The 116610-nt window shown below is 38.9% G+C and overlaps 3 protein-coding genes across 5 annotated transcripts; all 3 read left to right on the plus strand.

The window, feature by feature from the left end:
* Positions 1 to 8274: 8274 nt before the first annotated feature.
* IREB2 (iron responsive element binding protein 2) lies at positions 8275 to 59602 on the plus strand. Its single transcript, XM_068991571.1, has 22 exons — positions 8275 to 8293; positions 9770 to 9859; positions 26352 to 26517; positions 30146 to 30283; positions 31164 to 31382; positions 33803 to 33872; positions 34376 to 34559; positions 35530 to 35669; positions 37790 to 37961; positions 39915 to 40015; positions 41794 to 41910; positions 42987 to 43146; positions 44246 to 44381; positions 46754 to 46838; positions 47183 to 47339; positions 47645 to 47769; positions 49706 to 49810; positions 49908 to 50050; positions 52442 to 52589; positions 52674 to 52796; positions 55636 to 55821; positions 56566 to 59602. Exons 1-22 carry the CDS (start codon positions 8275 to 8277, stop codon positions 56674 to 56676), a joined length of 2895 nt encoding a protein of 964 aa, XP_068847672.1. The 3' UTR covers positions 56677 to 59602.
* A 4246-nt stretch (positions 59603 to 63848) lies between these two features.
* On the plus strand, positions 63849 to 95618 carry HYKK (hydroxylysine kinase). 3 transcript variants are annotated; one of them, XM_068991166.1, is made up of 7 exons: positions 63849 to 63937; positions 68018 to 68101; positions 69423 to 69773; positions 70642 to 70781; positions 83067 to 83250; positions 91588 to 91667; positions 95539 to 95618. In XM_068991166.1, the coding sequence occupies exons 2-7, from the start codon at positions 68077 to 68079 to the stop codon at positions 95590 to 95592; spliced, it is 834 nt and encodes a 277-aa protein (XP_068847267.1). In that variant the 5' UTR covers positions 63849 to 63937; positions 68018 to 68076; the 3' UTR covers positions 95593 to 95618. The 3 variants fall into 3 exon arrangements, with proteins under 3 accessions (XP_068847267.1, XP_068847265.1, XP_068847266.1); XM_068991165.1 differs by lacking the exon at positions 95539 to 95618 and adding an exon at positions 64547 to 64681 and having other exon boundaries at positions 63882 to 63937; positions 91588 to 94836; XM_068991164.1 differs by lacking the exon at positions 95539 to 95618 and having other exon boundaries at positions 91588 to 94836.
* Positions 95619 to 100091: 4473 nt separating this feature from the next.
* PSMA4 (proteasome 20S subunit alpha 4) lies at positions 100092 to 105736 on the plus strand. The gene is made up of 8 exons (XM_068991013.1): positions 100092 to 100109; positions 100338 to 100380; positions 100622 to 100784; positions 102044 to 102121; positions 102497 to 102585; positions 103050 to 103180; positions 103670 to 103793; positions 104917 to 105736. Exons 1-8 carry the CDS (start codon positions 100107 to 100109, stop codon positions 105069 to 105071), a joined length of 786 nt encoding a protein of 261 aa, XP_068847114.1. The 5' UTR covers positions 100092 to 100106; the 3' UTR covers positions 105072 to 105736.
* The last annotated feature ends 10874 nt before the right edge of the window (positions 105737 to 116610 follow it).

The raw sequence follows: 116610 nt of genomic DNA on the forward strand, positions 1-116610 counted from the left end.
TCAGCAATAAAAAAGGAGCCACCTAGTGATACAAAAACCTGGATGGATCCCCAGGGAATGATGTTGTGTGAAAATAAAAAACCCAATCTCCAAAGGTTATGAAGTGTGACTTCATCTGTATCAGTTCAGTTCAGTTGCTCAGTCATGTCTGACTCTTTGCGACCCCATGGACTGCAGCATGCCAGGCTTCCCTGTCCATCACCAACTCCCGGAAATTGCTCAAACTCATGTCCACCGAGTCGGTGATGCCATCCAACCATTTCATCCTCTGTCGTCTCCTTCTCCTTCTGCCTTCAATTTTTCCCAACATCAGGGTATTTTCCAGTGAGTCAGTTCTTTGCATCAGGTGGCCAAAGTATTGGAGTTTCAGCTTCAGCATCAGTCCTTCCTATGAATATTCAGGACTGATTTTTTTTAGGATTAACTGGTTGGATCTCCTTGCAGTCCAAGGGATTCTGAAGTGTCTTCTCCAATGCCACAGTTCAAAAGCATCAATTCTTTGGTGATCAGCTTTCTTCATGGTCCAGCTCTCACATCCATACATGACTACTGGGAAAACCATAGTTTTGACTAGATGGACCTTTGTTGGCAAAGTAATGTCTCTACTTTTTAATATGCTGTCTAGGTTGATCATAGCTTTTCTTCCAAGGAGCAAGCATCTTTTAATTTCATGGCTACAATCACCATCTGCAGTGATTTTGGAGCCCAAGAAAATAAAGTCTGTCACTGTTTCCATTGTTTCCCCATCTATTTGCCATGAAGTGATGGGACCAGATGCCATGATCTTAGTTTTTGGAATGGTGAGTTTTAAGTCAGCTTTTTCACTCTCCTCTTTCACTTTCATCAAGAGGCTCTTTAGTTCCTCTTCGCTTTCTGCCGTAAATGTGGTGTCATCTGCATATCTGAGGTTATTGATAGTTCTCCCTGCAATCTTGATTCCAGCTTGTGCCTCATCCAGCCTGGCATTTCACATGATGTACTCTACATATAAGTTAAATAAACAGGGTGACAATATACAGCCTTGATGTACTCCTTTCAAGATTTGGAACTAGTCTGTTGTTCCATATCCGGTTCTAACTCTTGCTTCTTGACCTGCATACAGATTTCTCAGGAGGCAAGTAAGGTGGTCTGGTATTCCCATATCTTAAAGAACTTTCCAGTTTGTTGTGATCCACACAGACAAAGGCTTTGGCATAATCAATAAAGAAGTATATGTTTTTCTGGCATTCTCTTGCTTTTTTGATGATCCAACAAATGTTGGCAATTTGATCTCTGGTTCCTCTGTCTTTTCTAAATCCAGCTTGAACATCTGGAAGTTCTCGGTTCACACACTGTTGAAGCCTGGCTTGGAGAATTTTGAGCATTACTTTGCTAGTGTGTGAGATGAGTGCAATTGTGTGGTAGTTTGAGCATTCTTTGGCATTGCCTTTCTTTGGGATTGGAGTGATAACTGACCTTTTCCAATCCTATGGCCACTGCTGAGTTTTCCAAAAGTGCTGGCATATTGAGTGCAGCACTTTCACAGCATCATCTTTCAGAATCTGATATAGCTCAGCTGGAATTCCATCACCTCCACTAGCTTTGTTCATAGTGATGCTTCTTAAGGCCCACTTGACATCGCATTCCAGTATCAGGGTTAGGGGATGATGAAGTGAAGCCTAGAAGGAATGTGGATATGGTTATAAAACGGCAACAGGAGGGATCCTTGGAAATATTCTGTATCTTCACTATGGTGGTGGTCACACAACTCTACACATGTGATATAATCACATGAAATTAAATATATATATATGTTCCCAACAAAAGAGCACTTGTAAAACTTCTGAAATCTGTGTAAGCACTGGGGAAGACTGGGCAAAGAGTTGTATGAAATCTCCATTACTTCTTCTTCTTTTTTTAAAAAACTTTACTTTATTTTAACTTACAATACTGTATTGGTTTTGCCATACGTCAACATGAATCCGCCATGGGTGTACATGAGTTCCCAATCCTGAACCCCCCCCTCCCACCTCCCTCCCCATACCATCTCTCTGGGTCATCCCAGTGCACCAGTCCCAAGCATCCTGTATCCTGCATCAAACCTAGACTGGCGATTTGTTTCTTACATGATATTATACATGTTTCAATGCCATTCTCCCAAATCATCCCACCCTCTCCCTCTCCCACAGATTCCAAAAGTCCGTTCTATACATCTGTGTCTCTTTAGCTGTCTCACATACAGGGTTATCATTACCATCTTTCTAAATTCCATATATATGTGTTAGTATACTGTACTGGTGTTTTTCTTTCTGGCTTACTTCACTCTGTATAATCGGCTCCAGTTTCATTCACCTCATTAGAACTGATTCAAATGTATTCTTTTTAATGGCTGAGTAATGCTCCATTGTGTATATGTACCACAGCTTTCTTATCCATTCATCTGCTGATGGACATCTAGGGTGCTTCCATGTCCTGGCTATTATAAACAGTGCTGCAATGAACATTGGGGTACACGTGTCTCTTTCAATTCTGGTTTCCTCAGTGTGTATGTCCAGCAGTGGGATTGCTGGGTCATAGGGCAGTTCTATTTCCAGCTTTTTAAGGAATCTCCACACTGTTCTCCATAGTGGCTGTACTAGTTTGCATTCCCACCAACAGTGTAAGAGGGTTCCTTTTTCTCCGCACCCTCTCCAGCATTTATTGCTTTTAGACTTTTGGATCGCAGCCATTCTGACTGGTGTGAAGTGGTACCTCGTTGTGGTCTTGATTTGCATTTCTCTGATAATGAGTGATGTTGAGCATCTTTTCATGTGTTTGTTAGCCATCTGTATGTCTTCTTTGGAGAAATGTCTGTTTAGTTCTTTGGCCCGTTTTTTGATTGGGTCGTTTATTTTTCTGGAGTTGAGCTGCAGGAGTTGCTTGTATATTTTTGAGGTTAGTTGTTTGTCAGTTGTTTCATTTGCTATTATTTTCTCCCATTCTGAAGGCTGTCTTTTCACCTTGCTTATAGTTTCCTTTGTTGTGCAGAAGCGTTTAATTTTAATTAGATCCCATTTGTTTATTTTTGCTTTTATTTCCAGTATTCTGGGAGGTGGGTCATAGAGGATCCTGCTGTGATTTATGTCGGAGAGTGTTTTGCCTATGTTCTCCTCTAGGAGTTTTATAGTTTCTGGTCTTATGTTTAGATCTTTAATCCATTTTGAGTTTATTTTTGTGTATGGTGTTAGAAAGTGTTCTAGTTTCATTCTTTTACAAGTGGTTGACCAGTTTTCCCAGCACCACTTGTTAAAGAGATTGTCTTTTCTCCATTGTATATTCTTGCCTCCTTTGTCGAAGATAAGGTGTCCATAGGTGTGTGGATTTATCTCTGGGCTTTCTATTTTGTTCCATTGATCTATATTTCTGTCTTTGTGCCAGTACCATACTGTCCTGATGACTGTGGCTTTGTAGTACAGCCTGAAGTCAGGCAGGTTGATTCCTCCAGTTCCATTCTTCTTTCTCAAGATTTCTTTGGCTATTTGTTGTTGTTCTGTCACTAAGTTGTGTCCGACTCTTTGCCACCCCATGGATTGTAGCACATCAGGCTTCTCTGTCCTCCACTATTTCCCAGAGTTTGCTCAAGTTTATGTCCACTGAGTCAGCAATGCTACCTAACTATTTCATCTTCTATCTCCCCCTTCCCCTTTTGCCTTCAATCTTTCCCAGCATCAAGGGTTTTTCCAATGAGTTGGATTTTCCCAACAGGTGGTCAAAGTATCTGAGCTTCAGCTTCAGCATCAGTCCTTTCAATGAATATTCAGGACTGATTTCCTTTAGGATGGACTGGTTGGATCTCCTTGCAGTCCAAGGGACTTTCAAGAGTCTTCTCCACCAACACAATTTGAAGGCATTAATTCTTCAGGGCTCAGATTTTTTTATGGTTCAACTCTCACATCCATACATGACTACTGTAAAAACTGTAGGTTTGATTATGCAGACCTTTGTCGGCAAAGTGATGACTCTGCTTTTTAATATGCTGTCTAGGATTGTAATAGTTTTCCTTCCAAGAAGCAATCATCTTTCTAATCTTATGGCTGCACTCACCATCGGCAGTGATACTGAAGCCCAAGAAAATCTGTCACTGCTTCTACTTTTTCCCCTTGTATCTACCATGAAGGGATGGGACTGGATGCCATGATCTTTTTTTGAATGTTGAGTTTTAAGTCAACTTTTTCACTCTCCTCTTTCACTTTTATCAAGAGGCTCTTTAGTTCCTTTACTTGTTATAACTGCATGTATACCTACAATTGTCACAAAATAAAAAGGTTTTTCAATGGGTGAATTAAATCTCAGTAAAGCTGTTAAAAAATGCACAACAGAAAATGGGAAGGTGTTTTGATTGTCACCATAGGAGGGAAGCACTTTTAGCAACTAATGGATGAGATTCCGATATTGCATAGAAAATAATTTCACAACGAAGAATCAGACAGCCTCCCCCACTGAACATGCTGCCAGATATTCAGGGAAATAACACACAGTTGTCCGACTGTTTGTGACCCCATGGACTGCAGCCGGTCAGGCTTCCCTGTCCATCACCAACTCCCAGAGCTTGCTCAAATTCATATCCACTGAGTCGGTGATGTCATCCAACCATCTCATCCTCTGTTTTCCCCTTCTCCTCCCACCTTCAATCTTTCCCAGCATCAGTCAGAATGAGTCAGTTCTTTGCATCAGGCGGCCAAAGTATTGGAGTTTCAGCTTCAGCATCAGTCCTTCCAATGAATATTCAGGACTGATTTCCTTTAGAATTGACTGGTTGGATCTCCTTCCAGTCCAAAGGACTCTCAAGAGTCTTCTCCAACACCACAGTTCAAAAGCGTCAATTCTTCAGTGCTCAGCTTTCTTTAAAGAGCTTTATGTTTTTAAAAACATAAAAACAGTAACAACATGTAAATAACACACACAAACATAAAAACAGTAACATGTATGTTTATACTTATCTGAACCTAGACCTTAATCCCATTTACAAATAACTGCAAAAGTAATTTCTGTATGGTTTTAATATACTCTGAATTTTCTAGGAATGCAAATATCCTATTAAAAGAGGAGAGATTATTGTTTTATTTGGAACTTTGCCAAGAATTGTTCATCATTCCAGAAAATCAGCAGTGACAATGCTTCCATTAATATTTGAGTCACCAATACATTCCATTAGCCTCCACTTAATATAGCCATTTGCAATATATATGCATATATAAATGCATTTATTATACATATGCATTCATGATATATATTTTTGCATGATATATTTTGAAATGTCAAAATAAAAGAAAAAACATTGACTACATTTGGTTAAATATTATGTTCTGTGAAACCATTATAAATAGGTGCAAGCATCTAACTACATCTTTTTGTATAGTATAGATATGCCTGTGTGCCTGCCTATTGTAATACATATTATTTTCTAGTAAATTCATTTTATTTTTCCTCTATATTGCCATTAGGGCATACATAGATTATTATGGAGATTATTTTTTGTTTTTGTAGATGATATTATCTATGAATTTCATGCCAGGATAGTAAAGGAGAATTACAAATTATCTGTCTTGAAAAGGGGGTGTTGGGACAGAGAGGAGAACTACTGGTCTAATTTCTGTTCAGTGAGAGGTCTGTGGAGAATCCTTAGGAAAATACTTTCTTTGCTTAAAAAAGAGAGGGACTCTGCACGACTTTCCCTCACTCTTTTGGAAGTTCTAGGACAACATGACGCTTTTGCATGAGGCACTCATCTTGCAACCAGGTGGCAACAAGTCTGAGAAATAAAAATTAAAATGCTGGTAAACAAAACAAATTGCTGAGGAGCATGGGACCAAAACAAGGAAAGAGCCTGTGTTTTTGATGGTGTCACTGATCTGTTGCACTAATCCTCGGACTGCCACCCGTGGACAGTTGTAGGTCTGTATTGTTCAAGCCACTGTTAGTTGGGTATTCTCTTGCATGCAACTTAAAGTATATATCTAACCAAGATATGAGAATACAGTAAATGGACAATTACAACGAAGTGTAATAAAGAGATCTAACTGAACTATGGGAAGATAGGGTAGCATTTCATCACATTCCGAACCCAAACTGGGGGTTGCAGGGCTGTGACTATTTCCTGTAGGAAATATTTGTACCAAGACCTGAAGAATGAGTATGGGGTTAGCAGGATAGGGCATAGTAGGGTGTTTCATAAAGAGGGAACGGCAAGTGAGATACTAGAGAGTCACAGAGCAGTGATTCTGCCTAAAGAAAGTTTTCCAAGAAGGGTATTAACGGTAGGTATGAGATACAAGGTCAAATCCCAACTCAGTCACTTGGTAACTAACCACTAAACATTTCTAAGTTTTTGGTTTCATCATCATGAAAATGATGATTATGGTAGTACTGATGTCCTAGGCTCTTTTTGAGAGGATAACTGTCATAGTCACCTATACAGGAAATGTTCAAATCTAGGCTTGGGTGATGGCAGGAGAAATGGTTAGAAAGGTACATAAATGTGTGCCAAGTCGCTTCAGTCCTGTCCGACTCTTCGCAACTCAATGGACTGTAGCCCACCATGCTCCTCTGTCCATGGAATTCTCCAGGCAAGAATACTGGAGTGGGTTGCCATTCCCTCCTCCAGGGAAGCCCATAATAACATGTTAATCTAAAATGGCTGGGTACAGAAAGCCCAAAGTCAGCTTTTAAGCTGTGCGTTTGTGCTAAGTAGCTTCAATCATTTGCGACCTATGGACTGTAGCCTTCCAGGCTCCTCTGTCCCTGGGGTTCTCCAGGCAAGAATACTGGAGTGGGTTGCCAGGTCCTCTTCCAGGGGCTCTTCCAAACCCAGGAATGGAATCCACATCTCTTATATCTCCTGCATTGGCAGGCAGTTTCTTTACCACTAGTTCCACCTGGGAAGCCCCCACATAAATAGAGGAAGCATAAAGGGGTCTACTCCCACAGTGCTTGTTGCATCAGTGATTAAACGTAGAGGGTACAGTATCAAGAATGATGTGTATCTGGCATAGGTAACCATAGTGGTTGATGTGCCATTCACTGATACAGGCAATACAAAAGGAGCAGTGGAGTTTAAGGAGGAAATGATGAGTTCCATTTTGGAGATTTTGAGTCTGGGTGCCTGTGGCAGGTGGAGGCATTTAGTAGGTACTAAAATATACACCTCTGGGCTCAGGCGCTGTGTTTAAGTAGCAGGTAGATAGGGAAGCAACAGTATACAATCACTGAAGTCAAAGAAGATGGGATATGCTAGGGAAGAGAAGGAGGGGCCTGCAGAGGAGACTGAGCTGGAACACCCTTAAAGGATAGGAAGAAAAAAATAACAGTAAGAATAGGCGTCTGAGATCACAAAAGCTGACGGAAGAATATTTCTCAACAAGGGGAGAGGTTAAGTAAAGATTGAGAAACGTGAGATTAGCAAACGGAGTTGTGGGTAACTTCGACCAGAGGTGTTTCTAGGGGGTGAAAGGCAGATTGGAGAGGGATAAGGAGTGGGAGGAGAACGGCAAGCACAAACAGCTCTTTCTGTAAAGTTGGCTGCCAACGGGAGATAAGACAAGACAAGAACGTAGGGACTTGAGGAGCTGAGGCAGAGGAGGGATGGAGACTTAAGCATGTAAGTGCCGCTAGGAGGAAGTCAGTAGAATGGGAGAGATCGAAGCTACAAGAAAGTAAGGAAAACTCACTCAACAATTAGTTGAGCGCTTCTTACGTGCCTATCAGTCCTACCACCCTCTCCAGAGACCTACAAGCTACACATGTGACAGGTTTAACCTAAAGCTTTATCTTCAGGAGAAAGCGGTTCTCCTTGTTGATTTTCCTAAGAGTTCCAATTCCGACCTTCCTCCTCCTCCACACCCGATACCCTGTAGGAGCCCATACACAGCTGGACCTCACAACAACTGGACACTTGAGGTTACAACTATGTAACAGATCTTTAAGAGGGCAGAGCCAGTGACGCCTAAACCACCGCCTCCCCAGCCTTTTGCCCCAAATCACGCGAACAGAAGCTACTGCGCAAAGAATAGCCTCCCACCTTGCTCCGCCCCCGCTCTTTCTTTGTTTCCACGTCCGAGGATCTCGCGAGAGTTGGGAGGCAAATCCCGCGAGCTGAGAGCTGGGGCCGGCTCTGCGGCTCTCGCGGTGTTTGCGCGAGACTGCTCTTTTCCTTCCTCCCTTGCCGGTCCGCCTGCCTTCCTCCCTCTCTTCCCCGCCCGGCCTCCCCCTCCTTCCCCCGCGGGCCCCCTCCCCGCAGGGATAATATGGTCTCCGGCGATGGACGCCCCAAGTGCAGGTTAGTTTCGGTCCGCCAACTGGATCTGGCAGTGGAGACGCGCGCTACCCGGGCTCCGAGTTCTTTGCTTCTGTCGCCTGGAGTCGCTTGGCCGGCGCGGGGCCCTCCGGGCTTAGGTCCTGCTCCCCAGGGGCCTGCCTGCTGGGCCGCACTCTCTGCGCCTAGGCCGCGAGAGCCCGGCCTCTCAGCCCTCGCCCCTCAGCGTGACCCCGCCGGGGACGTTTGCTCCGCCGCTGGCTTTGACCCTTGGCGGCCTCAGCTTGTTGGCGCCGCTGTTGGCTGCCAGAGCTTCCCGATATTCCTTAGTGGCACTAGGGTCGAGGAAAGGCCCACCATCTTCTTCTCCCCGCCCCCCCCCCCGCCCCCATTTGTAAGAGATGAGGATGGGGGCCAGTGTCTCATCGCTTGGGTCTCACGCAGCTAGTTGTTCATTCCGCTGTCCAGACTCGAGCCCCTCCCTCTCTCTCTGCCTCTAGTAGCGGGGCTGGGGGTGGTCAAGGCCGAGCACTGGTCAGCCGGTTCTCTGACCATTTATTGCAGAGTTGGGTCTCCTCCCCCACCATCCACCTTCCTCGCTTCCCCTTCAGCAGAACAAGAAAAACGTTATGTACTCTCAGAAAGTGGGCTGTGCTTATCGCATCTCATTTCAGACCAAGGTCCTAACAGTGTTGGGGGTCCTGCCCACCCACCGCAGTGAGTCTGCACAAAAGATCTCAAGGTTCTGTAACCTCAAGGATGCCTCTCTGCCACTTCCCCCAAGAACCTTAGAAGCAGGGGCACATTCAAATGAGACCCGTGGGTCCTCGTAGTTAAGCTTCAATTCGTGCATAACCAGAAAGACGGGTCTTTTAGGGAAAATCTGCTATTTTACCCAGATGTTTTGTTGTTCACTTTTACCTATAGGCTTAAGGCCTATTAAAGCCTTATCTGATGATAAGTTGTTTGGTTTGGTTTTGATTTTGTTCATGTTGTTGAATGCTGTGTAAACGTCTATCTTCTGATTATTTTTTAAAAATCAGTTCTAACATATTTGTGGTGTTCTCAAATTGCCCTGTTTGTATTTACGCAATTTTCAGGACATGTCTTCACAAACGTGTCAATACATCATTTAAATCATTCTTATTGTCCCTTTCCAGGTATTCTTTATTATCGCATTTCAGGAGTTAATTATTTTACCAGTTTTTATTTGACAGTCATGGTTTAGAGTTGTACTGTCCAGTAAAGTGGACACTACGCACGTGTGACTATTTAATTAAATAAAATTTGAAAGGATTCCTCCGTCACTGTAACCACATTTTAAGTGGTCAGTGGCTCCATGTATCTAATGACTATCTTATTGAACAGCTCAGATGCAGAACATTTGTGCCATTGGAGAAAATTCTGTTGGACAAATCTGGTTTCTAGGTGTTTTCACTTTAAATAAAGCACTTTGTAGCAGTGCATAATGAAAGGTTTTTTCTTTTTTTTTCTTCCCAGGATATGCCTTTGAGTACCTTATTGAAACATTAAATGACAGTTCACATAAGAAGTTCTTCAATGTTCCTAGACTTGGAGGCACCAAGTATGGTAATGCTGCTTACATTTTCTTGGGTTTATTTAGTTTCTAATAATAAAAATGCATTTGTCAAGCTGAGTTGAAGAAATTTTAAGTTTATTCCCACCATGTCATAGTAGGCACACCTACACGTATCTCTAACATTGGGACAACTTTCATGAGAGGAGGATGCAAGCCCAAACCATAGCTTCTTATTTTCAGATCTTAAGTTAGTTTCGTAATGATGTGTTTTTTTCCCTAAAGAAACTACTAATACATTTTTAAAAACAATAAAAACCTGACTGATGATATTCTAGAGCTATTAAATGTATATTTTAATTTTTCAAGTGAACAGTTCCAACAGTTCTTTATCTACTGTCCTTTTATTAGGAATCATCAATAGGGCCCACTGATTTGAGTTGTTAACCAGGGCATGGTTTGCCCAGGCCTTGTGCACCAGCCCTCTTGGCAGACCTTTGCAGGCTCCTGATCAGGATCAAACCTTTCACTGAAGCCTTGGAAGAGTAAATTTGTCGGAACCCCATAGTATTGGATGAAGCCTTGTCTTTATTAACAACTGAATAACTTTCTCAACCAGGCCACTAAAGGGAAGACCTGTTTGAAAGAGTAATTTAGATTATTCTTTTCTGACTTTTCAGTGAAAAGAGAAATTAAATGCCAAATCTGTTGTAGTTTTGGAAAGTTTTCTTTACCTTGGGATTTTTTGCGTTTGTTTTTTCCCTTCTTGTGTTGGTTAAGAAGATCGCTTTTGATTTTTCTGTAGGTTTTAGTGGGGTAAGTGCTCTAGACTGGCAGTATTTTCTTGTGTATTGTGAGAAGATTTAGACATTTTAAAGTGTATTTTGGAGAAGATGCCTGTCTGAGAACTAGGTTGCCATTTAAAAATAAACATTTCACCAAAATCTTTTACTTTGCATGTTTAGTTGCTGTGATTTGAGAGGTTGATCTTTTCTTAGTGCCATGTGTTGTTCATTCACATTTATTTTATCTTATTTTATCTCTTCACTGATGAGTTTGTATTAATTTTGAAAAGAGAACAGCTAAGTTGATTGTATACAAGAAAGATCTTTGTTTTTTTCCACTGTACTTACCTCAAATATCTGGTCTTCCCTTGTGGTTCAGCTGGTAAAGAATTCACCTGCAATGTGGGAGACCTGGGTTTGATCCCTGGGTTGGGAAGATCCCCTGGAGAAGGGAAACGCTACCCACTCCAGTATTCTGGCCTGGAGAATTCCATGGACTAAAAGAGTCGGACATGACTGAGTGACTTTCACTTACCTCAAATATCTAGTGATTCTGGCCTGGAAATCTCTTAACCCACATTTTATAGCTTAGTAAAGTAAAAGAACATATGTGGGGATGTTTTTTAGTTTTGAGTCTAAGTTCTTTCTATGGATAATTTGTGGAAATGTGCCTACTTGAAGATAGCCTGTATTTCCCAAATGCAGGAAATCAAAACAACTATAAAATGCGTTGAGAGAGTGATCAATAGTGTAAGAGCTATATTATCTCTGGAAAGTAAGCTGTTGTGAGCATCTGTACATAATTGAATTCCAGGGTTTTTATAACCATGATAAATATAATAATAGAATGCCTGTATATATAAATGCCTTTAAAACAGAAATTTGGGTTTTATTTCTCTGGGGTTAAGATATTATTATTTTTTTTAATAGAATGGTTACTATGAGAGGTTTATTGTATAGTTACTGAAATAATTTCTTAATGAGTGTTTAATAGGGAATAAAATTTGGAAGAATTGATTTTGAAAGAAAGGAGAAACTTGAGTAGAAAAACAGAAAAATCCTTGTTGGATTTTTGTGGAGGGACCAAATTGAATGGCCTCCCAGACCTGTGCCTAAGAGACATTGCTTTGGTGATCACCCAGAAAAGGCAATGGCAATGCACTCCGGTACTCTTGCCTGGAAAATCCCATGGATGGAGGAGCCTGGTAGGCTGCAGTCCATGGGGTCGCGAAGAGTTGGACGTGACTGAGTGAGTCCACTTTCACTTTGGTGATCACCATGGTTCCCGACCACTGTCTTCTCTGCTTCCCACGTTCGGATACCTACCAGGCTGAGAATCATGGTTGTAATGAGTAACTTAATGAAGGGAAAACGTTCTGGCTCTCTTATGTGTTGGGGAGAAAAGATAGTCTAGAACACTCTTCTAAGCTCCCTGCTAACTGTATCAGGAATGCCTGCAGCTGCAAGAACCAAAATCCTCCTGTACAGTTACTCTAACAAATAGGGTTTATTTTTCTCACCTAACAAGAAGTCTGGGTGTGGACATCCTGGGACAGTATAGCACCAACATCAGCAGGGACTTAGGCTTTTCCCTTTTTTTCTGTTTGCTTTCATTTTTGGGGTTGCAAATAGTTGTTGTACCTTCAGGCATTATGTACATATTATAAGCAGCTGGAAGGGCAAAACAGGAAGAAAAACCCTCCCCAGGAGCTTGTCTCCTTGGCTAAAATTTTCTCATCTCTCTCAACTTTAAAGCCTGAAAGATTTCGTTTTCTGAAGGGAAAAGTGGTTGGGATCGAGTGGTGAGTGAACTAGCCTAGGCTATCTGACTCACTAACAATGCTTTCCTTTATTAAGTCTGTTCTTAGATGGAATACAACACAAATTATTTGATTTTTGCTTTTTATTGCCATTTTACCTTTTTTGCTTCTCTAGTTTATACTCAATGGATCCTTATGGAAGGGCTTCCCTGGGTGGCTCAGTAGTAAAGAATCTGCCTGCCAGTGCAGGAGATTCAGGTTGGATCCCTGGGTCAGGAGGATCCCCATTAGAAGGAAATGGCAACCCATTGCAGTATGCTTGAGTGGAAAATCCCATTGTCAGAGAAGCCTGGCAGGCTAGTCCTGCCAGGACTAGCAAACGGGGTTGCAAACGAGTTGGACACAACTTGGCGACTAAACAACAATCCTTACATTAGTGGACACGTCATGCATATTGATCACATTTTAAACTTAATCTCACTAGTGGCAAAATGCTGTTTTAACCATCTGGAGCTGTTTACCTGGCACTCAAGTGCACTGACTACAACCTTAGAAATTTTGAGTGATTTTCTTAAGTAGATGTCTGAATTTGAAAATATACCTGTTCCCAGGAAGAGAGAAATCACTGTTGCTTGGAATGGCAGAGGGATTACAGAGGCCAGTTAACACTTGGGGGATTTAGAATGACTGGCAAGTATAATGGAAGACATAAATGAAACTGAGTAAGGAGGAGGGCAGTGAAGACACTGGCCTGGCTCTAGTGAAACATATTTTAGCAAGTGGCTGTTACTGGGCAAGAGGGCTTTCAGGCTGGTATAAAGCCTCAGGCTGCCTTCTTTATCTCATATCTCATTCATCTTTCTTTTTTCCTTCCTAATTGCTTCCTTTTTAACCGTAGTACTGCTCAATCCTGTAGTGGAACTAGGACTTGGTTTTCCAAATCCTACCTTACAATCTCCAAAAGAAAATCTGTATTTAATTTTTTAGGAGTTTTTATTGATTGTAAGAAGTTAGGTTGGGATTGCAAATCACAGACTGAAACATAAGCAGTGTAGAGACAGTTTCATTTTTATGTGCATATACAAATGTGCTACTTTAACAAAAATACAGTGTATATTGTTTTGTAACCTTTTTAAATTTAATATATCATGAACATCTTTCTCTGTCATTGAATACAAGTATCCCTTGCTCTGAATCTGTGTGGTTTATGAACCAGGGAGTGTGAGTTGTGAGTAGAAAGGGTTATATACACTTTTCTACAGCTTCTCAGGGCTGCACAGTATTGCCTATATGAAAGCCTCATGGTTTAGTTACCAGATCTTTGAATATTGAAGTTGTTGCCATCTTTTCTCTATTTATAAACAAAGCTATGTGTGAGGTAGTTAAGTTTTGATGCCAGCTCATTATATAGCGTTATTGGATTGACATTATTGTTTCCTCCATCCCCATCAAGTACTTTCTTTTTCACTTTTACTGTAAATGTACTGTCTCTTCCAGTCTTTGCCTTTCAGTCAGTATAAGGAACAAAAACTCACTTAACTCAGAATAAATCTTTCTTCACTTGAGCTAGTGGATGTCTGTTCTCTGCTACCAAAAGCACCCAATATAGAACAGAAACTATCTACAAAAGCACAGTTAAAACCAACAGACCACTGGACAAGATGTGAAAGCATTCAAGAAAGAGGATGCTGTAAGCAGTTTCCAGACATCCAGTGGCAAAGGGAGGAAGCTCAGTCAGGCCTCCCGGGAACTAGAATTTCTCAGCTCGAGGCTGCTCCTTCTGTCCGGTGGAGACTGCCTGTTCTCTCTACGCTTGTTGCTTTGTGAGTGTCTGCTCCCCAGTCTTCTCTCTCTGTAGCCCACTTTGCTTACTGGTATTGTGTAATAGCCAGTATTGCCGCTGCCAGCCCTCTCTGTGTTATGCTGGGCTTACCAGCCCGCTACGACTATATCTCTAGATGACTCTTTCACCTATTGTTTTAACCTAACAGTTAACCTATAGCGTGACTGGGCAAATCAGACATCTGTTGCTGGTCAGTTATCTTACTGACAGAAGCACAAGTCCTTGTTTTCTAATCTTGTCTCTTCCATGGACTCTGGAAAGGGCAATAAGTTGGGTAAGCAATGAAATAGTTTGCTTATAATGTTTATACACAAGGCGTAACTTTCTAAGGATTACCTTTACCTAATGTGATTCTGTTCCATCTCTAACCATGCATTCACCAACCTTCCACATTTTGTCCAGGGGTCTGTTGGTTTTAACTGTGCTTTTGTAGATAGTTTCTGTTCTAGATTGGGTCCTTTTGGTAGCAGAGAACAGACACCCACTAGCTCAAGTGAAGAAAGATTTATTCTGATATTACAGAGCTCCCAGGCAATGAAAGGTGGCTGTATCTCAAGAAAATGGGCAGTGGGCCTGGAATTAAGAGAGCTCTTTAATTTTCCTCTTGGTGCTTCAGGTTCCTGACCCCTCTCCACTCCTCTGCTCGCTCTACTTCACTGCAGACAAGCTGCCTCTGCTTGCTACATTTATACACGGCCACAGATGGCACCTCTGTCTAGCTTAGTGCTTAACAACTTTCTGGTTCAGTCTGTCCTGACTGCAAATTCCTGAGAGAGGAATCTAATTGTCCTAGTGTGTTTTTTCCACTAGGCCATTGGTCACTGACCTGCCAAGGGGTTGGCTCTTGCTTCAGTGCTATAGCCAGGGAGGTAATGGGACACTGAGCACTCTCCATTCCATGGCTGGCAGTTTGGACAGGCACCATGAAGTCCGCCTTCGCTGTTAGCAGATGGTGCAAGATCACGTGCTTGCCAGGAGCAGATGAGAAGAGTGAGTTCGCTTGTACCTTTGTCAATAATAGCTACTGTTTGTCTGGTTTTCTCTACCTTTGTCAGTGAGTGCCAAGAAAAAATCTTCAAGAAGCAGGAATCTGTTTTCTCTTTCCGCCTTCTTAGGTGCTCCATAGCAAAATTAAAACAACCGCAAAGGTCAGAGTTGTTTATTGGAAATCAATCCCATCCAGCCTGGTACTGGTTAGAGAGAGAGAAACAATACCTTGACTATTGAGACATGGGGGTGAGTTAATCTTGTTGCAAAATCACTGTTGTTGAATCACCTCTTAGACTTGGGGTTACAGGGGCTTCTAAAACAGTTTCTTAATCGTTTCTCCAGACTCCTGACCTTGAACAGGGATTTTAGGTTTACCCTAAAGCTACTCAAGCAGGTTCTTAACCAGTCCCCTTGCTCTCTTAGTCTGGACTCCAAAGATACCCTCCATGAGGCTTTAGGCAGGCCTAGAGTGTTTGAGTTGGAGAAGGCAATGGCACCCAACTCCAGTACTCTTGCCTGGAAAATCCCATGAACTGAGGAGCCTGGTAGGCTGCAGTCCATGGGGTTACGAAGAGTTGGACACAACTGAGCAACTTCACTTTGACTTTTCACTTTCATGCATTGGAGAAGGAAATGGCAACCCACTCCAGTGTTCTTGCCTGGAGAATCCCAGGGACGGGGGAGCCTGGTGGGCTGCCGTCTATGGGGTCGCACAGAGTTGGACACGAAGCGACTTAGCAGCAGCAGCAGGAGCAGCAGAGTGTTTGAGTAATTTCCCCTTGCTTCAGTCTTCAGTATATTACTCTTTAATATTTAGTTTACCTAAAGCCTATTGTTAATACTGGTATCTTCTATGGGTAATTTCTCCATCTCCTGTTTAAACCTGGAATGATCACTTTTGAGAAATAACAAAACCCTTTTACATTATCTGTCTTCACCACATTGCTTTGTGGTTGGCAGGGAAGATAGTTTTATGCAGATAAAGAAAATTAGACTAAAAATCTGAATAAATTACCTAAGATCACATATATTCTAAGTGAGAAGATTTAGTCTTAGACTTGTATCTTCTGATTTCAGACCAGTGTCCACCCGCCTTAATACCATTCTGTTTCCCAATTTAATGGCATTAATAAAGTGCTAGTTAGTGTTTATTATTTACTATATTCACTCTGAGATAAGTTCTGTTATTATCCATTTGGCCAAGGTATCACTGCTAAGTATTACGTAATAAGTGGTGGAGAAAAAATTTGAACAGAGACCTGTGAATCCAAAGCCTGTTTGTGTAAAACTGCTGTCCTGGGGGTTGTATGCTCACATGCTTGTGCTTATAGGACTGTAGAGGCACCATATAGAAGCCAAGTGGCTCTGGCTGTAATTGTGTTAAACTGGAGAGCAGATGCCCTATATAAAGGAGTAACTGCTACTCAGTTCCAGCAAAAATGTGAGATTGGAGTTATAAAATTTTCTCTTTATCTTAAGGAGCCTGAAGTTATGGTTTTCCTGTAAAAAAAAATCTCTAATATTTCAGTGTTGGCAGTTAAACTTTAAAATGTTAAAACTCTGTAAAACAAAACGTATCTGTAAGCCAGTTTCTGAGCCCGGCACTGAGAAATGCATTACATTGCCTAATCTTGGTAGCAGCCACTTAACCTTGAGTGGTAAGATCTGCAGTCCTGGAGACGCTTTTCGTCAGCTGCCTTCCATGTAAAACAGCAGGCCTCAGCATCTTTTTTTAAAGGCTGAACCACCTCTTAGATCTTCTACTGAGTAATTGATCAAAAGGATATCTATTGTTATCAGTTCATTTCAGAAGTATGATAACCCACATTATTGTACTTTTTCAGTTTAAGTCACAAGCTTGTTCTGGTTCCCCAGTGTCTTTTTGATTACCTGTCCTTAAAGGATTAGCTTTCCAGATTGATAGGATTCTAGAAATTCCTGGTTAGAAGAGGTGGCATTAATCAAGCCCAGTTTTCTGCTTGGTGCATGTATCTCTCAACAACCCTGTTTAATTCATTCCATTAACATGGAGTACTAACATGTTCCTGGAGAGTGAAAGATGGATAAGATGGTATCTTTGTGCTTAAGAAAGCACACAGTTTAGTAATGGAAAGGGAAATTTAATATAAATAATTATTAACTGTGATACAAGAGTAACTGTAAGATGTAAGGAAATGCTGTATTATATGTTACTGTAAGGCTGACAGAATACCCAAGGAACAACGGATTGGAAGGGAGTCAGATCACTGGAGAAGTTGTGGTTTAACTCATTAGATAGCAGAGATGTTTGCTGGTTTGGTCAGGCTGGAGCTGGTCTGGAGTTGCTGTACAAGCAGTAGGCCATCCTCGAGTTCAGGCAGGGGACTGGGCAAACCGCATCTGGTGGTGTGGTTGTGTACGGAGACAACAGGTACTGGAGAGGGCAAGAGTCCTTCAGGGTCATGGGACATATGGGGGCTTGCAGAAGCAGCAGCTGCTCATTGTGTGACCCTCCAGGGAGCTTTCAGGGAAAGTGCAGGCAGTGGCAGGGCAAAGGCTGTTCTGTGTGGAGTTTCTTAATCCAGGTACTGGCACAGGCAGGAGTCTTTCAGAGTGCATAGCTGCCTGGGGGCTCTCAGTGCCCATGTTAAAGGGGGGCTGTGGTGATACTAATAAAGGTGCATGTCTGCATTTTTTATAAACTGTATAATAAAATGTGTCTGCATTTGAAAGATCTATATAACTCAGTGAAACTTTATTTCTCAAAGATCTTCATTGCACACAGTGAGTAGACATTGATGGGACTAGATCAGAAACAGATAGGCTTACTTTATTCATTTTTGAAAAAATGTCGGCCAGATATCCATGTTTGAATAACCAGAGTTTGTCAGTTGTTGTTTCAAGTAAAAATAGTATTCTTTGGGAAAACTGGCTAATTTAGCTTGTAATTCAGTCACACAAGTGTTTTTCCCTCAAGCAACTATTGTACTTCGGTTTTGAGCAGAAATGCTTTTATATACTTCATTGTTGTCACACAGAACATTGAGACTTGACCTCAGTGATTGAGATTTAATACAATTAATACTTTTTCTGCTTCATCAAAGACATTCTTAAGCAAACCTGGTATTTTGTATGAAAGTGAACAGTACAGTGAGTACAAGTACAGTTGGGTGCCATTGCTCTGAGTCCTGCTAAGGCACCAGTAGTTTTATCCACCATTGTTTTTGAACCTTCAGTACATTTGTCAAAATTGTGGAAAAAGCAGATAATTTAGGGATGATGCCTAGATGCTTTGGCATAAGCATGTGGGTGGATGGTGGTGCTGTTTACTGAGCTGTGGAACACAGGAGATGATAGTGATATGGGACAGGGCAGAGGGAAGATCACTGAGTTCAGTTTAGGTACTAGTGAGCTTGGGCACATAGCAGTATTCAAGTAAAGATGTTTGTGAGGCAGCTAGCTGCATGGTTCTGGAGCTCAGGAGACAGACCTGGACTGCAGGAGAATATTTTATTATTACTGTGGAGATAGTATGTTGAAGCCACAGGATCAATTGAAGCTCCTAAGAGAAGACAGTATGGAGTGAGAAAAAAAGTAAGCCTAGATATGAACTCTGAAGAACTACATTTGAAGATCAGGTAAAGGAAAGATTGAAGGCAAAAGGAGAAGGGGGCGTCAGAGGATGAGCCGGTTAGGTAGCATCACTGACTCAGTGGACATGAATTTGAGCATATTCCGAGAGATAGTAGACAGAGGAGCCTTGGCATGGGGTCCATGGGGTCGCAAAGAGCTGGACATGACTTAGTGACTTAACAACAACAAAGGAGTAGAGGTCGGCCAGGAAACCAAAACAGGGCTGCCAGAAAATGTTAAGAACTGTAAGGGAGCGAACAGTTTGCTCTCCTTGCAAGTTAAACTGACAGTCTCATAAATGCTGGCAGAAGACAAAACTGTTGGATCAGAGACAACGGGATAGTTTATCACCCATAGCAAAGCAGTGTGCTTGGTACCAGCATTTGTTGAAGAGGGTCAGGTAAAACCTGCACACGAGGTTGTGTTAAAGAAGAAGAAATCTGACTTAGGGAACCCAGATCTTTTACAGTGGACGGTAGCATGCCTGCCGTTTGCTCCAGTAAGTGACACTATCTTTATCTCCCAAGGCTAGTCATTATATTAACATCTTTTTAAAAACAGTCTGGAACAAAGCCAATCATTGCTTCTGCTTGCAAGTGGTGCAGAAATGTGAGCTAGGAGACATGGAGAATGGTATTGTGAAAGTCAGTAGAAAAAGAATGTTTCAAGGAGGAGGAAATTGTTAGCTTCGTTGAATATTATAGAGAGGATATTGGAATTCTAGTTAGAACTCTTTCATTGATATTTTGAGAAATCAGATTGGTCTGGGCTGAAGTATAGAAGTATAAGATGAAATGTGTAGGAAAGTGGACATTGGGAATATGAGGGACTCAAAAAACTTGGTTAAGAGTGAAGAAAGAAGTACTTGGAAACTGTGTATGTGTACTTGTGTACACAAGTTTGTATGAAACTGGAGCTAGGAACTTTAAATGCTGATGGGAAAAATCCAGTTGAAGGATAGAAAAGGAGAAGAAAGGTGAGAAAATTGTTAGACTCATCTCAAATGAGTCCTAACGTGTAACTGGGAATTGCATACAGAGCTCCTGTAGAAAGTTGGCATTTAGTAGGAGGAGGTCCATAGCTGCCTTCTTAATTGGGAAAGGGATAAATCCAGAGGTATCTAGGCTTATGTGTAAAGTAGGAAAAAGCCGAGGTAGCTACTCTCTGCTGTTAGGGCTCTGGAGTACCCACCTATAGATATACTTTAAGGATTAAATGAGGTAATGTATATAAAACATCTTGATACATACTCCATAGTAGATTTTAAATGAATAACTATAGATGTTACTGTCTAAAAAGTTGAAGAAGAAAAAATTGTATTGGTTTTCTGTTACTGCATAATACATTGTAAACCAAAAGGCTTTGTGGTTAAAACATTAAGTAAACATCCCACAGTTTCTGTGGGTCAGGAATTCAAAAATGGCTTAGTTGAATAGTCCTGGCTCAGCATCTCTCATGAGGTTACAGCTAGGTGTTAGTTGGGGCAGTAGTTATCTAAAGGCCTGATGGGCTAGAGGATCTGCTTTTAATGCGGCCCATTCACATGACTGGCAAGTCAGGCTTGCTCTTGGCACAGAGGCCTGTTTTATTCCACATGAACCTCTCCTCAGTGCTGCTTGATTGTCCTTTTAACAGACTGTCAGTTTCTCACAGAGTGAGCCCTCTGAGAGAAGAAGGCTGATGCTGAAATACTTGTAACCTAGCATTAGAGGTCATGCGCTGTCATGAACCTAGCGGTTATCATATATACTAAGGGAGGTGAGTCAGACAGAGAAAGACAAATACAGTATGTTATGGCTTATATATGAAATCTAAAAGAATGATACAAATGAACTTATTTACAAAACAAAAATAGACTCACGGACATAGAAAACAAACTTATGGTTACCAGTGGGGAGGGGGACGGGGGAGGGATAAATTAGGAGGTTAGTATTAGCAGATATATACTGCTATTTGTAAATTAGATAAACAACAGGGACCTACTGTATAGCATAGGTAACTAGATTCAGTATTTTACAATAAACCATAATGATGTGTGTATGTATCTGAGTCATTTTGCTGTGTACCAGAAACTAACTCAACATTGTAAATCAACTGTTCTTCAATTCAACAAAAAAAGAAAAACCCACTGTCATCTCTGCCGTACTCTTGGTAACACAAACAGCTGATTTTCAGTGTAGGTTCTATGAGAGCATGAATGCTGAGAGGTGAAAATTACTGGTGTCATCTTGGAGTCTGGTGACCGCAGAGAGAGATAAGAAATAAATTGTTTTGTTTGTAGGAGAAGGTGTTTGTTTGCGTCTTTCCTTGCTGTGGGCAGATCATGACAGATCTGCAAGTTAGTACTCCTTAATGACAAAATGTCCACTCTTAGCACACTCTTTATTTGATAATTGCTTTTTAATTTAATACTAGTTTTCAAATGGTAGCATTAAACAATAAGACCACTGAAACTATAACCAAAAGAGTAGCTCTGCCCCAAATTTTTATTCTGTAGAGAATACTATTTAATTCTTTTGGTCATTTCTTTTAATAATTTCCTCCATATTATTAAATATCCTTGCTTATACAGCTGTTTCTTGATCTTTCAGTTTTAGACTTTGCTGACTTTTTACTGTGGAAAATGAGAATTTGGCTCTTTTCTTCTGCATATATACCATGTACTTCTTCCTATTATAGATATAATTTTGGTTAAAACAATATTCAGTCAGTTCAGTTCAATCGCTCAGTCGTGTCCGACTGTTTGCGACCCCATGAATCGCAGCATGCCAGGTCTCCCTGTCCATCACCAACTCCTGGAGTTCACTCAGACTCACGTCCATTGAGTCAGTGATGCCATCTAGCCATCTCATCCTCTGTCGTCCCCTTCTCCTCCTGACCCCAGTCCCTCCCAGCATCAGAGTCTTTTCCAATGAGTCAACTCTTTGCAAGAGATGGCCAAAGTATTGGAGTTTCAGCTTCAGCATCAGTCCTTCCAATGAACACCCAGGGCTGATCTCCTTTAGGATGGACTGGTTGGATCCCCTGCAGTCCAAGGGACTCTCAAGAGTCTTCTCCAACACCACAGTTCAAAAGCATCAATTCTTCAGCGCTCAGCCTTCTTCACAGTCCAGCTCTCACATCCATACATGACCACGGGAAAAACCATAGCCTTGACTAGACAGACCTTTGTTGGCAAAGTAATGTCTCTGCTTTTGAATATGCTATCTAGGTTGATCATAACTTTCCTTCCAAGGAGTAAGCGTCTTTTAATTTCATGGCTGCAGTCACCATCTGCAGTGACTTTGGTACTTATAACTATAAGTATTCTCAACCAGTCCATGTAGTAAATTATGATTGCATCTCATTTCTCCTACAACATTGTATATTTTTTTCTGTAATTAATGATTGTCCTTTTTTGTTTGCTTAGTTTTCTGTGTCCTTATCAATAATTCATCTCCATGCTTTCCAGAAGAACTAAACTCCTGGTATAACCAAGTAATCTATCAGTGAATTTTTTTCCCTATCTCTTGGCAGCATACCATCTGGACTTCATTTTCTGCTGCATTTGAGGCTGACCACACTGTGGCTTACTTACAGTGCTGCCCTAGAAGAGTCTCTGCTCTTTCCTATGTTAGACTGTTTCCTAAATTTCATGATTTTTTATTCTCCACTTCCTTATTTTATAGACCATATCCTGATAGCTTCCTACAGAAGGGTGCCTGAGAAGTATGTTTTTGAGACCTTGACTAAATTTTTTTTTTTTTTTTCATTTCTCACTGCTTGGCTTTTTTCTTTTTTAAAACTTTTTATTTTGTATTGGAGTATGTATAGCTGATTAACAATGTTGTGATAGTTTCAGGTGGACAGCAAAGGGACTCAGCTATACATGGACATGTATCCATTCTCCCCCAAATTCCCCTCCCATCCAGGCTGCCACATAACATTGAGCAGAGTTTTCTGTGCTGTACAGAGACCTTGGCTAATTAATTGATAGTTCACCTATTTACAGATTTCTAGGTGGAAAGTTATTTTCATCTGGAACTTTGAAGGGATTTTGCCTTCTGGTTTTCCACATGCCTCTTTCATTGTAGGCTGCCCTGATTCCTCGTCTTTTGTTTCTGATCGCCTTTTCCTTTTGTGGGCATTTAGTTCCGGCTTTCTCTGTTTTGCTCAGTCTGTTACCAGTCAATTAAGGACTATCTTCCAAAATTTTGTTAGCTTTGCTTCTGTTTCTTTGTCCTTGTGGGTTTATAACTTTCTTTACTGTTAACCCTAGTGGATTTCAGGAGAGAGTGGAGATAATTACTGGTGTTTATTTTACCGTTATTTTGCTAGTAATCTGACAAAATGCTTTTTATGAAGATACTTGAAACAAAAAATATTCCTGAGGAGATTATTTTTCCAGAATAATTAACCAAAGTTAATTTTATGTATTGGCTTCTGTGATAATATTTTACTCCTTGTTATTTCCAAATGTTCTGTCGTAAAATGTCCCCTCTGTAATTCCTCTTGGTTTGGGGGGGGCTTCGTTATTTTTGATTGAGGAAAAATGGAAATGAATATTTGTTAAGTACTTACTATTTGTCATATGTTTGTTTGAGGATTTTACCTGTACTAGATAGATGATGAAGTAAGGTATTCTTCACATCTGCTATGTAGCTGGCATCCCCATTTTAAATGAGAAAATGCATCAATTTGAGTCACTTTCCAAAAGTCATACCTATTGCAGATGGCAAAGAGTGGTTTTGAATTTAGTATTTCTGATTATGTAGTCCTTTATCCTCTTTACTTACAACTTTATTATGCTTTAATGTATTTGTGTTAAAATTTTCAAGCATAAAAGTAGGGAGAAAATAGCATAATAACTCAGCATGTGTTTGTCAGTCAGTTGTCAACATTTGTCAATCTTTTGTTTCAAATATTCCACCTTTTTAAAAATCTGTAAATGTACTTCAGTATATATCTCTGATGTACAAAACGACTTGTAACCAACAAAATTAACAGTAATTCTTTATTATGCTCTAAAACCCAGTCCGTATTCACATTTCTCTGGTTTAATGTGAATTCCCTGGTTTAGATATATTCTTATATAAATGTATAAATATATTCTTATATATTTATATAAGAAATATATAAATGTTGGTTTATTCACAGAGTATCCAAATAGGGTCCACACATAGCACTTGGTCTTTGTGTTTCTTAAATCTCTTTTAATCAAAATATTCATCCTCTCTCCTTTTTCCATGCCATTTTTATGTTGAAAAAAACCAGGTTCTTTGTTCTGTAGAATGTACTACATTGTAGATTTGATTGCTTCTTCTGGTTTCATTTTGTTGTTGTACTATTATCTCCCATGTTTCTTGGTAACTGGATGTTTGATTAGATTCAGGTTTATTTATGTTTGTGTTATTTTTGCAAAGAATATTTCATAGTTGGGGGCTTGTATTTCTTGTTAAATCAAGAGGCATTTAACATCTATAATGTCCTACTTTTGGTGATGCTGAGTTGGGCATAGTTGTTCTCAGCTTGATCTATCCATTATAAGTTCCCCATTCATATATTACTTGATGATCTTATCATCCACTTATGATCCTTGTATAGATCTATTATTTCGTTAGATGCTTCACATTGGTGATTTTTCTAATTATATCACTGCCCTTCTACATTTATTAGCTGTAATTCTTCTATTACAAGAAACTTTCTCTTCTTAACTATTTTGTTACTTGAAATCAGGAAAAATGGGAATGACAGTTTATTTTCCCCTCTTTGTCAGTTTTCAGAGTATGCTCTGTAGCAAAAGAGTCATTATGAACTAAGGGCTATTTATATATTTGATATATTTTAATGTATTACAGTCATTACTCATTTTATTGCTCAGATTGACCCATTAGTGTCCCTATTAGTTTTTGATAACTTCTTTGGTTTCTGATACCAAATGTTCCAGGCTCATTTTGTGCATGTCCTTTCCCAAATATGGAACCAATCATTTCTGCAAGGAACTCTTGTTTTTTTTTGTTTTTTTTTTTAATGGGAAATAATATTTAGAAACAGCAGGCTGAGTTGCTAGCGGTTCATTACTATTGGATTGTCATCGTTTAGGCATTTTCATTGATCAGAGGTAAGCAATACATGTTCTTTTTAAAGAAAAAATCATGAATTTGTACTGATAATACAATTAAAATGTAAGGTTTTTTCTTTTTTTTTTAAACTTAGCTACTCTGATTTTACACTTGTGTCATTACTCTCAGATCTTGGTTCCCAACCATAGTAACAATGGTAAAAAGAAAGTAACTTTTTACTTTCTTCTCATATATATGAGAATTTCAAAATTGCAGATATCAATACTAATGACTGAATATAATTTTTTATTTGTGGATCTTTCTGCCCCTAATATATGTCCCGCTAGGTAGATGCAACCAAAATACTGTGTGGAATACATACTGAGTTTTTTTAGTTTATCTTTTCATTGTTCTTTCTGGGAGGGGTGTACATTATTACATTTTTAATATATAATATTTTAAGTTATATATAATACACTTAAATTATATAGTTTTTAATTTTATATTTAACACAATCATATTCTTACACTTGCTTTTTTACTCTTACTGTAAAGATATATGTTATAACATGGTTTTGCATTAATTTTCGCTTAATGATATAGTCTGGAGATCACTTCTTAGCATTTAGAGATTATCATTCCTTTAAATAGCTGCATAGTAATCTATTGTGTGGGTTACCGTGGCTTAGCATAATTCCTTAATTTCGTACTGATTCAGTCTTTCAGTACTAAGGAAATACTTTCAAGTGGCAAAATCTGTTGTGAGAATTTAATTCTCTCAAGTATTCTTAAACTAGTAATAAGAGTTAAATGACAATTTTCATGAAATTAACTTTGCTCACCTAAGCACCCTGATTTATTTTTAAACCTTAACTATTTTTGATAAAGATTCTTTTAAATTTATTACAAACTATTTAACCATTTATTAACATAATATAAATGTTTTCATTATTGTATTTATTCTAATTATCTGTGCTTTTCAGTTTTTCTGTGTCTTTCCTGAATTAAGTATTTGTCAATCTTATATGCCCAAGTTAGTGCAGCTCTTGTATAAAGGTTTTCTTTAAATAATTAATTTTTCAGTTATTTTATTAAAGTATAGGTGAAGGCTTTATCTCTGCATTTTCAGGGCCTCAGCTTACATATAGGAAAGTCAAATTTATAGAAAGCCTCATATTAACAAGAATGGTGTTTCACTTCCTGTTTACTGGATTAAAACCTTTTTTAATATTGAAATATAGTTGATTTCCAGTATTTTGTTGGTTTCAGGTATACACAGAGTGATTCAGTTATATATATGTTTCAGATTATATTCCATTGTAGTTTATTATATGATATTGAATATAATTCCCTGTACTCTACAACAAATCCTTATTTCTTATTGACTAAAATTTTTTAAATTGAGAAACAATACCTCTGTGTCTTTACCTGACACAGATGTATTGCTATTATAATTTTTACAGTATGTAGTAAAGATTATTCCCTTATTAATAGTAATATTTTCTCTTGAATCAGATGTTCTGCCTTACTCAATACGGGTCCTCTTGGAAGCTGCTGTGCGAAATTGTGATGGCTTTTTAATGAAAAAGGAAGATGTTATGAACATTTTAGACTGGAAAACCAAACAGAGCAATGTTGAAGTGCCCTTTTTCCCTGCCCGTGTTCTTCTTCAAGATTTTACGTGAGTAGTAGGTTTATTTTTCATGATGAATTTTCAGAGCGCTTTCTTTCTAGAATCATACTCCCAGATGTCTCTTAATTGTGAAGATTCATTTATAAATTTTAAAATTTCCCTTCTCTAAACTAAAGCTTCAGCAATATGTGAACCATGAACTTCCAGATGTTCAAGCTGGTCTTAAAAAAGGCAGAGGAATCAAATTGCCACCATCTGCTAGATCATGGAAAAAGCAAGAGAGTTCCAGAAAAACGTCTATTTCTGCTTTATTGACTATGCCAAAGCCTTTGACTGTGTGGATCACAATACACTATGGAAAATTCTGAAAGAGATGGGAATACCAGACCACCTGACCTGCCTCTTGAGAAACCTATATGCAGGTCAGGAAGCAACAGTTAGAACTGGACATGGAACAACAGACTGGTTCCAAATAGGAAAAGGAGTACATCAAGGCTGTATATTGTCACCCTGCTTATTTAACTTCTATACAGAGTACATCATGAGAAATGCTGGGCTGGAAGAAGCACAAGCTGGAATCAAGATTTCTGGGAGAAATGTCAATAACCTCAGATATGCAGATGACACCACCCTTATGGCAGAAAGTGAAGAGGAACTAAAAAACCTGATGAAAGTGAAAGAGGAGAGTGGAAAAGTTGGCTTAAAGCTCAACATTCAGAAAACTTAAGATCAGAGCATCTGGTCCCATCACTTCGTGGGAAATAGATGGGGAAACAGTGTTAGACTTTATTTTTGGGGGCTCCAAAATCACTGCAGATGGTGATTGCAGCCATGAAATTAAAAGACACTTACTCCTTGGAAGGAAAGTTATGATCAACCTAGATAGCATATTAAAAAGCAGAGACATTACTTTGCCAACAAAGGTCTGTCTAGTCAAGGCTATGGTTTTTCCAGTGGTCATGTATGGATGTGAGAGTTGGACTGTGAAGAAAGCTGAGCGCCGAAGAATTGATGCTTTTGAACTGTGGTGTTGGAGAAGACTCTTGAGAGTCCCTTGGACTGCAAGGAGATCCAACCAGTCCATCCTAAAGGAGATTAGCCCTGGGTGTTCATTGGAAGGACTGATGCTAAAACTGAAACTCCAGTACTTTGGCCACCTCATGCTAAGAGTTGACTCATTGGAAAAGACCCTGATGCTGGGAGGGATTGGTGGCAGGAGGAGAAGGGGACAACAGAGGATGAGATGGCTGGATGGCATCACCGACTCAATGGACATGAGTTTGAGTGAACTCCGGGAGTTGGTGATGGACAGGGAGGCCTGGCGTGTTGCGATTCACGGGGTCACAAAGAGTTGGAGACGACTGAGACACTGAACTGAACTGAAACTAAAGCAATTGTGTCTCACTTGTGAAGTCAGAGCAGGAGAAATATTGTATGACATCCCTTATAAGTGGAATCTAAGAAGAAATGATACAAATGAACTTAGAAGCAGACTCAAGAAACTTAGAGAACAAACTTACTGTTGCTGAGGGGAAGAGATAGTGAGTTTGGGATAGACATATGCACACTGTGTGTTTGAAATGGATAATCAGTAAGGACCTACTGTATAGCACATGGAACTCTGTCCAATGTTATGTGTAACCTGGATGAGGGAAGTTTGGGGGAATGGATATATATACACACACACACATGCATATATATCCCTTCACTGTTATATATCTGGATATATATATATATCACTGTTATATATCTGGATATATCCCTTCACTGATATATATCCCTCCACTGTTCTCTCGGCTATATTCCAGTGCTAAATTAAAAGTTTTTTCAAAAAATTAGATGCTTATTTTCCTGTAGCCATTTATTTTTTCATCGCAGCACTGTTTATAATAGCCAGGACATGGAAACAACCTAGATGTCCATCAGCAGATGAATGGATAAGAAAGCTGTGGTACATATACACAATGGAGTATTACTCAGCCGTTAAAAAGAATTCATTTGAATCAGTTCTGATGAGATGGATGAAACTGGAGCCGATTATACAGAGTGAAGTAAGCCAGAAAGAAAAACACCAATACAGTATACTAACACATATATATGGAATTTAGAAAGATGGCAGTGACGACCCTGTATGCAAGACAGGAAAAAAGACAACAGCTGTGTATAACGGACTTTTGGACTCAGAGGGAGAGGGAGAGGGTGGGATGATTTGGGAGAATGGCATTCTATCATGTATACTATCATGTAAGAATTGAATCGCCAGTCTATTCTGACGCAGAATACAGCATGCTTGGGGCTGGTGCATGGGGATGACCCACAGAGATGTTATGGGAAGGGAGGTGGGAGGGGGGTTCATGTTTGGGAACACATGTAAGAATTAAAGATTTTAAAATTAAAAAAATAAAAAACTAAAAAAAAAAAAAAAACCTGCTTCTACCTAACTGCCCACTTGTCACTGCAGTAGGCTACTTGTCCTAGCCAGTAGGCTACTTGTCCTAGCCAATAGGCTTCTCAGACTTAATATATCCTAAACATCATTGCCCAGTCCCCTCACGTATTCCTTTTCAGGTTTTTTCTATCATAATGAATGATGCTTTTTAGAGCAAAAATCTAGACGTTAACCTTCCTTCCGCTCTTTCCTTCATACGTAATCCAGTCTATTAGCAGGTTCTGTGAGCTTTACCTTTGAAGTACACATGTCCTGAATCCAAATTCTTTTTACCATCTACAACTCCATTGTTCTGATTCTAACCCCATTCTCACTTACCTGGACTGTGACTATAATAGTCTCTGAACAAGTGTCCCTGCTTCCACACTTGAAATGGATAGTTTTCTCTTTTCACAGTAGATGAAGTGACTTGGTTAAAAAATGTTGATAAAGTTCATATCATTCCTCCATTCTCCAGTAGGCTTCCATCACACTTAGAATAAAATCTGGTCTTTACCATAGCTTGAAAGACTTTGCCTAATTTGGGTGTCTTAAGAATTATTTATTGGAAGACTTAACCATTAGCTGAGTTTTGAAGAAGGCGTAAGAGTTAGCTAGACAAATAACATTTTCTTTACCCACTCACCTCTATCTGGTTAATATGTTACTTCTCTGTGTGCCCTGTGTATGCTGCTACTGTAGTACTTAAAATACTCTTCTGTAATTGCTACTGTATCTTCCCTACAAATTCCTTGAGAACAGTTACTCTCCCTTATTTAGCCTTGTACCATTGTGTCTAGCACCTCAAAGTCATTTGGCAAATGCTTGTTATATAGTTGGCTGGAGGTACGTATGCAGATACAGATCTATCTGTAGGTTCCTATGGTTAGTGAATAACTTTGGAGACAAGGCACTGGGAGTGAAGGGGCTGGAGCTGGGGAGAAGGGAGGGGATATCTTAAAATTTAAGACAAGGATAAGGACTCCATCAGCAGTTTCTTTGAAGTTATCTTTGCCTCTAAGAATCATCTGTTGTATTATCTTTGGCACATTACCTTTTAGCACTCAAGTTTTCAGACAATATTTAATATTCTCATTAAAGTAAGCTACATATAACTTTGGATACATTATCAAACATGAATGCAAACTAAAAAGGGATACTTTTTAAATTTAAAAATAAATAAATGCATTTAGTCACTTGAGCATATATAAAAAAAGACTTAGAAGTTAATTGTTTCTTATTTTCTAGTGGAATACCGGCAATGGTGGATTTTGCTGCTATGAGGGAGGCAGTGAAAACTCTTGGAGGTGACCCTAAGAAAGTCCATCCTGCCTGTCCGACAGATCTCACGGTTGACCATTCCTTGCAAATTGACTTCAACAAATGGTACTTTAATACGGATATTTATAAAAACAGACATGCAAGTTGATTGCCAGCCAGTCCGCTAGGAGTATATGGTATAGAGGAAAGGGAATAGAGATAATTTGTGCCAGAGTAAAGTTTGCAGCATTTAGTACTGACTAATATACAAAAAGAAAAACTGGTGAAAATTGATGGATTGGTGAAATTTATATTAAAGTCTGAGTTTAAAGTGATTTTCCTATTTGTGTATTTTGCTGCCATTTTTATAGAAGTATACAAGCCTAGAACCTGTTTTCCAAAGAGTGAGTATCTGAATAAAGCCTTCATTTCCTTTTTGTTTTTTAATTTCCCTTCCAGAGAGACTCTAAAGATATGAGCCATGGATGTCTTTAATTATATTAAATTGGTGATTGGAAACACTGAGCTTACTACAGTTGTATTTTCCACTGAAATAAATTTTCTTACATTTAAATGATCCTTTTGATCAAAATCAAACTAGAGAAGACATGATTATGTTTTCATGCACCAGCTTATTTAGCTTCCCTGGAGTAATGGAATAAGACAATTTATTAAAGTTTTTGCTGTAGGTTAAACTCTGGATCCCAGATTCTTTTAAGTTGTTAGATGGGGGAAAAGATCAGTTTTGCTACTTGCCAAAAGTTATTGTAGGAAAATGATATTAATGGGCATTTAGAATTATTTTTTTAGTTGTCTTAAATTAACTCCCCTCCTTCTTTTTGTAATCTGAGATTTGCTTTTGAAACCTGATTTAAATGATACTTCAACCTTTGAATAACATTCAGTTGTTACTTCCAGATAGCATTGCTGGTGTGTGCTTTTTGAAGAGCTAAATTTCTGTCACTTTTAAATGGTTTTATTTTGTCTTTCTTTTTTGGAATGATAGTGCAATACAGAATGCTCCAAATCCTGGAGGTGGTGACCTACAGAAAGCAGGAAAGCTCTCTCCACTTAGAGTGCAGCCTAAGAAACTTCCCTGCAGAGGCCAGACTACCTGCCGAGGATCGTGTGATTCTGGAGAACTAGGCCGAAACTCAGGAAAATTTTCTTCACAGATTGAAAACACACCCATCCTTTGTCCTTTTCATTTGCAACCAGTGCCTGAGTATGACATGTTTTTTAAAATATTTGTTAGTGCCAAGTTATTTTTCAGTTCTCCTCCTCCTCCTGATCCCAGTTACATTGCCTTCATATTTATTGTGCTTCCTGTTGTACTGAAAGAAGCAAAGATAACTAAAATGGTAGTCTCCAAATACCATAATCTATTTCTGTTTCTTCAGAAGAAAACTTTAAGAATTTTCTATAAATATATTTAATTTTTATAACTAATGTAGGCAGAGATATATCTTAAACTAGTTTTTTATTTTAGTGAATTTATACCATCACTCACATGCTTATTATTCATTCACATTTCTTTTGTAGAAATCCCTACTTATATTTTTAGCTTTATTTTCCTTCTAGGAGATTTCTTATTCTTTCTTATTGCATTGGGACCTCTGTGTTAAGAATATTCTCATTATCACATGTCACAGACTTACTGAGCTATTTTAGATAAGCAGTTTCCTAAATGGTACCATGGAAAGTAGTAAAGCAGCCTGGAAAAGAATCCTATTCTTAAGAGTTGGTTAAATTTCCTACTATGTAATTTTTTCAAAGTAATAAAAGTGATATGTTTTCATATACTGTAAAGTTTCCAAAGTCTTCAAGAGTTACGTTGTTTGTCCCATTGTTATTACACTGTCAAATCTTTTAAAGGTTAGTTAAAAATAACTTAGACTTTTTCAGGTTTAAAAAATTTATCAAATATAAGGTATGCTGCTGCTGCTGCTAAGTCGCTTCAGTCGTGTCCGACTCTGTGCGACCCCATAGACGGCAGCCCACCAGACTGCCCTATCCCTGGGATTCTCTAGGCAAGAATACCGGAGTGGGTAATTTAAGGTATAGGTTAAGGATATTATGAACGCATATTTCATCATAATTGCCAGATAGTAACATTTAAGTCATTTGTCCCTTAACTGGATCTTTCAAGTTCTAGGTGGTTCTCAGTTTTGTGCTCGGTATTGTTATAAACCTTGGGTTATAAGTGACCTCATATGCTTTTCCTAAGAATTGAGTATAATCTGTGGGTCCTTTGCTATGTCAGTTCTATATAAGTATTCTATTCCTCTTACCTAATTTTCCTGGTTTTTAGGGACTTGTTGAACTTTTGAGATTGATGTCTCTTGTTTAGAAATTAATTTTCTGAAAAGGAAAATTTATTGATTCAAAAAACCATTGATTTTTCTTGGTTATCTTTTTATAAATGGTATGAAGCCCTAAGGTGGTATGTTTTTATTTCTAAAAATCCAATATGGTGTAACATTTCTGTTTAATTTCAACTCTAAATTGTGAAATATTAAGACTAGATATTATCTCTTGCTGTATGAAAATAGTAACTCTTTTCACGTGCTTTAATGCATCAATGAAGTATTATAGACAAAAAATGGAGGGGTAGACAGTTCAGAGCATACATCTGGCACTTGAAATCACTGCTTAATTTGGAGTCAGATTATGAGCTAGTAAATGTTTGTATAATACTTTGTAGCTTTCATGTACTATGGAAAGGTAAAATAATTGGAATGGCTCTAGAAAGCTTTGTTCCCTGAGGTCCTAAGAAAATCTCATTAAGATCTGCTATGGCTTCAGATGATCACTCAGCAATGAATTATTAATCTTTGTTTGAAAAAAAGTTGACAATTAAACAACTGTAATTATTTGGACCCTGGAGGACATGTATAATTTAGGTTATATTGATATTCTAGTCAACACTTAAATCACCAGCTGGCAGATGAAATAAACAACTTAAAGCTGTTAGAAATAATTTTTTTTTAATATCCATTAGATAAAAATAGCTTCCTAAAAATGGCAGTATGTTTACTGCTTGACAGTGGATTGTTTTTATCTCTTAATTTAAATAATTTATAGAAAATATAATCCATGTAAACTAAACTACAACTTTACATACAGTAGAACCTTCCATTTGTGGTGGGATGAATACAAGATTTTTACCCAAAACTCTTTTTAAACTTATAAAATCATGTTGTTTGTCACTGCCGCATAGTGATAATCAACAATCATCTCCTAGTTAAAGTGGTGTAAGCGTCAAGTGGGTGGAAACATACACACTTATTGTATATTCATTAAGGTAACTACTCTCCCTTTTCCTTGCACTAGAAAATCCAACAAAGCTTACCATGCTACTTGTAATATTTTAGCCAAATCTCACAGTGATGCATGTTAAGTACAGTTTGGGACACTGGTGTGGACGTGGCTTAAATATTAAGCCCTTGCAATAGCTTTCTGGTCCTATTTAAAACAGAACTTCATTGTTGAAAAGAAAATAACTGATTCTGAAAAGTCTAGTAAATTACTGTTCCAGAATTTTAGAAATGTGTTTGTATGTAAGTGCATAAGAATGAAGACTTAGAAACATGACAGCTCTTTTCTATAATACATAGATTTAACGCCAGCTTTTTTTCTTTTTAGACCTGAAACAGTATTAAAAAATCAAGAAGTAGAATTTGGCAGAAATCGAGAGAGGCTTCAATTTTTCAAGGTATAAATGATTTGGGGGAAATTGTTTTAATAAAGTTTATAAAATATTGAAAGGTACAATTTTTTTATATCTGTAGACCAGAAAATTTTAAATATTAGCAGCAGAACCCTTTTTTACTTTTTTCCTTCAAATAAAATCTTAATCAGAAACCCTAGTATATAATAAAATATTGAAAACAGTGGCTCTAGTTCAGGTGCGCCTGCAGAGTCTTCTACTTGAGCCTTCCCCTTTTTCTGTCCCTGAGAATCCTTGGAACATAGTTGAAAGCTACTGTTTATCTGGACTGTTAGAACATTATTCTTTGACTTTATTTTGTTTGAATAATCTGCAAAATGAATACATGTAGATTTAGTATCTGCATATTTGTTTTTATGTATTGTAAACTTTGACCATAGTGAACATTGGTAAAATATTTTCCATTTCAATATTTATTTATATGTTAATTGTGAACCAAATTCAGATATATGTTAACAGTTGATTTCTTAAATTTGAATAAAATATAGTGGAGTTCAAGAGTTTTTAAGAATGTGGCTGTAATCCCTCCTGGAACCGGAATGGCTCATCAAGTAAACTTAGAGTATTTGTCAAGAGTGGTTTTTGAAGAGAAGGACCTCCTCTTCCCAGACAGTGTGGTTGGCACAGATTCTCATATAACCATGGTGAATGGTTTGGGGATTCTGGGGTGGGGTAAGTAAATGACTAAATACATTTAATTCTTTTGAGAGAGGATGTCAGGAACATTATAAAAGAAAGTAAATAGCAGGGTCTTTATAGCCTATTTGAGGCTGTTTTTTCACCTATAACAGTTAACAACAAAAATTAAATCTAAATTCAAGTGTTTGTGGACAGTGTGGCGTAAGAGAGAATTTATGAGAAGAAAAGTGCACGGTGACCAGCACAGCACTGCTGTTTGTGGCGTGATGAGTGATGGTGGTCGGGAAGATCCCCTGGAGAGAGGAATGGCAAGCCACTCCAATATCCTTGCCTAGAGAATCCCATGGCCAGAGGAGCCTCGTGGGCTACAGTGCAAGGGGTTGCAAAGAGCTGGACAGGACTGAGCGATACACACTTTCACTTTTCTAATGATGATGATGTCTGTGAAGGCGATGTGGCTACTCCTTTGTTTAAAGTCCTTCAAGTGGCTTTTCCTGGCCTTCTTTATAAATCCAAATTTCTTCACATTTTTAATAGGGTCCTTGGCAACATCGTGCCCCTAGCCATTTACCCAAACACATCTTAAAGGCTTGTTTATTTCTCTGAGTAGGCTGTGCTCTTACACCTCATGGCTTTGTGCCAGCTGTTCCCTCTTTCAGAGTGTGTTTACGCTTTTACGGGTTTTTTAATTGTTGGCTTTTAACTTCTTGAGGTTGACAGGGGCTGGGTTCTATTCATATCTGTATCTTGAGCATAGTACAGTACCTAGCATTGGAGATACTAAGTGTTTTCTGAATTTAAAATAATGGTAAAAGTAAAATTTTTTCAACCTTGTGAGTGAAGTCATTCTTTTGAGAAGACTTGAGTTTCATATCTACAATGATAGCATTATAGCAATTCTGTGTAAGGTACTGTGTTAAGACAAACTCGTGAGACTAGAGATTTAGATGTTGGAAAAATTTTTAAATGCACCATACTCATATACCTGTGTTTATTACATTAGGGGTTGGAGGCATTGAAACAGAAGCAGTTATGCTTGGCCTGCCAGTTTCTCTTACTTTACCAGAGGTGGTTGGATGTGAATTAACTGGTTCATCGAATCCTTTTGTTACATCCATAGATGTTGTTCTTGGCATCACGAAGGTAAGCTAAAATCTTACTAGCTGTATAACTCGGTAGACATGATTTTGTTTTGTAAGTAGAAGAGCCCCATGAGAGCAGGTATTTCAGTTTATCACCTTATGCTCAGCACTCTGGTGGTGGTATTAGCTTTGTCATTGTGGTTGTCATCATAGTAATACTTTATACTGGTAAGTACAAAGCAGTTTGTTGTGTCATTGTTCCCTTGAAGTGTTAACTCGTTTATTCTTCATACAAGCCTATGAGATTGGTACTGTTAATATCCTCATTTTAATTCTGAGACACTGTAAGGTTTAGTGACTTAACCAGAGGGTCATAGGGTTGAATATTAAGTATAGAACAAGAATTCTAATCCAGGCAGTCATGTTCTTAAGTCCATGCTCTTAACCATTATGCCTTATTGCGTCAGTAAATACTTGTTGCCTACTTGAATTCAAAAAAATCACACTTAGGAAATGTCTAATTGCATCTCCTTTAATATTTAATTGAATCATTTGTCTTCTGGAAACTATTACTGTATTAGATAGTACTAAAAACTGTGTGGTAGTGTCAAATTTTTCTTTTGACTGTTTTAACATTTTTATAGTTACTTTGCCGTACACCTGAAACTAACACATAAATCAACTGTATTTCAATATAAAAAGAAACTATAGAAACTTTTTTTCTGAATTTTTAAAATGCTGGCTGCATGCATTTAATACATGTAATCTAGGTTTTCCTAAAGACAATAATTTGTAACTCTCCACCCTAAATTTCATTTTCACTAACTTTATTGTTATGATTAAGTCCCATTTCATTAAATGAAGGAACCTGGCAAATGTTCCAAATAGAATTCATATTTGGATCCCGGAGTTTCAGATTTTGGGTTAGATTTCTGGGCTGAAGGCTTTTAGAATACTCTGCAGGGAAAGAAAACGGTATTGCCTCCTTCTTACCATTTAATATTGATCCTGCTTCCCTAATTAGAAAAAAAATTGACATCTTGCAGAAATGATTGATTCAGTGTATGGTAACAAAAGATCAAGAAGTTAAATTGAGAATTGAAGGATTATTCCTAGAGGAAAGGAATAGCCCATTATGTTTTTAGAAAAACCAGTTCTTTTCCTTCGCATATCCTGAAACCTAATGGTGCTTTTTAGATTCCTCTGGCTATATTTTTTCTTAACAGTGTTATACATCTACTTTAGACATTTTTGCTTAATGATAATGAAAGTTAAATCTATATGTGTGCGTACCTTTTTGAATATTTTGTCCCTTTTTTGAGGTCCTGTTCTAGTCATATCTTTATAGAATTAGTCATTATTTTTCAAAATGTATATTGTGGTACCTCATTAATTTGGTGAAAGCAGCATTTGACTTGGTATTTCTAATCTATATTGCTCTTATCATCAAAAATAAAACAGTGAAAATAAACATCTTTCTTTTAGGGTTGAGTTTCTGCATCTATAAAAAAGTTAGGGTTAAATGATCCTTAGCACTTCTAAAATGTTAGAACTTAATATTATTCATAGATTGAATGTTGTTTCATACTTAGTCATTGTCCTGGGCACACTCCCTCTGCCATTCTGCAACCATTTTACAATTCAGAAAAGGTGGGTAGCTGTTTTGGTTGCGGTAATAAAAATAATTTTAGAAGGAATTAAGTTTGAAGCCACATGTTAAATTCTATCAAAATGAAATTTACCTTTAATTAATGATGCTGTCAATATTTGGACCAGTATTTGGAATTTGAAGAATCTTTATAGCAATATATAATTTTTTAAATTCAGATACACAGTTTCATCAATATATTAGTATTTCACTAAATCTAAGACGCCTTCATTGGCTAGAAGCTAAGAAAAAAAGAAGACTGCCAGTTAGCAGATATATAGTAGTCTATGGTGTACCCTGATATCAGAGACATTTTGAATTTTCAAGTGCTTTTTTATCCTACTAGTGACTGGACTACTCTTCTATTGACTATTTGCTTTTAGCTGGAAAACCAGAGTGAGTTGATGTTTCATAAAAATAACAGAGGACCTCTATCCTTCACTGTCACTAGCAATGGGTTAAAAATTAGATTTTATGGTTTTCAGAGAATCCATGCTAATTTTGTATGTGTTTCTATCTTTCTCTTTATATAGCATCTCAGGCAAGTAGGAGTGGCTGGAAAGTTTGTTGAGTTTTTTGGAAGTGGAGTTTCACAATTATCTATAGTAGATCGAACTACAATAGCAAACATGTGTCCAGAATATGGTGCTATCCTCAGCTTTTTCCCTGTTGACAATGTGACATTAAAACATTTAGAACATACAGGTAAGATGTAAGATCACTAGGAAATATTTACAATAAATTACTACCTTGTACATGTTATTTAATATTCATGATATGTTCTTATTTTGAAATAGCAAGTTTGAAATAAACTGCATCAGATGTGCTTAAAGAGTGTTGTGTCCTCAAACTCTAGTCCACTGTGACGCATTACAACAATTTAGAGAAATTATTCTAACTGCTGCTCTTTGCTTCACTTTTTCCCCATAATAATGGATACCTTCACCCTGTTAGTGATCAGACTTTGCAGTTTAATGGAAGTTATGTTTTCCCACATTCACCGTTGTTGTCTTCTACATCCAGGAAGAGAGGAGTCACAAGATTATTTGAGAACCAGTGCTCTCTCTAAAGAATAAGCAGCACTTAATTTTGTGAAAAACAGCATAGGGTTACAGGTTCCAAATTCTTTTTGTAGCCTGATTGACTGAGAACTTTGACCACTCTTCTATTGACCATTTAATACAGAAAATACGTACAAAACGAGAATGTGTTGGTTTTATAGACCCCTGGTCTTTAAAAGTCAGTCTCTGTATTTTTGAAGAGGTCGTTACTAAACTATTGATAGTAATCTCTAATCATAGTATGTTGGGGAGATATGTTCTAGTATTCAGTTTGGGGGCGGATTATTTTAAGTTTTGAATCAAATGGCAAAATGGATGGTTGGTTATTTGAAACCTTGGAGGGAATGGTCCTCATAGAATGCAGAGTTTTCTCTAAACTGTTCTTTGGGTTGTAGAGTAGTTCAAGAAAGAAATGCCTCATTCTTCACATTAATATGAGTTAATGTAGTAATGACTATCACTGAGTAACAAATTGTCCTAAAACTAGTGGCTTAAAACAGCAATAATCATTTATTGCTACACAGTTTTAGTGGATCAGTAATTCAGACAGGGCACACAGCCAGGATGGCTTGTCTCTGCTTCATGATGTCTGGAGCCTCAGCTGTAAGACTTAAAAAGCCAGGGCCAGGAATCCTGAAGGCTTGTTCACTTGCATGTCTGGCAGTGAATGCTAGCTGTCAGCTGGGAACTTGGCCGGGACTGTCAGCCAGAAGACCCATATGTGGTTTCTGCACGTAATCTGGGCTTTCTCTCATGGTAGCTTTTCAAGGGTTAGTAACCCGAGAGAGGAGGGTTGGGAGAGAGAAAGAGGCCAGCTAGAAATCACATTGCCTGTATTTGGGGAATGAACATATTTTCTGCCTCTGTCATATTGTAAGAGAACATACATCTTGGGATATAAATTGTTGTGGCAGTAATTTCTTAACATCTAAATATTTTAATTTTTGGAAGATCTTGTTAAATCTCTCTGCTCTCTAAAACTATTCTCTCATTTACTTTATTTCATTTTGACTGGTACACTAATGTTTTTTGTTGTTTAGGGAAAGTAATGAATTTCATCTTTCATGGTGGGTAGTAATTTATTAGGTTCAATTTCATCACTGGTTTTTCTCTTGGAAACTATTTTTGTGAGTATTCTATAACTGGCTCAGTATTTTTTATCTTGTCTGTGATGAGTAGCTCTTTTTAAAAAATAATTTATTTGTGTGGCTGTGCTGGATCTTGGTTACAGCATTCAGGATCTTAAGTTGCAGTGTGTGGGATCTAGTTCCCTGACCAGGGATCAAACCTGGGCCCCCTGCATTGGGAGCATGGAGTTTGAGCTACTGGACCACCTAAGTGATTGAGTAACTTTTAAAAGGGGGTTCCGGTATGTGTTTTATAAAGTAGAGTTTTCATGAAGAGTGAAATTTTTGCTATTGTTATTATCAATTTATAGTATCAATATTATAATATTATCAATTTGTAAAGAAATCTATTCTGAGTGCTTAGTTATAAGTAACATTTGTTTCTTACTCATCATTGAAATTCAGCATCCTTATTACCAAAGATTCAGAAATTCCTGACAGGATTTTTGTTGTTTTAATCGTCTTTTTAGGTTTTGACAAAGCCAAACTCGAGTCAATGGAAGCATACCTTAAAGCTGTGAAATTGTTTCGAAATGAGCAAGATAATTCAGGAGAACCTGAATATTCCCAGGTATCTACAAAATAACCCACCAAATAGTAGTTAAGACTGTAAATTCTAGAGCCTGCCCTCCTGGGTTTGAATCCCAGCTCTAAGACTTACCAGCTATGCAACCCTGGGTACTTGTTTTAGCTTCTTTGCCTCAGTTTCCTCATCTCTGAAATATGAAGATAGTATCTACCTCATAGGATTTTTAAGAGGTTAAATGCAAATTCATTATAACAGTTTTAAGAACACAGTAAGTACTCAATAAATGATAACTATTATTATTTATCAAGAAGATAGTTATGTGACCTTTAATGTTAAAGATACCTTTATAGTCTAAGCAAATGTTTCTCTGTTGGAAATTTCTATTGAGGTAGGTAGAATTTACTTGCGGGAAAGTTTTAATAAAATTCACTTTCTAAAAATGTGTCAGGGATCTAAATCAGGTTGGTGTTATCATTGGTATGGTTAACTATTTTAAGCTCTCTTTTGTTGGGAAATCCATTTTCTCTCTTAGCTTTAATTTCTTCATAGCTTGTATCCCTGCTTCATAGCTTGTATCTATTAAATTGTATAATTATTTGCCTGTCTTTCCCTTGCCAGAATACAAATAGGCTCCATGAAGACAGGAACTTCACCTGTTTTGTTTGGCACTCTATCCCTAGCTCCTAAAAAAATGCCTGGCACATAGCGGATGTTCAGTAACATGTTAGGTGAATTAGTGAATATATATAGTTATATTGAATGCTGGATAGAACCCATCGGAATTGAATTTGTGGGACATTTGGGTAAATCTTTGAACTTCTTTGGTTATTTTCTGGTCCCTTTGCTCTGTTTATTGAATCTAGTGCTTTGTCCACATTTTTTTTAGAGATGTAATTAAAGGAAAATTTTTGGTGGTATAGTGAAATGGGATAAATTTGTCTATTAAAAAACTGGAGCATATTATAAGAAATAGAATTTAAATTCATCAGAATGTTCATTTCAAGAGAAATTCACATACTAAAGACAGAGACTAGGATCACCTGGGTTGGTGAAACAAAGGTGTAAAAAAAGCAGATGTTTCAGTTGTGATGAACCAGAATAAACAGGGCTGTTAAATAATGATAAAAGCCATAGTGAAGAGAAATTTAATTTGAATCTATTATACCAAATGAAATGTATAGTGGAAAATGGTAGAAATACCAGAAGAAATTAAATGGAAACCTAGCTGGGAGGTGGGATCTTTATAAAATATGACTTAAAAAAGAAAAACAAGGAATAAAAACATAGTATGCAGAGGCCTGGCTAGCTAGACACACTAGAACCAGGATTAGCAAACCCCTTTTTCTGCTATGTGCCCCCCAGAACCCTGTGTAGACCAGACTTAACATCATGCAAGCTGAGAACAGAAAAATGTTTACCAAGGCTACCCGTGTTATCACAGAGTAGATAAAGGATGAATTTGAAGATTAGAAGCAATAAAATGACAGCTGGCACAAGCATCTACTTTGTCATCAGGCATCTGTGAAGACAGTGTTATCTTTGTTGGGGGGTGGGGAACATTTGAGAAACAAAAAATTTTATGTAGACTGTACAGTTGGCATTGTAGTTTGCATACTGGTCTACTAGTCTTTCAGCAAATTTTCATACGTTTCATAAATTAGGTTTTAATGTATTTATTTCTTGGGAGTGTATGTCATCAAAACAGATTACATTAAAAAAAATATGAATATACTCATTCTGTATCAGAAAGTAGTACTCAGGTTGGAATCTGTACTTATGAATTCTAATTCCTTTTCTCCCTCTTCTCTCTCATTTCCTAGGTGATCCAGATTAATCTGAATTCAATAGTTCCATCTGTCAGTGGTCCAAAAAGACCTCAAGATAGAGTTGCTTTGACAGATATGAAAAGTGATTTCCAAGCTTGCTTAAATGAAAAGGTAGATTGCCTTATTTGCCAGTACACTTTGTGCTAAGTAAGTAGTCAGGAACTAGCCGGATGGTCTATGAACTCAATCTGCTGCTATATTTTCATATACGGCACAAACCAGCCGCTCACTCTTCTTCTGTCGAAAGTATAAGTCAGTCAGACATCCTATGAGGTTGTTCGCAGATTCACTGTGAGGACCAGAGGTTGATTGGGTATATTTAAATAAAAGTTTCAGTTAATTAAAACCTGAGTTTCTTAGTCACTATAGCCTCATTTTAAGTTGAATAGCTTCGTGTAGCCATGGCTCTGGTATTGGACAGCATAACAATTAAATATTTGTTTATATCATCACAGAAAGTTCTGTTGGGCAGCAGTGGTCTAGACTTTCTGTGATTTCCCAGACTAGGAAAAAACTACCATATTGTTGTAATGACTGTCTTTAAATCTGGTAAAGTAACTGAATACCAGGTGACCTCTTGACTTTTGGGGTTTGTACTTTCCGTCTTAAGAATCATGGCTTTAATCTTGTCACTTTCTCCATTTTGAGAACTAATAGCTGGCTTTATTTTCAGAGCCTTTTGTAATTTCTTTATTTTCTTTCCTTTTTTTTTTGGTGGAAAATGTTTAACTTTACAGGAATAAAATAGTGTAATGAATTCCCATGTACCTCCCTTAAACAATTACCATCTTGCCTCATCTGTTCTACACACCTGTAGACATAAGGATCTTTTGAAGCAAATCTTCAAGGCCATTTTCAAACAAAGAAAAAATGTTTACCATCTTTTGAGAATTCCTGTTAATTAGAATGAATAAAGAACAGCAAAGCGAAATAAAATCTGGGTCCTGAGTAAGCTGGCTCGACTCACTCAGTAGATGAAAGCTTAGGAATACCACCAGACTCCTATCACGATTATTCAAATTCATGCTTCAACTGAATAATAACTACTGAAAGTCATGGACTTTCAGCATCACTCCCAAATAGTCAGAACTTATCAGATGTCAAGGATCTGCTGTATTTTCTACCCATCTTTTTTTTCTATACATATCAAGAATATTTAGTTTATATTTATGTGCAAATTTGTGTAGGTTGGATTTAAAGGCTTCCAAATTGCAGCTGAAAAGCAAAATGATATCGTCTCTATTCATTATGAAGGAAGTGAATACAAGCTGGCTCACGGATCTGTGGTCATTGCTGCCGTTATCAGTTGTACCAATAATTGCAATCCATCTGTCATGCTTGCTGCAGGTAGGTTGTGGTTTATATCCATACAGTTTTCTGTTATGTTCATATTCTGTGTCTTAGATTATGCATAAGTATAGGTGTCTTGATTTTGTTTTCCTGAAGATGCTTTTCTTTTTTAACAATTTTTATTTATTCTTTTGGCTGTGCTGGGTCTTCATTGCTGCATGTAGACTTTATCTAGTTGTAGTGAGCAGGGACTACTGTAGTTGCAATGCTCAGGTTTCTCATTGCGGTGGCTTCTCTTGTGGAGCATGGTCTCTAGAGCCCAGGCAGAGTAGTTGTGGTCCACAGGCTTAGTTGCCCTGCAGCATGTGGAATCTTCCAGGACCAGGGGTCAACCCCATGTCTTCTGCATTGGCAGCTGGATTCTTAACCACTGGACCACCAGGGAAATTCTCCATGTTTGATTTTGAGAGCCTTTCTGAGGTTTTAATTAGGTCTAAAAGAGCCTAAGATTGATTTATGTTATTTATTTTATTTTTATTACAATGAAGCTAAAATTTCAAAATTGTAACTTATGTATCTGAGTTTTAGGTTATATCTGCTTTTTCTATCAAAAGTATATTTAATTAGCAAATCTCTTGATAATCTATTAGACATTTACCATAGCAGTGTGCTAGATTCCACTGAGATATAAAGGAAGGAAAATATCATTGTCAAGGAATATAAATAACAGCTCACAAATTTTATAAAATCAAGTATAATAAATGTTAAATTGCCATTTCATTATGATTATAGCATTTAAAATCATTCTTTTAATGGTATGAACCATTAAGTCATAGTACAGATTAATATCATGTGTACATGATATTATTATATATTATTCCATTTGTGTGTATGATGCCTTGATATCCAGCCGTATCTTAACAATGTATAACATAAAGGCATTAGTATATCTACGACAACTTTTGTTTCAATGAAATAAATCAGTAGAATAAAGTGGACAGGATAATGACAGTAATTTTGTGAATTTCAGACTTTCACCCTAACCTATATTGCAGGTTACCTGTAAAATGAACCCTTTCTTACTTCGTACTTTAATATGAGGGAAACAGGGAGAGAAACCTTGCCCTAATAAATTATTGTTTATTTACTGTTGCAGGTCTTTTGGCTAAAAAAGCTGTTGAAGCTGGTCTACAGGTTAAACCTTATATAAGAACAAGTTTATCTCCAGGCAGTGGGATGGTTACACATTACCTCAGTTCAAGTGGAGTATTACCGTATCTTAGTAAGCTTGGGTGAGTGATGGTTACCACTTTTTAATATTAGTATTCAGCAGTGATTGAAGCTACTTGTTAGGGCTTTTTATATGCAAAAAGAAGATCAGAAAAAACACTTAGTGTTCTACTTGTTGCCTTGCCATTGCCTGAAAATCCTTGAGGCTGTATCATGCAGCAGTCATTTACTGGGTGTATTTAGTCAACAAGGCAGTGTGTTGGCTACAAAGAAGTAGATGTGATCTCTAGTTTAAAGATGTAAACACAAGACACACAAGTAAAGCCAAGTAACAATGACAGTATAAGGGATGGTAACAGTACTGCATGATTTCTATGAGTCATATAGATCAGTTTTCAGAACTGAGTGAAATCTGATAGGTTGCATTATTAATGAGTAAATTGTCTTACGTGTGGTTTTGTGAGATTTTTTGATCCATTAAGCATAGGTTAAGTTGTCCCTGAACATTGGAGAAAATAACTTTTCTTATATTTCTTAAGCACTTCAAAAAAATAATTGATGCTAGCAGTGTTTTCACTGTGTATCAAGAAACATATTGTCTTACGTAAATCAATTCTTTTGCAAAACTGATAGGTTTTAGGTTTTTTTTCTTTGTTTAGAAGAGTAGCTGGAAGTAATTTTGAGAATTATACCTACAGTTTTTCAGTTATTGGTGCAAATGTAATTGCAGTTTTTGCATTGTTGAAATTTGCCATTCAGTATTGGAATACATTCTTAAATAAATATGGTTATGTTATACATCATTTAATGCCCATTTCTTGCTTCATTTTTTTTCTAATGACTTATACTTGCTGTTTGTATTTATTTTGGACTGTGGAAATGATGTTAGACAAAAAGCAAATTCAAACGACTTTCTTATTCAAATTCAAAATGGATTATAGAGCAGTGGAGACAACTCGCAATATCAACAATGCGTTTGGCCCAGTAACTGCTAATAAACATACAGTGCAGTGATGGTTCAAGAAGTTTTGTAAAGCAGACGAGAGCCTTGAAGATGAAGAACAAAAGTTGACAGTGACCAACTGAGTGCAAGTCTTCGGAGCTGATCCTCTTAAAACTACACGAGAAGTTGCCAAAAAAATCAACGTCGACCATTGTACAGTCATTGAGCATTTTAAGCAAGTTGGAAAGGTGAAAAAGCTAGGCTAAGTGGGTACCTCCTGAGCTGACTGCAAATCAAAAATGTTGTCATTTTGAAGTTCATCTGCTCTTATTCTACACAACAGCGAACCATTTCTCGATTGGATTACAACGTGTAATGAAAAGTAGGTTTTATACGATAGCCGGTGACACCCAACTCAGTGGTTGGACCAAGAAGCAGCTCCAAAGCACTTTCCAAAGCCAAACTTGCACTGAAAAAAAAGATCATGGTCACTAGTGGTCTGCTGCCCATCTGATCCACTACAGCTTGCTGAATCTTGGTGAAACCATTACATCAGAGAAGTATGCTCAGCAAATCAATAAGATGTACTGAAAACTGCAGCGTCTGCAGCTGGCCTTGGTCAACAGAAGAGGCCCAGTTCTCCACAACAACATCTGCCACATGCTTCAAAAGTTCAGCCAATAGGGCTATGAAGTTTTGCCTCATCAGCCATATTCACCTGACCTCTTGACAACTGACTGCCGCTTCTTAAACATCTTGACAACTTATTACAGGGAGAATGCTTCTAGTTTGTCAAATCCTGAAACATGGATTTTTACGCTGCAGGAATAAGCCAACTTATTTCTCATAGGCAAAAATGTGTTGGTATAATTGTTCCTATTTTGATTTTAATAAAGATGTGTTTAAGCCTAGTTGTAATGATTTAAAATTCGCAGTCTGAAACTGCAGTTACTTTTGCGCCAACCTAATATCATCGTGGAATTCTTGTCAGGGACTTTTCTTGGGTTTAGTTGGTTGAGAATTAGAAGATTACTCCTATCAGAGTACCCAATTACAGTGCCTCTTTAGGTCCTTTGGTCAAATTTTTGCAGCCAGGTTCTCTTGATATTTGACAGTTAAACCTCTTTGTAGGGAAGTATAATATCCATTTTTTGAATGGTCATGTTATATTCCTAGCAGGTAATATTTGAGGAGTTTTCTTGTGTAGTGTGATAAGTACTGTGTCAGATTTAGTTAACCAAATCTAACTAGGGCAAGTCCTAAGTATCATCTCTTCAGAAGTTTGCATTCAGTACAGACAGCATGCCTGAGAGTCTGATTTGATTATTCAGGAGCTCTGAAATGAACATTTTGATGAAGGTTCATGTTTTGTTAATATTGTCTTCAACAGTCTTATTACAGTGATGGAAATGAAAGATAAGACTGGTCCGTCCTTTAGCAGAAACTGTTGTGATTTTTCTATCCAATCACATTTTATTTTTTGAAATGCAGATTTGAAATCATTGGCTATGGATGTTCAACATGTGTGGGAAATACAGCACCCTTATCAGAAGCAGTTTTAAATGCAGTGAAACAGGTAAACTTTGTGGATCACTAGGACATCCAAATGGTTTTCCTTCATTATATTTCACTATTAAATTATCACGTGTACATATTGATGTATTTATATTTCTATAGTCTTTACATCTCTTGAGAAAAGTAACCTGTCAATCATAAAATGATTCTTTGAAATCATTTTTAGATCCTTGAAATAATTCCTTCCTAGTTTATTTACAGGATTGATAGTTCTGTGCCTAATAATTAGAAGTATACTTTTGGTTATCTTTTCCTCAGAAATATAATATTTTGAGATTGCTTGTATGTGAGTATCCAAATTTGTACCATCTCTTGAATATATTTATGTGTGTGTTTTTTTTTTAGGGTGATTTGGTTACTTGTGGGGTTTTATCTGGAAATAAAAATTTTGAAGGTCGTCTTTGTGATTGTGTTCGTGCCAATTATCTTGCCTCTCCACCCTTAGTGGTAGCTTATGCCATAGCAGGCACAGTGAATATAGATTTCCAGACAGAGCCTTTAGGTATGTTTTCCTTTGTATGTATGCATATATACCCTGCACATACTTTTTTCCCCAAAAGTTATATTTTTGAAATGTTTTCTAGACCATTCATTCTTTGAACTATTTTAAGAAATCTTATCACAATGCATGCATTATTAATTTTTGATTCATATGAAGAATATAAAATGTACAAGTAATCAGTTTTTTTAGCTGCTTATTGCCTGAATCACTCTGTTGAATAATATACTTGGTTTCTATATGTCTGAAAAGATGTGAACATTTTGATGTAGTTACTTTTTATACTGAATTTGAAAAATTTTAACCAGGTACTGACCCCACTGGAAAGAACATTTACCTGCATGATATTTGGCCTAGTCGAGAAGAAGTTCATCAGATAGAGGAAGAACATGTTGTATTATCCATGTTTAAAGCATTAAAAGAGAAGATAGAGGTAAGACTCACTTGTTTCTTAAACAGTTTAGTGAAGTGGCTGCTGCTGCTCCTAAGTCATGACAGTCGTGTCTGACTCTGTGCGACCCCATAGATGGCAGCCCAACAGGCTCCTCTGTCCCTGGGGTTCTCCAGGCAAGAATACTGGAGTGGGTTGCCATTTCCTTCTCCAGTGCATGAAAATGAAAAGTGAAAGTGAAGTCGCTCAGTTGTGTCTGACTCTTAGTGACCCCATGGACTGTAGCCTTCCAGGCTTCTCCGTCCATGGGATTCTCCAGGCAAGAGTACTGGAGCAGGTTGCCATTGCCTTCTCCATAGTGAAGTGGCAGTGTATGTTTATTTTACACATCTTTCTGAATAGGATCAAAATTAAAATTATATTATTTTGAATACACAGTTAATGAATGATGGTCATTTTGTATCTGAGATCTCTAATATCTAAGAGACTTAGAGTATCAGAATTGATTTTATTTACTTATTAGAAATGTATAGCAAGCATTTATATTTGGCATCCTGAACATGGACACACTTCATAGAAACTGCCCTTGTTTATTGTTCCCATTCACGTGATTCAAAATTCAAAAGAAATAAGAGCAGACAGTTGAAATCTCCCTCCCACCCATTCCTTAGCCATCTGGTTTACCTTCTCAAAGGCAACAAGTTTATGTCAGTTTCTTAAGCATTGTTTCAGGGATGTTTTGTGTATCTACAAGCAAATACATATGTTCATACTTTTTAAAAAGAACTTAGAATATAAATATGAGAGCAAAAATGATATTTAGTCAGTTAACAAATATTTATTGAACCCCTACTATGTACCAGGCACTTTTCTAGCTGTTTGCAGTATATCAGTGAAGAAAACACAAAGTTCTGAAGGGGAGAGGCAAGTAGTAAACTGTAGACAGAATAATTAGGTAAATTATACAGTATGTTAGAAAGTAATCAGTGCTGTAGAACATTAAAGAGCAGGGTAAAGAGAACCAGTTGTGTAGAATTCAGAAAGTAGATTGCAGTTTTATATAGGATAGTTGAAAACAGGTTATTGGAGCAAAGTTTTTAAGAGGTAAACAGTTAGTCATATATCTAAACAAAGAACGAGACTAAGCAGGTAGAGAGAGGGACCAGTGTAAAAGGCCTTAGGGAGGGAACCGTAGTGAAGGCAGTGTGACTAGAACATAGGAAGCAGGAAGGATGGTGATAGGCGATGATGTCCAGGTTACATAGGGAATTATAGGCCAGTATTAAAATTTAGTCTTTTACTCTGATTGAAGAGAGATGGGGAGTATTGGAAAGTGTGAAACAGGTGTGTCATAATCAAAAAAGACTGCTGTCTTGAAATTGAAAATATCTTGGGGCAGGAGGGTTGGGTGATGAGAAGGATAGAATCAGGAGAACCTGTTGTATATAGTAGTCCAAAATAAAAAATAGTAATAGCATGGAACATTTCGGGTACCAAATGGAGGTGGTGAATGATGAAGTTGTGAATATAGTTTGAAGGCAGGACTAATAATACAGTGATATAGGACACATTTTTAAAAATGCAAGTTTTTCATGATAATATTCTTAAAGATTGGAAGTATACCCCCAAAACACACTTAATCTCTTTAGCAATGTTTAGATCTTTCTGAATTCTTTGGATTTTCTGGAGTTCTGTGAAGTCTTTCACATTCACTTTGTATTGAAATTTATTTCTTTGGGTATTCCTCAAAATCTGATTTGCTGGCATTTGATGAGCAGATTTTAGCCATTCTGTCCAAAGCTGTCATAATTTCATAGAATGCACCATCTTGGCTTTCTTTGCAAGTGGATGAGGCCTGTTTTCTTTTTTTCGTTCTAGCTTAAGTACTGTTTTAATTTTCTTGATCATTACCATAACCCTCATTTTCTGACTCCATTTTATTTTTCTTTTGGTTTATCAATGAAAACCGTATTCACAGATGGGAAATAAGCGGTGGAATTCTTTAGAAGCACCAGATTCAGTTTTGTTTCCATGGGATTTAAAATCTACTTATATCAGATGTCCTTCATTTTTTGATAAGCTTGTAAGTACTGCTTTACTATTTAATCTTTTAAAAATTGTTAGGAAGTTGAAAAACCTCATGAAGAGTTAATCGCCTTCAACATTTTTTTACCTTTTAGACCAAAGAGCCAGTTGCACTCCAGCCTATTGAAAATGCCCATGTCTTATTATACCTGGGAGACTCTGTCACAACAGATCATATATCACCTGCTGGAAGCATCGCTAGGAGTAGTGCTGCTGCTAAATATTTGACAAACAGAGGGTATGTGTATATGGTTATAGACTGTTTTTGTTTTATCTTCCTTATTAATTATGAGACTTTTACTGGGTCATGTTCCTTTATCCAGAAAATTACATGCTATCATGGGTATCAGTGTATTTGACCTAAGCAATAACTGGGATACCTGTTGTGCTTGCGTTTGCTTATAACTTGAGAAATTGAAGTTCCTATCTTAAATTGAGCCCTTGTCCTCAAGTAAACAAATGATTGGAAACAGGATTTTTCTTTTTCAGTGCTACTTTGTTAAAAAGTCTAATTGGTTTCACCTACCAAATAAAGCCTGATGGTTCTAACCATCTTCCATTGTTGGACTGCACAGTTTAAATGTGTATTGGGGATTATAAAAATATACATGCATAGGCTAGACTTGATCTTCTTGAGCCGAAAAACTTCACAAGAATAATAAATGTGAATGTAAAAATCATTTACATAGGATATATAAATCCCAAACTAGAAAGATTTTGTTTCATTTCTACATGGTTAATAACATAAGAGTTGCTCCCTCTTCAAAGAATTATTTTGACACCAGAGATAAAATTTTGGTAAAGGTAGAACTTGCGGTACCACTCCCTGATTAGCTTTTTGATGCTTTAAGCTATGCAAATGACAATTTTCACTGAAAATATCTTAATAAAAATCAGTGCTACATTTGACAGCTCGGTTTGACATGTAATACTGCATAGCTTTTAGTATAATCTCATTAGTTCTATTGTGAAATCTGTGTTTGAATTTCTAGTTAATTGTAGTTTGGTGTGAATTAAAACACTTTTTGGTAGAGATTGCTAATAGCAACTCTGTTTGGTGTGATTTAGTGAAAACAAATCAGATTGTTTTACATATGGCTTTTTACATGGTGAGAAATGAAAGTTTTCTTTCTCCCAAATATTTTTTAATAGGTTGTAATTTCCATCTTGGTCATAATGTGATATAGATTCCATCTCCCCCCACCCCCCAAAAAAAGTCTCTCAAATACACAATTTTTATATTTTGTGTAATTTCTGATACGGATTTCTTAGCATAGTTAATACAGTAGTCGTCAGTTTGAATTTTTATTTTTAAAAGACACTCAAACCCTCCACCACCAATGTTTAAATGCACATCCTGAGGTAAGATATTTAAATTAGAAGAACAGTTGTTGTCTTAACATAAAAGAGCAAATTAAAGATAGATGGAAGTTGCTTGTTGCCTGCTGAGATGCTTGTGCCTAGTTTTCTCTTGTCCTTAAAAGTTCATTTATGTAGTGACCAATCCAGTAGCAAAGAACACCCACAGCACACAGATTATGCTGTCTAAATACCAATTCTTAGTACAAGCAACCAGTTCTTCTTGGAGAAATGGTTGATTCCAGATTTGGCACTGGAAAATGTACAAGATGATTCTGTGTCTTAAACCAAGAAAGAGCAAGAGCTATCAAAAACTACGAGGCTTTCTGTCAAAAGGTCTCAGGACCCAACTTGAAATCTGTCACTGCTCAAAGATGGGACATGTTAAGCATAAATAAAGAATAACTGGAGTGGATTGAAACATAATGAATATGTTTAAATCCATGAGTTCATAATGATACTAGAAGAAAAAAATTAAAAACACCAAGTTACCTTTGGAAGATGATGAGGAACCATCTCATTATTTAACAATAAAGGCTTTTCTGTATGGAATGTATTTCAATATAACCAAATCATTGATGAAGGAAAGTTTGTCTTTATAGAGGTTTTCCAGCTTTAAAAATGAAGGAATAATAGAAATACAGCATCATTATTTTGTAGTCCCTAATGCAGTCTAGATGATGATGGTCAGTCATTGGTAGCATTTCAGAAAGAAAAGTGGGTATCATGGAAGTAATGGAAGTAAGATCTGTAAAGCATCATTGCAAAAATAAAAACCCTGACTCTTAGCAGGTCACTAGATTTGACATCTGGTTAACAAGAAATACAGGAGAGAAAACATGAAATGATAGTGTGGCGATGTAGTCAGTACAGTCTAGATATAGGAAACTGTACTACAAATGACCTAATTTCTTTACGTAAAGTATATAAGGGGGCAAAGAGGGAGAAGGAACATACAGATTATAAAAAAGACTTGAGAAAACAGAATGAATTTATAAAACATACCTGGATCTGATTTGAGCAAACCAACAGCTAAAGAGGAAAACCAGGGAGATTTGAATATTTACTGGCTAGCTGATACTAAGAAGTTTAAAGGTTTTGTTTATTTGTATCAAGGTAGTATTTTTAAGTCCATATCTTTTAGAGAAACAAACTGAAACATGTCCAGTTAAAATGTGATATCTTGATTAAAAAAGTGGTTTTAAAAAATGTTTTACAGTTAAATAATGTGATTGTTTTCCATCTGAAATAAAAACTAACACTCTTGCAGCCTTACCCCTCGTGAATTCAACTCTTACGGGGCCCGAAGAGGTAACGATGCTGTAATGACAAGAGGCACTTTTGCAAATATCAAGCTTTTTAATAAGTTTATTGGAAAACCAGCTCCCAAAACAGTTCATTTTCCATCAGGACAGACGGTAAGGATATATACAGAGTGTTTAAGCAGTTGCTAACTAGATTAAAATTTGTATTAAAATTTTTATGTTTGTTTTAATCTACAGCTGGATGTATTTGAGGCTGCAGAGCTATACCAGAAAGAAGGTATCCCACTGATTATTTTAGCAGGGAAGAAATATGGTTCAGGAAATTCAAGAGATTGGGCTGCCAAAGGACCATACTTGCTGGTATTGCTTCTTAAATTTTATCTTAAAGTTCAAAGAGTTTTAAATATTCCTTTTTGTCAGTAACATTCTATCAAAGTTTATTTTGTTTATTTAGACTTTTTATGTCTACTTGGATCTTATTTATAGGTTGTTTTTTTTTAGGTGATCTTATATACATTGTACTAGTTGCTTTAAAATTTTTTAGATTTTATTTATGTATTTTATTATTATTTATTTTTAGCTGCACTGGATCTTAGTTGTTGGGCGTGGGTTTTCTCTAGTTGTGGCAATTGAGGGGTACTCTAGTTGCTGTGTGTGGGCTTCTCATTGCGGTGGCTTTTCTTTTTGCAGAGCACAGACTCTAGGGCTAAAGTAGTTGCAGCATGAGGACTCGAGAGTGCAGGCTCAGCACTGGTGGTGCACAGGCTTTATTGCCCCCTGGCATGTGGAATCTTCCCAGACCGAGGATTGAACCGTGTCCCCTGCATTAGCAGGTGGATTCTTAAGCACTGAACCACCAGGGAAGTCCCTGGTTGCATTTTAGTACTCTGAATTTGATTAAACCTACATCTGTCTTATTTGTGAAAATAAATACAATAGAGGGAAAGGAGATTCTGTCTCAGATTACTGCTTTATAATAATTATTATTTATACTCATTGGTAGTTTTACTTGCCCCTTTTTCATTTAATTTTCTCTGATTTGCTCCATGGAGGTTTAACAGACTTAGAGATAGTGAGCCAAGATTTACTTTTGTTTTCAAATAGAAGATGATGGTCCCTGAATCAGCTAAAAGACCTCTCTCTTGAGACCACTTCTTTGTTGAGCAAATAGGGGGTCTGCTGGGGAGAATAGTCGTGTGATATGTGCTTTCTGCTATTCCTTATCTGTGTTTCTCTTTACAGTTGTATTTGTGAAAAAGGCTGGTCAGGATACCGCCTTCATAGCTGTTGTAATCATACAGATGTCATTTGTTTTTAATCTTTAATCTCTCCCTCCTTAAAATGTAGGTACTCTTAAGGAGTTGCAGGAATAAGCCTAATTTTTTCATCTTTGTAAAATAATAATTTTAAGTACCAGCATAATTCAGAGATAGTCCAGTTTTGGTTCTTAACCATTGCAGTAAAGCAGTTATCACAATAAAGCAAGTTGCACAAGTTTTTCTGTTTCCCAGTGCATATAAAAATTATATTTACACTATACTGTGGTCTATTAAGTGTGTAACAGCATTGAATCAAAAAAATTGTACATTCTTTAATTAAAAAATGACTTTAATGATAAACGCTGACCAGCATCTGAGCCTTCAGCAAGTCGTATGGTAACATCAAAGATCACTTATCACAGATCACTACAACAAATAAAATAATAATGAAAATATTTGTAGTATTATAAGAATTATAAAAATGTGAGCAGATGCTCTGGGAAAAATGGAACCTGTAGACTTGATTGACATAGAGTTGCCACAAAACTTCAATTTGTAAAAAAAAAGAAAAAGAACAACAAAAAACCACTATTGGCAAAACTCAGTAAAAAGATGGTATCTCCTGTATCATGAATATTAATTATAAGTTATCTTTTTCTGAAGTTTTTTAGCCCCTGCCCCCCCTTTTTTTTTTTAAATATTTCAGGCTTTCCTCATATAGTTGTTGATCCTTGGCTGTCTATTCAGTTAGATGTTAAAAAAATGATTACAAGCTGGGATTGTGGGCTGGGTTTTGTTAGTGGGCCTTACTAATTATAAGCTACTTTTTTCATTGAGAGAGCCCTGTATATCAGTATCTGTAAATATTTTCTCTTGAGGCCATGCAGTTTCTTCATGGAAGGAGACCCACTGAAGAAACAGACTAATTCCTGCCCCATGTCTGATAATATTCTCACCTGGCCTTTCTGTGAGCCTAGTGTTCCTCCTCAGTCGAGAGCATCCCTGCTCTACAGGGTGATGCACTCCCAAGGGGTGAAACAAAATCTTACTCTTTGTATGTGTAAAGTACACACACATTTATATACATAAACAGATACACAGTATCTTTGTGACATTAAATTTTGGGAGGTAGGCAATTAGGAGAAAGATGTATTGAGAAGGGAAATATCTTTAAAAAAAAAAAAGGCTCCTTAGGAGGATAATAATGGAAAAAAGTAGAGATGCACAAGCCTTCAGCTTATTTTCTCCAGAGAATAACCTCCACTCTTTCTGAGTGGGGACTGAGCTGGAGATCTTATTTCTTTTTATAGACTTCTCACTGGTATCCCAGTATTCTGAGAACCTTATGCCTCTGAGTCTCAAGCCATTTCTAGGTTCTTTGTTGCAGAGTGACTCAAATCTTAGATTGGGTATCACTCTAATTTCAGTTTGTCAGTCTGTAGTTTCAACATTCTCTGCTAAGTCAGTCACCTGCCTCTATTTTCTAAATATTTACAGAATTTGCACATCCTGTTCTCTTTGTTGCTGTGGGCTTATACTTCTTTATTCCCTTATTTTAATGACAGTTTAAGAGGGAGTGTTGATAAACACATAGGTTAGATCTACCATAATTAAACAGAAATCCTCTTGAGCCCTTTTTGAGTTTCAAGCAACTGCCCCCAGTTATAGAGAACACTTAGTATGTGGTAGGCACTGGTGGTACTTAATCCTGGAGTGGCAGAGGAGCAGTTAGAGTTAAGGAGCTACTTAGAGATACAGGAAAATAATCTGTAAAAGGTTTCTTTAAATAAGTAAAAGCTTTCTTTAAATACTTTGATATAACATTGACCTTCATATGGGGTAGTGGGTTTGAAGCTTTTACAGAAAAGCCAAAAGTAGAGTTTTTTCCCCTTTAAAATTGCGTAGTAGAATGGAGGAAATAAAATGCATGTTTGTTACAGGGTGTGAAAGCTGTTTTGGCTGAAAGTTATGAAAAAATTCACAAAGATCATTTGATTGGAATTGGCATAGCTCCACTTCAGTTCCTTCCAGGAGAAAGTGCAGATTCCTTGGGCCTCTCTGGCAGAGAAACATTTTCTTTAACATTTCCTGAAGAACTGTCTCCTGGAGTTACATTAAATATAAAGGTATACCTAAATTTCTCAAATATATGATCATGTACAGTACTATATGTTTAACTAGATGGTTGTAAACTCAGTAATAAACAATGTCTGTAAATTACATATTAATGTCAGCTAGTAAATAAATTGTAGTTTAAGAAGGCTTTATTTTGTTTGTACTTGAACCTGTGTTAATGCAGTTGGTCTCTGAGGAAAAGTAGAAAATGTATATACTTAGTCCAGAAAAAAGAAAACAGGACCTTGCAGTTACATGTCCCAGCTTCCTCTTCCTGCTGGCAGCTCTCTGTGGGAATGTAATGTTCAGTCCAGGCATGCACACCGCTTCATTAGAAGCCAGAGCTGAGTAGAAGCCAGAGCTGAGTGTTCATGGTTAGAGTAACACCGACTTTACAGCTAAGAAAAAAGGAAAACGAGTAGCAGATATTATATGCAGTGAATATTTGATTTTTAACAAAATGAACATGAGTAATTAGTATAACATCCCTAACTAGTAAGTCAAAATCTGAATGATTTAATACTTTAAATGATAACAGTACTTGTTCTTTAGAATTAGGGATGAAATATTTGTTTTCCTACTTAGCTATGAGGCCTCTAATTAGGTATCTTAGTTGTTTTCTCAAGGAAAAGAAATGTGTCTCAGACAGAACATGTGATAAGTATAGTCATTGAATATGAAGACAAATAGTCTTAACCACCAAGTAACATTACAAGATTTTACCACTCATGTGAGATGTTTTTGTTTGTTTAAAGACAAGCACTGGAAAAGTATTCAGCGTGATTGCTTCGTTTGAAAATGATGTGGAGATAACATTGTACAAACATGGAGGATTATTAAACTTTGTGGCACGAAAATTCTCATAGTATCTACTCACCATGAATACCTTTCATAACTGGTGACTGCAAATAAAGCCTTTTGTGCTGGACCCAGGAATCCTTACCATGGAGCTGCAGATAGTCCCAGTATGCCCACTTATCTCATCCATGGATGTAAATGATGATGAATCAACGTAGTGACTGAAATGAAATCTTGATTTTAAATAATATACGAATGGTGCTAATAACATTGCTAAAATCAATGTGTGAAGTGTGTTGTGGAAGAGGCCTATAAGTAAGGGGGAATATTTTATCAGACCATTTTGTAAATAAAGGCAGAATTTGAATTTGTGTTGAAGATTCTTATATGAATAACCTTCCTGAAGTTTCTTGTTTAGTTTTGCACCTATAAAACTGTATACTACTGTTTGTTGGTTTAAGAGTAGGGGATTGAAATTTAAGAAGCCAGATAATTCTAAAATTGTGGAAGGTGAAATCTGATTTATAAATGGACTTTCAGATATGTTCATTCCTTTCCAGAACTGAGCTGGACATAGTGGCATTCTTAGTTTGTAAAATAAGCCAGGGTTATCCTAAGTCTCAGTCAAAGGATAGAACTTGCCCCAGACACAATCATTCTGTCCAATCCAGCCGAGGTTTCCTCCACATCTGAAGATGGACTGTTACAGAATACAGTTGATTGTGTAGCACCATGTATTAGCAGTGAAAATATGTACCACATATGCAGCCCTTATTTTTTCAGTAATTTGCTCCTGTGACCCTGGCAGGTCTCAGATGGCATTATATTAATTGGATTAGATTACTTTGCTCACTTTATGTGATACTTCTATAACCTAATATTTTAGGTATCATTAACCAAAATTCTGCACTCATCTACAGTTGCTAAGGAGAACTTTATTTAATCATTAAACACTAACATGATTTCGTCTAGACTTTTAAATTTTCCACCCTAAATTATATGGTTGCTCAACCCTAAACATTTTTTAAATGTTGGTTTCTTCTTAATTATATAAATCAATTTCCTGTCATTTTGAATCATTATTTCACCTGGGATGCATGATACTATTAATTATATATGCTTTTGCTGACCGTTAGGATAAAACACTTAAATTATTGCTGTCTGAATACCATATTTTCTCTATATGCATGTTTGTTTACCACATCAAATGTTCTGTTAACAAGTTTGGTGACTTTTAAGAAAAGGTTGGATGATTAATTCCGAAAGTCCTATACCTTTTTAAAAAAGTTAAGAAGTTAAAGTTAGCAGGCAGAAGGTTAATCGTAGTGATTCCTGCCCCCCCACATGGAGATCATCATATGAAGTTACTGCAATTCAGAATTAGCTTACATTGCACAAAATAAATTGTTTTAAGCTAAAATGCTGAAACTACCAAACCAGTGGGTAAAGACCACTGAGAACTTTGCACATAATCAGTCATACAATCTTTTGAAAATATTCTGTGTTTAGACAATTAGATGGACTAGAGTTTGGTAAAACGATTTCCCTTTTATTTAAAATTTTTATAACTATTTTCTTTGGTACTTTCAAGTCATATTGTGTTCTTGATATTTTGTTATGCTGTGTATTTGTCAGTGCATGTGTTTTTAATTTACATGAAAACATGAATTAAGGTTGGAGAATTTACAAGTTGAAAGTTAAAATATCAGTTATAGGCTTTTGAGAAGATGATAATCCAAGATTGTGTGTGGGGAAAACGTCTGTATTATTTCTAAGCCATTCTGAAATACAATGTGTAGCCTGTGGTCAGAGCCCTGGGCATCACCATAAACAGCAGATCCAGGAAATGAAGAGGTAATAAAGGTAGCCAGCTATGAATTAAGCATTTACATTTCCAGTCTACCTAGTCCAGTAAAAGTACAACCAGATCTTGTATTTCAGGAAAAAATATCAAGGTTCTCTTAAAATCTCTTGTTGATATACAGTGAACCAAAAAACTTGATAAGCAGTGGCTGTCAACTGGGGAAGAGAGTTGTGGATGTGTGACCCTGAATGCACCTGTGATTCTTCCTCCAGCCAAATTGTGTTTGCAGAAATGTGGCGCCTGTTGGTTTTTATTGTTTTTCATATCTCCTTTATTGACTATATCTGGATAATTTTGTTTTTTTTAAAAAATACACAAATATTGTGGGAAGAAATATAACAGGTCCATGAAAGAAGCAAATTAGTGCTATGAACTTAAAAGTAAAATTTCAAAGGTCATTATCAACAGCAGCATTTTTGTCATATTTTAAGAAACATTATGCTACATACCATTGCAATATTTCATGCCTTTGGTTTTGCTAATTGGTGAAAGTGTTATCCAGTCACTGAACTGCCATTAATATACCTAAAAAGTTTCTGAGGTAATAGTTGTTATTTCCTATTGTATCTCCAAGCGGACATTTGAATGAGAAGTATTAGAATCCCTTTAGCAAAGTGCTCAGTTTTTCACTGGGAATCAAACTTCATTGGTACTAAAGGACAAAAAGCACAGCTGAGACCTGAATCCAAGTTCTAGTTGTTTACAACGAGGGAAGCAGTGTTGTGTTCATTCACCTGCTCAGTGTTAAGTGACAGGATGAGGAGAAATTATTTGACTAACATTTTTCTATAGTTAAATTAAAAGACATCGTTCTTTTGCCTTTAGGTTTAGGAGAAAGTGCTAAGATACCGGATGTCGACCCTATCTTAGTTTGATTTGGAATACTAAAAGAGAGGGGAAGGAGGTGGACTTAGTCTTCTTTAGTGACACTTTTCCTGAAGTGTGATAGTACCGATGTTTATCAGTTTTACACATAGTATGTCATTATGAAACCATATATCTCACTTAAGTAACTATAAATCATTGTCTATTATTTAAAGCCAACAAAACAGTATAACAGTTTTAAGTTCAGTAATGTTAAGTATTGTATAGAAATATATTGGAGGCAAAGTTCAGTTGATGACAATTGTGTATATGTTACTGATGCTGTAAATTATTTTTAATAAAGAAAATTGTATTATCACATATTTGACTCTTGTTATAAAATGCTTTGTGGTAATTGAAAATAAAATACTGTAACTTAAGAAATAGGATGCCATCCAGAAATTTCTCTTCAAACATGTTATCTAGCTGTTCAGACATGACTTATTCCCAGTATGACTGGTAAATGAGAAGGAAAGCCAAGATAAAGCTTGCAGTAGGGATCGCCTTGAGGAAACAGTTAAGTTGAAGTTAAGAGGTCATTCTAATAAGTACTTCAATTCATAAAATCACATTTTAGAGTTGAAAAGACATCTCTCACCCAAAGCAGGATCCTTTGTACAAATAACATCATGTGACTGGGCAGTCCTTTCTTGAGCATTCAAGAGATGAGAGACTGTCTGCTGCACTTGGTAGCCCACTGACTGAGTCTTGATGGTTAAATTTTATTTCAAGCTGAACTCATCTCCTTGTAGCTTATACCTACTGATTCTAGTTCTCCCTAATTTTTCTATGCCTCTTAAAGTGCTTTAGTACAACTACATATAAAATACAGACTTAATAAGTTAGACCCACCACAAATTGCTCTGAACATAACCTTAATACTATAGATCTTTTTTTAATGTTAATTTATGTTAAAGTGAACATTTAGGACTGAATTCATCTCATGCTACAAAGTTGTGTATTACTGGAGGAAAGGGCCTTTTCTTGATAGATGCAGGATGGAAGTGCTATGTTTGTATGAGCCTCCATGCTTTAGAACTAGCTGATGGTGTCACTTCCTCCTTCCCCTGGCTATTCATCAGCACTGATGAAGCACCCATGAAGTGAGTCATCTGGAGCAGGGAACCAGGACCATGAGTCTCTGTGGTTAACATTTTATGAATATGGTCAGCTGCCCATTGATCTAAAAATATTGCCCTTTTCCTCAACAGCAGTCTAAATGAGTAAAGTTTGTTAAAACTTGATATTCATAAATTAAAATTGGTACATTATTGGGAGTTTTCTAAGGACTCCAGTATCCTAAGAAATTTGTTTGCTCAGTACCAAGACAGGCACATGGTATAGTTTGAATACCCAGTGTTCAAGGAAGCCTAGTGCAACACCAGTGTTGTGCTTTGTTAATTTATGGTTTCCACTTGATGCCAGTTTTTTTAATTATAAAATAATTTAGCTTCAGCTTGTTTTGTTTTGATTTGATGTGAGTTTAGCTCATAAGTTTTCCAAAATATCAGATTATAAAGCTTGTTTTATATACTTCAAAAATGGAACATTTATTGCAGAAGCAGATGTGTATCTAATTCCCACAAAACTTGCTTGTATGCTAACAATTGTGTTTGTGAATTTTGTGTTCACATGATGGCATTAGGTTTTAAAACATTTTAGACAATGTTGGTATATAGTTGTGTCATAAAACTGGTGGGCTATTATGTTTTATAGGATATCTTGTAATGTAAAATCATATCTATAATCTCACCCTGTACATTGTTAATTTTGTTTCACTCCAGTTTTTTTCACTGAATTTGAGAGCCACTACCTAAGTGGCCTAGTGGCCAGGTGGAACAGGAAAAAAATTGTTAATACAACAGTGATAATCACAGTTCTTGTCTATCATATTGGAGCTTTAATCATTATCATGGTATCCAATTTTGGCATTATTGAAAAACGTATTAACAGCCTTAGAAATTCTCATTCTCTTATCCCAGTGTATGACTGAGCAGTGTATCTTAAAGACTCATAAAGGACAAAAGATTCATGTGTAAGAATATTATTATTAAAGACAAGGAAATCTTGTTTAAAGTGAAAAAGGCAAGTGACAAAATGTATTTCTAAAAAAGGTGAGTGGAAAGATGCCAGAGAAAGTAATTGTGGGTCTAGAGTCCTGTCTCTTCAATTCTCACCATACCTTCCAGATTTGATCTTCATTCCCATCTCTAAATCCCAAGAAAAGTAGAAACAACAAGCATTGCAGCACTATTTACAATAGGATGTGGAAGCAACCTAGATGTCAGTTGACAGGTGAATGGATAAAGAAGCTGTGGTACATATATACACACTGGGATACTACTCAGCCATAAAAAGAAATGCATTTGAGTCCATTATAATGAGGTGGATGAACCTACAGCCTATGATACAGACTGAAGTAAGTCAGAAAGAGAAAAATATTGTCTATTAACTCATATGGAATCTAGAAAGATGGTACTGATGAACCTATTCGCAGGGCAGCAGTGCAGATGCAGACATAGAGAACAAACTTATGGACAAGGGTGGTGGGGAGGAAGGAGAGGGTGAGATGAATGGAGAGAGGCTCTGTAACAACCTAGAGGGGTGGGAAAGAGTGAAAGAAGGTTCAAGAGGGAGGGGACAATAGGTACACCTATGGCTAATTCATACCAATGTAAGGCAGAAATCAAGCCAATATGTAAAGCAATTATCCTTCAATTAAAAGTAAAAAAAAAAAAAAAAAAACAACCTGGACTAAGAGGTGGAATAGTGAGAGGGTGGAGAGAATTCAGAATCTGCCTGAGGAAAGAGCATACAGAGATGCCTTGAGAACCAATGGAGTCAAATTCTGGCTGCAGATAATCGAAATCAAACCTTTTAACACCCTAAAGGAAAGCGACTTAGGAAGAATTCCACCCTGGGGCTTAAAAAAGCCCCGGTACTTGGAAATTAGCACTGAAGCAGGTAAGAATCATATCTGAAGGCGGAAAAGAGGAAAGCTCTCAATATGTGGTTGATGGAAGTTTGGGAAACATCAATCAATCAAGGTGACTAAACATGCCGACTACGCTATATCCTGAGGGGGTTGGGGGCTGGGCATTGTGAGAGAGCGAGATGCGCACGGATTAAAACAGACCGAGTTGCAGTCATGAGTGATGTCTAGAATTCTCCTCCAATGGAGACTGCTCTGTCCTATCAGAGAGGTTCTCCCTGGCTGCAGACGTATATGAAACTGGCTACCTGAGCCTGATGCCCTTGACAATTAAGTAATCAGGCAACTAACCTGGCTGTTAATGCCAGGATTCCCAAGGTGGGCTGCTCTGGTGGCTTTAAACGGAAAAGAATCTGCCTGCAATGCGGAGACCTGGCTTCAATCCCAGGTTTGGGAAGATCCTTGGAGAAGGGAATGGCAACCCACTCCAGTATTCTTGCCTGGAGAATTCTATGGACAGAGGAGCCTGGTGGGCTACAGTCCGTGGGGTCGCGAAGAATCCTACACAATTGAGTGACTACACTTTCATTCGCAGGCAGCATTCTGATGGTCATGTGGTTTCCGCGCTTCCCTGCAGAGAGAGAATCGACTCCCAATTCAGGATTCTGACCCAATTACCAGTTCATTTTCTCAGTGTAAATGAATCACTTATCACACCAGACCTGAACTGTGGTCATCGCAGCCCCCTGAGGGGACCTGTTAGAGGGGCCTTCACACTTCCTTTACATCTATTATATTGAATTTAATGGCTCGAGAGTAGAAAACTCAGCACCGTACAAAAGCTTAAACTCGAAGTTGGGTGACCGGGTCTGGCTGAGGCTCTGTGCCCTCTTAAGTTTCCCCATCAGTACAAGGAACGTGTGGATCTATCCTATAACTTAGACAATTTTACGTTCTAACATTTATTGACTGCATCCCGGGAGAGCTAGGTCCTGTGCAGAACGCTGCCAGGCCAAACTCCCAGGTCCTCAGTCCTCTTGCAGTTCTAGGGGACTGGGAGGGGCTCGAGGCCACCTCGGCCACGCTTGCGAAGCCTCTGGCATACGTGTTTCCAACAGAAGGGAGAGAAGGAAGAAAATCGAGGACGCGAATTCTACCCAGAAAAGAGAATCCCGAGGGAAGCAGGCCACTACGCCTCCACAGCTTCAGGGACTGGGAGGAACTGCAAGATGCCACTCAAGAGCTGAAAGCCTCCTAAATGGTTACCACTAAGGGGCGGGGCGGAATCTCTAAGAGCCAATCAGAAAGAAGAAGTCCAGTTTTGTAGGGAGATAACCGCGCTCTGACTGGAGTGACCGCTGAGAGAAGGCGGGACGGGATTGCAGATCCATCCAAAACCTGATCTTTGAATTTCTCTATTCGCAGCCTCTTCTGCAGCCCGGGGACTGGGCTGGAATAGCCCCGATCGGCCTGGCGGAGCCTCGCCTTCCAAGAGTCTTCGCTTATTGGCGTGGGGGGGGGGGTAGTCTCGAGGAGCCAATCAGAAGTCAGGACTCACGCCCTCGGAGGAGGGGCGGATCCAGACAAGTTGGGCGCGACTTCCCAGCGGGAGCGCAGGACCCCGGCTGCTCCAGAGCGGGATCCACGTCAGGACCTCGGGTCGTTCCGGGTGAGCTGGGTGGGGAAAGCAGAGACAAACCCCAGAACCCTCTGGAGGGGGCGGCCGGGAGAGCACGGAGGTTCGCTGAGAGTGTGGGGCCAGGAGTCGTGAGCCTCCGGCCCCTCCAGCGCCTCCAGCCCTTAATCCACCTCAGACTCTCTGCTCAGGTGATGCGCAAGTCACCTTCCTCGCTGGATCGCACCTACAACCCAGAAGGCTGGGCTGAGATCCCAGAATTGGGGTGTGGCACCTGAGAAGCCATCTGGTCCAACCTGTGCCGGGCCTGGCACTCCCGGACAGGTGTCTAGCGGATGTTCCTCATTTCTTGGGCTCCACTGGACCTCACTAGCATAATAACACTCTGAACCCGACTAATGTGCCCTCTTCCTCCCTTATTTTCCTGTCACTTGGATCAGCAACCCCTTTGCAGCCGCTCTCCTACCACCTGTTCCTTCTCATCCAGAAGGAAAACACTCAGGGCACCCACTGTTGTTGTCTTTGAAAAACTACAGACTCTAGTTCCATACCTTTCTGTTTTCTGAAACTCTTTGAGGGTAAACTGCCCTCATGAGCCTGTGGGATGAAAGTAACCCTTCTGTCATTAATTCCTCTTGATAGTTAATAAGAATCTACGCTCGAATCTGGGCTGGGGATACGGAGATTTACTGGATATAATCCTTGCTCTCCAACCTTGGAAGGACGCAGCAGAAGGAATTACAGGGCAAGAAGGGCAGCTTTGGAAGACATGCTAAGGTAGAATTTACTAGACTTTGTAAAACTTTGAGAGTGAGGGAGAAGAAAGAATCAAGAATGATTTCTGTTTCTTGTCCGGTTATACCTTACACAAAGTGCAGAGTTTAAGGTCCAGTCCCCCAGGTTGTAGGACAAAGGTTTTGAGATTCTGGCATAAGCCCTGGAGTTGGAAAACATTTGCTTCCTGAGCAATTTGTCAGAAGCCAAGTAAAACACTGTTGGCAGGAAATACAGTGCAACTACCTATAGGATTTGAGTTCCCTTCCTCACCCCCTCCACCCATACAAAAGACATTTGGTTAAGACAGCCATCTCTGATCAACACATTTCTTTCTCCGTATTTACTTACTTGGGCTTCCCAGGTGGTGCACAAGTGCTGACTTGATCTGTGCCATTAGTTCCATATTTGGAGTATTTGTATACAAAGGAAAAAAAAACTAAATTTAAGCTCAAAAGGAAAGAGCTTTAGAAACAATGTTAGCACTAGAAGGAATTTGTAGGGATAATCTAGTCCAACTCCCTGTTAGAGGAGATGTGAATAGTGCAAAGTTTCAGAGGTTACATATAAAATGTCTTATCTCTCCCAGCATAGAAACTATTTTATTCTATTTTTTTAACTTGATAAAATACACTTAGCCAGCACAACCTTTTGTTACACAGGCTCTCTTTGATGACTAGAGCTGCCAACATTGCTGTAGAAAACAGTGCTTTAAGTAGAGGGTTAACAAACCCCATTTGAGAATGTTATAGGGACATTTTCTAGACTGGAAAGCAGACTGGCCTTCACTAATTGCTTCTAAGTGTCCTTCCAACTGTAAGGATTTCTAATTCATATTGAATTCAAAATTATTCTGATATCTTTAAAGCTTTAGGTGTTGAAAAATTACTCTGGGATTTTGTCTTGAATGTAAAGCTTTAGTTCATATTACATTCTGAATATGGGCCTGACACCTGTTTATAAATCTGCAGAAAGAATGTTAAAATCCCATGTAAAGCCTTAAACCCATATGCAGTGTGACAGGACATACTGGTTCCCAGAAGTTTCAGGTGCAGAGATTGTTTTAAACTCCATTCAGGCTTTGTCACAGTGTCTTTAGTAAACAAAATCCGAATGACTTAATTTGCTTCTGAAAGTGTATGCCCTAGTCAGAAAGTAGATATGGGGAGTGACTGGCAAGAATGCAATAACTATAACAGGTGGTGGAAATCTACCAGCAGCACAGGGGCTATGCAAGTTTAAAGGCAGGAGAAATCACTTAGGTTAAGAGGGTCAGGGAAGGAGGGATGGGAAGGAGACTGGTGTTTGGGGGTTATAATCTTATCACAAGTCATCAGGCTATTGCCTTGGAGCTGATTCAGAGAGGGGGTCGTATAGGACAGTCCTAGTGCACCTCCCTGAATTTTATCCCCTTTCTCTCACTGGACTAAGTTGGACTTTGGCTATCATAGATCTGAAGTGATTAGACATTAACAGGCATACGGTCTGATGTGGGGAGCTCTAACGCGGGAGAAGGCAATGGCATCCCACTCCAGTACTCTTGCCTGGAAAATCCCATGGACGGAGGAGCCTGGTAGGCTGCAGTCCATGGGGTCGCTAAGAGTCGGACACGACTGAGCGACTTCACTTTCACTTTTCACTTTCATGCATTGGAGAAGGAAACGGCAACCCACTCCAGTATTCTTGCCTGGAGAATCCCAGGGACGGGGGAGCCTGATGGGCTGGCGTCTATGGGGTCGCACAGGGTCGGACACGACTGAAGTGACTTAGCAGCAGCAGCAGCAGCAACGCATGAAAGGAAGTCCTAAGACCCCACCCATACCACCTGTCCTAGCCAGTCTCTCACAAAGCTTTTCTTTTTTTTTTTTAAAGTAAAATTTACATTCAGTGAAATTCACAGATCTTATGCTGACTTAAGTTTTAAGCTAAGTTTTGACAAATGTTTACACCCATGTAACCAAAGCCTAGTTAAGATATAGAACGTTTTCCTCCCAGAAAGTTCCCTCATGCCACCTTCTTGCCAGAAGCAACAGCTGGGCTGATTTCTATCAACAAGCACTAACTGTTCATGAGATTGTTTTTATATAACACTACATCCTTTGAACAGAAATCACATGTAGCCCCAAATGCAACCCATCCCCAAGATGTTGTTAATTATTTACAATTTAGTATGAAGGAAGGATTGGAATAAAACTGTTTTGACAAAGGGGAAAGTGAAATTGCAAGGATCTTAAATATTTGGTTCCTAAAGGATATTTAGAAGCCTAACATTGCCTTCCCTATACATATGGGCTTTCCTGGTAGCTCAGTGGGTAAAGAATCTGCCTACAATGCAGGAGACCCAGGTTTGATTCCTGGGTTGGAAAGATTCCCTGGAGAAGGAAATGGCAACTCACTCCAGTATTCTTGCCTGAAAAATTCCATGGACAGAGGAGTGTGGTGGGCTACAGTCCATGGGGTTGAAGAATTGGACATGACATAGTGACTAAACCACCGCCACCATATATATGGTGGGTATGTGTGTGTATATATATATATATATATATACTCACCATATATGTGTATATATACATATATATGTGTGTATATATACATATATACAATATATGTATATATATATATATATATATACACACACACACACAGAGTCAGGAAATATGCAAAATACGTGTAGCAGAGAGTGGCATTATCAAGAGGAAGAAAACAGTCTCCCCCATCCTGTTTATCCAATTCATATTTATAGCTCAATTCAAATCCATCTTCTCAAGAATATCATTAGGCTGTAGTAGTTTCTCTCTCCTCTGAATTTCTGTCATAGTTTTGGCAGATATTAATTTCATAGGTCATAAACTCAGATGCGCCTTTACTTTCTGTAAGCAATCTTAATCTTTAAGCCCCTGTTCTGCTTAGCAGTAGAAAAATGAATTCAGTATTTATTTATTTGGCTGCCAGGGGTCTTAGTCAGTTGCAGGGCATGGGCTCTGACATGTGCAGGCTCACTAGTTATGGTGCGTGGGCTTTGTTGTTCCATAACACGTAGGATCTTATTCATAGATTCCCTACCAGGGATAGAACCCACGTCCCTTGCATTGCAAGACAGATTCTTAACCTCTGGACCACTAGGGAAGTCCCAGAAAATTTATTCTTCACAATTCAAGGCAAACTCAGTCACTTCATCAAGTTTATACTTAATTCAGTGTTTTCTTTGGCATTTTATTAGTTTATCAGTTACTGCCTTGTAACTTGTTTTGAGCACCTTTTAAGTTTTTCATTGTTTAGGATATCTGCGACAGTGAGCTAACTTCAGAGCCCTCTAATTGCATTTCCTATCTCCCACAGGGCTTCTCGGGAATGCTTCGCACATCAGCCCACCCTTTGAAGTATGTGCAATAAGCTAGATGATGATACTTGTAACACAGAAAAGTAAGATCACCGTATTTGAATTTACATTTTAAACCCAAAGTGATGGTAATAAAGGGTCAAACCCAAAGGACATACTTAAGAAAACTTTGGGCCAGACACGTCCTCCTAGGACCTACATTCCTCCTTTAAATAAAGTTGATATTGCTGGGAGGGGTGGAGAAACCGGTGATACCAAGGTGCTTCCCCGGTGTGCATTCTGTGCCCAGAATCATACATTTGGCTTGTGAAGTGAGTTTAGACATAATTTATGGTACAAGGACGTTTAGTTACTACTTTTTAAAAAAATCTATTTGTGTGTTTTTTTTAGGTTTTTAAATTCAAAAATGGAAAATTTCATGTTTATACAAAGAAATATGAAGAATAAATTATTTAAATAAACCACAGTCACTATAAGAGAAAAGGCATGAACAGTGGAGTCAGACAAATCTGATTTGAATTTGAGCTTTACAGTTTACTACCTGTGCAAGCTGGGGCAAGTTACTCAATTTTCCCAAGTTTTGGGTTTCTAATCTGTAAATAGGTATGAGAAAATTTACTTCCCAGTTTGTACTGAAAATTAAGTGGGATACCGAATATAGAATGATACAATTCTGCATGTTTATTGTAACATGTAGTAGCTTATTAATATAAATATTCTGTTAATTGATTTCATTGATTTATGGTAATGAGATTAGATGTCTGATAAAGTCCTAACCAGTTCAAGTTTCTTGTCCTTGACCTGTTGCCTGCCCTTACCAAATGTCACCCTTGACTACCTAATTTTACATTTAAAGGATATATATATATTTTTACATTATGGTTTTAAGCTTGTGAAAACTTGTTTTAGAATTGAGTTTTCCTTCCAGACTATCTGACAGTCACAGTGATTTAAGCTATTTGTAAGTTAGGGCTATTTGTAATCAAAATAAATATCATTTACCAATCTATGGTATGTTAAAATATGAATCCTCAAACACTAGATAATAAATAACTAAAACAACAAATTAAAAAGACCCTCTTTACCTTTAATAGAAAGCCTGGAATCTTAGAGAAATAGACATAAAGTAGATGACATCAGGACCAGCTGGCCTACCATGCCTCTTGGAAATTAAAGAACAAAGTTATTACATAAGTATGCAGGGACTATGCTTTTAATCTACTTTTTAAATCTCACTTACTCATTTGATTTTTTTAACTTTATGAGTGAAAATTCACAATCAAGAGAAGTACCGAATCAGTATTGGGAAACATTATTGGTCTGTCTTAAGAAAACTCTTTTAAGTAACTATATTCAGTATAAGTCCCCTTTCCAGTTTGTCTGTTTGTTTGTTTGTTTCCTTAGAAATAATGTCAAGTGGAGGTGATCAGCAATCACAGGCTCTCACCAAGCCCTCTTTCAGTGAGGTACAAGCCTCTGCATTAGTGGAATCAGTGTTTGGGTTAAAAGTTTCCAAGATCCAGCCACTTCCTAGCTATGATGACCAAAACTTCCATGTATGCATTGCAAGAACCAAAGTCACTACAGATGGCCCAAATGAATATGTCCTCAAAATAAGCAACACTGAATCTAGCAAAACTCCAGACCTGATTGAAGTGCAGACTCATATCATCATGTTTCTGAGAGCGGCTGGATTTCCAACAGCCTCTGTGTGTCGTACTAAAGGAGACAACATAACCTCTCTCGTGTCTGTAGGTAAGAGACCACCACCGGTCATCGCCCGTCCATGTACATTACTGCATTTTGGCTACAAGTAGAAATATCAGGAACAGGTACGTCATTCCAAGGGTTGAGATGGTTATTTTTCTCAGCAGTTGGGAGAAGCTACCATCACCAAAGTGGAAACTGGGGCTGTGATTAGGGCTGGGATCTGGCATAACTCTTATCTGCCTGCAAAGGATCTGATGGATAAGTAACTAAGGGGATATGTGAAAACTAGGGGAACTTTTATTTTTAATTAGAAAAATAATTAAATAGTTTTATTTATCAGATCAGCTGTGTATTTTGGTGCTGTGATATAGTAGAAAGCACACAGAATCAGGAAGTTTAGATCCCAGCTCTGTAATTATGGTATACGTGACTTAAATTCTTAAGGCTATGAGCTGTCGTGAAACTTAGTCCCTTTCAATTCTAAGTGCTAAGACGTATCTAATGGAATTCTCCAAGCAGCAGTTTGTCCCTAAAGAAGTCTGTGATTCTGAAAGTCATTTCTTTATCACAACTTCCCCCACTGTAAATGCATTAAAAATGTATTTTAAGCATTCATTTACTAGAGTAGATAATTTATGTTTAGAGTTAAGGCCAGCAGACTTGGGGCTACAGTCATGTTAGGATGTAAATGGCTGGCCCCAGTGTTCTGAAATCTATCTGTTCTCCTTGCTGGCTTGATCCATTCAGTCCTGCCTCATAGAATCCTGCTGACTTGTCCTGTATTAGCACCTTTTTGTTTTTTTCTCTTGTTCTGTATTATTCCTTGCTATAATAATTGCAAAGGTAGAATAGCCTCTAATCTTTTTTTTTTTCCAAAGAATAATTGACAGAATATATCCTTCCATCCATCTAGATAGCGGCTCTGAAGTCAAAAGCTACTTGGTGAGGCTGCTGACTTACCTCCCAGGAAGACCCATAGCTGAGATTCCCATTGGCCCTCAGCTCTTATATGAAATTGGAAGGCTAGCTGCTAAGTTGGATAAAACCCTGGAGGTAAGATTTGGGATTTTATTTTGTTTATAAGAATTGTTCTTTGTTAGTTTTGATTTATTTTAAATACACCCAGGGTCACACTCTTTTTATTTGGTGCCTCTTAACATGTATTGGGGTTGGCCAGAAAGTTTTGGTCAGTGAATATCTTGTTCAATATAGTTCCTGGTGAATATGAAAAATGTGTCTTTTATGTATACCTAAAACTGAATGAATTTTTTTGGCCAATGCAACCTGATATTAAGAAGAAAATAAGGTACTAGATGCATGAATATTGACAGATTTCTTTTTGCCCAGGTCTGTACTTTATTAGCTTCGTGGCAAGATTACCTACATCTTTAGAAATTCATGATATCCTCTGTGCTGCTCACTGAAAACAGTCTGCATTCACAAATTAAAATCCGAAGTTTTCACAAGACATAATCAGCCAGGGCTCTGTATGAAGCAATAGCTATGTTACAAATGGATTGAAATGACTTGTATTAAAAATGTTTTTGTCGTACAGAAAAGATGACCTTGTTTGACAAATATTTTTCCAAACGTACCCACAAAACATCTTCATTTAATGAACAAATGTTCACTGAGAACCCATTCAATGCCAGGAACTGGGGGAAAAATAGGGATTCCCCTGTCCTAGAGGAGTGTGTTCCAAGGGACAAACAGACACTTGGAAAAGTAACCCCAGTTTGTATGAGGAAAACACTTGCAATTACTCACTGAATCCTGGCCAGTCTACCTCTCAGATGTCTACAGTCCATCTCCTTTCCATTCCTGCCTTGACTATCCCTCCCTGCATTCAGATCTTTTTCACCTTCAATTTATTTTTTATACCAATCAGAGTTACTTTTTAAAATTACAGATCTGACCATGTCAGTTCCATAATTAAAATCTTTCAGTGGACTCTCACTGCTTCAAAGTAAAGGCCAAGGTCCTCGGCGTCTCTTTCAAACAAGGCCCCGTTGGCCTCGTCCCTGCCTCTTCCCCCTCAGTCTCACTGTCCGTGTGTTCCCTTTCATGCTTCTCTCACCACCTTAGTAGAACTTCTCATCGTCCCCCCAATGTGCCTTTCTGTTTCATGCATCTCTGCCTTTGTTATCTTCTCAACCGTTAATACCTTTTCCCCTGCTCTGCAAAATTCCTGATTATCCTTCAACACACAGGTCAGGAATCACTTCCCCTGTGAAATCTTCTCTGGTCCCTTCTTTCTCTTCCCAGGCTGTACAAAGAGGATCACTTCCTGCTCTTTGCTCCATTGGATCTTGTGCATCCATCAACTCACATGATTCTATGGGTTGACTGACTGGGTCCCTCTGCTCTTCTTGGTATTAATTGGGGTCACTCATGCAGCTCTATTTAGCTGCAGTGCTTCAGATCCTTTCCATGTGTCCTTTTTTCTTCATGTGGTGTCTCATCCTCCAGGATGGTCTTGAGCATCCTTGCAACATGACTGCTGGCTTCCGAGACAGATTCAAAAAGACAAGCCCCGAGTGGACGACTGCTTATCAAGACTCTACTTGAATCATGTTAGCTCACATTTCATTAGCCAAAGCAAGTGACATGTCTAATCCCAAGTAGGAGAAGCTGCACAAGGGCATGTACACCAGGAGGCATGGTTCATAGGAGGCCATTGGGGTAACAGTCTACCATGATGGTAGTGTAATTCAGTTGCTTGTACTTCCTGTTACATATGCTATATAAGAAACAATAATCTTCTTAAGAAATTGGTCTACATCTTAATTATTCGTTTTTTATCCTTGGTGTCTAGCAGTGTCAAATACATATTAGATAGTCAAGGAGGGCTTCCTAAAAAGTTTTTTAATTTAAAAAAGCTTATGAGCTGGTTTTAAAAGTCTTGAACTCATCAGTCAGTCAGAGAAAAGGAGGAAGGGTATTCAGTGAAAGGAAAGAGCATGCAGGAAACCATGGCAGAACAATGACCATGTTCCAGAACCTCTGAATAATTTACTGTGGCTGGAGCATAGGGTTTACACCTGAGAGAGACAGGAGCTGAAGTTGGAAACATAGGGTGGAGTCAGATTATAAAATGTGTTATCGTAAGAAGCTTGGACTTTGTCTTATTTTCTTGGACAGTAGGGAGACTTGGAGGCTTTTTAAACAGGAAAAACGTTCTAATTTATAGCCTGCTTAGGTCCAATATAATGGCTAGATTGGCCGAAAACCAGAATGGAGGCAGGGAATGCATCTAGGGAGCTAATGCAGTGATCAAGCAAAAGCTGATTGAGGACAGGAACCAAGAAAAGGTTCAAAATATATTTAGGAGACAGAGCCAACTGAATTTGGTGATTGATTTAATGTTAAGGATGGAGGAGAGGAAAGTGCTGAGCAGGACATGGATTCTAAACTGGATCTACTGGGACAAAACTCCATTCTGAAATAGGCAGGATTCTCCCCTTGAAGCAATCCTGGAGTCACCTTCACAGCCTGGAACAAAGGACTGGAGGGATGGGAAGGGGAGGAGTATCAGATATGGGTCTGGAAGGTGCTGAGATCTGTGGAAGTTTTTTAAGGCTTCCTGCCATACAGAAAAGCAGATCAGCCCCTATGCATGCCACACGTGCTCCATTAGTGTCTGCTGGGATCAGCTTGCCTGCTCCCCTTCCTTGATTCTGTCTTTCTTTTTTCCGTCTGGTTGGCGCTTTAGAGAAAAGAGTAAGACAGAGCCTTTAGAAGGGTTAAGTGAGAGGTGAGACAGGGCTGAGAACACTTTAACAAGAAGCTTTAGGAGGGTTATTTTTAATTCTCTCTACCCTAAAAGACTTGTTATTTATTGTTTTCTGGGAATGAGGGAAAAAAATTCTGCTTTATAGTAAAAGTATATTTCTTATAGGCAGCATATATATGAATCTTGGTTTTTTCTGTAATCCAGTCTGATAATCTGTGCTCTCTAGTTGGGATGTTTAGAGCATTTACATCTAATGTGATTTTTGTTTGGTTCGGTTTAAGCCTGTCATCTTGATATCTACTTTCTTTCTGTCACATCAGTTCTTTCTTCTCTAATTTGCTTTTTTTTTTTTCCTGCCTTCTTTTGGCTTGTGTATTTTTTATGATTTCATTTAACCTCCTTTGTTGGCTTATTAGCTGTAACTGTTGATTCTAGTGGTAGCTCTAGGGTTTATAGAGTGCATCTTTACCTGATCACGCTCTGCCTTCACGTTATGTCACTTCGTGTATGGTACACATACCTGACACAGTATACTTCTGCTTCTTCCCTCCTGTCCTTATTCTATTGTTGTCATGCTCAGTTACTCAGTCATGTCTGACCCTTTGTGGCCTCATGGACTATAGCCTACCAGGCTCCTCTGTCCATGGAATCTTCCGGGCAAGAATACTGGAGTGGGGTGCCATTTCCTATCCCAGGGGGATCTTCCTGACCCAGCGATCAAACCCACCTCCCTGTGTCTCTTGCATTGGCAGGTGGACTCTTTACCACTAGCACCACCCAGGAAGACCTATACCTATTGTTGTCAGACTTTTTACTTATACATTGTTATTTTTGTTTAAACTTTTGATTATCTTCTAAGAGATTTAATTAGGAAAAAATTATATATTTGCCTATGTGGTTCCCTTTTTCAGTGCTCTTCATACTTTTTGTCGATCCTTATTATTCCCATCTACCTAAAAGACTTCATTTAACATTTCCTATAGTGTGGGGCTGCTGATAATGAATTTTTTCAGCTTTTGTATGTCTTTGTTTCACATTCATTTTTGAAAGATATTTTCATTGGACATAAACTTTCAGGTTGACTGTCTTTTCCAATGTGCTTCAAACACATGCCACTACTTTCTTCTTTTGCATTATTTCTGACAAGAAATCCGCTGTCAGATTGTTCCTCTGAATTTAATATGTATGTCATCTGTGTGTGTGTTTGTCTTAAGATTGTCTCTATCTCTGTTTCTGAGCAATTTGATCGTGATGTTTCCTGTGCTTGGTGTTCACTGAGCTTCCTTGAGTTGTTTGGTTAAGTCACTTGGAAGCAGATTGGTGATTTTCTGTCTTAATACTTGTAGTTTGTGTCTTAATACATCTGAGCTGACTGTGGCTTAGATCATGAACTTCTTATTGCCAAATTCAGACTTAAATGGAAGAAATTAGGGAAAACCACTAGGCCATTCAGGTATGACCGAAGTCAAATCCCCCTTATGATTATACAGTGGAAGTGACAAATAGATTCAAGGGACTGGATCTGATAGATAGAGTGCCTGAACAACTATGGATGGAGGTTCGTGACATTGTACAAGAGGCTATGATTAACATCATCCCCAAGAAAAAGAAATGAAAAAAGGCAAAATGGTTGTCTGAGGAGGCCTTACAAATAGCTGAGAAAAGAAGAGACACTAAAGGCAAAGAAGAAAAGGGAAGAAATACCCATTTGAATGCAGAGTTCCAAAAAAATAGCAAGGAAAGATAAGAGAGCCTTCCTCAGTGATCAGTGCAAAGAAGTAGAGGAAAATAATAGAATGGGAAAGACTAGAGATCTCTTTAAGAAAATGCGATACCAAGGGAACATTTTATGCAAAGATGGGCACAATAGAGGACAGAAATGGTATGGACCTAACAGAAGCAGAAGATATTAAGAAGAGGTGGCAAGAATACACAAAAGAACTATACAAAAAAGATCTTCATGACCCAGATAATCACGATGGTGTGATCACTCACCTAGAGGCAGACATCCTGGAATGCGAAGTCAAGTGGGCCTTAGGAAACATCACTATGAACAAAGCTAGTGGAGGTGGTGGAATTTCAGTTGAGCTATTTCAAGTCCTAAAAAATGATGCTGTGAAAGTGCTGCACTCAATATGCCAGCAAATTTGGAAAACTCAGCAGTGGCCACAGGACTGGAAAATATCTGTTTCATTCCAATCCCAAAGAAAGGCAATGCCAAAGATTGCTCAAACTACCACACAGTTGCACTCATCTCAAAGTAATGCTAGCAAAGTAATGCTCAAAATTCTCCAAGCCAGGCTTCAACAATACATAGACTGTGAACTTCCAGATGTTCAAGCTGGATTTATAAAAGGCAGAGGAACCAGAGATCAAACTGCCAACATCTGCTGGATTATCAAAAAAGCAAGAGAGTTCCAGAAAAACATCTATTTCTGCTTTATTGACTATACCAAAGCCTTTGTGTGGATCACAACAAACTGTGGAAAATTCTTCAAGAGATGGGAATACCAGATCACCTGACCTGCCTCCTGAGAAATCTGTATGCAGGTCAAGAAGCAACAGTTAGAACTGGACAAGAAACAACAGACTGGTTCCAAGTCTTGAAAGGAGTACGTCAAGGCTGCATATTGTCACCCTGCTTATTTAACTTATATGCAGAGTACATCATGAGAAATGGCGGGCTGGATGAAGCACAAGCTGGAATCAAGATTGCTGGGAGAAATATCAATAACCTCAGATATGCAGATGACACCACCCTTAAGGCAGAAAGTAAAGAAGAACTAAAGAGCCTCCTGATGAAAGTGAAAGAGGAGAGTGAAAAAGTTGGCTTAAAGCTCAACATTCAGAAAACGAAGATCATGGCATCTGGTCCCATCACTTCATGGCAGATAGATGGGGAAACAATGGAAACAGTGGCAGACGTTATTTTGGGGGGCTTGAAAATCACTGCAGATGGTGATTGCAGCCATGAAATTAAAAGACGCTTACTCCTTGGAAGGAAAGTTATGACCAACCTAGACAGCACAGTAAAAAGCAGAGACATTACTTGGCAAACAAAAGTCCATCTAGTCAAAGCAAGGTTTTTCCAGTGGTCATGTATAGATGTGAAAGTTGGACTATAAAGAAAGCTGAGCACCGAAGAACTGATGCTTTTGAACTGTGGTGTTGGAGAAGACTCTTGAGAGTCCCTTGGACTGCAAGGAGATCCAACCAGTCCATCCTAAAGGAGATCAGTCCTGAATATTCATTGGAAGGACTGATGCTGAAGCTGAAACTCCAATATTTTGGCCACCTGACGTGAAGAACTGACTCATTGGAAAAGACCCTGATGCTGCAAAGAGTGAAGGCGGGATGAGCAGAGGACAACAGAGGATGAGATGGTTGGATGGCATCACTGACTCTATGGACATGAGATTGAGTAAGCTCCAGGAGCAGGTGATGGACAGGGAAACCTGGCGTGCTGCAGTCCATGGGGTCACAAGGAGTCGGACACGGCTGAGCCACTGAACTGACCTGAACTTCATACTTTATGGGTGGGACCAGGAATGGGTTTAGTGTAGGACGGTTATTCCCCACTATTAATGCAAGACCCTTCTGAGTCTCTACCTAATGTCCCATGAACTGTGAACCTGATTGGTGGGAACAGGCACTATTCCTGACCCTGTGTTGTCCAAGTACTATTCCCTATAATCTTTCAGATGGTTCTTTCCCCAGCTTTGAGTAGCTTTCCTCATCCTCTGTACTGATCATACATGTCTGCTAAGTTTCAAGGTGTTCATCTACAGATCTCTAGAGTTGTCTCTGTCTCTGTAGCAACCTGAGGCAACTTGCTCTGCCCCCTCAACTCAGTGTATATTTAGGAATTGTTTTCAGATATTACTTTTATTTAGAGAAACCTTTGAACTGATTGGAATGCTCAGGAAAGTCTCTCAACCACCCCCATAGTCAAATCTATAAAATGAGCTGTTGAAATGAGCATCTGTTCCATAAGAGTTCTTTATCATTGACCTCTCTTTCTACGCTCCCTGTGGACTGCATTGTTGTGCCTGTTGCAGTTGAGGTTTCAACTTTTACCTCTAAATTCTGAAATGACAATTACAGTTCTAAGAGGGAGATAGCACCACACCATTGCTGATGGTGAGTTCTGCTGTGTAGTTAACCACGTGCTGTTCTGCTGTGCAACTTAAGTTGTCTCACATAGTACAGGAGAGTTCTAGAGGAAACCAAGAGAAACATTCCTCACTAGGTGTTATAACGCATTTTATCATGCTTTATTCCCATTGTTCATGCCCTTACCTAACCTCACCCCAGGCCTTTGCAGGTGCTAAGTTCTTACTTTCTGTACAAACACTAGAACCATGGAGTCTGCCCAAGATATCATTTAGGTGAAGAATTTTAATCCCATAGAAATGGCAGAGACTGTGAATGTTCTGTTCTGCTGGGGAGGTGGCTGGGGCATTGAAGCTTCCAGCAGGTGGGCAGGCTTAGGGGGCCCAGAGTACAAGGAGCGCTGTGGGTGGTCATTGCCAAAATCAGGGCATTCACAAGTAAAGGCACCAACTGACCTGTACTGGAATTTGGTTGCAGCTTTGTTCACAGATGAGCTGGAGGTTAGTCTCAGGAGATTCATTTAAGTATAAGAGAGAAGAAAATACTGGGCAGGCTTATAAGTATAGTCACAGATTTATGGTAGAGGAAACAAGGTGTTTGAGAAATAGGAATTGGGATGAGAGGTAGAGTGAGGAAGGTGACAAGAGGTAGACGTAGACAGACTAATAAAGGGTAGTGATTAAACTACCAGAAATTCAGGTTGGTGTGTCATGGAGCCAAAACATGGAAAGACCAGAGAAGTCAAGCACATCAGCTGCAAAGTTCACATTCAACAAACATTTACTGAGGACCTATTATGTATGAAATCTTTATTTCATGTCTTTGTTTTTTTTAATAATTAAAAACATTTATTTAGTTTTGATTGTGCTGGCTCTTTGTTGCTGCACTGGCTTTTCTCTCAGCGAGCAGGGGTTACTCCTCTTCATTGCATTGTGCAGGCTTCTTGCAGTGGCTTCTTTTGTTGCAGAGCACAGGCTCCAGGGCACCAAACTTAAGTAGCTGCGCCACGTGGGCTCAGTAGTTGCAGTTCCCAGCTTCTAGAGCACAGGCACAATTGTTATGGCCAACGGGCTGAGTTGCTGCACAGCATGTGGGATCTTCCTGGATCACGGATCAACTTGAGCTTCCTGCATTGGTGGGTGGATTCTTGACCACTGAGCCATCAGGGAAGCCCCTCATGTCTTAGTTTATTAACAGATAAATATGAGGTTGATATTTTTTAATTTTACTGAAGTATAATTCATATTATACTTCATATATACTTTTCATATAAAAAGAAAAGCAAGAGAGTTCCAGAAAAACATCTATTTCTGCTTTATTGACTATGCCAAAGCCTTTGACTGTGTGGATCACAGTAAACTGTGGAAAATTCTGAGAGAGATGGGAATACCAGACCACCTGACCTGCCTCTTGATAAACCTATATGCAGTTCAGGAAGCAACAGTTAGAACCGAACATGGAACAACAGACTGGTTCCAAATAGGAAAAGGAGTACGTCAAGGATGTATATTGTTACCCTGCTTATTTAACTTCTATGCAGAGTACATCATGAGAAACACTGGGCTGGGAGAAACACTGGGCTGGAAGAAGCACAAGCTGGAATCAAGATTGCCGGGAGAAATATCAACAACCTCAGATATGCAGATGACACCACCCTTATGGCACAAAGTAAAGAAGAACTAAAGAGCCTCTTGATAAAAGTGAAAGAGAAGAGTGAAAAAGTTGGCTTAAACCTCAACCTTCAGAAAACGAAGATCATGGCATCTGGTCCCATCACTTCATGGCAAATAGATGGGGAAACAGTGGAAACAGTGGCTGACTATTTTTCTGGGCTCCAAAATCACTGCAGATGGTGATTGTAGCCATGAAATTAAAAGACGCTTACTCCTTGGAAGGAAAGTTATGACCAACCTAGACAGTATATTAAAAAGCAGAGACATTACTTTGCCAACAAAGGTCCGTCTAGTCAAGGCTATGGTTTTTCCAGTAGTCATGTATGGATGTGAGAGTTGGACTATAAAGAAAGCTGAGCACCGAAGAACTGATGCTTTTGAACTGTGGTGTTGGAGAAGACTCTTGAGAGTCCCTTGGACTGCAAGGAGATCCAACCAGTCCATCCTAAAGGAGATCAGTCCTGGATGTTCATTGGAAGGACTGATGTTGAAGCTAAAACTCCAATACTTTGGCCACCTGATGCGAAGAGCTGACTCATCTGAGAAGACCCTGATGCTGTGAACGATTGAGGGCAGGAGGAGAAGGGGACAACAGAGGATGAGATGGTTGGATGGCATCACCGACTCGATGGACATAGGTTTGGGTGAACTCCAGGAGTTGGTGATGGAGAGGGAGGCCTGGCGTACTGCGGTTCATGGGGTTGCAAAGAGTCGGACATGACTGAGTGACTGAACTGAACTGAAGTATAGTTGATTCATCATGTTATAGTTAACTATAACTGAAGTATAGTTGATTTCTGCTGTACAGCAAAGTGATTGAGTTATTTATACACACACACACACACACACACACACGTTCTTTTCCATATTCTTTTTCACTATGGTTTCTTAACAGGATATTGAATATAATTTCCTATACTATATAGTAGGACTTTATTGTTTATCCATCCTGTATAACAGTTGGGATCTGCTAACCCAAGATTCCCAATCCATCCCTCTCCTGTCTCCCTTTCCCCTTAGCAACCACAAGTCTGTTATCTATGTCTGTGAGTCTGTTTCTGTTTCATAGAGAAGTTCCCTTGTGTCATATTTTAGATTCCACATATAAGTGATAGATAGGCTATTTGTCTTTCTCTTTCTGACTTACTTCATTTAGTATGATAATATCTAGGTCCATTTATGTTGCTGCAAATGGCATTATTTCATTCTTTCTATGGCTGAGTAGTATTCCACTGTATATATATACACCACATCTTTATCCATCCCTCTGTTGATGGACATTTAGGTTGCTTCTATATCTTGGCTATTGTAAATAGTGCCGCTATGAACACGGGTGCATGTATCTTTTCTAATTATAGTTTTGTCTGGGTATATGTCCAGGAGGGGGCTTGCTGGATCATATGCCAACTCTTTAGTTTTGGGAGGAACCTCCATATTGTTTTCCATAATGGTTGTAGCAATTTACATTCCCTGTGAGGTTGGTATTGATACTCTGATCTTACTGTTAAGGAAACTAAGATCTGAGATATTAAGTGATAAAGCCAGTTGAAACCCAGATCTGTCTGATTCCAAGTACAACTCCCAAGTGTTCTTCCTACTACTCCATATCTAAGCAGGATGTACAAGGTAACAGTGCTAGCATTTTAGAAGCTGACTCAGTCTTCCCTGAGTGGACTGTTGCTGGAAACCCAACAAGAGTGTTTAAATTTGGTTTCTTTAAAAATAAAAGTAGTATTTCCCTGGTGGTCCAATGGTTAAGAATCTGCCTCCCAATGTAGTGGACGTGGATTCAATTCCTGCTCTGGGAAGATTCCACATGCTGTGGGGCAACAAAGCCCGTGCACCACAACTACAGAGCCTGTGAGCTGCAACTACGGAGCCTGAGCACCTAGAGCCTGCGCTCCACAAGAGAAGCCAGTGCAATGAGAAGCCCGAGCATCTCAGCTGGAAAGCAGCCCCTGCTGACTGCAACTAGAGAAAGTCCATACACAGAAGCAGAGACCCACTGCAGCCAAATAAATAAGTTAAAAAATTTTAATAGAAAACAAAACAGAAAATAAAAATAAAAGTAACTTATGCACATGGTAAAAATATCAAGCAGTAATGAAAAGTGTAAGACAAAACTCTTTTCTCTCTTCCATCATCTCCATTATTGTTTCCTTTCCAAACCTACTTTCCAGAAGTCACAACTCCCAACAGTGTTTTCAGTGCTACTCTGCAGAATGTTTTTGTGGTCCACAGTGACATTTAATGCATCAGATGGTCAGGAGATTCAAAACCATGTCATGTGAGAAAGAACTGAAGGAACTAGAAAGATTTACTCTGCAGAAGAGACTGAGAGGCAGAGGTGCTGTCTTCAGATGTCTGGAGGACAGTCATGCAGGAGAGTCCTGTTCCCCGTAGCCCCAGAGGTCACAGTCGGAACCCACAGTATGGATACTATAAGAGGCAGATTTTAGCTCAGCAAAAGGAAGAACACAGAGCCATTTCAATAAGGGTAAAAATGTACCTCCTGCAGGAAGAATTCAAACAAAGGCTACATGACCACTTAGCAAAGACATCTTAATGGTAACAGGAACATAAGGGGGAGGTTATCAGACTCCAGGTCATGAGAATGGGTGTTAAAGTCAATTTAGAGGAACATTTTAAAATAAATGGAATAAAGTAAAAAAAAAAAATCTCAGAATACATCACATTAAAGGTTGTAAGTATTGTTATAGAAACTTTTTTTCCTTAGGTATATGTTGCCTGTATGCAAGGTTGTAACGTAAAGCATATTTCATACTGCAGGCCATGGTCAAAAAATTTTGAGAGATACTCCTCTGGGTGGCCATCAAGGTACTTTCAGACACTTACTGTGTGAAAGAGATCTTGACTGGAGTCAGAAGACTTAGGTCCTCTCACAGCCCCATAGTGGCAACTAGTCATCTTTCTCTGAGCTCTTCCCCATTTGTTCATTAACAGTCAAAGTCATTTAGAACTTTAGATAGAATGCCTAAAGGCCTTTCCAGTTCTAGAATTTTCTATGTTAATTCAGCAGATATTGCTTGAGCAGTGCATTCTATATGCCAGGCACTTTCTAAGTGTGGGGATACAGTAGTGAACAAAACAGACCGAAAATAAGCTCCTGCTCCTTGTGGAGCTTACATTCTAACAAGAACAGACAGTAAGGTAAATGAGTGAATCATGGTGAATGTTAGCAATTTGTGCTAAGTGCTTAAGGAAGAAAAGATAAGCAGAGAAGAGGGATATGAAATATTGGAGGGGATAGATGGAGTGGTCAGTGAGTCCTCCCCTAGAAGGTGACTTTTGAGTAAAGACTTGGTGACCACTAGCCATATGGCTTCCTAGGATCCCCAGGTGGAGGAAACAGCAAATACAAAAGGGGTGGGAAAGTGCCTGGAGTGTTCCTTGAAAAGCAGGGAGGCCAGTGTCAGTGTGATTGGAAGAGAGTGGAAAAACATTGTCAAAGATGAAGTCAGACAGGGAACCGGGGGCCCAGGGCAGAGCTCTTTACAGCTGCTTCCATTCCTTTGGTAGTCTGCAGATGGTAATCCTACCTTCTCCCACTTATGAGGATGGGCAGTGAGGAGAGGGGAATGTGCTCTCAAAACTATGAGATCCTGGGCAAATATGGCATTTGACCACTTTGTGAATTAAGGTAAATGAAGCAAGTCAGTGACCATCAGAGAACGCCAGCCCTTTCCCCAAGGCCCACCTGGCCCACCCTTCAGAGGGTGCAGTCTTCTAGCCCACAGCAGACCTCTCAGCAGTGCCTGTGCTATCAAGAGTCTAAGAGTTTCTTTGCTTTTGATTTAGAAATTCTATCACCCAAAGCTAAGTAGTCTTCATCGGGAGAACTTCATCTGGAATCTCAAAAGTGTTCCTCTTCTGGAGAAATACCTCTTTGCCTTGGGCCAGAATCGGAATCGAGAGATTGTTGAACAGGTCATTCAGCTGTTCAAGGATGAAGTGATGACCAGTCTAAGTCATTTTCAAGAATGTGAGTACCCCCCCATCAGAAGTCAAATAAGGTTTTTGAAAATTGTCTTTAAAGGCTGCCAAGAAAACTCAGTCCTCTGACCAGAGCAGGAGGTGCTGTGGCCTTTGCTGGGCAGCAGCCACCCGGGAGCTGGGGAGGGAGTCAGGCCAGCTTTGGCATGAGGTAGCCAAGCCCAGGGCAGAGGAGGTCAGGCTCTTGGAGATGCCAATGGGCCACCCCAGGCAGGCAGGGCTGTCCTGTGGGACTCACAAGTGGCTCATTCTCTCTGAGATGGCTGGGCACGGGGCATCAAGTAAGTGTATTTCTTAATTTTTAAATTGTCAAATTTCAAACCAGCAGAAAAGTATGGAGGTACAACTTAGCTTTAACAATCTTAATACTTTATCATATTTGGTCCTGTTGCTTTTAAAGAATAATACTTTCATCTCCCTTAAAATTGAATTTGAAGCCCCTTTAAATTTACATGATTCTGCCTCTCCCCTCCCTACTAAGTTTGCATACATCTTTTAATATTACTCAGTTGTGTCCAACTCTTTGTGACCCCATGGACTATACAGTCCATGGAATTCTCCAGGCCAGAATACTGGAGTGGGGTAGCCTTTCCCTTTTCCAGGGGATCTTCCGAACCCAGAGGTCAGGTCTCCCACATTACAGGTGGATTCTTTACCAGCTGAGCCACAAGGGAAGCCCTTTAATATTACTACATATGTATTTATAAATTACCTATATAGTATTTTACATACTTTCAGACTTTAGATAAATGGCATCACACTGTATATTATCATCCTGCAAACTGATTTTTTATTCAACTCTGTTTTTCAGATTGATCCATTTAATAGATGTAGTTCTAGTTCATTTAGTGATTAGTTTTAACTGCTGAATAATATTCCATTGTGTGTGTGTATACTATAATTTATTTCAATGTAATTTTTGAGTCTATTCTCTTGTTAATGGAATTTTAAGTTTATATATATATATATATATATATATATATATATATAAGAAAAAAAAATTGAGAGCTATGCCTCTGGGTGGCCATCAAGTCACTTTCAGACACTTACTGTGTGAAAGAGGTCTCTACTGGAGTCAGAAGACCTGGGTTCTCTCTCAGCCCCGTAGTAGCAACTTGTCATCTTTCTCTAAACTCTTCCCCATTTGTTCATTGATGGTCAAGTCATTTAGAACTTTAGATAGAGTGGTCAATGCCTAAAGGCCTTTCCAATTCTAGAATTTTCTATGTTAAGAGCATTCATCTATTCAGCAGATATTGCTTGACCAGTGCATTCTATATGCTAGGCACTATTCTTAATGTAGAGACACAGTAGTGAACACACACACACACACACACACACACACACACACACACACACATATATACGATGCTGCAATGAGCATGCCGAGGCGTATCTCCTAAAGTACCTGGGCAACAATTTCTTTGGGGTGTAATGAGCCTTCTGACCCAACATGAAGCACTGGTCAAAGGGCAAGGAACTGAGGGGGCGTTTCTTGCAAAGCCGAGGATAGGCAGTGCATATCCTTTTCGTCCTATGCTTTCTGTATTACTTGGCTCAGGCTGCCGTTAAAAAACCCCAAAGACTAAGGATTATTGCTGTAGCCTCGTAACTGGTCTCCCTGCTCCTGTCTGTCTCCCTACAGTATGTAGTCTGTAGGGAGACTATATTCTGTAGGGAACTGTCTTCCTGGGTTTTTTTGGTTTTTTTTTGTTTTTTTTTGCTTAAAATTACTTCTCTAGGATTATCCATGTTGTTGCATGTGGCCATTGACTTTAATTTTTATTACTGTAGAGTATGCAATTCATAAATGTACCACACATTAGCTATTCCTCTCTTCAAAGATATTCAAGTGGTTCTGTTCTTGAATATTCTAGTCTGTTAAGAACAGTGCTCTATGAATCTTCTTGTGTCTCTTGGTATATGTGTTTATGAGTTCTTTGGGTATATGACTTCATGAGCTCGGGGATAGAATTGCTAGGTCCATAGTTCATGTCCATATTCAACTTCAGAGATATGCCGAACAGTTTTATGACTTTGTACTACTACTAGAAGAGTATAAAATTTTTATTCCTCTACAATCTTGGTACCATCAGACTTCAATTTTTGCCAATATGATGTGTGTGTAATGTTTTCTTATAGTGGTTTTAATGTGTATTTCCCAATTTACTAGCCATTTGGATAGATTCTTTTGTGAAGTGCCTTTTCAAATCTTTTGCCAGCAAAGTGATATCTCTGCTTTTTAACACGCTGTCTAGGTTGTTCATAGCTTTTCTTCCAAGAAGCAAGCATCTTTTAATTTCATGGCTGCAGTCACCATCTGCAGTGATTCTGGAGCCCAGAAAAATTAAAAAAAATGTTTTTTTCCTTCATAATATGACTATAATACATCTGGAATTTATTTGTATATACAGTGTGATTTTTCTTACAGCTGATAAATTTTCTCACAGATGTGTTAAAAAGCCATGTTTCCACTTTATTTTCCAGTACCACATCTACTGTAAATCAAATATGATTTTGGACTGTATTTTGCTCTATTGGTCTATTTGTCTATCTCTGCACCCATAGCAACTGTGTATCAGCTAGGCTAGGTCATGCTGTAGTAACAAATAACCCCCAAATTCTTGTGGACTTATAAATAACAAAGGTTTAGTTCCCACACAAGCTGCAGGTCTGTCATGGATTGACTGGAGCGATGTGTATTCTTATTTGGGGATTTATACTGATAAAACTTTCACCACCTGGGATATTGGTATGGAGAAAGAGATGTAGTAAATTGTATGCTGAATCTTAAAGCATCTGCCCTGAAGTGATGTCACTTCTGTTACATGTAGTGGCCAAAAAAACCACACTGCTGCTAACATCTTTTGGAAAAGCAGGGAGCTGACAACCCAGAGTGTTCCTGGAAGGAAGATACCTGGAATATTTGAGCATCCCTAAAGATTACTTCAGTTCAGTTCAGTTCACTTCAGTTCAGTCACTCAGTATGTCTGACTCTGCGACCCCATGAATCGCAGCACGCCAGGCCTCCCTGTCCATCACCAACTCCTGGAGTTCACTCAGACTCATGTTCATCGAGTCAGTGATGCCATCCAGCCATCTCATCCTCTGTCGTCCCCTTCTCCTCCTGCCCCCAATCCCTCCCATCATCAGAGTCTTTTCCAATGAGTCAACTCTTCGCATGAGGTGGCCAAAGTACTGGAGTTTCAGCTTCTGCATCATTCCTTCCAAAGAAATCCCAGGGCTGATCTCCTTCAGAATGGACTGGTTGGATCTCCTTGCAGTCCAAGGGACTCTCAAGAGTCTTCTCCAACACCACAGTTCAAAAGCATCAATTCTTCAGCACTCAGCCTTCTTCACAGTCCAACTCTCACATCCATACATGACCACTGGAAAAACCATAGCCTTGACTAGACGGACCTTTGCTGGCAAAGTAATGTCTCTGCTTTTGAATATGCTATCTAGGTTGGTCATAACTTTTCTTCCAAGGAGCAAGCGTTTTTTTAATTTCATGGCTGCAATCGCATCTGCAGTGATTTTGGAGCCCCCCCCAAAAAATAAAGTCTGACACTGTTTCCACTGTTTCCCCAACTATTTGCTATGAAGTGATGGGACTGGATGCCATGATCTTCGTTTTCTGAGTGTTGTGCTTTAAGCCAACTTTTTCACTCTCTTCTTTCACTTTCATCAAGAGGCTTTTGAGTTCCTCTTCAATTTCTGCCATAAGGGTGGTGTCATCTGCATATCTGAGGTTATTGATATTTCTCCCGGCAATCTTGATTCCAGCTTGTGTTTCTTCCAGTCCAGCGTTTCTCATGATGTACTCTGCATATAAGTTAAATAAGCAGGGTGACAATATACAGCCTTGATGTACTCCTTTTCCTATTTGGAACCAGTCTGTTGTTCCATGTCCAGTTCTAACTGTTGCTTCCTGACCTACATATAAGTTTCTCACGAGGCAGGTCAGGTGGTCTGGTATTCCCATCTCTCTCAGAATTTTCCAGAGTTTATTGTGATCCACACAGTCAAAGGCTTTGGCATAGTGAATAAAGCAGAAATAGACGTTTTTCTGGAACTCTCTTGCTTTTTCCATGATCCATCGGATGTTGGCAATTTGATCTCTGGTTTCTCTGCCTTTTCTAAAACCAGCTTGAACATCAGGAAGTTCACAGTTCACTTATTGCTGAAGCCTGGCTTGGAGAATATTGAGCATTACTTTACTAGCATGTGATTACTATACTATCTTAATTTCTTTAACTTTTAAAGTCTTCATATCTGATAGAACATGTCCTCTCATTTTCTTGTTCCTCTTTAAGAGGGTCTTGACTTTTTTTGTTCTTTCTACGTTTCCATATCAATTTTGGAATCAGCTTGTCATGTTTAAAGAAAAATTTTGTTGAGATTTTGGCTAGATGTGGACTGAATACATTATATTTTGAGAAAATGTGTATAAGATTGAGTAATCTAATCCATGAACACTGGTCCATCTCTCCATTTATATAGACCAATAAAAGGTCTATATGATGATATGTTTAGTTATCTTTTTACTGTTGATTTCTACTGTTGCATTATGGTCAGAGAATATACTTTGTATCAGTGCTGTCCAGTAGAATTTTCTTCAATGATGGAAATGTTTTGTATCTGTGTATATAATATAATAGCTCCTGTGTGGCTATTGAGCACTTGAAATGTGGCTAGTGCAACTAAGGAACTGAACTTTCGGTTTATTTAATCTTAATGAATTTAAATGGCAACTTATGACCAGTGGCTATCATATGGGGCAGAACAGCTCTATATGATTTCAGCACTTTGAAATTTCTTAACATTTACTTCATAATGAAGCATTTGGTAATTTTTAAAAAATGTTCCCTGTATGCTAAACAGAATTTATTCAGTAGGTGTTGGGTACAAAGTGTTCAGTAGGTGTTGTGTACAAATATGTCCAGTAGGTCAAATCTATTAATCTTGTTTAAATTTTCTATACTGTTGGAGAAGGAAATGGCAACCCACTCCAGTATTCTTGCCTGGAAAATTTCATGGACAGAGGAGCCTGGCAGGCTACACGGGGTCACAAGTATCAGACACTACTTAGCGACGAAACCAAACCACCACTGTTGGCTCACCTTTTTGTCCACTTGCTCTAACAATGATCAAGAAAAATGTGTTTAAAATCTCCCACTCTAACTGTGAATTGCCTATTTTTATTTGTATTTCTGTCAAATTTTGCTTTATATATTTCAAGGCAGTGTGCACATAAAATTAGATTTATTATCTTACTAGAAAACTGAATCTTTTATCAATATAAAGTATCCTTCTTTATCTTGCTTTTTGCCTTAATATCTACTCCATCTGACATTATACAGCTATCCCATCTAATTTTTTGTTCTCTTGATTTTTTTCTGTCTTTTCCATTTTTACCTTTCTTTCTCCCTTCTTTTGAGTGAATTGTTTTTGTGCTAATTATTTTGTCTTTTTTTCTCTGTCTCCAGAAAATTATGTACTTTGAATGATAACCTTATAAAGTCTAACATGCTACTTCGACTTATCAAAGTCTGATACAGGGACCTTAAAATAATTTAATTCCATTTATCTCCTTCCTGCTGTTTTAGTAAACTTTAATTCTATATTTTTTTTTACCACAAAAAACATTATTATTTTTGTTATAGAGTCAAGTTTATTTAGATTTACTTATATTATTCACTTTTTATCTTCCAGCACCCCCAACCTTCTCTCTGGAGTCATTTTCTTCCTGCCCAAAATACATGTTTCCAAATTTCCTTTAATGCAGTTCTTTAATGGTGAACTTTCTCTGCTTTTGTCTGAAAATGTGTTTATTTTGTCTTCATTCTTGAAGGATATTTTCACAGCCTATAGAATTTTAGATCTCATGGGTTTAGAATTTTAGAATTCTGCTGTCTTTTAGCTTCCATTGCTGCTGAGAAGCCAGCTGTCAGTCTGTTGTTTCTTTGAAGATAATTTGTCTTTTTCTCCTTTGGGTTGCTTTTCAGATTTTTTTTTTTTAACTTTACTCGGGTTTTCCAAACCTATGTGTGAACATTGTCTTTCATCATTTATAGAAAATTCTTGCCTCTGCACCTAATCCCCTTCTTCTCCTTTTGAGACTCCAATTAAGCTCATATTATGCCTTCCCATTGAATCCTCTGTGTATATTACCTTCTCTTTTTTTCTCCCCATGCTGCATTTTGGAAAATGTTCTATCCTATTCTGTAGTTTATTGAATCTTCTTAGCTATGTCTAATCTCTTAAACCCACCCATTGCATTCTTAATTTATTCATTGTATTTTTCAGTTTTAGAAGTTCTTCTTGATTACTTTTCTATAGTAACTGCCTTGGGCCATACTCTATATCAGCACACAGGGAAATCGGTTACCAAGAGCAAGAACAAGAAACTGACCATAGACATTGAACCAAAGACTTCAGTAACTGGGCATAGGATATATTCACACAGCATCCAGGTTTAGCATTTGGTTTCAAGGCTATATTTGCGTCCTTCTCCCTCCTTGGAACAGAAGTCATCTAAGCAGTGGGTTAGTAGCAGATTTGGTCCTGTTTTTATGAGTTAGGAGGCCCTCTTCACTGCCTCCAGCTTCATGTGGTGAGCGTGTTTCCCAACGCACAGGTAGCACTTTAAGTTCCTTCTCGCAAAGGGGGAAAGCATATTGCTGATCTGGAACACAGTAGGCAAGCCTGTGGCTTTATTCTTTCTCCCTGCTCACTTGTGCTTGGCATTTCTATTCAGTTTGTATGAATCTATCTTGGTTTTGAGGCTGGTTGTGTATCTTTTGTTTTCTCTTTTTATTTTTATCATTGCTATGTACATTGGGGTTATCAAAGTATGAATTCACTCTCCTATCTTGGTCAGAACTCTTTCTTTTCTTTTGTTAATTCTCAAATTCAACTACTTCTGTTATTTTATTCCAAGCACTAAATAGCTGGATCACTTTTTTAATAGGCCACTGGACACGTGAAAAGAAGCAACGAAATGAGAGAGGTTTCCACATATACAGATTGCATTCATGAAGTAATATATTTCATTTATTCTAAAATACCAATCCACTGTATAAGATATCAAATTGCTTTATGAACCTCTAAGGAAGAAAAAATATTGTCAGTGAAACTATGACATGGTATCAATCATAGGGTAAATCCCCATATCAGAAACATGTAGTTTACAGTAATATTCATTGCTTCTATCAGGCCACCCACTGTGCTACATCACTTAAGCATGATTTACACAACCGTAAGTCATATAGAAGAAATCAGAATTATATTTAAAAGCTAATAGTATGGACTTTATATCATGCACTTATTATAAAGTACGTGACTCACCGCTTCAGTATACACAGACATCCCCATCTCCTCCTAATCCTGAGTGGTTTAAATCAGTGCTTCTCAAACTCTCCATGGTAAAAGACAAGTTTGCGTTTTTCTTCCAACTCCCTGAAGCCTGATACATTTGGCCCTACTGTGCAAGATTAATTCATGGCTCACACCACACATGATTTACCACAAGCATTTGACAACACCAAAACTGGGCTATACTGTTAATGAGATAAGGCCCCTGTCATACTCTTGATGAAAAGTCAAACAGTCTCAATGTCTGTTTTTATTCTCATGCACACTAATAACAGTTTGTGAGCCAGCACTAGCCACAGGCCCCCCACTTTGAGTGGTACTGACTTAAAATAACATCTATTCCAGTAATCAGAAGACTAGAGAAATTCAGAATTACTTTGTCATCAGAAATTTCTTTTCTAGGTTAAAATAAAGGCACATCTGGTCCATTCTAGCACTATAATAACATGAATGTATATATGTATATATCTATGTATATTAGACAAGTAAAGGGTAAAGAACTTAAAGATGAATTGATGAAACGTTTCCATTTTCATTGGCTCAGAGCCAAAAATCAGGTGTTTGCAATGACTCCAGTCTCTCTCTTCTGTCCTTGTACTGATGAAAAGCAAAAGCAACCACCAAAATTAACTGCTTTTATCCTTTTCAGAGGAAATTGTTTTATTTCTCAAGAAAAAGAGGGTTTAGCTCTTTATCTCTGATTGCTCATCAAATTATTTGAATGCTCATACCTGAGAAAGTGGAGAAGGAAATGGCAAACCACTCCAATATTCTTGCCAGGGAAATCCCATGGACAGAGGAGCCTGGCAGGCTACAGGCCATGCAGTCGCAGAGTTGGACATGACTTAACAACTAAACCACCATCACCATCTGAAAAGAAGGAATGGAAAGAGAATGAACTAGGGTATTAAACAACTGTTTTTACTTGGCTTGATTTTTCTCCTTTCAGGTATCAATCACGGAGATCTTAACGACCACAACATCTTAATAGAGTCCAGAGAGTCAGCCTTTGGAGATGCTGTATATCAGGTGTCTGGGATTTTGGATTTTGATGACATGAGCTATGGTTACTATGTGTTTGAAGCAGCGATCACCATCATGTACATGATGATTGAAAGCAAGACTCCTATACAAGTAGGAGGCCATGTCCTTGCTGGGTTTGAAAGTGTGGTCCCCCTGACTCCTGTGGAGAGGGGTGCTTTGTTTCTACTTGTATGCAGCCGGTTTTGTCAGTCACTTGTCCTAGCTGCATATTCTTGCCAGCTATACCCAGAGAACGAAGAATATCTCATGATTACTGCAAAAACTGGGTGGAAGCACTTACAGCAAATGTTTGACATGGGCCAGAAAGCTGTAGAAGAAATCTGGTTTGAAACTGCCAAGTCCTACGAATCTGGGATCTCCATGTGACTAGATAAAAATTCACATTAACTTGGATAATGAAGAACCAATAGGACCTAATCTAATTCCATAAAGGGTTTTCCTGCACCGTTAAAGATGAATTGATGAAACATTTCAATCCACATGTAACCACTAAGGTCTTCTAGTAATTTCATGACCATTTTTTAACCTAAGAAAGTACTGCATGAGCAAGCATGTCTTTCTAAGGGTTTCATTTGCCTTGTGTATCAAACATGCAGTGATATTTTGAATCAAATAGTCTCTCAAGATCAATGATTTTTTTTTAACTTTAAAAGGACATGTCTATATGTATAGACATGTTCACATATTTTAGATAAGTGAGTGCAACATACAGACCTAGTTAACGTATCACCAGTTCTATGAAGCCTTCTCCCATCTCTTCATTGTTCATAATCTCTTTGTACCCTGCCTTTTATATGGCACATCACTTGGTATCATGGGTGATAGCCATGTAGTCATCTAGTCTAAGAGCTATTTGAGGGCAGAAACCATGTAAATTTTTTTTTCTTTCATCCATTCTTACACTGGTATAGTACCTTTCCAATGGTCTTTAAAAATATTTTCAAAATTAATGTATCCTAAAAGAAAGGCTGGAGAAAATAAGGCACACACTAAGATGCCTCAGGAGAAAACAGATGCAGTACTCATAAGAGAAAGCTTTAACTTGTTTGAGAGGGCAGTTGAAACTGAAACTCCAGAGGCAGATGCCCGAACTCACTGGAACTGCAAGTAAGCAAATAAGACACCCAGACAAGCCACTAACTTGTGAGATATCTAAACAGTTTTCACACTGATACTGAAAAAGACCCTAGGCAGATATTTTTAAATCCTCTACCATTTATGTTTCTTTTCATATGAATATATAATATTGGAGAACATAGCTTATGTATCCTTGACTTTATTCACACCACTGTATTTCCCTCACTGATTTCTGGTCCTGTCTCCCTTAGTATGATAAACAGTAAATAGTCATTTACTTAGTCTTGTCAGTGTAGCTCTCCATTCTCTGTGGACGACTGTAGAATCCTGGCCATTCAAACACCTTTTTAGTAGTTATCTCTTTTGATATATATGAGAATATATATATATCCATCTAACGACCTACCTATAGAGCTATCTGTTCTCTCCAAACTAGGTCTCCGAATTTTCTTGTATCACCCATTTGTATCATTCTTATGTTCACCTTTAACTTCTCTGTGCCTCAGTTTCCTTGTCTGTGAAGGTGAAGTAGCACCTGTCTTACAGTTCCTGTAACACTTACCTCAAGGAGCTAGTTGTGAGGATTTCTTAGAGATTAATGCAAAGTTCTGAGCACAGGGCTTGGCACATATAAAAGACTTAATAAATGTCTGCTAAATGAATGAACCAGGTTACCCAAACTGGAGTACTTTTCCTTTTGCTTCTCAGATTCAGTCAGTGATCTGATTCTTAGGAATCAGAATTTTAGATCAGCAAATGATGATCAAATCCATATCCTTCCTGCTGTACTGTTTAGCGATATATAATGAAAACCAATATTTATTGAGTATTAAGTATTTAAAAGAAAACTCTTTCTACTCTCACGATAATTCTGACACTAAACATGTAGGGTTTTCCCCTCACATTAAACAATTTGACACTAACTATTTGGAGCTAGAGCAGACCCCCCAGGTTAAGGGCCCAGTCCCTCAAAACTGCCTCCACTGCAGATGCTAGCCTCAAGTCCCAGGTTGTGCTTTTGACCAACTGGCTGTAAGTTGGGAGTTCTCATGAGCCCCTCCTCGGGTTCTATAATTTGCTAAGACAGCTCACAGAACTCAGGGAAATGCTTACTTATGTTTATTAATTTATTATAAAGGGTATGATAATAAAAGATGAACAGAGGAAGAAGCGTATAAGGTGAGGTCCAGAAGGGGCCTAAGCACCGAAGCTCTGTCTGTCTCGAGTTGCAGAGCACCATGCTCCTGGCATGTGGATCTGCTCACCAACCCAGAAGCCCCTGAACCTCTTTGGTTAGGGCTTTTATAGTGACTTCATTATGTAGGTATGGTTGATCAGATCATTGACCACTGGTGGTTAAATCAATCTCCCCCCCTCCCCCTCCCCAGAAGGCAGGAGTGAGGCTGAAAGTTCCAGTCCTCTAGTCACTTGGTTCGTTCCGTTCATAACCAGCCCCCATCCTTCTTGACTCACCTCGTTATCATAAATTCAGATGTAGCTGAAAGCAGCTACATTTTTATGAATAAAAAAGACACTCCTCTCTCCCCTACCACTCAGAAAATTACAAGAGTTTTAAAGGCTTTCAAACAGGGGACAAAGACCAAACATATTTTATGTTATATCACAGTACTTTACATACATTATCTCACTTAATCTCCACTATAAACCCATGAGAGAAGTACTCTTATGATTAATTCCCATTTTCAGATGAGGAAATAGATGCTTAAAAAGTTGAAGGAGTTTGCTCCAAGAGAACCAGGTACCCATACCACTTCCTCTCTCTCCCTGCCTCTCCTCCCTGGGGCTCACCTAACACACACCCTGTGTTAGGACAATCAAATGAGATGGTTCACAGAAAAATACTTACACCTCTCAAATTTAAGGGGTTGTGATTTTTATCTGGCTTGACCATTCAGGAAACTGGGGACTAGAAAAATGAACTAAAACTTGTATTTCAGTCCCAGACCACTATTCATTTTCTTACACTGTGAAACTCTTAGGTTTCTGAGTTCAAGATTTCCTACTTGTTTGGTCCTCCTGTTAACATGGGTTCTCTTTCCCTGAATTATGAATACAAATAATGCTGACCACCCTTTCAATAAAATACGTGCTGCCTTGCATTGCAATTTTACTATTTGGTGTTTGCTGCAGCTTATCTCCAGTCAATCAGTTCAATGTGGCTTATAAACTCTTTGGTGGCATAAACGCAATAATATTTATTTCATTATCTTCAGAACCAAGTTCCCTGCCCAGCCCCTAGCACACCCTTAATAAAGGTCTGTCTGATGAACTGTTAGAATGGACGCACATCTACAGGTGCCAGTCTTTGGTTCTTTCCACCAATGAGGAGAAAATCCAGTTCTAGGTTTGGGAATTAATACCATTTGTCCAGCAAAGACTCTACTCTTGCAAATATCTTTTCCTGTCCAGGCTTTTAGCCCCTCTCGACTGCAACAGAGCTTTAGTTTCTGGTCTTGTTATCCAACCTACATCCTTCATATTAAGGTTTCCTGGTTGGCTCAGACAGCAAAGAATCTGCCTGCAATGCAAGAGACCTGGGTTCGATTCTTGGGTCGGGAAGATCCCCTGGAGAAGGGAATGTCTGCCCACTCCAGTCTTCTTGCCTGGAGAATTCCGTGGACAGAAGAGCCTAGAGGGCTACATCCTTCATATTAGGGCAAATAAAAACTCTAGTTACATATATTGCTGTGTGGCAATTTAACCAAAAACTTAGTGGCTTAAAAGCTCAATAATTTTTTTTATCTTATTGTATCTTCAGGTCATGAATTCAGACAGGCACCAGAACAGCTTGTCTCTGCTCCACGATGTCTGAGGCCTTCACTGGGAAAACCTGAATGCTAGGGGAGGTTTCATGGCTAAGGGAGATTCAGTGACAGGACTAAAATCATCTGGAGGAATCCTCACTCACAAATCCAGCGTGCGGGACACGCTGGAGCCTCATCTGGGCTGTTGGTGGAACATCTCTCCGTTTCGTCTCTGCTCCCTTACAGCATGGTGCTGGGGTTCCAAGAAACACCTGCCCAAGAGAACAAGACAGGAATATATTTTTTATGACCTGCCTTTGAAAGTCATATGATATTACTTCCATTGAAGTCACAAACCCACCCAGATTCAGGGCAAGGGGACACACAGCCTCTCAGTGGGAAGCATCCATGCCACATTGTAGGAGGAACATGTGGGACAGGAGATCATGAGGCTTCATCATCCTAAAACATCAATTTAATCCTCTTTCCCACTACCTACAGAGAAAAAATTCTGTCACTGAAAATGTTCTAAATTTGGCCTAAAATACCTTTCCTCTTTTCCTGTGTTTATTGACTTCTTCACTCTGGCCAGACAGAACTACTCTGTCAGCCACTTGTTAAACTCATTTTTACTTCTGCTCTTTTATCTCAATGGCTCCCTCTTCTTTTGACCTAATAAATTCTACTTCTCACTTAAAACTCTTAATGCTTAATTCTGCAGGACGAACTATGGTGGCAGGGATCCTCAGAGATCCCAAAGGTTACACTGCCACCTAAGGATGCTTTCAGAATACCATCTGTCTGGATGTGGCTCTTGCCATCTTGCCTTGGCTCTCCTTCCTACGTGCCTGGGAAGCAGAAATGAATGGAGAGACCTCAAACCACAGCTCATTCCCAAGATACCTCCTTTTCAAAGCCCAGAACTCTGCATAATAAATTTTTGACCAACATGAAGAGGACAAAGTCCCTACCCTGAGTACCTTTTCTTGGAGGAGACTGTGAGCAAATGACTACAAGTTAATTCAGACCTAGTCAATCATCTCCCTTGAAGAAACTTAAAACATGAATAGTAGTTTACATAGGGACTGAAGCCATATTTTAAAGTGGTGGAATAGATGGATAATGAGGATGCAAATAAACATAGTTTCTGTATAGAAGATAACAGGTGTGTATGGTGATGGTAGGGTATTGCTTTAACTAGATTGGTCAGAGGAATCCTTTCTAATGACATCAAAGGCAGAGGAGGATACTAAGGTGAAAGTTCTCCCAAAGATGTAAACCTCATGAAAATTTGCTTTATATGTATAAAAACACATGTATTAGCAATGAAAGTGGAAGGTATATTCAAAAAGGGAGATAATAAGAGGGAGGGTGAAGGGTAAAATCTGAGGTGCTTGGGCCTGTTTTGCGAACAGGGCAGGAAAAGCAACCAATTAATAGGCGGTCCCACACCATTGCCACCAGGGAAGGCAAAGTGAAAGTGTTAAGTTGCTCAGTCATTTTGTCTGACTCTCTGCGACCCCACAGGCTATAGCCACCAGGTTCCTCTGTCCAGGGAACTCTCCAGGCAAGAATACTGGGGTGGGTTCATATTCCCTTCTCCAGGGGATCTTCCCAACCCAGGGATTGAACCCAGGTCTCCCGCATTGCATTGCAGGAAGATTCTTTACCATCTGAGAAGAAAAGTTATGACCCACGTAGATGGCATATTAAAAAAAACAGAGACATTACTTTGCCAACAAAGGTCTGTCTAGTCAAAGCCATGGTTTTTCCAGTAGTCATTTATGGATGTGAGAGTTGGACTATAAAGTTGAGCACCGAAGAATTGATAATTTTGAACTGTGGTGTTGGAGAAGACTCTTGAGAGTCCCTTGGACAGCAAGGAGATCCAACCAGACCATCCTAAAGGAAATCAGTTCTGAATATCCATTGGAAGGACTGATGCTGAAGCTGAAACTCCAATACTTTGGCTACCTGATGCGAAGAACTGACTCGTTGGAAAAGACCTGACGCTGGGAAAGACTGAAGGCGGGAGGAAAAGGCGATGACAGAGGATGAGATGGTTGGATGGCATCACCGATTCAAGGGACATGAGTTTGAGTAAGCTCTTGGAGTTGGTGGTGGACAGGGAAGCCTGGCGGGCTGCAGTCCATGGGGGCGCAGAGTCGGACACGACTGAGCGACTGATCTGACCGAACTGAACATCATTGCTCTCCTGAGGTATGACTTAGGGCCGAACAGAAAGTGAAAATAGAACGCAAAGCGTGGGAAAGGGTCATGAGCCAAAATTCCACTTCTCCTTGGCCAGGGTCTTCCCGCCCTCCTCTTGTTCTAGTTCCCCTTCGTTGGGCTGAGATCCCTGCCAGTGCCTTCCTACCCCAATTCCCCATAGCCCATGAGGGCAACAGACTCTCGCTCCGCCCCCCCCAGAAGAACTTCCGCGTCCTCGGCTGCCCCACCCCCGGCGGTTCTGCGCACGCGCGGGAGCCATATTAGCAGCGGATTCTCGGGCACTGTGGTGTCTCTCCCGCGGAGAAAGGTGCTCGGTGTTAGTCTCCACTCTTCAGCGTCTTCCCTCCGGTGAGCCTTTACCCACTGCGCACCCTCGGAAGCTTGGCCGCTCTCCCTGCAGGCCGGAGCCGTGAGAGTCGCGGCAGACCGGGTCCCGGCCTGCAGCGGCCGCCGAGGAACCGTGGGCACGATGACTCTGCACCGGCTCGTCAGTGACGGACTCGCCGGGGAATTGGCTCCGGCCGGCCTCCATCGGGCTTCCCTGCGCTGAGCGGGCATCGCGGGGCCGGGGACGCTCGGGCGGCGGGGCGGGCGCGGGCCGGGTGGGCAGGACAGAGTGGTAGGGCTGCCTCGGTCCCAGGAAGAGTTGGTACGGGAAAGTGAACCTGCGGGAGAGGAGGTGCGGGTGACTCGCCTCGGGCGGTTGACCGGCGTGGAGATGAGAAAGTTGTGTTCTCGCGCGAATCAAGCTCGGCGGGTCTCCTCTCTGTGCCCTCCTGGCTCTCTGCTCAGGGCCACACTTACCTTTCAGCTGCCTGTTGCAGTACCCTCATAACTGATTATTCTTCCCCAGTCTTCACCAGCCAGAGCGATCTTTCGAAAATGCCAGTCAGCTTCTGTGGCTCTCTGGCCCAGCATCATTCCTTGGAGCCCCATTGCTTAAGAGATAAAATTCACAGTTTTTAACCTGGGCATGCGGGCCTTCGGGGCCTGATCCCTGCTTATCTTCCCGTTCTTAATTCTCAGTATTCCAGGATTTGGGAAAATTGGCTCTGGAAGCCGAAGTTTGGCTTTTCCACCAAGTCACGCTGAGCCCCAATGTTGTCTTCTGCAGAAATAGTAATAATGCCCAAGATTACTGTCACGCTTCTCCATTTCATGGTTCAGGACCCCGGTATCATCCTCTGGAGAAAGCCTGAGCCTCTTAGCTTGGCATTCAAAGCTCTGCATGATCTAGATACTTGTTTAGTTCTTTAGTTTTTTTCATCTATCTATATATTTTTAAAAATTTTTAATTGGAGGATAATTGCTTAACAATGTTGTGTTGGTTTCTGCTGAACAAGTTGTGAATCAGCCATAAGTATACATATGTCCCCTTGCTCTGAGCCCTTCCTCCCAGCCGCTCCCATCCCACCTTTCTAGGCTGACGCAGCGCACTAGGCTGAGCCCCCTGTGCCATACAGCAGCTTCCCACTAGTTCCCTGTTTTACACATGATGGTGTGTGTATTCCACTGCTACTCTCAATTCGTCCCAGCCTCTTCCTCCTGCCCCACACTGTGCCCACAAGTCCTTTCTCTACATCTCTATCCCTACTCTGCAGATAGGTTCATCTGTACCATTTTCCTAGATTCCTGCATATGTGTTAATATACAGTATTTGTTTTTCACTTTGTGACTCACTTCACTCTGTATGACAGGCTCTATCTAGATTCATCCACCTGGGTTCAACTGACTTCAGTTAGTTCCTTACTATGACCCACTAATATTTCATTGTGCCTATGAATACAGCTTCTTTACTCATTCATCTATAGATGGACATCTAGTTTGCTTCCATGTCATATATATTTTTTTAACTTCAGCCACTTGTCTTACCCGTTTGAGCGATCCTGCCTCAGTGCCCTTTGTCCGTGCTTTCTCCTCTGCCTGGAATGCCTTTTCCTCCTTTCTTCCCCTAGTCTTCCTCTTAGACCGGAGTGTTCTCAGCCTTATTTCTGCCTTTCTGCCTCTAATATGGGCTCATATTCTGTATTTGTTTCACAAAAACTACTTTCTGGATTTTCTCCAACCTGTTCCCACTCTACCCTTAGTGCCTCTGTTTCCACACTGCTTTATAACTGTCCTTCTGTATCTGCTTCCCTCACTGTAAACTCTTTAGGAAAGAGGTTGGTCTTACCTATCTTGGTATTTCAGCATTTAGCATAGTGCCTGGGTGCACCACAATGTTGGCTGAATGAAGAGAGTGGACAAAACAGATTTTTTTCAAGTCAAGAAATGCTTTTTAAATTGTAAGTTTCATTTTAATAATTACCTTATTTTCTTTTTACAGGAATTATCATAAACCTAAGAAAACATGGTGAGTTAATACACATGCCAATAAACGGTTGCCTGATAAATAGAATTGCTTGTACTCATCTTACCAACTTGCATGAGAAAATTGAAATGGAATGATATCTTCTTATCAGTTTCCTCCCACACTCTGAATTTTGCATGCCAGGATGTGTTCTATAAAATAATTTGTGGGTTTGCAGGGGTTGACTTATTTTTAGTGGGTAGAAATCACTTGTATGTTTTTCCTTTGCAGTCTCGAAGATATGACTCCAGGACCACTATATTTTCTCCAGAAGGTAAAATATAAATTGTTTGATCTGTCTCAAATAAAACTAAATATTTTTAACTGTTAAGTTGTTCATCCTTTTTGTACTTTGAGGTCGTTATGGTCACTAGGTTAATTGTGTGCTTCTTAGGACTATTAGTAAAAGTGGGACAGTTGTCTGTAGCTCTCTAGTGTTGTTGCTGATTGCTCTTGAACCAGTGGTGCAAGAACAAGGAGGAGAGTCTTGGTTTCTTGCTGCTTGTGTTTTGTAGGTCGCTTGTACCAAGTTGAATATGCCATGGAAGCTATTGGACACGCAGGCACCTGTTTGGGAATTTTAGCAAACGATGGTGTTCTGCTTGCAGCAGAGAGACGCAACATCCACAAGCTTCTTGATGAAGTCTTTTTTTCCGAAAAAATTTATAAACTAAATGAGTAAGTGCAATCTTAGGGAAGAGAGTTGAAAACATCTCATCATATTTTGGGAGGGCTGTGCACCATGACACGGTACAATTGAACAGTTGGTTGTGTTTTTACTTCCGAAAATTCCTGGTTTTAACTTACTTGCTTGAAACCTCCTTGAGGCCCACGACCATAAATGCAGGGCCAGGTACTCAGTGGAGAAATGTTGTATAGCGATGAGAGTACAGGCATGGTGGTCACTCAGCCTTGGGTTAAATCTAGGTTCCACCAATACAAGCTGTGACTTCATACCTGTTGTTTAACTTCTCTGGGCCTCCAGTAGAGCCTACTGGAGTGATCGTGGCAATTCAGTGACATAAAATGAATGAGTGAAATAAGCTAGCACAGTGTTAGGAATATAGGAGGACCTCGAGGTATTGTTTAGAATGGTTACGAGGAATTAGTTTTAATTATACTGAATCTTACCAAAGACCACGCCTCCTGGAAGTCTTGGAAAAGGTTAGACAGGGCCTGTACACTAGTGATATTTCTGATATACTTGGGTGTTCAGGACTGCAGCTAACAGAGAGCTGGATTTGCTGATTCGAGACCCTCCCTTCTGTGGTACACCATGTGAATGTTGGCTATAGGGCCTTTTTGATACATGTACCCCAGAAAGTGTCATCCCTCCACAGAGTCACTGTTGGGCCCTCTCAAGCAGCCTGCAGGCTTGATTGGGCACAGTGCCAGAGGAGTCAAGGCTGTAGGAGGTCCAGGGCAGCCTTCAGGAAACGGAGGGTAGATAAAGAAAATGCACCCCTCCCAGCGAGCCTGGCCCTGAGCTTCCTTGTCAGGCTCAGAAATATCCTGCCCTTTGGGTCCCTTCACCTTCACCCCCATCAAGTGAGGCCTTTGAAAGAGTACTTACACCCAAGAGTGTGAAGTAGTCTGTCTTCCTATCTGGCAAAACATTTTTCTTCCTTGTGGTTGAATCTTCTTGGGATTTACCCTAGCTTCCTAGTGTTTATTCTCTTGCCCAGTTCACAGGGTGGTGATGGTAAATACATCTGTTGTGAAGATCAAGGGTGCATTTGTTTATCTTATGTGTTGAATGACGTCAAATTGAAAGTTTCCTACAAAGATAAAACTCACGTAGTTTTTGCCTGAAGGGTGTAGCAACTGTGAGTAAGCATGGTGAATTTCTAATAGAATTTATTGTATTTTAAAACTTGTAAAATACCTCTGGCAAACATCCTCCCTAATTACAGATAAATGTGTTTCTCTTCTGCAAGGGATATGGCCTGTAGTGTGGCAGGCATAACTTCTGATGCTAATGTTCTCACCAATGAACTGAGGCTCATTGCGCAAAGGTATGGTCATAAATAATTGATATGTAAAGTTAGTTTTGATGTTTCTATGAAGAATGCATTTTTTTTAAAGATTAAAGTCATTAGAAACCTATTAACTGAAAATTACAGTTTGTTTATTTCTTTAACCAAACTTGTAAAATATTTGGTTGGCCAAAAAGATCATTCATCTTATGGGAAACCTGAACGAACTTTTTGGCCAACCCAGTATTGTTTACAGTAAGGTTATTAAGCGTTGCCATACCCTCTACCCTCCCCCTTCAGATCACAACTATTATGTTGTCCCCATGGCAGAGATTTTTTTTTAAAGGGTATTTTGCTTAGAGCGTGTAGAGTGTTTTAGAGAAAACTATTAATATGCCAGTTTCTTTATCCTAGGTATTTATTACAGTATCAGGAGCCGATTCCTTGTGAGCAGTTGGTCACAGCCCTGTGTGATATCAAACAAGCTTATACACAGTTTGGAGGTACTGAAACCTTTGGAAATTTCATTCCCAAAAGTTAAAACGTTTTATGAGTAATAACCTTTTTGAAACAGTAAAAAGAAATTGAAAATGAAATAAGTAGACACTTCATACATTCCAGCTTCATGAACTAACTGGCTTCCACTATGTAGACTATCAAACATTTTATTAATAGACTACTGAAAGGCCGAAATAACACTCTAAAATCAGAAAACAAATGACTTTTTACGTAATATTAATGGTATTCAGCACCGGTCGTCTGTGTATTCCCTCTCCTCACTGCGTCCAAATCCTAGAAACAAAAGTGGAATTTCTGATGGAGCTTATCTGTGGTGGCCAGAACATGAGCAGTTTATGAATGCTTAACTTCACAGGAGAGGGGTTAGCCACATTCACTGAGCTCAAGTAACCATAGTGATGCTAAATTTAGAGTGTTGATACGTGTGACTTTGTTTTCTCTGTTAAAGGAAAACGTCCTTTCGGTGTTTCATTGCTTTACATTGGCTGGGATAAGCACTATGGCTTCCAGCTCTATCAGAGTGATCCTAGTGGAAATTATGGAGGTTGGAAAGCCACATGCATTGGAAATAATAGTGCTGTGAGTATTTTTGTGTTGCTGTAAAAATCTAGCAAAAGGTCTAATAACTGCCATAATTACAAAGTAGTGATGAGTGTAAACAACATTTTAAGGTAGCTGCAACAAACTTAACATGATATGAAAATCTCTGTGATTTCTATTGGTGATAAAGTGACAGGTAGTACTAATACTGCTAGGATTTATAACCTAAAATAATAATGAAAGGAAGTACCAGTTTCCAGTTAGAAGTTGTGAAAATAAGATCTAGTTTTTTGGTGTTTTTCCCACAGAATAGTCACAGACTCTCTGAATTCTGTCACAGATCCCTGGGGTCCATTCAAAGATCATCAACCTCCCTCCTTTACACCCCTATCCCATGTCTACCCTCCCTACCATTGAAATTGTTTATATTGGTTATAATGCCAATAATAATTTGGCATTATTCATGTTCCTAAAAATGTACAGTTTTAACGGAAATTCTCTATGTTGATTCTTCTTTATGTTTTATAGGCAGCTGTATCAATGTTAAAACAAGACTACAAAGAAGGAGAAATGACTTTGAAGTCAGCACTTGCTTTAGCTATCAAAGTCCTAAATAAGACCATGGATGTTAGTAAGCTCTCTGCTGAAAAAGGTAATTTATGTGCGCTCCTGTAATGTGTTTGTTTAGTGAGAGAAGTAATTGAGTGGCTCTTGTGTTAGGCCTTTAACATGTTATGTAGTTCATTGAAACAGCAGCCTTTTTAAGTTAGGTGGCCTTATAGCCATTTCCTAGACTTGACCAGGGTCAACATTGACAAGTTCTGGAGCTACAATTCCACATTACATTCCAAGCTTAAGGATTTGAGCCTGAATGTTCTCAATCTGTAATTAAGCCACCCTATTTTATCTCATCGACTTCTTAATATCTATGCTCATGTATATACAAAATAAAGAATATGAAAGAAAGTAGTTACATATTTATATGTGTGTGTGTGTATATATATATGTGTGTGTGTTTGGTGTACTTTATCAGAGGTATAACATTTAAACAAGTTCTGCATCTACTGATCTTTTATGTTAAGCCCATGTTTGCAGTTGTAAATGGTATATTTAGCTAAAGTTATATGACCACATAAAACAATACTTCTAAATAATGTGTTTGAAAACTTATGGTAAATTAACATATTGATTTAATTGGGGATGACTTAGCTTCTGGTGTTCCTTTAAAAATGCCATTTACTTGCAGATTGTTGTCTCTTGCCTACTTCTGCTTAATTTCAGGAGGCAGTACTCAGTTTCCCCTACTCAGAAGCTCTTCTCTTTTTGGTATTAGTCTCCTTGTTCTCATCTGTAGTCATAGGGGCTACTTTTCTTTTGAGAAGTTTGTGAAAAATAAGTGTAAGTAGTGGTTAAAGATTCTGGCTGAGCCTTCAGATTTCAACAAGGAAATTATGATTCCTTCTGGTCAGGCTAGCTAGAGCAATTGGCTGGCTATATTGAAAACTTTTTCCTAAAATTAACAGAACAGCAGCTCAGAGGTTAGTATGGGTGAAGGTAAGGAAGATATTAAAATAAAAATAATCATAAAAGCATTACCAGATTGAAAGAAATTTGTTTCCTTAAAACTATCTATGAATTAATTGTATTAGGCAGAAAACTTGGAAAAGTGGTGTACTAAAGCTCAGAGGGTATGAAGAGATTAAATTGTAGTTGCCCATTAAGTGTGTTGGCTAAGTATGGCTGCCTGTAATACATGTGTGTGTATTTGCCTCTAGTGGAAATTGCCACACTAACAAGAGAGAATGGAAAGACCGTCATCAGAGTTCTCAAACAAAAAGAAGTGGAACAGTTGATCAAAAAACACGAGGAAGAAGAAGCTAAAGCTGAGCGTGAGAAGAAAGAAAAAGAACAGAAAGAAAAGGATAAATAGAAGACAAAATCAGGGATTTTATAACTCATTTGGGGCATCATTTCAGTGTAAAGGCTGTCCTACTCTTCCACTTTGAGAAAGCGTTGACTTTTTTAACTTGTCTAGTGGGAAAATAGGATGGTACCAACTGAATTGGGTCCTTGTTATTTCTGTCCAGGTGAATATTGTAATAATGATTACTCTTTATGGACATCTTAATCACCCTCTCCCTCTTTTTTTTTTGAATAAAATTTGGAAAGAATGGAAATGGTGAAGGGAAAAATTCTCTAGCAATAACTGTTGAAGATACCAGGATTAATAGGGCTGTGGTTTTTTTCATGCTTTGTATGTAGTGTGGCCACCTTTGCAGTAACCTTTAAAAAATGGACAGAAATGTAAACAGCATAAATGGAGAAAGACGGGAACTGTGCAGTGGAGATTTCCTATTTTGTTCCCCTACCAACTTGGAGAACCTGTAGCCCAATCTGAGTAAAACAGAGAGCTGTCCTTCTAGGCCTCATCTGATATTACCCTATCAGAGGCTTGTCCAGTGAAATAAGTCACATTCCTCTTTTAGGTTTGCCAGCCTTTGATACTGATGGATATTCTTACTGGACTTAAAAATTGTGTGTGTGTGTGTACACGCATATGTACCTGCAAACATAGTAAAACATGAAAGGCATAATTAAAATGAAAGCCCTGTGTACCCACTACCCAGCTCCAGAAGCAAATTAATCAGTACATTTGAAGCCCCTGTGTATTCATTTCAGGTCTCATTCTTCTCTCCTCTTGCCCAAGAGGTGACCACTACCGTGAGCTCATCGTTCCTGTAAGCTATGGGTCTTCCACTCTGATTTTCCACCCCTCTACTCCAGGTGGTCCTGGTGGGTCTGTCAGTCAGAGAACCCCACTCCTGTCACAAAGGTGAGCACATAACTCAGTCTGCAGGAATGGGTTTGAGAATGCACACGTGGACTGAGCCAGGCCAGATGTGATGTGGGTATGAGGAAACGATGCTGAGGGTTGTGCAGTAGACCAGCTGCCCACAGATGGCAGCACAAGCCACGTGGAAGGTTGGAGCAGAAACTAAGGCTACGGAGGAAAAGCGTGACCATGAGATGAGAGGAGTTTGGTTTTATCCAAGGGGTGCTCCATTGCTGAGATTTGCTCAATTCAGGTTCACTGAGGAAGCTGTCACTTAGAGTTCTCTGATGGAAGTGCTGAAAGGCAGTGCTACTTAAAGTGGTCTGTGGATCAACAAGCATCGCCTGGGAGTTGGCTAGAAATGCAGATTCTGGCGTCCTATCCCAAGCCTGATTCAAAATCTTGGCATAGAGCCCAGCAATCTTTTGACAAGCTTGCATGTGTTTCAAATGCATACGGAAGTTTGAGAAGTGCTTTGCTGCATATTGGAATCACCTGGAAGGCTTTTAAATTTCTTTGTACCCAGGTTTTTGCAAAGTCATTTCAGTCATGTCCTACTCTTTGGTACCCTATGAACAGTAGCCTACCAGGTTTCTCTGTCCCTGGGATTCTCCAGGCAAGAATACTGGAGTGGGTTGCCATGCCCTCCTCCAGGGGATCTTCCCAACCCAGGGATTGAACCCGCTGTTCTTTGCATTGGCAGGTGGGTTCTTTACCACTAGCACTGCCTGGGAAGCCCTTGAGTAGCAGTGCCTTGAAAATTTGTTTGTGGTGATGTTCAAGCTAAGCTAATTTCCAAGCCCCTTTTACCTAGTGTATTTTTAATCTTCAGTTTTTTTCTTTTTAACTGAAGGATAATTGCTTTACAGAATTTTTGTTTTTTTCTATTTACTCTTAATTTAGACAGTTGGTTCTTGTTATTCAGGGTAGCCATGTTCTGTGAAGTCAACAGAATACTGACTTAGCAAATTCTGAGCCATTGCTCCTAGTGAAATAACAGGTTGGGTTCCTTTGAGCCTCTGGTCACAACACTTTGGTCAACACATCAGTACATAACCTTGTTTTATGTGTGTTTCTGTTTAAAGACATTTCATATATATTGGTAATTCATTAATATTGAACTTACGACTGACAGTAGTTCAATTCATATCTAAGTGAAGCTTATCTAACACACTTTCTTCATGAGGCACATCACAGCCTTCTTATGCTTAGGAACACTAGCCAGCATACACTGAGGGGGCATTTTAAAAAGTGAATGAAAAGCACAAGCATTCAGAAAGCATAGCAAAAAATAGACCACAAGGAGACCAGTTTTACAGTGAGCTGAAGCAAGAAGGCAGAGAGTGGGCCCCTTGTTTGGCCAGCTGGGAAGATGCATATCAGGCAACAAATATTTCCGTGACTCTGTGTGTCCACAGTGACCAGGAGAGCACCACTGTATTGGTTTTGGGGTTATGGACAAACTTGCAGATAAATGCGGAATCCATAAATAATGAGGGTGGGCTGTTATAAAGTGACCTTTCAGCCTTGGCTATGCACAGAGGTAGAGGTAGATGGAGATGTGACCTGATAAATGTCTTTATCTCCAGAATGTATCCAGAATCTAACCATTTACCCCTGCAGGGACTCTGGTCCACACCACCATTCTCTGTCTGCTTGGACTATCACTAGTCTCTGCTGCTTCAGTCAGTTCTCAGCGCAGCAGCCAGAGTGATCCTTTGAAAATGTGATTGTGCTGCTGCTTTGTTCAAACTCTCCAATGGCTTTTCTTGCTCAGTAAAAGCCAGCTTCTGTGGTTTCCCAGGCACCGCATACCCTGGCCCCTCCTCTACCTTGTCTTGCACCTTGCAGTCCCTCGCTCTGTGTTCATAAATGAGCCCCCTTGTTCCTTGCAGTACCAAGCCCTCTTCCATCCCTGGCCTCTTTACTTGCCATTCCCTCTGGCTTGGGACTGCTCTTCCTCTGGGGGCATTAGTATGGCCCACTCCTTCGTGTAGGTCTCTCTTTGAATATAGCCTTATTTGGCTACTTGCTACAGAAGAGCAAGCAGGGCTTGCCAAGTGGTGTTAGTGGTAAAGAACCTGCCTGCCAGTGAAGGAGATGTGAGAGACGCGCATTTAGTCCCTGGGTCGGGAAGATCCCCTGGAGGAGGGCATGGCAACCCACCCCAGTAGCCTTGCCTAGACAATCCCCAGACAGAGGAGCCTGGCGGGCTGCAGTCCATGGGGCCGCAAAGTCAGACACGACTGGCGTGAGCACACACTACAGAAGAGCCTCTACCCCCTACCCACTCACATTCTCCCTCTCCTTGCTGAGTTTTCTCCATAGCACTCAACACTGGCCTGTTTACTGTCCATCTACCCACTGGAATATTAGCTTCCAGAGTGGGACTTTAATTCAACAGCTCTGTTCCAGTACCTTCAACAGAAACTGGCACATATTAGGCAACAAATAAATGATGAAGGAAGTGAATAGTGGCTCTTGACACAGTAGAATGAAACCTGAAATACACCCCCTTTTCCATCCAGCTCAATAGAAATGGTGTGTTTTCCATATTCTGACCACCTCTTCAACACTGTTGCTTAAAGTCGTGACAACTACAAAGACTAGTGGGTAAGAGAGCCTAGCACATTTTATCACTGTTAGGAGCAAGTGTTCAGAACGTCATCCAAACAATGGAGAAACCAGCATATTCACCCTTTTGATGAAATCATTTCCTACTTTGATTGCGGGGTGGGCAGCAGGGACTATTCTATAACTGAGTTTTTTTCCTGTTCTCAGGCCAACTGCTAGCCTAGATTCTCTCCCAGCCTCTTTTCCCTTTGTTCTGTGGTGTATTTTTAGCCCTAGGTTGCAGAGTCCTCTGGTTCCTGATGATGCATCCCAAATGTAAGCCTAGTGATCCTCATCTGAACAGATGCTCCACAACAGCAGGCGTTTCATCCTCTCAACTGGGCAGAATTCATGGGTTCTCACGGGGGCATTGCTGGTGCAGGAGCACCTTAGAGGGAAATGGAACCAAAAGGCTAAAAGTTTTCAATCCCGAGTCAGTTTAAAATCAAATCTTGAGTTGATTTCATTTTGGTGACTTACAAATCATTTTTAAAAATAACTCATGGGAAAAAAATCACATGTTCCTGCATATAATCTTACCGCTGGTGCTTGTCTTAATCAAAAAATAAGACTCAAATCCCGCTACAGTCTAGCGAAAGTTTCATGAAAGTATTTGTGTTAGTAGTGCAAAAATATTCTGCATCCTGAAAAATAGTCAGAAAGGGGATTCCTGTCTTTATTTCTTCATATTTACCATGTTCTTAGTAAGTTTAGGTGATGGGGACTCGGTGAGTAAGACATGTCCTCTTTTTTTTTAAGTTGAAGTATAGTTGATTTGTATAATGATTAAGGTGTACAGCAAAGTGATTCAGTTACATATATGTATATATGCACATATATTCTATGTCAGATTATTTTCCATTATAAGATTAATACAAAATACTGAATCTTAATTCCTTGTGCTATATACTAGGTGCTTGTTCATCAGTTTTATATACAATCATGTGTATATGTTAATCTCAAGTTCACAACTTACCCCTCCTCCTGTCCTCGGTTTTTAATGTTCAGTCTTGCAGGAACAGCAGGGCTGTCATCAACTACTTAACAATGTGGGGAAGACGCTAGACTCCAGGTGGCTGTACTCTAGGGAGTGAAGGCAGAAGGAACTGCTTGTGTAAAGGTCTGGCAGTGGGAAAGCTTCACTTTTTTATGGAAAGTCAGCCTCTGAGCTGAGCTAGAGCACAGCTTGTCAGGGGAAGAAGAGTAACCAAAAGAGATGGGGAGAGAAGACAGATTCACAGATCTTGGAGTCTGTGCTCAATACAATGCAGAAGCTGCTGAGATGAAGAGAGAAACTATTACACTCTTAATTCTTGGAGTCCAGAAGGTGGATTAAGTGGGAAGAAACATACAGCAGGGAGACCAGTCAGGAGGCTATTGAAATAGTCAGGCAAGGATGAGTGTCTATCAGACGGTGGTAAAGGGAGCAGAGAGGAAGGAGGCTCCATACAGTGAGGGAAGAGAGGCAGTAGGGGAGGAGTAGGGTCTCTAACTCAGATAAGGGTTACAATCTAATTTCAAAAGACGTTAAGTGAATGTGATGACCTATTCTTAAATTATCCTACCCTCTTTTTTCTTACTGCTGTTTTGGGCTGAAGCCACGTGGAGACTAATATCCTTGGGAGGGAAGAGTTCAGTAAACACAATCACACATTACACAGCAAAACCATGTCATAGGCTTTCTTTTTCTTTTCCTTCCAAATATTGTTCTTTTGTATACTTTTGTGCACTGTTCATCTCCTTAGCTCAGTTTTCTATCAGAGCACTTCTAAAAGACTCAGTTTTGATGTGTGTATGTATTCAATCGTGTCCAACTCTTTGTGACCCTGTGGACTGTAATTTGCCAGGCTCCTTTGTCCATGGGATTTTCCAGGCAAGAATGCTGGAGTGGACTGCCATTTCCTCCTCCAGGAAATCTTCCTGACCCCAGGGATCAAACCCCCGTCTCTCGGGTCTCCTGTATTGGCAGGCAGATTCTTTTCCGCTGCGCCACCTGGGAATCCCTGATGCAGGTATAGTGAATGCTTTTTGTGTTTATGCATGCAAATCTATCATTCATTTTTAGTTCTTGCTATTAGTATCATGCATGTAAAGATATTCCATAACCAAGTATATAACATTTCTGAGTAAATTTGTGGTTTTGTCACTTTTATCGTGCATAGTTTAAAATATATGATTGGCATCTATTTTTAAAAGGCACTATTTAAATCGTCCAACTTTAATTCCATTATTCAGGCTAATTGGGAATGGTCCAGTCTTTCTTTTTTTCCCTTTGGCCAGATATTGTTTTAATGAGAATTATAAACAACTAAAACCATTTTTTTGCAAACTACCGTTTTTTTTAAACAAATGATTTGCAAATCGTTACAAATACTGTGTAAGATGTACACAGTACATCTTTGCCTTGTTTTACAAAGCCAATAAATACAAGAACAAATTTTAAACATGTGATTTGTTCAATTTTAAACATGTGATTTGGGGGTATGGATAGCCTGATTTTTTTCCCCAGTATTTAAAAAAAAATAATGAGTTTTTCCTAACCTTTCAAACAAAAAGTTTATGACAACTGGAGAGAAAAAGACACAGAGAAAGAGACCATCTTATAGCTGCTTTAAGTAGTTTCTGATCATTCTTCCAATGTTACCTTTCCTTTCCATAATCGTATCTTCACAATAGTTGAATTTAAAATGTTTATTTATCTTATTTATTTTTGGCTGCCCTGGGTCTTCGTGGCTGCCTGTGGGCTTTCTCGAGTTGCAATGAGCGGGGCTCCGTTTCATCGCAGCGCGTGGGCTTCTCATTGCAGTGGCTTTTCTTGTTGCAGAGCATGGGCTCAAGGCGTGTGGGCTTCAGTAGTTGTGGTTCCTGGGCTCTAGAGCGAGGGCTCAGTAGTTGTGGCCCACAGGCTTAGTTGCTTTGCAGCATATGGAATCTTCCCGGATCAAGGATCGAACCCATGTTTCCTGTATTGGCAAACAGATTCTCCACTGCGCCACCATAGGAGTCCTAAACTATTTCTAATGAACTGATTAATGGGAGAAAAGAAAATGAATCAATTCAGAATTACATGAAACAACATAGTATATTTGCCTTTCTTGGTTTACTTATTTATTTTTTGGTAACAGCTTCATTGAGATATAATTCATAGAGCATACAGTTCATTTAAAGATTATACTTTAATGACTTTTAATATATTAACAGGGTTGTACAACTATCACCACAATCTTAGAACATTTTTATCACCCCGGAAAGAAACTCTATACCAATTTACCATTCACCCCCAGGTTCCTCCTCAGCCCTACGCAACCACTAATCTACTTCCTGTCTATACACAGTTGCCTATTCTGGAGATTTCATATAAATAGCATCATATACTCTGTGGTCCTTTGTGACTGACTTCTTTCACTAACTGCAATGTGTTTGAGGTTCATCCACATTTTTGAGTGTATTGGTAATTCATTTCTTTGTTTACTAGGTGAAAGAAATAGCAAGAATTCATTTCTTTTTATTACTGAATAATACCCCATTGTGTGACTATACATTTTATCTATCAGTTTTGGGATCATAGGTTTTCTTCCATTTTTTTATTATTATGAGTATCGCTGCTTTGTATCTTCATGTATACCTTTGTGTGTGTGTGTGTGTGTGTGTGTGTGTATGTGTGTTCAATCATCTCTGGCTCTTTGTGACCCCAAGAACTGGAGCCCACATCCATGGAATTCTCTGGGCTAGGATGCTGGAGTGGGTTGCCATTTCCTACTCCAGGGGATCTTCCCAACCCAGGTATTAAAACAGCGTTTCCTGCATCTCCTGTATGGCAGGCAGATTCTTTACTGCTGTGCCACCCAGGAAGCCCATTTTTGTGTGGATGTATGTTTTAATTTCTCTTTCTCTGTATATGTAGTAGTGTAATTGATGGGTCACATCTTGGCTTATTTTTAATCCATCTTTATATTCTTCATTCATATTAGCAATACAGATTTTAAAAGAAGCCTACTTTCCTATTAAGAGCCCAATAAAAATGGGAACTGGATTGACTTTTTGAGTAAATGCACGTATATGAATGTTAGTTATCCTTGAAGTAGGTCTCACAGTTGGAGAGGATTTTGGCTTCCTTTCATCCTGGCAGGAAGAATCTCTTCTCCAAGTTCCTTTATGCCTAACACTAGGAAAGGCCACGTCTTTGATTCTGCACCCAAGAACCTTATATAATAACATCAGAGTCATACGGAATGAGAGAATCCAGGGTAAATTGTCTTCTGAGTCCAAAACAATCTAACAGCTTACTCTTTTTGATTACAAAAGCAGTACATGCTCACTTTGGAAAATATACAACAAATTAAATAAAAAGTGCCCTTACTATCTTGCCCAGAGTTAGCCACTGTTAACTTACTGCACTGGCCCAGTTTAGTTGCTGAATTAGTGTATGTGGTAGACTCTGGCAAATTATACAAAGTGAAAAGTGAAAGTCACTCACTCCTGTCCGACTCTTTGAGGCCCCATGGACTATACAGTCCATGGAATTCTCCAGGTCAGAACACTGGAGTGGGGGAATCTTTCCCTTCTCTGGGGGGTCTTCCCAACCCAGGGATCGATCCCCAGTCTTCCACATTGCAGGCGGATTCTTTACTAGCTGAGCCAGGGAAGCCCTAAAATTATACAAAAAGTATTATTAAATAATCTTAAAGGATAATTTAAGATAATGTTTTTTCCCTTATCATTGCTTTTCTAAAGCATTTTGCAGCCTTAGAAAGCCCTGTGTCTCGATACAACAGAGTAGAAGCTATCATTTGTTGAACACACAAATGAGTCAGTTACTTTATATTTATTAGTGCTAATTCTCACCATAACCTTGTGAAACATTTAGTGTAAATGATTTAAAGGCAAACTTTCAATTATGTAGTTGAGAAAAACAAAGCTCAGAAAAGGTGAGTCACTTGTACCAAGAGACACAGCTCCAGTACCACCAGTGCAGTGCAAGCCATTGCTATCATCCCATGCCTGGGGTTCTGTGGGAGCCTCCCACACTTGTCCCTCTCCATCTCCTTTCCCCTTTTATGCTAGAATGTTTTCAATTTGTTGAAAACTACAAAATACTTGAAATCACCTGTAAGGAAAAGGCTTTATCTGGTCCTTGATTACGTCAGATCTTCTCAGTCACCAGTAAAGCAGAGTTGAAATTCCTCGTTGTGCTTTTGATGCCCATCTGATCTCTCCAACACTCTGTAAAATGATAGATTGGGAAATCCAGAAAGTTCTTGACATATTGGGAAGTGCAGTCTTGGGTCTTTGATGTCAGATAAACGCCGGTGTGTACCCTTGCTCTGTTACTTAGCCATTCGTTCAACAGTTGAGAATCAATACCTGTCAAGTTCTCAGGCTGATGCAGTGAGCAAGCTAGACAGTGTCTCTGCTTGTATGGAACTACCTACCTAGGGGATGAAGGCAGAAAAGAAACATTATTAGTCAGGTGTGTTATTGAAGAGCAAAGAATGATTGGGCCTTGTGTGAGACAGCTGTGGAACTGGAAATTACCAAATGATTTCCAATTTTGAGAGACTTGGATCAGCTGGCTTAGAATTAGGCCCAAGATAATCGATGCTCTGGAACAATCAATGCCATACATTAACCTTCAGAGGGAGTTTTCTGTGTTACTAAAAGGTTTCTCGGAGAAGGCAGTGGCCCCCAACTCCAGTCCTCTTGCCTGGAAAATCCCATGGACGGAGGAGCCTGGTAGGCTGCAGTCCATGGGATTGCTAAGAGTTGGACACAACTGAGCGACTTCACTTTGACTTTTCACTTTCATGCATTAGAGAAGGATTTGGCAACCCACTCCTGTGTTCTTGCCTGGAGAATCCCAGGGACAAGGGAGCCTGGTGGGCTGCCGTCTATGGGGTCGCACAGGGTCGGACACGACTGAAGTGACTTAGCAGCAGGAGCAGCAAAAGGTTGCTCATTTGGTCTTGCTTCTTATCCATAAAGGAAACTTGACATCAATTAGCCTTCATTGGCTAGATGAAAGCTTTCTACTGCTAAAAAGAGGAGCAGATCATTAGAGCAGATTCCCAAACATAATAGGGAAATAGCTCCATTTTGGTTTTAATTTATCCTCACATCCTAAAAGCATTATTTGGCAGTTTACAAATTACACATGGAAGTGAAATATATTTAATTTTGAATTTTTGACTGCTTTTGAGGCTCATAATTTCTTAATATCCCTTGATTGAAGTGGGAATAGTGGGAATAGTCTAGGAACAATTAAATTGGCAATCAATGAATGAATTCTAAGAGGGCAGTTCTGGTGCATAACTACAAATTTCTGGAGCATCTGTATACCTGCAGTATAATTTGTCCTTTGGATTTATTTTTGGTATATGTGGGAGTGTCTATAAATACCTTTCATTTCTAGAATAGAAAGTGAGAAAGATATAGGCTGTATATTTTATGTTTAAATTCTACCTTTTGCAGAAAACAATTGTGTTCACATATTTGCAGCTGTGTTTTGTGGTCACTAAATAAGGGCATGAATTTCTTTCTAAAATTTATAATAGTATGTCATCTATGGAGAACATTTCACATAATACAATAAATATTTTATATTTCTAAGAAATTGTGTTGATTTAGTATACAAATGTTGAGTTTTTGTATAGTGATTGCAAATTTGCTAAAGGAATTTACTTATTGAAATCCATATTTGCCATTTTTTTAACCATAGAAATTATTTTTATTTTTAGCAGCTTTATGGAGCTATCATTGATGTGTACAAACTTGATGTTTATTATACATATAAATTGCAGAATGATCACCACAATCAAGCTAATTAACATATTCACTACCTCCACATGGTTACCATTTTGTTTGGAAAAGATCTATCCTTTTGCAAGTTACAAGTGCACAATAGAGTATTGTTTATATTTGTCTTTAAAAAATTCTTTCATCATATGATTCATCACTTCCAGATATAAAAGTTTTCAACATTCAGAGGACATGGAATATTGCAGTGTTCTTTTTTAAGATGGAAAACAATGTCTTCATTTATAAAAAGAGTTGGGGTTTGTTCAGAACACATTATAATTTACTCTGTTTTGTAGTAAACGCTCATTTCCTTGTTCTCTTGTGTTTTTCTATTGTAATTGGGTCTGTGACATTGTGGTGTATATATATATACTATTATAAAAATGTAGTGTGATAGTTCAGTTTTATATTTTTGTGATATGTGACTTATGTGCTACTATTTAATTATTACAATATAACAAAATTGTGGTCAATTGATTTTCTTTTAAAGCTCTCTGCATTAAAATATGTCTGCACTTTTACATTTTGATTACAGCCATTGAAATACCCCTGAAAGGAAGCTTTTATTTTGATATCATTTCTTTTGAAGGACAGGATTTTAATATTCTATCAATACTTGCTTTTTTTTCCCTTTAATGTGTGAAAAATGCATTTAATTTCAACAGCAAATTGACAGCATCCATTTTTATCTTTAATTAACTTTTCAGTTTGGCTCTCATCTTCAAGACTTACAGCAGAATTTATCACCAAGCCATAATGGAAATGCTGAATCGAAGATTCAGAGAATCTGCCTAGCTCTGAATTTAGCTCGGTTGACCCCATTAGAAAAAAGAAAAGTCAACAATAACATTGATATAAAAGACAATTCATTAGGTCATACCACTTGCAAATGACAATGTCTATTTTTGATTCCTCCTATTTATTTGGTCTCCTAAGTCCCTTCTCATACCCTCTTCCTTTAACTCCAAAGCACCACCTGCCCTTTGCTTGAGGGTTTTGTAAGTGCAGAAGCACATTGGCGAATAACTGCCGCACAAATAATAATAGCTGTCACCTATCGAATACGTGGGCCCTGCAGCTGAACACTTGCTTTACCAGCTTTATGTCCTGCAAGGCAGGTTTTAAGGCTCTAGTTTACAGATTGGGGAAGGGGTGTACAGAGAGAGATTCAGTTTGAATCTCTGTACAAACTGAAATTGTACAGTTTGAATCGAATTGATGCCTTTGA

Source organism: Capricornis sumatraensis, chromosome 19 (genome assembly GCF_032405125.1).
Source record: "Capricornis sumatraensis isolate serow.1 chromosome 19, serow.2, whole genome shotgun sequence".
NCBI lineage: Eukaryota > Metazoa > Chordata > Mammalia > Artiodactyla > Bovidae > Capricornis > Capricornis sumatraensis.

What these genes read in the sequence shown, in the direction of transcription:
- IREB2 (XM_068991571.1), top strand. An exon ending in GTTCTTCTTCAAGATTTTAC is followed by an intron (nt 26,518 to 30,145) that starts GTGAGTAGTAGG and finishes CTTATTTTCTAG; the next exon opens with TGGAATACCGGCAATGGTGG. An exon ending in AGAGGCTTCAATTTTTCAAG is followed by an intron (nt 33,873 to 34,375) that starts GTATAAATGATT and finishes AATAAAATATAG; the next exon opens with TGGAGTTCAAGAGTTTTTAA.
- HYKK (XM_068991164.1), top strand. Translation starts at nt 68,077, where the DNA reads ATGATGATACTTGTAACACAGAAAA. An exon ending in GATACTTGTAACACAGAAAA is followed by an intron (nt 68,102 to 69,422) that starts GTAAGATCACCG and finishes TTGTTTCCTTAG; the next exon opens with AAATAATGTCAAGTGGAGGT. An exon ending in TCTAAGTCATTTTCAAGAAT is followed by an intron (nt 83,251 to 91,587) that starts GTGAGTACCCCC and finishes TTCTCCTTTCAG; the next exon opens with GTATCAATCACGGAGATCTT.
- PSMA4 (XM_068991013.1), top strand. An exon ending in AAAATTTATAAACTAAATGA is followed by an intron (nt 100,785 to 102,043) that starts GTAAGTGCAATC and finishes CTCTTCTGCAAG; the next exon opens with GGATATGGCCTGTAGTGTGG. An exon ending in GCATTGGAAATAATAGTGCT is followed by an intron (nt 103,181 to 103,669) that starts GTGAGTATTTTT and finishes TATGTTTTATAG; the next exon opens with GCAGCTGTATCAATGTTAAA.